The sequence below is a fragment of the Pezoporus flaviventris genome, unplaced genomic scaffold (assembly GCF_033815535.1).
Source record: "Pezoporus flaviventris isolate CSIRO_AGI_PZ_B2104156 unplaced genomic scaffold, CSIRO_AGI_Pfla_v1 ptg000023l, whole genome shotgun sequence".
Taxonomy (NCBI): domain Eukaryota; kingdom Metazoa; phylum Chordata; class Aves; order Psittaciformes; family Psittacidae; genus Pezoporus; species Pezoporus flaviventris.
In genome coordinates, this window is record NW_026892571.1 from 11343422 (window position 1) to 11452037 (window position 108616).

Consider the following 108616-nt stretch of genomic DNA (forward strand, 5'->3'; position numbering starts at 1 on the left):
CCAAGTCCCGGGGCAATCAAGCTTACACCTACTTTGCATGTCATCTTTTCACCTCAAACTTGAGGGAGAAGGGTCTACCCAGCCCTCTTAAGCAGAGAAAGGGCCATTTCCCTCCTCCCCAGCCTCAGCTCGGAGCTCATTGCCACAGGCCAGCAGCAACCCCAGCACTGGCTCCCCTGTGCTGTGCATGCTCCTGTCTCGCACAGCACGAAAGGACCAGTTCAAGGCCAACAGCTGAGGTGCAGCAGCTGGAACCCCCTCCCTGGTGCCCAGCTGGGGCAGGGGGCATAGGCAGACAGCATTGGCACAGACATGCTAGAGGCAGAGTTTATTACACTACGCAGGCTAAGAACCCTGGGCAAGACCCCACACGGGTAAGAATTGAACCAGCTCTTTATCAAAAAAGTTAATACTACAGTCAACCCCCTTCTCCTTTGGTCATTACAAAGCAAGAGAAATATTAAAAGGAAAGATATTTATACACAGAGGGAAGCTGAAGAGATTTTGTCCCGCCCTTCCCACCCCACTCCCAGCACATTCAGGTGCCCGGTGTTCCAGCTGGCAGGAGCAGCAGTATCAAAATCTTCACAAGACGTTCAGGTTGTCGGGGTTTTATTATTATTGTCGTCAATAAAAGCAAGAATTCCCAAGAGCTGCCTTCCTGGTCCTCCCCAGGGAGGATGGAGGGGCAACACCAGCTCCCCTCCCTCTCTGCCCTCCAAGTGTAGGGGATGGCTGTGCACAGGGGTGTGTGAGGCCACGCACACACACACTTCCTCTTGCCAGTGCACACACACTCAGCACAGGCCACGTGGTCTCTGATCCCTCTTTTGTACGCAGTCATTTAAAAAAAATATTGTATTATAATAATAATATGAATTTCTCTTTCCATGCTGTGGCTGCTGGAAAGAAGCATCAATCGTCCGTGAGGTCCTGCACAAAGAGGACTTCCGTGTGGCTGAGTCCGGCCTCCTGCAATGTGGGTGGGTTGGGCCACTCCTCTGTGGGGAGGCAGGGCAGGACCCGGCGAGGGAAGTTGGCCTCAATCTGGAACTTTTCAGGGCTTTCTTTCAAGGAGAACAGGAAGTCGTGGATCACCTGGGAAAGAAGCACAGGAATAACTGCCAGCGGGGGGAGCAATGACACAGCCACGCTGCAGCCATGGCATCTCATGGGGGGAACGGTACAGAATTTGCACCATCACTGCACTGCAGACATGAGACAGCTATTTTCTTAGCATGGGTGAAACGGGACTTGTCAGAGCACCTGGGGAGTCCAGACACTGTTTCTGGCTCTTCCTACACCATTATTTAATAAAGAACCAACCAGAGTCCCAGGAGAAGAAAAAGTTTCTTTCATTTCCCCTCTAATCTCTTCTAAGCTGGTGGGTCCAGGCCCCACAACACCCTCCATACCCAGGAACAACTCTGCCTGATGAGGCTCTTGGCAAAAGTCATCATTTGGCAAAGTCCAATGGAACCAAAGCTTTGCTGAGTCACCTGGAGAACCACTTGACCCTCTCATACCCTGGGAAGCCCCAACAGCTCTGCCCCAAGCTCACCGTCAAGGACTGTGTGAAGTGGAATCGCCGCTCCACTCTGGAATCATTAGGCAGCTTGAAAATGATCTTGACGCTGTCTGGGTCATCGGGATGTGGCTCGGGGGGAAGGCATTCCGACTTGCGCTCCTTCTCCTCCTGCAGCGTCTGCAAAGGAGAGAGCAGGGGCAGTGGGCAGCACTCAACTGGCCTCTGTGCTTGCCCCTTGCAGCACAGCCACTCCAGGAGGCTTTGAGGACACGCAAGCCCTGAGCAAGACAAGCAACTCCAAGACAAGCCCTACTGCAGGCACTGCTCCTACAGAGCGTGAGCATCCCACAGGGCACAGCAGCCTCTCCAGCACTCCTTCTGCTCTCACCTGCCGCCGCCTCTCCTCTGCTAGTTTTTGCTGCTGCACTTCCTCCTCCTTCCTCTTCTTCATCTCCCTTTCCTCCTTCTTCTTGCGCTCCTTTTCCTGGTCCGCACGTAAGGATGCAAGATATGCCTCATCCTGCTGCTGCCTCAGGACTTGGGTTTGGTTCCTCTCTTCCCTACAAACATGAGCAGGAAGCAGTCAGGGCTAGCAGGCTCAGGGCAGACCTGAGGGTGCAAGTACAGCCTCAAGCTCATAGAAGCACACACATCAGGTAATGCCTCAGGAGCTCCACAAGCTCTGGAAAGGGAAGCAGGGTTTCCACATCCCCAGCACACAAACTGTGTCCCCTCAGTTGAGTGGACGTGAACTGAACACAGACAGTTCCTCACCCACTGCAGCATGGCAGAGTGGACAGCACAGAACAGTGCCCAGGATTTCTGCCTCATACTTGAGGCTCTTCACGGTTTTACCTCCTCAAGCTAATTCTTTGCACAAATCAGAAACCACAGGCATCAAAACGCTACTGGGTCCCCACAGAAAGCATGGGGCAGAGGAGGGGCAGACAGAAGACAATAGAGCAGCACCCTACTTTGGACACAGTCTGCAGATCCCTACAGAGTTATCAGGGGCTGGAGCTCCTGCTCGCGAGACACTACCAGAAACACAGTGAAAATCCAGGAAAGCCATTCCAGGCAGCAGCTCTTGCTCACCAACTGGCTGCAGTGCCTTTGCTCCCGCTTGGCTTCTACCATCATCCGAGCTTTACCTGCAAAGCTCCAGCATGCTAAGGGTCTGCTTCAGCTGCAGAGAACAGCAGAGCACTCACACCCACCTTTCAGCTGTGGGCAACACATCCAGCTCCCTGGTTATAGGGCAATCTAAATTTACGGACCAGTGATCTCACTGGGACGAGGGGAGCCCATGGGATATGTTACAGGACAGGAGATAACAAGCTGTTTGCCTACAAATGGTGTCTGGAGGGAGAGCAGAACAGAGCAGAGCAGATCCTGCCTCCTCAAGGCATGCGTAACTGGAGCTCAGGTCCCATCATACCTTTCCAGGCGTTCGGACACCAGGTATGTCTGGTTGGCATCCATGATGAACATCAATTGATTAATGAGGTCATCAGCCTGGATAAGGCCTTCCAGCCGCCCAACTACTGTCATCCTGCGATCCTTCAGCATGATCACAGCCAGGAATGGGTACGTGTTCTCTCGCAGAGCCTGGGAGACTGGGAAAGAGGCACGACCATCACTGCCCCATCCAGAAGGGCCAGCGAGGGGTACAGCACAAACACTTCCCATCACCAAGGGCCTGCCCATCACCAAAGCAGCTCCTACAGCCACTATCTCTATTAAGGCCCAGGAGGCCTTAGCCTCCATTTTGTCAGACTAAACCCTATAAACCAGCAAAGGGAGGAAGTGGCTTGGAGCATAGAGACTGAAGGGAAAAAAAATAAGCTTTCAAGTGACCAAAAAGGTTCTTGAATTCAAGCAGGAAGGAAGTAAACTGCTCTGAATGTCCATTCAGAACAGAACAAAAAGCCCTGGGCTTAAACTGCAGGAAAAGAAACACTGGTCAAGCACAGAGAAACACTTGCTGAGGTGATTAAGGGTAGCCAGACTCTGGAAAACACCATCATGGGCAGATGACAGTGCCATCCTGGACATTTCTGAACAAATCCAAGTTGGTTTTGCCAGAAGTGGGCTCTCTTTTGGGGCAGGGAATGAAGCAGTTCAGGGGCTTTTAAGGTACTGTTCACCTATGGCTGCTGATCACCTCCTCCTCAAAACACACATGGCACAACACGCAGCTTGGAGCAGTGATTACCAGTGGAGTCCTTCAAATGAAACCAGAGCACCCCATGGATTAAATGAAAGGCCACAATCCCTTCCAGCTCTGCTTTCTAGGCTATGACTCCAAAGCATTGCAGCAATGAAACAGCAGTAAGTAAAAGAATGTCTCCTTAGAAAGCCACTCTTTCAAGGAGTCCTTAGCTGGTAGCTGAATTATGAAGCCGAGAATGACCCAGATTTAGTACTCCAGTACTCCTGGCCTGACCCTTCCTGTTTCACAGCAGGAGAGAAGCAACACAGGAGACATGAACAGAGCTTGGGAAAGGCTCCATTTGCAGCAAAACCCTACCAGAACACTGGCAGGCCAGGCATCAACAGCTCTGAAAGACAGTACTTAAAAGGACCTCACTGAGGACTTTCAAGGAGACAGAGAGACTGGGTGTGGAGTAAACATGTCTGTCTCAGAAAGGGAAGAATGCACCTAACAAGTCACTCCTGGCTTCAGGCATAACAGCAGCCAGTGTTAAGGGCACAGCTAGTCAGATACTTGTTTCTGCATCAGTTTAATCCTCAGCACACACCCACTAACTCCCATTAACAAGGCACTGAAAGCAGCCTGCAGGCCCACAACAGACAGCACAGCACCAGGACTGCCCAGAAACATACAGGCAGCGGAGGCAAAGAGCAGAAGGTATTTCCCTGGCATCCAAGCATGTATTTCCCCATGCAACCCTGAAATCTGTCTGCTTGCACAAAAACCAATCGTGCATTTCACACACATTTTGTGGTCAAAGAGCATTTGACTTGTCAGGAGGGGACAGGTAAAGCCCAAGAGAGACACACTCACCTCTGTATCCCTCTGGTTTGTTGGTTGAACAAGCCCAGAAGAGCATTCTGGTGTTTATGAGGGTGATCACCTCAGGTACGCACAGTGTATTGCTAAGGGATGAGAAGAGACTGTGTGAGTGAAGCTGCATTTAAAGTGCCAAGATAACCTTTTGGTTCTAACATTCTCCTACCTACCGGCAGAATTCATCCGTGTCTTGGTGGTCATCTCCATGAAGATAAACCAACAGGAAACGCAGCTCCCGCTTGGCATCATTCAGTGCCTTGGCAGAAGAGCAGAGACAGTAACATTACAGGGGCTCTAGACAAGGGGAAAGCTGCACCCACAATGTGGGACACAGCTCCACATTTACCTGGGCAATTAGCACAGTTTTAGTGAAGCAACAGTGGAGGATGAACCTGTCAGCCCTTCTGACTAAACCCTCATTTAGGAGGGCTACAGTAGTGTTCCCTCACACCCCTTTCAGGAGGTGCCTTTGGAGAACACTGAACTCAGAGCAAAACCACCCCCCACTGCCGTGCCAGACCAGCTGCAGAGAAGGAACCCTCCATCTCTCAGTCTCCCAGCAGCCAAGGATGAGCTTTCCACTTGAGCCAATACAGAACACAATCTTCAGGCAACATCAAATGAATATGCTACTAAAAAAAGATAATCTAATAATGCTGCAGTCCCCAACAGAGCAAAGGCAAACAAAAGAAAACCCCTTTTTGCATCTCCAGTCTCTGGATTCCACAAACCCACTTCTTAACTAGACTGTTTCTTAATGAGACCACAGGGTAAGTGCATAATAAGCTCCCTGTTTTACTGGCACTGAGTTTTGGTAGCCTAACCATTCCATGGCTATTGAAGTTTGGATTCCAGGCAAGACGGAGCCAGAAGAGCTGCAGAGGGATCGTGCTCCATCACTGTGCAGTGTGGAGCAGATACAGACTCCACATTCCTCCCTAACATGCAGAAAGTAGTTCTGATCCAACTGCCTGCTGGGATGCACTGCTGCAGGAGGCCCTTCCCTCAGCCAGGCTGAGAGAAGCTGCAGAAGAGGCAGCATCCACTGAGCATCCCTCTTTTACAGAGGGCACCATGAGTCCAGGTCTAACATGCAGAACTCTCACTGCCTGTAATTTCTTCCAGGGCTTCCTCTCACAGTTTTGAGGTTCCACCCCAGATTCTGGAGTTGCTTTGTAATACAAGCCCAGGCAGTCAATTCCAATTTGGTGAACAGAAGGACAGGCTCTGGCATACCACATCAGTTTATAAAAACAAAGGCAGCATTACAAAGAATAGCTGTCAGCTACAGGGCTGTACAGACGGTTGAGGAACACTCAGAGCAGCTTTGCTTTCCAACTTTGCAGACTCGGCATACCATCAAGCCTGGCAGACAGTGGTTTTCCAATACACTTGTTCCCTAGCTCTCCATTACCCTGTTAGAGTCTGGGGACAAACACTAAGCTTTTAGATAAAAAGTGATTTTGCCAGGTAGGCCCTGATACTGTCTGGCAAAATCCCCCCTCTCCATCTCCCCAGGATCTATGCACCAACGTGTGACACTGACCTGGCTGTAAGTTCCCTGGTAGAAGACAGGGTGTATCCTCCCATATTTTTCCTCAAACATATGAATAAACGAAATAATGTCCCCCACTGGGTCAGTGACCCGACTACGAGGATCAGGGCGTATAAAACGCAGAGCAAACCTAGGAAGGAAGCAAAGGACACTGAATTCAGCTTACTGACTTTCTGAAGAACAGGTTTTCTTTTCCACAGAGCCACTGGTATTCATAAGGGAGGAAAAAAGTCACAGCTGAGACCCTTGAACATTTATAATCACAACTTAAACTGCCACCTGCTGCAAACTGATACCACTGCTACAAAAACCATCCCACAGGCAAATATCTCATGCCATCAGCATGTGTGTGAATTCTGTGTGATTGACAATTCTGACTTCCTCTGAAGCATCAGGCATAAGCCACACCGACACTATGAGGTTTGAAGAATTTAGCCAAAGCTGGGCTGCTAAAAGCCACACAGTTTTATCCAGGTAACTTTGAAAACTACATTTCTTCTATTCCAAGACTAACAGTTCCAGAATACAAAGAGCTGTAGACAGAGAACATTACACCAGGAGTCCAATGCACACAGAAGCAACAGCCATTCCTCCAAGGCTGGAAAAAGCTTCATTACAAGGTAAGTATCAATGCTACCTGGTTCTACTGATGTGCAGAAATTACACTGAACTTTGGAAAAGTCTTTAAGGTGAAAAAAAGTAATACACCAGAGGAAACTGCCAAACTAATGCAGATGGCAGGACTGGGACCGCTGGAGATTTACTGCATGTCAGCATTCCCTTTTCTCTCCATCAGCACTGTGAGGATGAACTTGCCCTTCAGGGCAGTAAACAGGGAAGGCAACAGACACTGAAGGGGAGCCCAGAGGTGTTTACAGTCTGGGTTTTACCAAATACAGGGATTAGGGCAGGCTAACCTGCAGATCAGCCCAATGAGACTTGATTCTGATGAAGCTGTTTGTCCAAGAACACTGGACAGTTTGATCCTGTTTTGCATTTCCTTTGCATGGCACTCCAACTGTAAAGCCATATGGAGTTACCACTCCAATTCAATATTTAATTTACAGAGCTGCAAGATGCTCTTTTTCTCTACAATAAAGATTAGTTCTCACAAAACAGTGCAGGAACCTTACAAGGCTACAGATAAAGCCAGCTGAGCAAATAAATGGAAAAATCTGCCATTAAACATCCAAGTCACAGAGGTACAGTCAGATCCAAGCTTGTGTCTTGATGCAGTCAGTACATGAGTCAGCACAAAAATTACTTACCTAAATATATCAAGTAATGTGTAATAGGTGAATCGGAATGGAAGCATTATGAAGTAGTAACCCCATCCTAACAGGCCCTGCAATTACAAACAAAGGATCAGAACAGTCTCCACCCCAGGAAGAGACCTGTTAAAGCTGTCCCCCAGCATAAAGCACACATGGGAACACCAGTGCTCCAACCACTGCAAAGAAGCTCAGCAATATTTATGGCTTCAGACACACTAAATCACATGTAAGTGACAGACATGGTTCATACAGAATTTAACGTGACATGTCTAAAAACCAGCAGCACTATTCAAGCAGCAATGCTTTTGCTCTGTGCTAATTTTCTTAACTGTACAAAGGGATTAACAGCACTGAGTCTAAGAGGCGCTCATGCAAATCTGTTTGAGAAACACTAATACAAGTCACTGATACTGTATTGAAGTTAATATACTTTCTAGGGGGCTCTAAAAGATAAAAACCTCATTATCACTCTACCATATAAAGCAGACAGTCCTTTGTTCCAACTGAACTGATCAAAAAGCTTGACTACAGCACAGTAAGTCATTCTATGACACAAAGAATGTTGTTTCATAGTGTGAATCACACCACAGAGAAAGTGCCCGCAGCAGTAATAGAGGCTGAAGCTCTACATTTTGTTTTCAGAAGGTAACATATTTAGAAAGGAGATAACAGCATAGAACGAAAACAACTCCTTTCCCTGCTTGCAAGTTCTGTTGTTCAGAGAGTCACCCAAGAATCTGGACAAAATCCACTATAAGATAACTTGCCCTTGGTTGTGGCCTTGAGACAACGTAGCTGTAGATCCTGTGGTCAGCTGTATTGACCTGCAATGGCCGGGATGGAGGAGGATTAAAGACACTTGGGACACCCTCTTGTTCATTTAGTCGGTCCTGTACAGCTGCCTGTGACACAAGAAAGAGCAAAGGGAGGTTTTAGACATTTAAGGATGGCAGAAAATATGGTTTTTTACACTTTGGACACCACCAGCAAGTATGATTTGTCCATAGCCCCAAAATACTGGATAAGCACAACTCATTACAAACTATAACCCCCAATACTCTCCCCTGGATGGAAAGCCCTCTCCATGGCAGCCTGTACAGTGCTACAGGACATATGCCAGTCAAGTGACTGTTCACAGCCATAACTCTGTGGTGTGTGTTCCTGAAACCAGCATCAAGATACTGTTATAAAGAGCTACTAGTGTAAATTCAGGGGCTGACAGATTAAAGCTCACCAGTAGGGCTCCCCCTCCCCACAGAATTCTCTACTTATCCCAAGGACTTGGAAACTGCTACAAATCCTCTCTGTGGAGGTACCTCTATGTTCCAGTTATGCTGCTCCAATGTGTGACGACACTGGTCCATGGACTCTATGCCAGTTAGGTCCTAAAGGAGGAAAACAAAAGCAGGTTTAGTGGAGGCCATGGTAGTGTTTACAGCTGGACTCAATGATCTTAAAGGTCTTTTCCAACCTAAACAATTCCCTGTTTCTAAGGTGAGTGCCAGGGAAGTGCTGTATTTTTACTGTTCTTTCCAACACATGAGCACAGACAGGAGTTACTGCAACACATTGCCACAATACTCAAAAGTGCTCTGATCTCAGTTTATGAGCAGAGCAACCTGAGCCAACCTAAATCCATAAGCACACAAGAGACCTCAAACAGGCCTTTGCACTCTTCCAGCATTAGTCAATTGTTAGCAATGCCCAAGGTCTGTTACTACAAATGCACTCAGCCCAGTCTAACATAACACTGCCCACAAGTTTCATTCTGGAAGGATATGCCCTCAACCACCACCACAAAGCATCAACATAAAAGACAGGCAGAGCATTTCTGAAAACCCAAGATGACCATTACTTCACTCACTACAAGCACAGAGACTAAACCCAAAATGAGGCACCAATGAAGGAGTTTTCCCACATCCCAGGGCTTGCTGTAGTAAAAACATTTAAATCCAGGCCAGCAGAGACAGGACCCAAAGCAGAATACACAGTCCAAATCACTGACAGACCTCAGAGGCACTGGGCTCTCACACCAGTGTTTGGGAAGGTGCATTTTAACCCCATGCCAATCAGAACTTCTGTGCAAAAGATCAAATGACTGTTTGTTATTACAGGAAGCCATGTCAGCACCCCCTGAATGGAGACAAATCTCTGCTGCAGTGAACATCTCTGTCACTGTGCCACAGCAACACATCTCTCCCCACACCACTCGCTGTGAGGTGTTTGAACAGACATTTCAGATCTGTAAACCTCACCTCTTGCCACAGAGCCAAAGCACTTCCATAGGAAAGCCACAAATGCGATGCCACCCTTTTAATAATCCTCTGAACCCATCAGTGAAAGCTCATTACAGATGACACCATTAAGAGTGCTGCAATTCTGAAGAAAACTGCTTTTATTTTAAATTAAACCAAGCTTGGGTTTCTTTTTTAAACTGGACTACAGAAAGCCAAGGAAACAGCACTCCCTTTAGAAACAGCTATTCAAATGACACAACCAATGACAATAATTGTCACAAGCAACATAACATTCAACACAAAAACGTGCTGGTGATGGAAGAAGAGTGCTGAAATGTGACAATTTCTCCAGCAAGGTCATTTTTGACAGGAGAACTCCACAGATTCTCAATGCTCCATGTTCTCACCTGGCAGATTTCTCTCCAGACACCATCCCAGGCAGCTGGTGTAACCCTACAGAGGCTGCAGCAACCTGGATGGCTCAAGAAGAGATAGCAATAGCAAGCCTATTAAATTCTGCTCTTTATCTGCCTCATTCCTTGCTCCATTTAAAAGCCCCTGGGGCAGTCTGGACAAACTGACCATTTCAGAATGCACTGAATTGTTTTTTTCTACTGGAGAAGGATGGTGCATCTATTCCTTTCCCTGCCCCCATTCATACATTCCACATGCTATTTCCACCCAAGTAATGCAGTGGACAAATGGCCTATTCAATCTCTGGGCTCAGCTCAAACTTTTGAGCATTTCTTGGCTTCTTTTTCATGAAGTCTCCACAGATTTCTACCTTCCGCCCAACCTACTGGGCAAACACCATTGTTTCATTCTGCTGTACAGAACTGGACTGTTCAAAGCATTGCTGACATTCACTATGCTATTGGAGCTGCGCAGAAAAAGGCACTTCAAGTCATTGCCCGGTGGTGTATAAAAATGTATTAAAACATAAGTACTTGCAACGGAGCACCTTGCAAGTAAATTCCACAGAAGTAGTAAAGCTCAGGAACTCAGCTGCTGCTGCCAGAACACCTTCACTTATTGCTCAGCTTCACGATTTAGCGCTTTAGTTTGACTGCCTTTCTTTAAAGATGTGCTTCACTGAGTAAAACCTAGACTTTGCATTCTGACTTCCTTTTTTATCCCAAACTCTTACAGAAGCACTTCATTGTTCTGGTAGAAGGACATCTTAAAAGGCACCTGCAATTTACTCAATCATTTGATTTTACAACAGTCACAATCTTTTGTTTTTCAAAGCCTTGAAAGTTTCTGATCAACATTCCTGAACAGCCTGGAAATTCTGCAGGTGTTTGCAGGATTTCCAAGTGTCCTGGTTTCAGCTGGAGTAGAGTTAATTTTCCTCTTAGTAGCTGGTGCAGTGCTGTGGCTTTAGTGTGAGAATAACACTGGTAACACACGGATGTTTTAGATGTTGTTATGCAGTGCTTACCCTGATCAAGGACTTTTCAGGTTCCCATGCTCTGCCAGTGAGCAGAGGCACAAGAAGCAGGAGGCACAGCCAGGACAGCTGACCCGAGCTATCACAAGGGATATTCCATACCATAGACCACCATGCCCAGTACAGAAACTTGGGGGGAGTTGCCTGGGAGCCACCAGTTGCTGCCTGGGGACAGGCTGGGCATCAGTCAGCAGGGGGTGGGCAACTGTGTTGTGCATCACTCATCTTTCTTAGGTTTTATTCCTCACTTTCTGTTGTCTCCCTTTTCATTACAATTATTATTACATTTTTAGTTTATTCCAATTATTAAACTACTCTTACCTCAAACCCTAGGTTTTACCTTTTTCTGACTCTCCTCCCCATCCCACCAGGGGAGGAATGAAGGAGTGAGCAGCTGGTGGTGTGTAGTTGCCAGCTGGGTCTAAAACACAACAAGCTCCAGAAACTCATTCACACCTTTGTTTCTAAACTAACAACAGAGCTTCAGGGCTGAACATTCTCCTTTTCAGATTATGCAAATGTTTTAGCACTTTTAGGTCAGAAAGCAGCACCAAAGCAACAGCCAGGCAGAACTATCAACATGCACCTATTGAGGACTGAAGCACTGCAGCATTTGCTCAGTAGGTCTAAAACAGAGCACAAGGCAGCAAACTTCACCCCTTCCCCACCATCATTACAGCAACAGGAACACTGTTGGTGAGTCTGACAATGGCAGTTCTCTATGGAGGGGAATCTACTCCTTTTTCCCCTTAGCATCTCAGTACAGTTGCTCTCAACAAGGAACAGAAGAGACAGAACCAGCCCAGCAGCATCATGCCGCATGCTCCTGCCTCTCCTGATCAATGAAGCTGCACAATCAAACATTACTGGGAAAAACTTGCCTGTGTAAAGGCACCTTAAACTGAACACCGTTTTGAATGGTACTTTGACATGCATCATAAGACACACTACAGTTCCAGCCTGCTCTGGAAGACACATGGGTTCAGAATGACTTGCACTCAACGTAAGGAACTGCAGGAAGACAGTTCAACTGTCAGTTGAACAACACTTGCTGGGAAGCACTGATACTGCTCCTTATCATCCCTAACGACCTTTTATACTGTTATCTCAGCACCTTCTACAGCCACTGCTTCACCTTAGCCACAGACAGGGATCAGAGACTTGAAACACCACATCACTTCCACTGCACCAGTTACAGCATTTCTGGTAGTAGCTGCAAACTGCATTATTCACATTAGACAAAGGAGCATCTCCTTAGTGTCACTAAGGCTAGGAGAATAAACAGTATCTTCAAATCAGTAGATACTAGTTTCCTACCGATTGTAATGTCTCATTAAAGGCTGTATCTTAAAGACTGTATCTCTTAGTCATAGTAAGCAAGAAAAAGATAAGCCCCCCTTGGGTCAATTTAACCCCATTAAGCTAGCAGCCTCATGCCTTCAAATAAATGAAGATGCAAGCTCAAGAAAGTGGATAATATTCTGAAAACAAGATATTAAGCACCACAAATGCCAGGAAAGTTCAACACTGCCATCTCAAACACCTCTGAAAGCAGAGTGCTACCTTAAAACATACTGAAGCTGCTGCTGAATATAATAAATGCATCTCTCACCTTTGAGACTGCCGAGAATGCTGCAATCTTCTCAATGTAGTGGAAAATGAAACTCCATGTGCTTCAAAAGCACACAAAGTGGACAAAGGTTGTAAACTGGACTTGGGAAACTTCCCTCTCCGGATACACTCCTATGTTGAAACGCTGAGATGCAAATCCACAGGACAGTAACTGGCACCACTCTTAATTCCCAACTCACTGCCAAATTCCAGAGAATTGTGTTTCCAGGGATAAAGAACATCTGACTTCAAGCAGGAGCAAGCCTTTACTGAGGGAGCTTCTCCTTGTGTATTACCGCCAATGCCTTTGTGAGGGTTTTGATCGATACACAATACACTGAATAGGAAAGATGCAGTTTGTTCCCTCCTTCCTCTTCAGTTTAGAGATGTTTTCAGCCCTGAGCTTTTTGCTTTCCCCAGCTGAAGTCAGAGATGGTATCATGAGTGCTAACCTTGCCTTTGTGAATAACACTCCATTACTTTACATTAGCATATTAGAACATCAGACATCAGCCCAAGCATAATGGGCACAGATCAATAACGAGATCCTACAAAAGCTGCTCTGCCCTTTCCTCCATCTCACAAATGGAGCCGGATTCTCCACAGCTTTCTTGAGCTGTTCACATCAAATTTCTCTCTACAGATGTCAACGCAGCCAAATCTTGGCAGATGAAAAGTTTAGATGCTTTTATTCCTTTACATTAGTCAAAGCTTTGGCAGCAAATGGGAGGTTGAAAGCGGGCAAGAGTGAGTGCTCTGCGGCTTTTATTTCACGTTTAGTCCAATTATCTCTCCATAGTGGTACTTTTTCCCCCCCTCCATTAACCTGCCATCACAGGGTGGCAGACAATTGCCCTAATCCAGCCCCATGCATAGGAAGAGAACTGCTGTTTTCACCCTTCTGCCAGCAAAGCTGCTTATATGAGCACTACCAAAACATATTGAGCAAACATCAGTGGGATTCATGAAAAGCAGGTATTCAAACTGTAACCCCAACAGCTCCTCAGGCAACAGACAAGCCAGCAGGCATCCACCTCTCTGCCTTGGGAGGAGTAATTCCAGCAGAACTAGGATAAACAGCATAAGGCAACAGGATTTTCACCCAGAACAGCTGTTTGCTGGGTGGATGGCAGTCTACAGCTCTTGCTCAAGGCTTCCCATTTAAGTGTAGCACTGCTGAGGGCCCTCTGCTATGTCTCGCCTCATCTTTGTTATCCCCACTCCCTTCTTTCTTAGTCCTCTCCTGCTTTATTCAAATAGCAGTGACATGCCACCTCCTGTGGAAATATCAGGCTCTGCCACCACAGGGTATTGTACAAATCACTTATGATGGTGCAGCACAACATGGGTAGAGTTGTCTTTGAAAATACTTTAAGTGCTCACTATAAAGGCAACAAGAACCCCAAAAGCCACCTGAAGCAGTGTTTTACAGCAATGGCAACATATAAAGGATTTTAGTGAGTTAGCCAGCCCCTCCAAACAGCAAATATTATTTAGCAGAGTGCACCTAAAGGAAATAAATCTTTTGCAGGTGGGCTGATTTATTCTATCTCATCTCAAAGAAACAAGCAGGGCTGAGCCCACACCTGACTGAAAGGAAGTACCAAAGAAGAAGGAATCACCAGTGCAGCCTATCATTAGCACAGACCTGGTGAAAAGCTAATCCCATATATGCCACAAGACAGAGGAATGAGGATCCAAGGATCAAAAGCCTTCTGGACCTGATCTTTCAGATCAGGCTGTGGACAACACCTGTCTTTTAAGTGAAGATTTTCTTCCCTTTGTGGTCTAAGGAGCATTTCCCTCCACTTCAAACCAGGGTTCAACAGGAGCTAGACTAAAACATGAATCTCTCCTCCTGAGTCCTGCTTCTCCTCCAGCCTGCTGCCCATGGCAACACCAGGTAACACCCGGAAACAGGATTCTTCAGTTTCACAGCTGCCCACAGGGTTTTGAAAATAGCAACAGGGACCTTGATGAGTGCAGCTGGTCCCATCTGTCCACATTCAGGAGATTAATGAGCACTGATACCTTACAGCAAGAGAATGGGAGCTGGAGGACAGCTTTTGCCCAGAGATATGCAGCATAAGGCAGCGGCTCAAACCTCCTGTACCTACCACAGAAAAGGTAGCACTCTGAAAGCAATGTTAACATTGCTCTGCTTCCTTAGTCTGCAAGTTAAGATTGCCCAAACAGCTTAATTTGCAGTACAGATTCAGAGAGGGTATCCATAAGAAAATTTTCCTCATAGCTACAGTCACAAAAGAACACTGCAGCACACTGACTGCTTCCGGAGGTTGCTGAATTCCCCTGGCTTGGAGGTAAAGGCTTGGCAAGATCTGTCTGGAATAATGAGAAGCCTGCACCTACCTCAGCTGAGGGCAGCAGGGCTGGATGCCTCTCAAATCCCTTTAAACCCTGTAGTTCTACAGTCACATCCCACCAAAATATTGCAAACTAGAGTCTTAAAAAAAATTAAGATGAAGGTACAAAATGAGACAAAACACTCCTGAAAGTCAGCACGGTGTTTGTAAAAGAACTTTGCAACCCAAGGAACACCACATGATGCCCTACAATTCAGAACCAACCCCAGACACCTGAAGACCATTCTCATTACTCACATGTTCAATCACTTCTCACTGAGCAGCCTGAAGTTTTCCAACTCCACAGCACTGTTTTCTCCACAATAAACCACATCTACAGATTGATTTAGTTATTCAGCTGCTGAGCAGCCCTGAATCCTTGGCAAGCCAAAGGTTAAGCAACCCAGCCCATGTTAATGTAGCAGACAGCAAGATTAGATCATTACAATCCTCACTGGCCTCCCCCCAGCAGGGACATTACCAAACCGTGAGGGTTAGAAACAATTTTCTGAGAAACCACAGTGCACAGAAACCCTCTGGCTGACCCTCTCAAGGCTCCAGGAAAAACTCCTCCATTCAGCACTGAGGAAAGGAATTTTTCAGACTACCTAAATAAAATGGCCGGGATTTACCAAGGAGTTTTTCCTGTATGGAGTTAATGAAGTTTATTATTCAGTAGTCATTTCCTGCCTCCCCAATTAGCGATGACAGAACCATTCCAAACGAAGCACCCAGAGCATGCATAGCACCAGCCGCCCCTCAGCGAAGCCCCAACCCGGCAGAGCCCGGGCCCGACACAAGAGCTCCGCTCGCCCTCACGGGGAGTTTCCGCTAGGACAGGGACCGCCGGACGCTCTCCTCTCGCCCCTCACCCAGTCCCGGCCCGACAGCCCCGCGCTCAGCTCCATGCTGGGCCTGCCCCAGCTCTCGGTGAACGCCGTTCCCCCAGCCCGGCGGAGGCCGGCAGGCCCCCAGCGCCGGTGAGACGGGTCCGGCACCGCCTCCTCCGCTCCCACCAGCCGGCACGAGCCCCCCAAGCGCCGCGGCACCTGGAACTGCAACAGCTTCTCAGTCTGCTCCGCCGTCAGCTCCCGCTCCTCAGGCGCCGCCATTTTGCTGCTGCCTCTGACCCGCCGCTCCGTCACTCTCCGGAACTGACGTCTCCGCCACCCGCACTTCCGCCCCGGCTCTCGGGAGCGCGCGAGCACCCAGCGCCGTTACGAAGCCAATGGCCTTTTATCTGCCGTAACCGGAAATGCTCGCGCGCGTTCCGGAGAAAGCCGAAGTGCTCGCAGACCTATCCGGAAATGCCCGAATCTCATCAACGGGGCTCGGCCGCGCTCGGGTGTTCCCGATGGCCGCACGAAGAGTTCCGAAACGTGCCGAAAGCCGCTCAGGCGTTTCCGGAGCCGGCTGGGATGGGGATGGCTGCCTTTAGCCTTGGGGGCGAGTCCCGCTAGAGCCTGGAGCCCGAGGGTGTTGGGGGGGGGATGCGGACTGGAGCCCCCCGAACGCTGCCTGGGCTGACTGTCACCGCGGCAGCTTGCCAGCCATCCTGTGGGTCCTACCCGGGCACCTCCCGCCCCGCCGCCGGTTCTAACGGCGGCGGCTCCACCCAAGATGGCGGCCGCCAGTCAAGATGGTGGTTGTGAGGGGCCGCCCGCTCCCGCCCCGCAGAGCTACGGGTGCGCGCCTGGGTGGTGACGGCGCCCCGGGACAACGGTCCTGCGAGCGTGGGGAGAGGGGACCGAGCTGCTCCGCCCACCCATGCCCGCAGTGGGACCGCACCGGCTCCGGCCGGCTGCGATGCAGGAAGCTGTCCACCGGGAGGCTGGCCCGGCCCCCCGTGATGTCAGAGGGCCGGGCCGCCCGCCGCCGCAGTGACAGCTCCGCCCGGTGCCCGTCAGGCCCTGCCCAGCCGAGCCGCGCAGCGGGAGCGGGGCGGACCGGCCATGGCCGACGACTTCGGCTTCTTTTCCTCTTCTGAGGCGGCCGGCGCCGAGGAGGACCCGGCCGCCGCTTTCCTGGCCCAACAGGAGAGCGAGATCGCGGGCATCGAGAACGACGAGGGCTTCGGGCCGACCGACGGCGAGTCGGCCACCGCCCCGACCGGGCAGGCGGCCCAGCCGGAACCGGGTGAGCGCCGCGGACCAGGGGCCGCCTGGGTGTGGGCACGGAGGGGGTAAAGGAGGACTGTGTAGGGCAGGGGGGGATCCCTCTTTCTGCACCTCCCCCCTTGGGACTGTGTTCCCCGCAGGATGCACAGCGTCCCCGGCAGGTGAATGGGCTCCCCAGTGGCCAGGCCTGCATCCCAGCAAGGGCTGTCTGGGGCCTGTTCTTGATGTTGTGGTTCCTTCTCAAAATTGAGGATGAGGGGTGAGTTCTGAGCTGGGACTTGAAGGCTATGGGGTGATTTCTCCCCCATATGCTCAGGCTGGGTTGCTTGCATTTAATGGACTATCCTTGACTGGACCTGTCTCCTTGTCTCGGTGGCCCCAGCTAGGGCAATGTGAGAGGCATTTAGGTGAAGCTGAGGAGCAATGACAGCCCTGTCACTGTCCTCACAGAGAGGAGAGCCCTTTGGGGTGCAGAATGGAAGGCATTTTCACTGGCAACATTGTGGTCCTAGGCCCTGCAGGTAGAAGGTGCTAATCCTGATCTCTTACCTCTAGTCCACAGGGGCTTGGCTGTCTGCTGTCTGCATGGACACTGCTGCCACAGTACTCTGGCTTCTTCCCCTTAACAAGGCCCACAGGGCCTCCTTGTGCTGTTTCACCTCCCTGCAGACAGGGCTGTGGGGGCAGATCCCGGCCTCCAGAGCTGTTGACAGCTGCAGTGATAAATGCAGTCAGACAGGCTGGAGCTGGGTGTAGCCAGAGCTGCACGATGGGTCGAAGACTGTCGGGATGGTGCTTGTCTGAGCTGCATGTGGCTGCCTGTGCCTGCTGGTTGAAGCCTGTGGTTGTCACTAGAGAAAGCTCAGGGTCTGGAGCCTCCTTAAAGCCTCTTCTCTCCCAGCAGTGAGACCCCTGCATGGGGCTGGTGTTGTGACCCTGATGTGCAGCTCTCAGTGTTATCTGGGGCTGGGGGGCACATGGGTGTGTACCCCAACTGTGAGTGTCGGAGGTGCCTCATTCCCAGCTCTAACCTTGCAGCTCATCCCAAGGGCATCACCTGAAGTGGGCTCTCAAGGGCCTCAGCATGCATGCATGCATGCCCTCCTCTGCTGGGGGGCCAATGCTGCAGTGTCCCTGTGGGCTCTGTCCCTGGCAGAGCTGCTATCCCTTCACAGCCCTTCACTGCTGGGCACTCAGCTAAGAGCTTCTGGAGCAGTCCATTGGCAGCCTCTGCCTAGCTGCTTGCTGCTGGGGGTTGGTGAGCTTGTCTTTCTACTGTCAAAGCACCTGCCTGTGTCCTGCCTTGTGCCTGGAACAGCTTCTCTAATCTTCAGATAAGATAAAACACTAGTGAAAACACTGTAAAGACATAAATACCCAGAACGGTTTGTCTGGAAGATAGAGAGGTGCTTGTTGGCTGAATCCCTCCAAGGACAGAAAACCGTGGGGCTGTTGTGGATGGGTATGTGGGGCTGGGAATGGTACAAACAAACTCCTAGAAACATTTGCTTCAGCTGGGGTCACCTGGGATCACCTACAGCTGCCGTAGTTGTAATTGCCTTTCTTTCTTCCGTTTTTCCTAGCTGGTTTCCAGAATGGAGGAACCACCGTCAATGGAGATGTCTTCCAGGTGAGAGCTCAGGCTCTTGCCCAGTGGTGCTAAGGGGGATTGGGTGGGTATGTGGCACATGCTCTGCTGCTCTGCTCCCAGTTTGCTATCCAGATGCAGAATCACTCTGGAAAGGTGTGTGTCTCATCAGGTGTCCTGGCTGCTCCATTCTCTTCCCTCTTTGAAGAGAAGATTGGTGCTATCTGCCATGACCTGCCCCAAATCTGTTTGCAGGTGGCCTGTGCTGTTAAGGAGTGCCCCATCTCTGTAGCCTTGATAGCTCCTGGAGGCAGCCAGAAGCCTCTCTTAGCGAGGCCAGAGCCAGGGCAGGGCTGCCATGGGACACTTGTTTTGTTGACTCAGCAGCATCTCCTGTTAAACCCACTTGCCCTGTGGCCAAGGATTTTTAGTGGAGGCCACCCACCGAGGTCTCAGCTCCCTTGGGGAGCCCCAGGCCCAGCTCTGGTGGCTGCAGGAGGAGCTGTGCCAGCACTTGATAAGCCCTTCACCCCACTCAGTGCCCAGCAGCGTGGCATGTGCCTTGCCCGTGCCTAGATTAGGGGTGATAATCACATCAGACACTGGGCAGGCTTAATTAGATTTGGGATCTTGGAGTAAAGCTGTAATCCCATGGCTGAGCTCGCTGTCAGGCTGGGAATCCTGGCCAGCACAAGGTGTTAGGAGAGGTCCTGAGCCAGCATGGTGCTGAGCCAGGTGGGAGCTGGGCTCAGAGGAGCTAGAGAAGCTCTTCCCTGTGGGATAGTGTCCAGGCGTCGGCCTCTCCCTGTCTGATAGGGCCAAGCTGTAACAGTGCTGAGTTCTGGGGCTGCCTCAGCCCAAGTCAGGGTCAGGGGAGGCTGGTGCTGATAGGAACATGTCACAAAGCTGGTGGCTGCCCAGGGGTTGTGAGAGGAGCAAGTCAGGGAGGTAAAGGCTGGGAAGTGTTTCTGTGTAACAGGGCCTGGGAGCTGGGACAGCAGCTTGAGCACTTCGGGAACTCTGTCCCACATGTCTGAGGCTCTCACCCTCCTTCCCTCCTATCTTGTTTTGTCTGAGTGGCCCTTTGAGGTGGCCGTGGAAAGAGCTAGTGCTGATGCTGAGGTGCTCATGTCCTCCAGGAGTCCAATGGCCCCACCGATGCCTACGCAGCCATAGCCAAGGCTGACCGGCTGACCCAGGAACCTGAGAGCATCCGTAAGTGGAGGGAGGAGCAGAAGAAGCGCCTGGAGGAGCTAGGTGAGACCTGAGGCCATATGTGGCCATGCTCATGGCAGTTGGGTCCCATGGTATCCCTCACCTGGAGGCGACTCAGCTGCATCCCAGAGAGGTGTCCTGTGGCCCACACTGTGTGGGCGCCCCTGCTATCCTTGGGGCAGTGATGCCTTTCAGACAGTACTAGAGACTGGGGATAAGGCTGGGGAGCTGCAGCTGTCTTGCCTGCTGGGGAGCTGCCCAGCAGAATAAGTGCATGATAGTCTGGTTAATGGGGTCTGTCTTGCTCTGGCCTTAGATGCAGCATCAAAGGTAACTGAGCAGGAATGGCGTGAGAAGGCCAAGAAGGACCTGGAGGAGTGGAACCTGCGTCAGAATGAGCAGATGGAGAAGAACCGAGCAAACAACAGGTATGCTGGGGTCAGCATGGCCACGAGGGCTGCAGTGGGAGCTGGCTGTGCAGCCAGATCTGGGATGTCTGGGGGCCTCCTTCCCCACAGTGGAGCCCAGCTTTGCAGGGATGGAGCTTTGCCAGGCAAGGGGCTGTGAGTGGCTCCGGTGGCTGTGCAGAGCTGCTCTGGCTGGGACCACACTGGGATCTTGGTGCCTCCTGCCCCCTGCATGGGCCTCACCCTGGGGCAGGGTTGGGGCACTGTGTGTGCAGGTTGTCCTGGTGCTGTATGAGCTATGGTGAGTGGGTCATGCTCTCTGGGAGGACATTAACCCCCTGTGTGTTTCTCTCTCTCTAACCCTCTGCCTGCCTGTCCGCTCTGCGTTCTCTCTCTGTCTCTGCCTCGGGGGCTATAGGATCGCTGACAAAGCCTTTTACCAGCAGCCGGACGCCGATGTGATCGGTTATGTGTATGTGCCTCTTACGGACCGTATCCTGCCCCGCAGGGTCTGGGGGTCCTGGGGCTGCCCAGCCAAGGGAAGGGGGGATGCTGGGAGGTATTGGGCCATGGTGAGGTCCCAGAGGGAGGACAGTGCAGCTGAGTGTCTCCTTGTCTCCAGATGGTGGAGTCTTAGGAGACAAGTGGAGTTCTTGGAAATGCCTGTGTGGGGGCTGTTGAAGAGGCAAAGCTTGGGGTCTTGTGCCTTTTGGGGGATGGCTCTGGGAGTGGAGAAGTCTTGGGAGCAGGCAGACACTCCAGTGCCCCTGGATAAATGATATCTTGGGTGAGTGCAGCCAACAGCAGCCTTGAGCATCATGTGTCTCTGGATCCCAAAGGATGCAGAGCTCCTCAGCTGGAGAAAAGGGACAGGAAGCAGGGACATGAGGGGTTCCCAGACAGAGGGGAGGGTCTCCTTTGAAGGGGTTCTGCCAGTAACAACCCTCCATGTCTCTGCAGGGCCTCAGAAGAAGCATTCCTGAAGGAGTCTAAGGAGGAAACCCCTGGCTCCGAATGGGAGAAGGTGGCCCAGCTCTGTGATTTCAATCCCAAGAGCAGCAAGCAGAGCAAGGATGTCTCGCGGATGCGCTCGGTGCTCATCTCCCTCAAACAGACACCCCTGTCCCGTTAGCTGCTGCCTGGCACAGCTGGAGCACAGCCAGGCAGGGCTGGGCTCACAGAGCCCAAAGAGGGGCCTCATCCTGCCTGCTCCCGTCTGTGCACCTCTGCTGTGCTCGAGTCACTGGTTGTAACTCTCCCCATGGTTTTCCTTTGCTTAAAAGGTGCATCGGTCTCTTTTTACACCTATTTATTACACTGTGGCATTTCCCCGGGAAGCGACACTGGGTGGCAGAGCTGAGTTACAGCGGGGGAGCCCGCAGCCTGGGCTGAGGTTGTGCCCAGAGGCCTGGCTGAGTGAGAGGGGGAACATCCCCCTGGTGTTCCCCGCCTCACCCCTGCACTGGGAATAAACCCACCTGCGGCTCTCCTGGAGCAGCTCGCGGCATGGCAGCCCTGTGTCTGACCCTGGGACCCAGGCAGTGATCCCAGTGGGACTCGGGGGTTGTCACCTGCCTTTCCCAGGGGTTTAGAGCAGAGCTGGTGTGGGAAGGTGGAGGAACAGCCCTTACTCAGCTCTGCACTGCTAAGTCCTGCAGGAGCGTGGCTGCACCGTGATGCTGCTGGGCTGAGGAATCTGAGTGCAGACACCCAGGCTGGGCCGGGAAGGCCCCAAGCCCAGCAGAACCCTCCCCAGCCTGGCTCTGTGTCACAAAAAGCTGGTGGGGCTCCAAGCAGCAGTTGCAGTGTCCGTGTCCCATCCATCCTGTGGGGTTGCTGGTGCCAGTTTGAGGTGGTGCAGGGCACTGGGCTGAGGCCATGGGGTGAGTGTATGGGATGTTTTCTGTCTCTCCAGCAAAGCAACCAGCAGTTGGGAATATGGGTGCCAGGCTTTGGGACCCTTGGCTCTGCTCCTTCCCCTGGTACTGGGATGGGAGATGGAGGCTGTGCGGTTGCAGGGAAGGAGGTAGGAAGGTTGAACCCCCACTTCCCTAATCTAGTGACCCAGAGCAGGACTGGGCAGAGTTCTGGTGCTTTTGCTTGTACTGTCCCTGGAGAACAACCTGCACATCTGCCTGCAGCTACTCTGTGGCTTCTCTTTGGCCCCTGCTGGATTTATACACCTAAGGCAGCGTGGGGAGATGCCTCAGTCCCACTCCCCACCCCACAAGACACTTTCCAGCCCGAACACCCAGTTTCTCTCCTCTGATTGGCAGGGCCAGCACCAGCCCCTCCAGCTTGGAGGCCCAGTTCTGGAAACCTGCACAACTCCCGGCTAGCAGGAGAGGGACAGACCTGTGACATGGAGCAGAGCCCACAAAACATTTGCTTGAGCATCACTGCAGAGCCCTGTCAGCCAAACAGCAAGTACACAAAGCTCTCCTGCCCTGCAGCTATGGAGTCAGGAAGGGCACCCCTGGCTCAGGGGCACAGGCTCAGCAGTGAGCTGGGAAGGGGAATGGGTGTGTGGGGAGTCACTTGGGTGTCACTATGTGCTGGGATTGTGCCCCTTGTCTATAGGGCTGTTGCTCCTACTCTGTCCCACTGTCCTCCAGCATGCATAGGCAGCTCTGCTGTGGTGCAGGATGGACACTGGTACAGGGTATCTTGGGGGCTGTCTGTCTGCTTCTCACTGCAGAGCAGAGGGAAATGAAGCAGTCTCCCTGCTGTGCTCTGTCCCACCAGCCCCCCCAACAGCTGTACCCCCATGTCAAGCAGGGCAGCCAGCTCCCGGGGAGCCATGCCCACAGCTCTTCTACATCCCCCTGGCTTGGTATCTGTGACTGTTCGAATTACCTGTTACAATAAACCCACATCTCCAGTCCTACAGGGCACTGTCATCTTTCCGCTTCAGCAACGTGTGCTTAGGAGAACACACAGCCCCACAGAAGCCTCCTGTGGAAAGGACAGGGTGGGAGGAAAACCACATCCTACAGGAAGAAACAGGAGCAAGGGGAAGGACCAGATGGTTTGTGCTGGGCTGGGGCAGAAGCAGTGGCAGCCAACCTTATCCAGGTTGCCAAGGGATTGTGCTCGCAGATTTGCCCACCCACTGCCTCCCACAGCCCTGCCCCAAGTTGGCTGGGCTGAAGTGCAAGTGAGCCAGCCAGACACAGCTTCTGGGGAAGACATGCTAAGCAGGCAACGTGCAGGGCTCCCTGGTGGGGCTCGCCCTGCTCAGTGCTGGCAATAGCTCATTTGCCCACCCTCACACCTCATAAGTCGGCTCTGGTGGGCAAGAGCCTTCCCCTCTATCCCTGCTTGTTTGCAAGCAGAAGCGGGTTCCCCCTCACCCAGAGGTGGGGTTCTCTTCCAGAGAAGCTCATGAAGGCACTAGTGGGCTCCACAAGCTGCAAAGGCACCACAGGACAGGGAGGGCCAGGGCACAGGCACCAACATGCAGACACTCGGTGCCTGGAAACACCCCAGCCAGCTCAATGCGGGAGACACCACAGCACATTAGTGGTGTTCGTGCCCCTTTCCCCTGCAGATATGAGCTGCTGCAGCCATGGAGCAAACAGAGCCAACAGCTCCATGTCCTCCCAGCCCTGCAGCTCTGACATGGGAGAGCAAAGTCTTGTTGCTCACCAAACCCCCCTGGTATGATCCAAACGATGTCTATCACGATGCAGGGAGTGCAGTTCCCTCTAGCTCAGCTTTCAGCTCATGTGAAACAGTGAGCCGTGCAGGAACTGACTCCCTAGCAAAAGCAGCAGCAGGACCCAGGGAATGCAGCAAGTCCCCATTTTGGAAATGTGAGTTCCCAACTTTTTTTTCATCAGGAGTTGCATCTTGTGTCCTGTTTGCATCACCGCAGTTGTGAGGCAGCTCTGCCTGCTCCCTTCCTGTTTACTCTCTGGTCTCTCAATGCTCTGCCACCCAGTATCAGTCAGAATCTCACTGCAATTCACTTTATTACTCACGGGCTGCAACCCAACAGATTACATATTCTCCCCAGACAACTCACCTGCTGCTTATGAACTCTGTCCTGCAGGACGAGGCCACAAACAGCTTCTACTTGGGCAGCTCATTTCTCAAATGCTGGTGCACCGCCTGAATAAAGACACAACTTGACCCCAGGACACAATTTCAACAGGGTGACAGCACCAAGCAGGGATGAGAGCTCTGACAGGGCTGGAGAGGCTCAGTGAGACACAGCCTTCAGTGCAGCAGGAGGACAAGCCCTCAAAGAATCAAAAAACCGCCACGGCCCAAAGATCAGGTTATTCACAGAGTTGTATTAGCCAGTTCCCAGAGCTCTGGAACCCAGAGCTTCTCCAGTGCCAGCTCCACCGGGACATCACAACTGTCTCTCAGAAACTCCATCCGCAGCCCGAATCCAGCTGGACACAGGCTGGCGGGGGCACACCCGCAGCTCCCCTCTCGCCTGACTTCACTTTCTAGACTTCATGGCTGTGACTGCCATGCCCCCGAGGAGGGCCGCGAAGGTTAAGCCCTGGGCCAGGATACGCGCCCGCATCATCAGCTGAGACTTGCGGGTGTCGCCCCTCTTGAAGTTGATCAGCCCGTAGGTCAGGACGCCGACGGTGCAGAGGCAGCCTGCCGAGGGGAAGGATGGAGGGATGCTTGGCGGGCAGGGGCTCTGAGGAGCAGTTCATACCCCCCCCACCCCGCACCTGAGCGCTGCCGGCTTGTGAAGTACCCCCAGAGCAGCCCCACTGCCAGCCGACCCTTCCCCTTCCCTCAGCCCCACACCGCCACCCCCCTCCCTCCCCTCACCGAGGGGCACCAGGGGGTTCTCTCGGGTCTTGCGCAGGAACTTGTCGCCGAAGCCCTCCTCCCTGAACACCGGCAGCACGATGGGCTCCAGCGGCGGCGGCGGAGGTGGCTCGGCCGCCATAGCTGCGGCCGCAGGAAGGTGACCACCGCGACCCTCCCCGGCCGCCGTAGCCAGGAGCCGTTCGAGCGAGCACTCCGGCCGCGGGGCATGACGGGGGTTGTAGTCCGCAACTAGGTTGGCCCGACAAGCGGAGCTGCGGGACGGGACCACACTTCCCGTGGTGCCCCGCGGCCTATTCCGGCGCGGCGCCGGCAGCAGCGGGGAGCAGCCATGCCGAAGGCGAAGGGGAAGAGCCGGCGGCACAAGTACTCCTACAACCTCAACCGCAAGCGGCTGTACCGCAGCGCCCGCCGCCGCGCCGCCCCGCGCATCGCATGGTGAGGGCCGCGGCATGGGCGCGCACGGGGAGCGCGGACCCGGGTGCGGGCTATGGGCAGGGCGGCCGGGTGCCCCTGGGGGGCTGCTGCAGGTCTCGGTGGGTGCCTGAGGGACGCTTGTGTGTGTGGGGCGGAGCGCAGCCGTGATGCCGGTGCCTGTCCCCGCGCAGCTCGCACATCCGCCAAGCATGGGACCCCACCAAGTCGGTGGCGCAGAACCTGGCCGAGATGGGCCTGGCCGGCGATCCCAACAAGGCCGTCCCCATCCCCAAGAAGAAGCTGCTGGTGAGTGTATGGGCTGGGGGGATCGGCTGCGGCTGCTCCTTTGTGGGGGATGGAAGGTGATGCCTCCCCAGGACACGCAGCCGGGCTGGGGAAGCGCAGAAGCCTACCCTGGGCATGGGTCAGGTGGCTCTGGGCCGGTCTCTGTAGGTGGATGGGTTTCTTATCCATGGATATTGTTTTCTTGCCAAGATCCTGGCATGGGAACAAGCTCCAGTGTCACAGAGAAATAATGGACTTAAGAATGAATCATGGGCTTCACTAGAAATGATGCCAGTCAATCTCCTGAGACTTGCCAGGAAGAGGTAGGGTTGGGAACACAGCAGCTGAATTGCTCCTGATAGCAAAGAAGGCTTTGGTATGTACAGTAGCACCAGGCTGGCCTGTCTGCACCAGTGAGCAACACTTCCAGGCAAAAGGTGGCCCCACAAAACGTCACACTCATGAAAAATAAACAGGAGTGACCTTGTTTGCCATTTGTCTGTGTCCACACTGTGACAAGGTTGTCCTCGAGCTAGCTTAATGGTGCAAATAACAGCTTTTCTTAAGTCAGCTGAGATTTCTCTGTCCTTGCAGCCATTGGGTAAGCAGTTTGGAGTTTTGGGAGCAATGTATCAGGACACGGCTCTCTCCCAAATGGGTTTTTCTTGAGTTGCTTTTTCTCTCATTCAAAACAGGGGATGGAACTGGAAAGCAATGGACAAGACCAAGGAAAGGAACTAGTGCGGAAGCCCTACGTGCTGAACGGTCAGTGCTGCTGCTGCTCACCCCAGGGAGCACCTCCAGCCCTGGCGGTTTCCTGCTGGGTTCTCCCAAGGCCCTCTGGGTTATTTTATCTCTCATCTCTGTGCTGTGCCCTAAGAGTGTTACTTCTCCTCCAGGCTTGTAGAGGAGCAAGCCCCTGGCAACAGCTGGCTGGAGATTCCCAGCCAGGCTGGAGCTGAGTGGGAGCCAGCACAGCAGCTCTGCCATTCCCATGTGTCCTCTGGCTCAGGAATTTCCTTTTCCCTCCTGTGCTGCCTTCTTTACAGTATTTCTACCTGCAGCGCCAAGAGGGCTCTTGTGACTCTGAAACGGGCTGGTTTGTGACAGCAGGGTGACAAACTGAGGCTGCAGTATCCTGCATGTTTTGGTGGTGGACTGGGCAGCTCTGAACAGTCACACTCTGCAGCCTGGGCAGAAATGTTCCACTTGTGCTGCGAGCAGTATGCCTGCACATTGTGCTGAGGACTGTTGTTTGTTTTCCTCCAAGATGGTGCTGGGAAGCCGCCTCCTTTCTGCAGCAGGGCTTGATCTTGGGAAGAGGCTGGGGACTTCGGAGATGTTGCTTGCTTGCCTCCCCTGCTTCATGGTGTCTCTGTTCTCTGCCTAGAGATGGAATATGAGGCCAGTCTGCCCGAGAAGAAGTCGAACACACTCTCACGAGATCTCATTGACTACGTGCGGTACATGATACAGAACCACGGGGAGAATTACAAGGTCAGTACTGGCTGTCCCAGAGCGAACAGCAACCAGAGCAGCTTGATCCTGGATTTTCTACAGAAGGGGAACCAATAATCCTCTCTGTCCTGGTTCCTGTGTTGCAGTGAGCTGTGTTAAGGGGAACTTTGGCCAGATCCCTGTCTGAGTCAGGCAGTGATCACAGCCAGCCTGGGTGGGTCTTTGGAGTGTGGCTTGGGCTGGTTTGGTGTTTGCTCCTGGGGACATCCCTCTGATTTATGCTTTCCTTTGTCTCAGGAAATGGCTCGAGACGAGAAGAACTACTACCAGGATACTCCCAAGCAGATCAAGAGAAAGATCAACGTGTACAAGAATTTCTATCCCGAGGAGTACAAGGAATTTGTTGCATCCCTCAAGCAGGAGAAGATGGAGGTGTAGTGACTGCCCTTTTCCCTCAGGTTTGCCTGCAAGTGCAGGCTTGACACAACTGTTTTCTGTGCTTAGCACAGACTGACAGGTGACAGTCACAGCCCCAGTGCCTGCAAGCTGAGCTATGCAAAGCCTCTGGTGATGGAGGAAGGACCTTCATTAGACAGAGATAGTTATAACCAGGCGTGAAAGGTTCTTGTCTGGGGCTTGTAGCATTGGGACTGAGTGTGCTGTGCCACTCCCTGTGCGTGGCAGCCAGTGCTCCTGTTGCCTTGTTAAAATAAATTGCTTTTCCAAGGTGGTGTGTCTTACTCATGGGCTCCTGCTTGGCACAGTCCTGCTTTGAGAGCTCCCAGTGCCATGGTGGGACATGGATATTGGGCACATGGCACCTTCTGCAGTAACGGATGCAGGCAGCACTAGAACCTCTGCTGATTTCCCTATAGGCAGCAGAAGTTGAAGCAGGCTCATGTGCTGCTTCCTTCCCCTCTGAGTGACCTTCCTGCCTGCAGGCTGGGAGAGCCCTTCTCTGCCAAGGAGCTGGAGGGCAGTGCAGAGTGGTCAACCTCTTTTATTGACAAAAGGAAGGAGTGACAGTTTTAACAGCAGAGATCAGCTGAGTGTACTCCCTTCTCCCAAGGTGCTCCCCAGCTTTCATGATTGGGTTTTCAGGACCCAGCACCCTGTGGCCTGACCCAGCAGCTTCCTGCCTGCAGGCAGGGCTTCCTTCATCCCCTGTGACCTGGTGAAGCTGAACTGGAGGGAGATCAGGCAGCTGGGCAAATGCCTGCTGGGCGCAGCAACTACCAAACAGCACATCTTTGCCCTCATCTCTCCTCAACAGGGCTTTAAGTACATAGTTGGGGGAATTGAAAGCTGTGCTCAGCACTGGCAGGACTCCCTCTCCAGCCCCGTTCATTTAATATCCTGCAGGGCTACTGTGAAGGTGTGGGGTGCTGCCCTGTGCTGCATGTTCCTGCTCACCAGGAGCATCCCAAGGGTGATTTCATCCTTGAACTGGGAGGGGTTGGCTGCCCTCCCCCTGTGGCAGAGTGCTCAAGGTCTGGGAGAGCAATGTCACCAGCAGGCTCTTCACATGGAGGATGCTGTTGGCAGTGTTCAGGCTGTCCCACGTCGCACTGGTGGGCAGCAGGAAGACCTCCCGATGCTCACTGAGCGTGTGCAGGGCCAGCTCCGACCACAGCTCTGCCGTGCTCAAGGCATCGCTCTTGTCCTGTGAGGAAAGAAGAGGCTGCTCAGGAGGGGAGCAGTGCCTGGAGCTGGCAGCAGCCTGGTCCTGGCAGGAATAGCGTGCAGGCAGGGCTGTTTCTTGCACTGGAGTTGCTTTGGCACAAGCTAATGGGGAGCAGCATGAGGCATGCGCTTGGTCAACTGCCTTGAAATGTATTTCCCATCCAGGATTTGGCATGTGCTGCCTAGGTGTTCTCCTGAAACTCATTAGCCAGGCGCTGGCAACAGCAGCCATGCCTCCCAATGAAAACTGGAGGAGACTGTCCCAAGATTGGATTTTGCAAGAGTTGGTGGATTTGGGGCATCAGGATTTCCCTTCAGGGCCCTGGGGAAGGATTTCACTGGAAACATGCCCAAAGGCACCTGTGGAGATAGACAGATACCAACCTGTTTATTTGCCAGCACCACCAGGGGCAGCTGGGGCTCTATGGCCAGCAGTGTGTGCAGCTCCTGGCGTGCCGTCACCAGGCGCAACCTGTCCACCGAGTCCACCACGAACACCAGCACGTGGGCATGGCTCACGTAGTGGGGCCAGTAGGCTCGCAGGTTCTGGCTGCCACCCACTGCGGGAGATGGAGAGGATCAGGCACCAGTGTGGGGATCAATCAGACCTCCCATCACCCCAGATGCTCTTTACCCCCAGCCTGGTGTCGGCAGGGGGGGATGCTCCAGGTGGGGGGAATGCTCCAGGCCATGCAGGGCCAGGCCAGCCTTACCCTCCAGCAGCTCCATCTCCAGCCCCTCAATAGAAAGCTGAGTGCAGTTGAAGCCCTGGGTGGGTGTGAAGTGCTTCCTGGCCGTCTGGTTGCAGATGTAGTGCAGGACGCTGCTCTTCCCTGCTCCATCCAGCCCCAGCACCAGCACTTTCTGCCAGTCCAGCTGAGGGGGGTACAGGAGCGTGTTGGGTGGGTGGGAGCAGGTCCCAGTACCCACAGCCGCATGGTTATGTGATGATTGAGTGATGAGCCCAGAGCAAGGGGTCCTCACCGTCCCCTCCATCCTGGTGGGCTCCACTGGCTGTACAAGCTGGGGACCGTCCCCTTGCAGGATGGGCTGCAGGAGCGTATCCCATGGGCTGTATCCCAAGAATACCCTGGGGAATCCAGTCTGACCTGCTCCAGGGGATACCAGTGTGATATCCCAGCAGGGATCCAGTCCCTGCGCCCCCTTCCCAAGCCCTGTGTGGATTCTACTGGCGATCCAGAACCTTCCCCAGCCTGGGGAGCACAGGGGTAGCCCCGACCCTGCCCCTTCCCCAGCTTCACAGTCCCGGGGGAGAAGTGAGGAACCAGGAGAGATCCCAGTGCCCTGCCCCATCGGAGAGATCTCGGTGAGGTGATCCCGGTGTAGGGGATGCCCGGGAGATCCCGACCCTGAGCCCTTCCCGCCCGCGGTGGGCCGGGGGGGTCCGTCCTCTCCTTACGGCGTCCTTGGAGGGGGCTTGCTCCCACAGGTCCTGCTCCCACCATCCGTCCCAGTCGGTGCCGCTGTTGGTGTCGCAGAAGTAGATCTTCCAGGCGATGTAGAGGAGGGAACCGAGGGCGAACACGGCGGTCCCGACGGTCAGCGACAGGGCCCGGAGGGCGCCGGAGAGAGTCATGAGGCACCTGCAGCGCGCGGCCGCGGCGGTGTGACCCCCGCCAGATGTGCCCGCCTCTTACGTCACCGCCGCGCTTAAAGGGGCCGCTCCGATGGCAGGGGGATGGATGGATGGATGGGTGGGTGGGTGGATGGGTGGAAGTGTGGTGGGGATAGTGGGAGGGATGTCAGGGAGAAGGGATAATGGGCGGGGGGGGGCAGGCCTCTGATATGAGCTGCCCCCAGGCCTCACACCTGCCCGGTGCCATGCACCCACTGCCCACGGGACTCGCAGGTCCTCAATACACCCCGGTGGCGCAAGGCACTCCCGCGCCGGGCCAGGTCCCACGGCTGCTGGCCCTTCCCTGGAGCCTCCTTAAGCGGCTCCCGTGGCCCTTAGCCGCGCTGCCGCGGCCGGGGCGGGCTGAGCACCCCGCCGGAGGGGGGGGCCGAGGGCTGCCGGTGACGGGCAGGAACCGGGCAGGAACCGGGCAGGGTCCGGCTGCGCGGAATCCTTGGCCCCGCCCCGTCAGCGCAGCCCCGCCCCGCCCCGCTCATCCCGAACTACATCTCCCAGCGTGCTCCGCGCTCAGGACTCGCGACATCTGTGCCCCTCTAAGCTCCCTCCCGCGGGGGCGGTCCCTGCGCTCCGGGGCCGCTGTGGTACCGCTGTAGCGCTGGTGTTCTACCGGTGCTTTCCCCGCCATGGCGCCGCCGGGCTCAGCCCCACCACACCCCTCCGAGCCTCGCTAGCCTAAGCCGAGCCGCCGTCATGAGTGCGCGGCAGCCGGACGCTCCCGGTAAGCCGAGCCCTCAGCGCTCCCCGCCGGCCCGGGCAGGCCGCTGCGGCTCTGAGCGCTGCCCTCTCTGTCCGCAGCGCTGGAGCAGGGCGGCGGCCCCCGCCCGGGCAAGATATCGCTGCCTGTCGGCGTGCCGCGGCGGGCCTTCAGCTACGACGAGGGCTTGGAGGACACGGCGCCCATGACTCCGCCGCCCGCCGACCTGTGCGCCAGCGTCCTCTGGAAGCAGCCGGTCATCCCCGAGCGCAAGTACCAGGAGCTCTCGAAGGTACAGGACGGGAGGTTGCTGCGGTGGCCTTGGCAGCCGTCCCGCTGCCGGTGGCGCGGCACCGCCCTGGGGGAGCTGCCCCCGCCATTCGCAGCAGAGCCCCGGAGGCGCTGGGGACAAGAGCCCGGCTTTGCGGCCTGTCTCTCTTGTGGTAGCATTGCGGTATGGTTGGGATGGGCCTGTCTGGGGAGTCCCCTCGCTATGGGAGGTGTTTATAGGTTTAAAGCTGTGAGCTGAAACCAGGGCGAAGGGGTAGATCTGGGCTGGCTGTAAATTCTTTATGCAGAGGGTGGCGAGGCACTGGACAGACTGTACAGAGAAGTTGTGGATGCCCCATCCCTGGAAGTGTTAAAAGTGAGGTGGGGCTTTGCTTTGAGCAACCTGCTCTAGTGGGAGATGTCCCAGCCTGCAGTGGGGGCTAAACCAGACAGTTGTTGAAGGTGCCTTCCAGCCCAAACTGTTGCATGAAATGACTGTGGGAGGGCTTTGAGTACAGGACCAGCTCTTTTAAATTTAGAGGCCGCTTTCCCAGTTTGAAGTGGCACTGACTGTGGTTGAATGGAAGCAAGTAACTGTATCCCTTAGAGCTTAACCTCGGATTTTCACCTCCTTTGAAAAAAAAACCCAAAAAATATCTAATGGAGGGAAACCTGAAGTTGTGGTTTGGCGCAGAAAGCAAATTGTCAAGTTTGGGAGTGGTGACTTCTGTGCTAAGAGGAGGATTTCTGTGTTTCACAGGATTTCTTGTAGCATTCATTGTCTGGTCATTGTTGCCTGGGTCTTGTGGTCAGTGGTAGAGCTATGACTGCTGGATACACTGAACAGGGAACTGATACAAGGAGTGAGGTGGGAAGCGAGGTCTAAACACCAGCCTCTAATCTGTGTGCCTGCTGTTCTGTAAATAGCTTGTTTCTGAGCTGTCTCTGGAAGGGTGCTCTTGCCCAGTGGACCTTGAAGTCCAGTTTTCAGTTATGGGAATGGAAGTAGATATGTTCTGGTTTCTTTTCCTGTTGACCTTTTGTGCTTAGACTAACAACTTTTTGGCTCTGAGCCCTGCATGTTTCCAAATACTGGATGCAAGTTCTTGTTCTTTGCTAAGAATTGTAAGGTTCAAGCTCTAAACATTTCCTAGCTGTAGTGAGAACAGTGTATGGGTTTATTCCAAGGGATGAAGGCTAGCTGCTAGAGCAGCTTGGCCTTGTGTTTCATTTCAGTAGTTAGAAATGTGTCCTGGCAAGGTGCTGAGATACTTTCTCATCTTAAACTGTGCCCTGCTGCTTCCCCACAGATCGAGGAGGGGGATGCTAACATGAATGCATCCATCATAACTCCATCATTGTCTACAGAAAGTGTGAACAAGGTACCTGTGGTGAAGGCCAAGGCCACTCACATCATCATGAACTCTCTCATTACAAGTAAGAACTCTCACCTCTAATGTGGTGGCTAATGGGCACTTGAGCATGCTTTGTCTTGGTAGTGCCTCAAGGTAACTACCAGAGTTCCTGGACAGCTGGTGGGTTCAGACTGACTCTGTGCTTGAGCTGTATGAGGGTTTTTGGAGGGTGCTTCTAGAAGGAACTAGGGAATAAGCCACACTTTTACTGCCTCTGTTTCCAGGTGGTGGAGGTGGATGATAAGGGAGGGGTGCAGGGTATGCTATTTGCTGATAGGACACTGCAGTCTATGCCATCTTGTTGCTGAGGTGGCTGCTGCTGCTACTTGCTGTTTGCTTGTTAACTTGCTATTTTTGGATGACAGGTAGAGCTTTAAAATTAACCACAGTGGTGTGGAGAGCTGACATGCTGTGCTAATGAGGCACTTGCTGGCATTTCTGGTAGTTAATAGCAGCAGCTGCTGTCTTGCTTTAAAAAGCCCCCAAACTCATAAATAAAGATGCTTTAAAATGAAATTGGGTCAGTTTGCAACAAGAGGAATTATTCAAGAGTTAATCTGTCACTAATGCCTCTTCTTCTAGCAGCTGGGATCTCAGCTTCATCTTTTCTTCCAAGCAGTGCTTCCAAGGACTTCTAGGTTTTTCAGATCAGCATTTTGGAATAGCTGTACATCTGCACTTCTTTAAGTCTTGGCTCAAAAATAACCCATGGATCAGAAAATAACACCCAGGAATATAGACTTCCTCCTGGAAAGCAGCTTCTGTTCTAGTCTACTGCTAAAATGCTAATCTGGCTAAAACAATAATGGCCTAAAAATGTTCTTTTGTAGTGATAAGTCAGAAGGCCCAGCCTACACCTTCTAGGTGCTAACTTCAATCACAAATTGGAAGTAAAGTCCTCTGCATTCCTCATATGCAGTGCACTGTTCTTGTAAATAACTAGCAATAACATGTGAAGTGTTGCCTGTTTTAAAGGAGATACTGGGCTTCTCCAATAATCTTTGTGCTTGAATTCCTTTTGACTTTTTTCTTAGTTGATGTCACTGTATTGGATGCTGGCTCTGTATTTGGCTGAAATAGTTTATTTTACCTGATCTAGAACCCCTGGGAATCCTTCCCAGCTGTTCTGCAGGGCTGTGATTATCAGTTAGATCATGTGGGCAGACTTTCAGAAGACTTAATCTTTTTTGTCCAAAAAACTCCCTTGAATCTAAAGGGCCACTTAAAATGACCAGTGTATTGGGGTCTCCTAGATTTAGGAAGTTGTGATTGGGAGTGATGCCGCTGATAGGCAAGATAGATATGATTGCGGGTGTTGCATTTGTAATACAGCTGGTGATCTGGGACAAATCACTGTTCATCTGACTTAGCCTTATGACTCAGGATAGTTTTCAAGTCAGAATCTCACAAGTTTCATCTTGCTGCCTCTATCAACTCATCACAATGTGTAGGTACAAATGGTGAAAAAAAGTCTTGCGTTTGGTTGCTGCAGTTGCCTTTGTTTGTTAGAACTGTTTGTTGTGGCCTTTGTGTTTGAATATGTGCTTTTGTCTGTTCCAGAGCAGACTCAGGAGAGCATCCAGCGCTTTGAGCAGCAGGCAGGGCTGAGGGAAGCTGGCTACACCCCTCACAAAGGCCTCACTACTGAGGAGACCAAGTATCATCGAGTGGCTGAGGCAGTCCACGTAAGGCTTGTTTTGCATTGGCTTTTTCTGTGGGTTGTGTACTACCTTAACACATGCTTGGTGGTGGAACTGTTGGAGTATGTTGCTCTCCTTAAACTGCTTCCTCTGAAGGCTTTTACCTGATTGTGTAGAAAAGGTTACCCACTTTTATTTTAAAGTTAGCATTAGACTTTATAGCTTCACAGTCCTCTTTCAAGTGAGGACATGCTTACACAGAATCTAGTTTCTTGCTGTGCCTTTGGTGCCCCGCAGTTGACTGTTGAACTGTTTGTCCCAAGAGAACCTGTAAACCCCGTGTTTCTGAGGTGGAAGTCAGCAAATGAAATGTGGCTTGTCTCCGACTGCAAATAAAGACAAAGGGCCTGAATGAACATGTTTCTGATGAGCTCAGTTACCCACAATAATCTTGCAGTTGGAGTTTAATAGTGAACTGTTCTAGTGTACTCCCACAAGGTCAAAGTTTCAGTAACAGTGTTGAACTGCATTAGTGTGGCTTGGATACGCATGGGAAACATCCTGAGAAGGTGCCCGTGTGGTTGGTGAACTATAAATGCCCTTCAAGTGACTTCTTCAAAGTTCAGTTTGTACTGTAGGACTTGCAATATCCTGGTTTGCATACACCTAGCTCCTGTTTAACTGCATTTGAAGAGCACAGTCAAAATAATTGCAGTGCTCTAGAGCCGTGTTTCCATCCTCTTGTATGGGGTTTACTTCTTGGGGTGCTCCTACACCTCCTATGTTCTGTACAAGGTCTGGTCTCGCCTCCATTAGAGAACTTGTGGGACTGAAAGCTTTGTTGCTCTGAAAAATCCAGGAGATAGATGATTGCTGTGGTATTTTGACTTGCTACCAGGGAGCTGAGCTGATGGGATAAAGCCAGGTCTACTATGTCTGCAGCTTCCCTGTTAGTGCTGGTATTGAAGCAGCACATTACTGTTGTTGCCTGTGAAGTGGAGTGAGCTGTAGGTGGTGTTTTACTTCCTCTAGCCTGGAGAATGTGTTTTGAGCATAGTGGACTTCCAAAATGCTTAGATCTTGTGTGAAAAGAAGCTTAAGGTGTGTTTGCAAGTACTGCGTGTGGCTTTGGGTGAAGTGACAAATCCTTAATAGCATGTGATACAAACAGCTGCTCAGTTTGACAATAAAATTGGCTGTTCCTTATGTGTTGTATTTAAGCTCTGTTCCTTCTGCATTTCTCTGAACAGAAGCTGAAAATGCAGAATGGAGAGATGACAAAAGATGACAAGCAGAGTTCTTCTGCTCAGTCTACTCCAAGCAGCACTCCCCAGTCTTCTCCCAGGCATAAAAACAGGTACTCTCTTCCTGGCAGACCACTGCCTCCTTTGGTTTCCTGCAGGCTGCTGAGGTGGGAGCTGCTACAGGTAACCTTGTCCAGTGAGGGACTAAAGGGTGAAATTCAGAGCCTCCTGAAAGCTTGCTGAACTTGCACATGTGTATCTTCGTTCTGGGGTGGTAGCAATGCTATTAAGATTGTTTAAATTGCAACTTGATAACTGCATGTACAGTTCCTGCTACAGTGGGGCCACTTGAAGTATTCTTGTGTTTTATATGTATCAATGATTTTTCCCTAGGAGTTGGTTTAGTCAGGGATCCTCTACTTCTCTAACTGGTCTAGACTTTACCATGGAAACTGGTGGGGACAAATTACCATCTGAAAGATGGAGCTTTTTTGGACCCAAAACCATCCAGAAATCCACCAATGATCCAGGTATGTCCTCTAAAATCTCCCGTGTTGCAAGAGCTGGGGTAGGACTGTCACACAACAAACTTGCTGTCCGTTTCTGGAGCCTTATCCTGCTTGTCTTGCTACTTTCTAGGACCACTTTGTGAATATGCTGTTCATGTCATTTCTGTGCTTACATATAAGGCAGCTAGGTCCCTGGTATAGGTTTTACCTGAAAGCAGAAATAACTTGCACTGAGCTGCAGTGGAAGGGCAGGGTGTAAAGGTGGCAGCTTTTTATTCTCTCTGGTGGAACCAGAACTGGAAGTGTCAGCCACTGATGTGGGATAAGCTTTAGATGACCTGAAGCTGCTGGGTCTTGCATAGGGTTTCTGCAGTGTTGAGCACCAGTGACACTGTTCACTCCTGGCAGCATTGGAAAAAAGGACTTGGATGGTTTTCCTAGCTCTTATTTGCTGTGGTTTATTTTCTTTATCAGGAGGATTTACCATCCAGTCCTATAAGGGTGCCCAGAAGCCATCCCCAATGGAGCTGATGCGTGCTCAGGCTACTAGGATGTCAGAGGATCCAGTCACCTTCAAGCCACCCAAAATGGACACTTCAGTCACAGAAGGGAGGAAACAATCTCCACGGTCCCATAATATCAAACCTCGGGATCTGAATGTGCTGGCTCCCACTGGGTTCTAGGAAGAATGCTTCTGGTGTCTTTAGCATCCTACAGGGTGGCTTAGGCTCTGCTTCCTTGTCCCATTGTGCTGCAGTAAAATAGGAAAATCTCCCTTCCAGCTCTTCATCTCAAAAGAGGGCACAGTTGTGAATGTCCTCCTAAAGCCAGTCTTGCAAAAACCCCTGCACTAGTACAAAACCAATGTAAACCATCCTGTTTGCTGTGCTGCACCAGTTTGGTCTGCTAGGCTGCACTAGCTGTGCTTCCTGGTACACTACACTGCATTAGAACCTGGAATCATGTGTTGTGGGACAGTCCTGCATGTAGTGTGCAAGCAGGCTGGCTTGGCTACGTGTAGTCTGATTGTCTTGTCCTGCTCAGTGCTGAAGTACCCTTGGGAGGACTGTGGTTCTATGTGGCATGTGCAGAACACCAGCAGAAAACGATGGAAACAATCAAAGACTAAAAACTGGACCATTAACTGCCAGGAGGAAGTTGCTCTGGGAATGTGGAGGGTCAGTTTTAGATGTGGTGCTCCCTTTACTATCCAATGTGACCTTACAGTTTGACACCTTGTAATTCCTTGTCCTTGGATTGTATTTTTTTCCTTTTGTAAGGAAAAGAGGAACAGTGACCATTCTGAGATGCAATTACTGGAAAGATAGGGAGCAGAATCTAATGGGGCTTGGCAATAACGAGGAAGAATCGCTTCTCTTCCAACTCTTCATGTTCTTCCAAAAAGGTGGAAATGACCAGAGCTGGTTTGGCTTGAACTGAGTAATCTTCCTCTTTTCTTTCTGTGAAACAACACTGTCCTGCCCTAGACAACAGACCTGCAGATGTTCTGGCAATCTGACTGCTGCTTGATTTATTTGCTGTGTGGTTTTTTTACCCCCTAGCATCTTAATCTGAATTGTGTAGGTCTGGGGCACTTCTCAGTTAGGTTTTTTGCTTCATCAGCATTAAATACATTTTGCAGGGCTGGGGGAGCAGATCAAGGCTAAACATTCCTCCCTGCTGTGGTACTGCTGTATGTAAATTTTGGTCTAGTCAGCACCAGTTACTGGGAACAGCCAGTGCTTGCTTTCCTGAGAAGTGGCAGGAACTCCTGGCAGCCATCTAATTCCTTAAGCATTAGAGGTAGTGTTGGTCTAATCTTCACCTGTCCTGTGGCAAATGGGTCTCCTTTTGATCTCACGATTATGTTGCAGAGCTGCCTCAGCCAGCAGCAGGCTTTCTGTAGTGGTGAGGTGGCAGCAGCAGCCTTGCATCTGGTACTGGAAGATTCTGGACATTTTACAGAGGTTACTTAACAGCTGGTAACTGTTGAGTTCTGTGGATTCTGCCTCCTTAAACCAAACATTCCTCCTGGAGGGTGAGGCAGGGATGGCTCGCTTGGCTGCTGTCTGCTCTGAAGAAGCATGTTTTGTGGCTCTGGTTCCTCTCCAGCTTCAGCAGTGCTACTGATGATGCGTTGTGTTCTAAGTCTCCCACTCAGCCAAGCAGTTGTCACTGTGGCCGCTCATTTGCACCTTGGCAATCAGTCTCATTTGACATTAATTTATTTGTTGTCTGTATTCATGTCTCTAATGTGTATGATTTATTTTTTTTGTTACAAGAAAAATAAAATCCCTGTGAATGGAGGTCCAGCAGCTCGACCAGAGTTCCACTCCCAGCCTCTGTTGCCTCTGAATGGCCTTTGAATGCCTATAGAAATGCCTAATTGCTCTCTGACTTCAGCTGTGATTTGAGTTTATGGCAATGGATTTGAATTCAATATTCATCTTCATCACACGCATGCTTGCCTGCACTGCAGACACTTTGGTGTTCTGGAAGAGTCCCCAGTCCTCCCTGTTGACATGCTGATCCCCTTGGGCAAAGTCACGTAGGTTGATTTGGAGCAGAAATGTCCCTCTACTAATGTCTGACCATTGTGGCTTGGGGATCCCTCCCCTGGGAATGCCCTCGCTGCACCCCATGCTTGGTATTTTCTAAAATATCATATTTTCCTAAATATTGAATGGTATTTTGGCATTTTGCTTGCTGTGCAAACTATTGTCAGTTGTGCCTGCATTAGTCTAATGCTATCCCAAGGTACGGTTGACAGAAGTCTGTGCTTCCTTTGAGCAGGGCTGGCACCAAGAGAGACGTCTCAGCATATAACAAAAATAATTTATTTTTTAAAGTGTACAGAGTGCTTGGTAAAACTGTGGAATGAGGCAAATTTGCAAGGGAACTGAGACCATGTAAACCAGACATTTGTTTTTTTCCCAAAGAAATGTATAACCAAACTCATGATGTACAACACTTAACACTGCAGCATGAGATGGGGGTTTCGATGGGGTTTTATAGAGGAAATGTGAAGTTCTTTGTGCCCCCCTGCTGCAGTGAATGTCTCCATCAGGTAGCAGTGATAATGAGGAACAACTCCCGAAGCAAGTTCAGTTTCTCCATGATCTGCAGAGGAAAAGGCTCCCCCAGGACCTGCTGCATTCGGCTGATGAAGTCCTCTATCTTCAGATGGATGTCCAGGTGGCCAATGTCATCGCTGTCCTGGAGCTTGGGCTTGGCCTTCTGAATGATCAAATCCATGCGTTCAGTGAGTGAGCTCCGCAAGTGCTCTGCAAGAGGAAATGCTGGTGGGGAGAGGTAACACAATGGGTTGCCTGACCTGTTTAGGGTCCTGGGAAATGGAAGCACATTATCTTTCTAATACTCGGTAACCATGAGTTCAAGAATGGTAAGAAATGAGGAGAAAAAGGGTACTTTGGTTGTTCTACTGCAGCCTCTTGGTAAGATCATGCTTGTTAATGCCAAAACAGGCTGCTTACCCAGTATTACATTTTGGTAACTCAGCAGCAGCAAACTCAAGTACTCCAGCATCTCATCCCATTTTTGCCATGTTGCTGTTTCATCCTATGGCAGATGACAATATTTGGTTATTGGAAAAGGGTTTCTTAGGACAAAAGGGAAAGGAGAGGTCAGACTAAATACCTGGTATTGCAGCAGCACAGAGGAGTGTCTAAGGAAATAAAGGATCTTGGCCAGGGACAAAGGCAAGGTTGTAGGTACATCACAGCTATGTTGGAACAACAGCTCTAGCAGTTTGCAACGCAGGAGTTGGCTCCCCATGGTATTTAGGAAAGCTTCCCTGGAAAACAAAAGGGATTCACTTTAGGGGAGACAGCACAGCCTGACCAGGGACAACTGCTCCAGCATGGTGTCACACTGGTGCTGATCCAGTGCAGATGTGGGATGACTGCAGGGGCTGTGCAGCGGTGCAGTGGAAGGAAAACCACCAGATGTGATAAGAGACCTTTGCTATGCCTTATGTTTATGTCCTTAGGTCTGACCTGTGGCCACTGCAGGTTGGCATGCTCTGTCAAGCAGCTTAGCTGCTTCACTTCACCCTGCCCAGCAGCCTGTGCAGCAGTTGCCCATTCCTGCTGACTTGCAGGGAGCACAGCCAAGCAAGTGAGATGTGGCCAGCCAGATCCAGGGCATCTGACCTGGGTGGAATGATAGCTTGGTTAGTCAGATTGGCTTGATTAGACCTGTTGTGCACTCTGAGAGAGTTCTGCTTGCTGGGGGTTTCAGGCATGGGTTTGAAATGTCTGTGGGTTTAGTGGTCTCATGTCTACACAGAGCCTGTCAGGCCCTTGTGCTTTGCCTTCGGATACTGCATTTCTTAGAGAAGCAATCAAAAGGATGCCAAGGCAAAGCTGTAGGAACTCTTTATTTCTGATGAGCTACCCAGCTGCCTCTGGGAATCAGCAATGTGTCTGCCAGTACTTTGCTGTGCTGATGCAAAGTGCTGCTTTTCAGGCCCTCTTTACAGTTTTAAGGTCCTGCAACTTCAGCAAGTGAGAATCAGCTGTCCTCAGCAACACACCAGCTGGGTAGATGTGTACAGCTGGTGGCGGTGTGTCTCCATGGGAGATACATGCTTTAGCTGGCTCAGTCATAAATCAGCCTGTCTTTACACTGTGGTACTTTATGCATCCTGACTTGGAAGTAAATTAGGAATAAGCCTATTGTGCAAGGCAGCATCTGCCTGTGTGAACATTTGTCTCACCTTTGGCTCCTCAGGGGAATATTCAGTATAAATGGGAATATCACATCTGCAATCTTACAGGAGCTGCAGTTGGGAGATTTGTCCACTTCCACTGCGATGGACAACATCCGCTGGAGCAGGAGGGTCACCCTGGATCAAAGAAGCAGTTAACACTAGGAGATGCTACCCCTTGGCTTGCAAAGTAAAGCAGTGGGGATGGCATCTAGCTCCAGCCTTATGCTACATGCAGGAGGAGGATGCTTATTGAGCTAGTTACTAACCACATGAGGAAGTTATTGCTTGCCCAGTCTATGTCTACCCAAAGGAGAACCACCAAAACTGGTCCCAGGTACAGCTTGGCTTCCCTGCCCTGACAGAGAGAGACTGTTTTCTCCCTGGCTTGGGCCCCATGGTAATGCCAGCAGGGAGTCAGGAATTTGGGGCTTACTTCTGCATGAAGAAAGCTTGTGGAGCCACCTCTGCCTGGTTAGTGCTGGCCAGCCATGCTGTAGATGAGCTGTGTTCGGCCCTTGCTTCTGCTGAAGATGTAGTTTCTTGTGGTTGTTCCTGGGGCTCTGACAAATAGACTCCTGTGACTGTTGCGACCAACCATTCAACCACCTCCCTGGAACAGAAACAGGAACTTTAGTGGGGATGGGCCCAGTTTGGTTGTGTTCTGACCTCTAGATCCATCCTGGATGGACCTCTAGATCCATCCAGGACTCTGGATGATGGAGTCCTTCATCCAGAGGAAAGACCCCAAGGATGAAGAATATGCTTGGACAGGTTGGGGAGTAGCTCTGTTGAACAGTGGATTTCTGTGCTTGTCAACAGGACTGCCTCCGTCTCAGTTCTGTCCTGAGCAATGCAAATCTGAGCCCATTCCTGGGAAAAGCCTGTGAGATTGCAGCTGGAAATGCCTCGCAGCATCTCTGGTGGTTTGCTTTTGTAAACCTGCTCCTGTTCTTTATGTTTGGGCCCTACACTCCCTGGGCTTCCTGGAAGGTCTGATCTGGAGCCTGAAGAGGTTTTCTCTGAGCTCTGCCTCTTAGCATCTGATTAGAGCATGGGGAGGAGGAGGTGTCCCTTACTTGACATTGTTGAAGCACATGTCACACGAAAGCACTTTCTTGGCAATCGACTTCTGCAGCAGGCGCAACCTCAGGTTCTGCTGGAAGTCGTCCTCCAGGGTCTGCACCACGTACTGCAGGAAGAGGAGCTGGCCATGGGGCTTCTCCTGAGGACAGATGGAGAAAGTATGAGCCTGGTGGAGCTGCGGGGTGAGAAGCACCAGGGAATTTGTCTTGGGAATGGGCTGATGCATGTGGATGAGGAGTAGCTCCAGGAGGGGCTGCCTGCCTCAGGAAATGCCCTAGTGGCCTTGCTGGACCTGTTCTACAATTGCACTAAGGCTGTGACCCAGAGGCTTTATCTGTTGCTGTGGCTTCTGCAGATGAGAGCTGTGCAGCAGGTTGGGGAGCACTAAATGAGACAAATGTGGGATACCCAATTGGCAGTCGCTGCCCTTAGCAGCTGCAAACCATTCTGGAGCAGAACACTGCCGGGTGAAGCCCTGGGGCAATACTTACCCTCAGGCACTCTATGCTGGATGATCCCTGCTCAATGTGACACGTGGTGCCAAGTACCTTGTCCTCCATGATGTACTTCAGCAGCGTCCAGTCCCATCCCACTGTGGTGGCGTTGGCTGGATGGAGCCTGCAAACACAGCAGTGTCCATTTGGGCTGAACTGCCCAACCTCCTGCCAGGAGGCACAGCAGCCCCTGGCCCTTCCCAGCCCTGCTTCCTCAGGGGCCTGCCTTGCCTTCTCTCCAGCTTTGTCCTCTCCCTACCTCTTCCCCGGACCACGTTCACTTCCTGGAAGCACCTGACTGGGGCTGCACTCCATGGGGAGTCCCAGGACTCATGGCCCTGTGGCCTCACAAAACATTATGCTTCTATGTGGGATCCCTGAGGACAGCAGAGGGAAACGCTCCAGCCACGTCCCCTGCTGCAGCTCAGGGAAGGCATTTCTGCCATGTCACATCAGTGAAGAATGAGATCTGCACTTCAGGAACAAGGCAAGCACACTCCTATCCTCTGGTGTCACAGGTTGTCCCTGAGCCACCCTCGGACAGCCAGGGATGTGCCTGTGCTTGTAACAAGATCATCCTGGGTTATAGAAAAATCACTCCCTGCTCTGTGTGTGAGGACCATAGAGAATAATCTAGCCAGCCCGAGGGCACTGTGGCAAAGGGAACACGTACATTTGGATCTTCAGCAGCAGCATGTAGGTGTCCTTCAGGATCTCTCCTCTGTGGTTGTTCAACAGGATCTGTCTGATCAAGTAGGAGATGATTTCTTTTGGGGGACAGTGCTGGTAGGAGATGAACTCGTTCAGGAAATGCAAGGTGGCCTCCACGAAGTTCTCCTCCATGGTGTTGTGGACCATGCTCAGCTTTCCGCTGGGCATGAGCTCAGGTTTCTGCTGTGTACAAGGCAAGGCAATGGGTGAAAGCCAGCTCCCCCTCACACAGGGGAACCGAGCTGTGACCTGGGGCCAGCCACGAAGGGAACGGTAACAACCAGAGATCCCAGGTGCCTGGCAAAGCTTCTCCCAAGAGGAGAAGCAGAGCTGGGGCTGCCCCTGCTCCATCCTCTATCACCAGGGCTGCTCTAAGCAGGCTCCAACTGGGCTTGGTAGCAGCTACTCTGAACATCATTTACCTGCTGTGTTTCCCTGTTGGGTGTTACGCCTTGGAGGAAGAGGTGCTGGACTCCGCTTCTCCTGAAATAATGCAATTTGTTCAGCCAGACCTTGTTTTCAGCCTTGGTCCTGGCTGGGGCTGGGGTAATTTGTGGGATTGCTTTGTGTGGCTGTAAATCACTTGCTTCCAGCAAAGGCCCTTGGGCCTTCCCTGGGGTTGTGGGGATGGCTGAGACAGGGCTCAGCCTTGGGGGAAGCTCCCTTTGCTGGCAGAGATGGGGAGTCTCTTCCTCTGGGCCACTGGCTCTCCAGCTACTGCTGCTGTCCAGGCTGGAGGGGGACAAGGACAGCAGATCTGAGTCCAGCTGCATGCTGGCCAGAGAGCCCAAGTCACTGTTGAAAGTGGTAGTGCTGCAGTTCTGCGCTGGGCTGCTGGAGGAGCTGCAGCAGCTGGGGGTGGGAGAGATGCAGCTACAGTCTGTAGCTTCTGCTGTGTCTGTGGTGGCACTGGGCTCCATGGGAGCGCTGGGACAGGGCGCTGCAGGGCTCGACCCTGCCTCTGTTTCTTGCTTCAGGGTGGAGAAGAGCCAGGGGTGGAACGTGTGTGCTGCCGGGGAAGCAGGTGCCTGCCCAGGGTCCTGGTCAGCCTGGCTGGTGCTGGGGGGAGGGCTGCACGTGTCCTCTGTCAGGTCGATGATGGTGAGGCTCGTCCATGGTGCCAGGTCTGTGCTCATGTCCTCGCAGGTCAGATCGATGATCTCCTGTGGGGATAGAGGAGACAGCGCTGTCATTGTGCCTCGGCCCTCCCCTGCCAAGGACCTCTGCACTGTGGCACTGTCACCCTAGCTCAAGGGGCGAGAGGGTCTCAGTGGCAGCAGCCCAGAAAGAGAAACCAGAGGCAAAGACCCCGCTGCCTGGCTGAGGGGATGGGGCCCTCCCTGAGGTGCAGCTGCGGGGACCAAGGCGGGGGACCGGGGTCCTTCTGGGGCCACACGGCCAAGGGGCCTGGGACCCCGCGGGGACACACTTGGGGACCAGGCTTGGGCTGGCGGGAGGCGGCCGAGGGGACCCGATCTCTCCTGGGGAGGTTGAGGATGCCTGAGGGATGCGGCCTGGCTGTCCTGCGACGGACGGCGCTGAGGGGGCCCGGCCGGGCTTGCGGTCCGTGGGGTTTCATGTCCCCGCGCGGCTCCCGTACCCGGCCTGCGCCTCCGGCCGCGGCGGAAGCGCCGCCATCTTTGTGAGGGAAAGCAGCGGGAGGCACCGCCCCGGCAGCCGCGGACTCACCGCGGGGGACGGCAGCGCGGGCCGCGATGGGCGGCGAGGGCGGCGCCGGGGCGGCGGCGAGCGGCTGCCCTCCGAGTCCTGGTCGCTTATGAGGACGACGCTGTCCGTCATTTTCGCGGCGGGCGGCGGCGGCAGCGCTCCGGCCGGGCATAGGGGGGCGGCGGAAGTGCGTCATTCGCGGCGGCCGCGGGGCGGGGCGGTGGCGGTCGCGCCATGGCGCTGTCGCCTTACGTACAGGCCATGCAGGAGCTGTTCCGCGCCAACACGCGGAGCCGCGAGTTCCCGGCGCACGGTGCCAAGGTGCATTCGGTGGCCTGGAGCTGCTGCGGCCGCCGCCTCGCTTCCGGCTCCTTCGACAAGACCGCCAGCGTCTTCCTGCTCGAGAAGGACCGGCTGGTGAGGTCCCCGGCACCGGGCGGGCGGCGGTTCGGCACCGGGGGGGGGGGGGGGGGGGCACGTGGAGCAGACACTTGGATCGGTGCAGAGGCATCCCGGGAGCCGTTGGACTGGGAATGGTGATTCGGGCCGGTAGCACGGACCCACCCCTCCAGTCCCGGCCGCTCGGACACCCGCCGCTTTGGCATGGTGGGTTGGCCCCGGTGGTCGGTACCAGACGTCGAAGCAGGTGCTTGGGTCTGTACCGGGAGGGGAGCGTCGCCAAGGACGCCGCAGGCTGGTGCCAGGGTTGGAGCTGGTGTCAGGCTAGGGAGGGCTGCTCCGTGCCGGCCGGCTTTGGACGCAGGGTGTGACTGACACGGTGATGGGGCTCTGGGCTGGGCTCCCGCCCCCCTCTGGTAATAGGGTGCAGCATTCTGGGATAGGAGAGGGGCAGAACCAGGCTCATCCTGTCTTTGCTGTCCTCTCTCTCCAGGTGAAGGAGAACAACTACCGGGGCCATGGGGACAGCGTGGACCAGCTCTGCTGGCACCCCAGCAACCCTGACCTCTTTGTCACAGCATCTGGGGACAAAACCATCCGCATTTGGGACGTCCGCACCACCAAGTGCATCGCCACTGTCAATACCAAAGGTGAGGCTCTGTCTTCCCCACAGCACCTCCTCTGTGGTGGACCCCTCGGCAGCGATGCAGTGCTTTGCACCCTTATTGTGGGTATTGGTAGTTGGGGTGTCTTTGCTGAGTGCTGTTATCTCTGTGTTGCACTCATCTGGAAGGAGCAGCAGTGAACGTGAGAGCTGATGTACTCTGATGTCTGGACTGGAGAAACTGCTGAATTTCATTGCTGGCTATTATAATGTCCTGTGTACTTGTCTCTGGAGTCTGTGGGCTGCCAGACTGGAGACTGAGGAAAGGCAAAATTGCAGAGAGCCATGGTGGAAGTAAAAGTTTTTGTAGATTCAGAAAACCCAGTTATTTCAATTCATGTACTGGTTAACCCAGATACCATCTTTTCCCTTGGAAAGCTTCAGTTTTGAGGTTTGGGGGCTGGAAATGGCATTGTAAGATGGCATAACTGCAACCTGCCTTGTTCTTACCCTTGTTGACAGCAAATACCTAGGTATTTATTGTTGGCTTATGTGTTTTCTGGATCTCAAAGATCACTGGATTCTGAGACTCTTTGAGTTGACCTTATTCGGAGGTTGCTGTGGAACCATTTTGTATGAAGTGGGAAAGGTCATGATGTGGTCATGTCAGCTTGAAGTTGCAGTCCTATTAAGTTTAGTTTTCAATAACTATTTGCTGGACAGCTGCTGTATGGGGTTTATGTGTTACACTGCAGGTCTGGCACTCAGTCCCGTCTGGGAGTGGTTTGGAGTTAGTGGAGCAGACTGTGGCCTTGGATCAGGAATAAAGGCTGCCTGTCTGCTTAATGTGTGGCTGCTGTGAATTACTGGGTGGCAACGGGACCTGCTGCCTTTCTGTTCCTCCAGGGGAGAACATCAACATCTGTTGGAGCCCTGATGGACAGACCATTGCAGTAGGGAACAAGGATGACGTGGTCACCTTCATTGATGCCAAGACACATCGCTCTAAAGCTGAGGAACAGTTCAAGTTTGAGGTCAATGAGATCTCTTGGAACAACGATAACAACATGTTCTTCCTCACTAATGGGAACGGTTGCATCAACATTCTCAGGTAGGTGCTGTGGCTAGCTAGGATGGCTGTGGCAGATACCAGTCTGCAAGCCCTTTTGCCGCTTTTTGGGGAACCTGAGCCCCACACTCCAGTGATTCCCAGCCCTCTGGGGTGGGAATGAACTTGCCTGAAGCTGAGGTTGCTCCAATTCTCGGCTGGGCTCTCTGAGAGTAACCCTGATGCTTTGCCTCATTCTCCCAGCGTTTCCAGGAGCATGGCCCTGCACTGGTGGTTTGCTCACAGTCCATCCCAGTGTCCCTCATGCCTGCCCTGCTTGTATTCGAGCCCTCCACTTCTCTCACTGCTTCCTGCCCTGTCTATCTCCACAGCTACCCAGAACTGAAACCCATTCAGTCCATCAATGCCCATCCTTCAAACTGCATCTGTATCAAGTTTGATCCCATGGGGAAGTACTTTGCCACAGGCAGTGCTGATGCGTTGGTCAGCCTCTGGGACGTGGATGAACTGGTGTGTGTGAGGTGCTTTTCACGGTAGGTAGTCCTGTCCCAGAGCTGTTTGCCTCCCCTCCCTGGTGCCCGTGCAGGAGATGATGCCACAGGTTTGCTGTCTGCTTTGCTCTGTGGCTGCAGGCTTGACTGGCCCGTGCGAACGCTGAGCTTTAGCCATGATGGGAAGATGCTGGCATCGGCATCAGAAGATCACTTCATCGACATTGCAGAGGTGGAGACAGGTAATGGTTTCTTTTTGGGGAGCAGCAAGGAGGGAGAAGGGCTAGTGGAGCTGGGAGGGCACCGGGAGAATTAGTCTGAGAGTATTGCTGTGTAGAGCAGAGCGCCGTGAGGGGGAGCCTCTACCTCGTTAGTCGGTGGCAGGCATGCGTGTCATGTCTGCTCCTTGTTACCGGGTGATTAAAAGGCTCTGTAGCAGCGTTTGTTCCTCCTCTGCTCTGTGCAGCAGGGAAGCAGCGGGTGCCTGGCTCTGGTGTGTGTTGCGGGGCAGCAGAGGGCTCGGGCTCTCCAAGCTGACATGGGCCTTTTTCCATGCAGGAGAGAAGCTCTGGGAGGTGCAGTGCGAGTCCCCCACCTTCACAGTGGCTTGGCACCCGAAGAGGCCGCTGTTGGCCTTCGCCTGTGACGACAAAGATGGCAAATACGACAGCAGCAGGGAGGCAGGAACTGTCAAGCTCTTTGGCCTCCCCAATGATTCCTAATGAATCTGCACGGGGGGAGGCAGCGCTTGCCTGCTCTCTTGATGGGAGGGTGCTTAGTTAGTGTAGGTCAGGGTAAGGAAATGGCCCCCCTCTTCTGCCTGTTTGGCAGTGCTGCGACCTCAGGCTCAGCTCTGCGCATTCTGTTCTCAGGAGCATCGGTGAAAAAGCAGCTTATGTGCTGGGGAGGATGGGGGGTACGGGCAGGGCCCTCCTTGCCCTCCGAGGGCTGCTGCCTCCTCTCTGGGGCATGAGGGGAGGCGCGTTGCTTTGAAGGCAGGTGGCCAAAGAAACTGTGTCACTGAAGGTGACTGCTGAGGAGCCTCCCGTGAGAGGGGACCTGCACAGGCCAGGCTCCCCAGCAGCGCTCAGCTACGTGATGTCCCCTTGGCCCCAAAGGCTGGGTGGCAAGGGTAGTCTGGGGAGCACAGCCTGTCCTATCACCTCCCAGATGTCCCATGTTGCTTGCCTGCATTGGGGCAGCAAGGGGAGGATGGGGGGATGTGAACTGGGGGATGTTTCCCCATCTGGGGCTTTTTTGTTTGTTTCTTTTGTGTTTGTTTTTTTTTTTTTAATGTATGTGGTGTGTTTTTCTAATTTTGATAAATCCTCTTCCATAACGAAGGTGCCTGTGGTTGCTCTGGGGGGGCAGAAGCAGGTGCTGAGCTGCTCTCCCTTTCCTTGCCTCCTTCCCCTTGGCCATGGCAGGGGTCTGTGTGGAGGGGCTGTCCCCTTTGTCCTTGTCCCCTCTTGCTGTCTCCCGTCTTGCGCTGTCACCCCACCAGAGGGCGCTGCGCCCCCGCGCTGGTGACAAGTGGCACCAGCGGCACGGACAGGATGGGGACAGCCACAGGGACTTGTCCAGTTCCGTATCCCTGCGCCTGTCTGGCAGCATGGGATGGAACGGGGCTGTGGCCCCTGCAGAAGGTGCTGCATGTCCCACGCATGGCAGAGCCCTTCCCTGCACCCCTGCCGCGGGTGGTACATGGTGTGTCCCCTGTCCCTGCTCCCCAGGCCAGGGAGCGGCTGTCCTGTGGGGCTTTTCTTCCCCCTGTGCTGACATGCTGGTCACAGGCAGTCACCACACAGCAGTGGGTGCAGCCTGCCTGTGATGGAGACCTTGCCTGCAAGATCTCTATCATTTCCTACCCTCGTATTTTTTTCTGACAGAAGCTTTTCCAGGTGACTACTCTGGTGATGCCGCCTGCGTAACAGCTGAGCTCTTTGCTAGTAAATGATGGCAGATCAGTCAAAGCTGAGGCTGGCTCTGGATGGAGGCCTCCTGGCACTGCCAGGGGTCCTGGGGGGGGGCACAGTGTGCTCTGTTGCCCAGGGTCTGCCTGTAGCCTTGTGCCCTGCTCATGGCGGGGCAGAAGGCTATGAACCACCAAAACCAGCCCATGTACCCCCGGGGTATCCCCAGTCATTCTGTGAGGGGAGTCCCAGAATCAGGGAGAAGGGGCACAAGCCCTCTACCATGTCTGTGGGGTGGTGGCCCACCAGCACCCATCCCTTTTGCCTTGTCCCCAACCCCAGAGAGGTGCCTGCAAGGTGGATGGGGTGTGTAGAGGCAGCTCGACTGCACAGGGCTCTGGGGGCTGTATGTGGCTTCTCCCTTCATCTATGGCCTCGCTGGGGCCCTGTGGCCTCTCCTAATGTGATGAGCTGAGAGGTCTCAGCCCGCAGGGGGATGAAGGGGCGAGGGAGCTGCTGCAGGACCTCAGGTGATCAAGGACTGAAAAGAAGCAATGTACAAATCCTTTTATTATATTATTTTGTCAAAGACTAGTTCGAGCAGGATGGTCACAGCATGTCTGTGGAGCCCAGAGCTGCCCGCCTCCTCCCGGGGAGGGCTCTGGTGAGCAGCTGGGGGCTGTGGCAGAGGAAGCATGGGGAGAGCAGAGCACGGTGCTGCAAGGGCTGGGCTGAGGCTGTTCCCCCACATCCCTCTGTTGGGGTGCAAGCAGCGGATCCTGGGACGTACCCAGGATGCTTGCCCAGGGATCCCTTCCCAGGCCCAGGGGACCTGTGTGTCCAGCATTGGGTTGGGAGCAGCCGGGCTCTCCTGGTCTGGCAGCCCTCAGCCCCGTGCTGGCTTTATTGCAGGGGACAGAGCGGGGGCCCCCGGCAGCGCAGTGGGGGGCTCTCGGCTCAGCGCTGCGGGTGACCCTGGGTACAGGGGGGACTCGGGGGGTGGGAGGGTGAGCAGCGGACACGAGGACGCATGGAGTGACGGGGCGCACCCTGGCACAGAGACACCAACGCGAGAACAGGGGTCAGCGGGGACGAGACACGGACGAGCGAGTGGTGGGGACAGCAGGGACAGGGCTGGGGGGGACGAGGCAGGGGGGGTCCCTGCCCCACACGTGCCTTTGTACATGGTTGGCAGAGCGTGATGCCCGCTCCTGCCGGTGCTGAAGTATTGCAGTCTAACTGATATGGCTTTAACTATGGGGCCAGAGATGCAGGGAGGGGTGCGGGGGTCCCCTCCAACCCCCCGATGCTGGGACACACCGGGCAGCCCCAGGGGACCCCCGTGCCTGGGGACCAGGGATGGGGGGAGCTGCGGGCAGGGCGCCTGGCTTTGTGCTTTGGGCATGGCCCAAGGCGGGATGGGGCAGGGGGATGGCAGTGCTGGGGACAAGGGCAGGCAAGCAGAGGCCTGCCGGGGTCCCCTGGAAGGGCAGGAAGGGCAGGGCTAGGGGCATGGGGAGCCACCCCGGGGGCCAGTAGGGCCTGGAGTGCCCCCAGCCTGCCGCGAGGTTACATCAGTGCATTTGGTCCCGGTTCGCCTTGTCCAGCCAGGGCCGATCCCCTTTGGCGTGGTGGGGGGGCACTGCCTGGACAGGACGGGGCGGGTGTTTGGTCTGGTCCAGGGAAAAGGGCAGGAGGGGATGAGGAGGGAGTGTGGGACAGCCCCCCTCCACGGTCAAGGGAGCTGATGGAGGGGTGGGAGGGGATCGTGCGCCCGTGCCCCAGCACCCCATGGCAGGGTTGGTGGTGCTGTTACTTCTTGAACATATCCTGCAGCGGGCCGGGCAGGTACTTGAGGACGGTGTCCAGGATGCTCTCCTCCTCCTCCTCCTCCTCGTCCCCACAGCCCGCCGGGATTGCCTTCTTGGGGCGCGTCAGGCTGCCCTCGCATGGCTGCTCCAGCGCAGCTTTCTCCTCCGCCTCCTTCTCCTCCTTCTTCTTCAGCCCATACTGTGAGGACACAGGCCCTCAGCAGGGCAGGCAGTGGGTGCTGCCCACACTCTGCCCCGTGCCCATCACCACCGCCTCAGGACACCCTCCCCAGCCCCATCCTGGCGTGGGTGCAGGGGAGGTGAGTGCCCACCTTGTCACGGATCTGCTGCCTGACTTTCTCCCGCTCGGCTTCCATGCGGGCGTGCTTGGCTTTCCGCTCCTCCTCCTGCTGGCGCAGGGCCTCCTGCCTCTCCTCCTCCTTCTTCTGCGCATCGGGGTCCTTCTCCTCCTCACCCCCCAGCATCTTCCCCATGTCCTTGGTGGCCCCTGCACAGCACAAGACCATCGGCTGGTTCCCAAGGGTGCTGCAGCCTGGTGCTGGCTGCAGAAGCCCCTGTATAGGCAGGAAGGACACGGAGCACCCCTCTGGTCAAGGACAACCCAGGACATCCCCAGGGCCACCGGCTCTGGAGCCAGCTGCAGAGGGGCTCTGGAGGCTCTGGGGATGGGGACTGCCATGGGCTGCCTGTGCTGTCCTAGTTCAGCGTCAGCTGGGGGAGACGCCAGCAGCTCCTTTGGTGCTGGCACCCAGGGGACCCGCCGGGGAATCCTACTTAGCGGCAGCAGAGCCGGGATTTCCCAGCCTGGCACTGCCGGCGCTGGGAATGGGAGTCCTGAGGGTTCCACCGGCAGCTCCTCACTGCTGCTGCCTCTCCCCATGGCTCCGTCCCCCCACCATGTCCTCCCCACCATGCTCCCCGGGGTGCTGAGCCAGCATCGCTTATGGAGGGGGGACCCTGAGAGGGTGCAGCGGCCACTCACCACCCAGTGCTTGCTTCATGACAAAGTCCATGGTGCCGGAGTGTGTGTGCGGCTAGGCCAGTGCCCAGCGCTCATCCACTGCTGTCCGGGCTTGCTGACCTGGGCCACCTGCATGGGCAGAGAGGGACATGGTTGGGGACCCTGCCCAGGCGTGACGTAACCCTCTGTGTCTCCAGCCCCAGGACGGGCAGATCTGCCTGCTGGCTGTGCCTGCTCCCCTCAGCCCTCTCCCTGCATCCCCACTAGCTTTGGGGACCTGTGGAGGGACCTTCCACCTCAGCACTGCCCTCAGTGGAGCAGCAGGAGCCCTGGGGTGCTGCTGGGGGCTGGAGAGATGGGGAACCATCACCCACTGCAAGCCCCAGCTTTGGTGTATGGGGTGTCAGACCCTGCCTGGGTCTGCCAGCGCGGCACAGCAGGACACGGGGTGCTGCATGTGCGCGCGTGTCTATCGCAGTGCATGTGCTCTGCAGAGGAAGGGGGAAGAGGCTGTTGGCAGGTTGTGAGGGTGTTTGGGGGCTGTAGGGGTTGCAGGCAGCAGCCTGTGCCTGTGTGTGTGATCCCTGCGGGTGCTGGGGATGGGTGACAGCGTGCAGGGCACTGTGTGCAGGATGGAGCTTTGGTCAAGAGGTGTGTTTGCAGGCTGCGTTTGCACGGGGGGTGTGCATGCATGTGTGTGTGCATGTGTAAGCTTGGGGGGCTGCAAGCTGCGTGTGCCCGCATGGTGTGCGGGCTGGCAGCCTGTTTGCAAGCTCTGAGTGTGTGCACTCATGAGTTTCGGGGTTCGCGAGCTCTGCGGATGTGCGTGTGGGGGTTCGCACGGGTGAGCGTGAGCACAGGGGTTGCAGGCTGTGCTCTGTGTACGTGTTTGTGCTGCCTGCGTGTGTTTGCACATTGCGTGGGGGGGTTGCGGGCTGTGTAGGGGCGGGGGGGCTGCGTGTGCCGGGCCGTGGGTTTGCAGGCTGTACGGGGGGGGGTGCACACCAGTTTGCAGACTGTGTGTACGTGTGGGGGTGTTGCAGGCTGTTTGCATGCTCTCTGTGTGTGTGTGTGTGTGTGTAGGGGGCTGCAGGCAGCGGGGGGGGGGGGGTGTTAAGGGGGTATCTGCTCATGTCCCCCGCATGCCCTCTGTGCTTGGGGGGGCTGCAGGGCTGTGCTCGCAGTCTGGGGGTGCAGTTTGCAGTGTGTGTGTGTCTGTGCACGTCCCAATGGGTGCCTCAGCCTTGAGGGTCCCCCCCACCCCGGGACCCCGCGGTAGGGTGGGGGGGCTCCACAAACCGGGAACCAGGGAAGTTTGTTGTTCCCAGCACCGGGGACGGGAGCTCCTCCAGGCAGTACCGTGCTTAGCCCTGGGGCTGCAGGGGGGGCTCAGGGGACACTGGGGCCGCGAGAACACCGTGGGGCGCCGGGACATCGGGGCTGCAGGGAAGGTGCAAGGGAAACCCGGGGGCCATTGGGACACCGAGGGCACCGGAACGCGGGGGCTGCATGAGGGGGGCACAGCGACACCGGGGTACGGTGGGGGACACCGGGGGGGTGCAGGGACACGGGCAACGCTGGAGGACACACAGCAGAAACGGGGGACACCGACAAGCGCCGGGATATCGGGGCCGCACGGGCTGCAGCGACGCAGGGAACACGGCGGGGGGGGGGGGGCGGGAGAGCGGGGGGACAGCGGGGACACGGGACGTAGGGGACACCCAGCATGCGGGGGACACCAGCACCGCAAAGGTTGCGGAGCCCAGGGGTACACTGCGGGGGGGGGGGGGCGGAAGCGCACAGAGGACGCGGGAGGGACCCTGGACGGGGGACACGTACCGGGGGCGCAGGGGAAACCGGGGACGCGGCGGAGGGGGGGGGGAGGGGGGGCGGAAGCCGCGGAGGGGAGGGGGGTCGTGCAGGGGACGCGGTGCCGCGGGGACCCTACCGCTTACCCCCCCCTCCCCACGCTGGATGCGGCGCGGGGCCCCGCCCGCCGCCCGGGGCCGCCCGGTGCCGCAGCGGCGGCGCTGTCCCTTCAGCACCGGCACTCACCGGCTCCGCCGCCGCTCTCCGCTGCCGCCGCTCCGCCCTCCCGGCCCCGCCCCGCCTCGCAGCGGCCCGGCCCTCGCCCGCCCCCGGCGGCACGCGTGGGCCCGCCCGGGGCGACACCCCCCGCCACCGCGCAGCCCGGCCCCGCGAGGGAGGGGTTGCGGCCCCCCCCCCCCCCCCGGTTAACGCCGCACGACCCCCAGAAAACCGTCCCGGGGAGCCCGCACCGCTCCCCTCGATGCCAAAGGGTCCCCCCCTCCCGGTGCTCCCGCAGCGAAGGGATGGGGGAGCGCGTCCTGCGCGGGGCTAATGATTCACCTCCGCGGCAATTAATGGGCAAAACGAGGCATTAATCCACTCATGGGCCGGAGCCACCGGGGAGCTGCCCCCCTCCCAGTCCCGCACCCCCCTGCTCCCTCACCCGGCACCTCGTCCCCCTGCGCAGCGGTGCAGGGTGGTTGCAGGAGTTGAAAGTCCCTCATAAACCATCTCACCCCCACCAACAGCCACCGCTCAGAGGCCCCAGCTTCTGATTTTTGGTGCTGCCTGCCCCCGGGGTGTCCCATGGCTGGTGGGGGTGCTCAGGTAGGGGATGCTGTTGGGGAGTGCAGTGGCATCAAAGCCATGATGCCCACAGAGCTCAGGACCCCCTTCAGCAGGGGGGTTCCCAAACAGGGAACATCACCTTGACTGGGCCCTCTGTGCCTGCCCAAAGAGAGAGGGGCTCTTTCAGCCACTCCCCGCCTTTGGGACAGGGCTCTCCTGGGCCTCCCACCCTCATTCTAATGCATGGAGAGACCCCGGGGACAGACGCATGCCCCGCACAGGGGCAGCCGGCGCCTCCTAATTAATCCAGCCCTGAGTTATTAGAAACGAGACGAGCCTTTAGCAAATCAGATTAGTGGTGCTCAGAGCCGGGCTTTGGGGATTGCTGGTGCTTAATGGTGAGGCTCTGGAGGAGCAGCCCTGCGGGGAATCATGTAACTACAGCCCAGGAGAGTGCTGGCGAGGGTCTGGGTGTGGGGTCATTTCAGGGACCCCCAACCTCTATGTGTGGGAGCCTGCAGGGGCTGGGACGGGCTGCAGATGCCCCCCAAAACCTGGCAGGGCTGCTGCAGGGGGGATGGGAGTGATGCAGCATGTGGGGCAGCACTGGGGAGCCATCCTGCTGCTGGGGAAGAGGAGGGCAAAATCAGCACCCAAGAGCCAGCCCAACACCTCCATAGGGACACGGCACCGACTGTATGCGCATGCACTGACAACTCCAGCCCTGACGGCTGTCCACTGCTGTGGACGGGTCTCAGCATGGGGACAACACATCCAGGACACAGCCCTCTTCCTCACCCCTTCACCGCTTCCCAAAACACCCCCTGGCACACTCCATCTCCACCAGTCCCAAGCCCTCAGCCTCCTTCCTCCCTTTCCTTCCTTGACCACAAACTCCTTTCTCCACCTCCATGGAATAAAGGCCTCGTGCCCTGCGTGTGGGCAGCGAGGTGGGGTGGTGGGTGTTGAGACAGGCTTTGTCCGTCTGTCCGTCCATCCGTCCTGCCGCAGCCCTGCTCCGGGCGCTGACGTCAGCGCTCCCGGCAGCCGGGCGGTGGGCGGGCGGCACCGCTCCTATTGTATTAAAAATAATACAGCGGAGCACAAATTCATTACAGATAAGTGTGACAGCCAGCAGGAATTAACGCGTCCGTCTCTCAGCGCCTGACAAACGCCTCCTTTTGTTCCTGGGATGGGTCCTGCAGTCTTTCAATCTTTGGAGATGCCTCGGCTCATTAAGCACATCCTCCCCCAGTAGCTTCCAGCGTGCCCAGGGACTGCTCCCAGTATGAGCTGTGGACAAGCTGGCAGGCCCCTGCTTGTGCCGGGGTGCAGCGCTGAGCTGGGCTTGCCCTCCACGGGACTTGGCCTGGAATGCTGTCCCCAAGCATGGGACCCCAGGTAGGGTGCAAGGTGGGTGAAGCGGCCCCATCCCCTGCTGTGGGAAGCACGAAGCTCACGTGAGCTGTGGCCAAACTGCCCTGGTGCCGGCACACAACTGCAGCCGACGGGCTGGCAGGTGTCCAAGTCTGCCCTGCTTGGCTGGGATCCCATGGGAAGGGCAGCCAAAGGCTCATCACCAGCCCTGGGCATCACCTCCATCCTCCTGCCCTGCAACCCCTGCGGACGCCCCTGCTGCATGGATGGGCCATAGAGACCACCGCAGCCCCAGAGCTGAGCTGGCTCTGGCTGGCGTTTGGAGGATGCTCCTGGTGATGGGAGATCACTTGTGCCCAGCATGGGCACATACTGGGCAGAGATGGTCCCTGTCATCATCCTGGGCAGCATCACCTGCAGGGTGGCTGCCTGGAAAGTCAGGAAGGGATGGAACTGATGGGATGGGATGGGATGGATGGGGGGCAGCTGTGGGCAGATGGAGGAGGAAGCTCCCAGTGCTGCCCCTGGGGACCGGCTCACCAGGGGTGCCAGGGTCCCAGCAGCACCTTGCTCTGCTCCCCACCTGGTGAGAAGACACAGAGCTAGCTGCCACATCACCCACTGCATCCACCCCAAGCCTGCCCCAAGCATCACCCTCAGCCCCCACAGCCTGCAAGGTCACAGTCTCTGTGGGCCCTTGCAAAGCTCCATAGCAGAAGGAAGAGGGTCCCTGAATACCTGCACCCATCCCTGCAGCACTGCCAGCCCAGCCTGCTGCCACTCATTACCACAGGGCAGTTATTTCAGTTATCTCCCCCCCCCCCCCCCATCTCTGCAGAAAATAATTATTGGTCCTTCTCATTGCACCGAGGGATTAAAAGTGGTTAACTCCATTTCCAAAGGCTTTATTATGTTGGTTTTCCCTCCACTGCTGCACAAGGCGATTTCCACAGTGCCACTTAGGCAGCTTTTATCAGGTTGTCTTCTGGAGGTAATTGGGTTTTTCAGGAGGCTGTTTAAAATTCGTAACCCAGCCTCTTAAACAAAACAAAAACAGCAGCGGGGAGAAGGGGAAGAGGCAGCACAGAACATGCAGCAGCTGCACCTCTGAAGAGCAGCCCTGGCCTCTTGGGGCTGGCACCCGGTGGGGACAGGAATGGGGGCAGGCACCACCGTGCTACAGCATCAGTCTGGAGCTGGTCCCTCCAGCGCAGCGGCTGAGCGCAGGCTGCAGGGACAGCACTCTGTCCCTCCTGCTGCTGTGAGAGGGACCCGGGGTCACTCTGTTATGCTGTGGTCAGGGTGAGCATGAGGTGCTCAAGACCTGCCTATGTCCAGCCCTTGGGCTGCCAGAGCCACTGCTCTGCCCTGCAGCAAGTCACAGCACCAACCCAGCACACGTGGGTGCCCCACAGCACCCATTTCCTTGTTACCCCCCATGACAGGCATGGGTGTGAATGCAGGTCTTGCTCTGGGGTTGGCACAGGAGTGTGCCATGAGCCCGGGTGATGGTGGGCAGGGAGGTGGCTGGTGCCATGGCTTGACCCTGGCTCTGCCGCGATGCTCTGCCCAACAGTGGGAGCAGCACCGCAGTGGGGGATCCTGAGCTCACCAGAGAGGGATGGAGAAAACAGGCCAAATTCACCTCTGGAGCCACCCTCACAGGATAACTTCTGCTGGCCACATGCCCTGAGGCTGCCCACATCTCCCTGGCTCTGGGCTTTGCTGTCTGGATTAGGGCTGATGCTGTGGCTTTTTGTGCATCACTATCGTGCGTCCATCTGCATTAATACCACAGCCCCATTACCACCACTATTGCAGACCCATCGGCATTGCTGCCATAGACCCGTCTGTCTGCTCCTGCCTGTGGGGATCCCCCAGCCCATCCCTGCCCAGCTCCGTGCTGTGGGGTGCAGAGTGGGCCGGGCAGTGGGTGTCGGGGAGCTGCTGCAGCAGATGGTTGGTGGGGCTGGATCATGGCACTGTGCACAGTGAGGGATGTGTTCATCCCCCAGAGGGGCCATTTGCAGGAGCTGGTTGTGAACTGGTGCCTGCAGGACCCAGCATGCTCGTCCTGGGCACCACAGCCAGTGTGTGAGCCGCAGTGGCTGTGGCTGAGGAGGGATGGGGCAAGGAGGACACTGAGCCCTTGGCTTCCAGGTGTTCCCAGCATGGTGCCTGAGAGGGAAAGATGCTCCCAGAGCTCCCCAAAAAGACCATCTACACCTACATCTGTGCGAGAGAGTGACAGAGGGACTCCCAGTGACAGTGCCCAAGGGGACAGGGACCCAGCTCCAGGCTCCACTTAGGAAGCATCCAGTGTGGTGGGATACCAGCCACTGCATGACCAAGTGCCTCGGCTTTGCTGCTGCTGCTCTGTTCCCTGCAATGAGGAGCTCTGCTCCCCCAGCCTCAGTCTCAGGGTCACCCAGACCCCTGAGGTGTCCACATCCAGGGGATGCTGGGATGGACCCCACCATGTGAGTGCTGCAGTGGTGACTCCTTGTCCCCGCAGCTCCCGACTCTCAGCAAGCGTCCGGTGCCTCTGTGCCATGCATTATTAAACAGAGGCACTGCAGCCCCTCGCTGTTTATCCTGGTGTGGCTGTGCGGGGAGCAGGCTGTGGGAGCCACGATGGCTCGCTGCAGTCTCGCATGGAAGATTTAGGATTGCTGCGGGCCTGGCTGACTTCCCAAACAGGTTTATGACCCCGGGGGTTACTCACCTGTGCTCTTCCCACCTCCCCAACCTATACAGAATGGATCCCACCTCCCTGTAAAAAAGCTACTGTGCATTCAGCCTCAGTGCTATTACCTACACCGCTTTCTCCTGCCCACACAGCAGGTACTTCCAGCATTTACATCCCAATCGCTGTATATAAAGACACCCTTGCGCTGAGTCCACCCCATCAATATTTATGGCAGGCACACACACCCCCACAGCTCTGCAGGGACCGGTGCGGAGCTGGGTGCAGCACACCGGGCACTCCTTTGGGAGCACACAAAAGCCCCCCACAACCCCTCCACTGCCTCCCTGTCCCTCCCCATCTCCCCAGCCATCTCCTGCAGGGAAGGAACCAGCCTGTGCACACTGTGATTTCCATCCCTGCTGCCCTGGGATCCCCTGCAGGGCCTGTGCAGGTGATGACGATGGGGGTGGTTGGGACTGTGAAGGGAGAAGATGCCCAAAGGTCCCCTCCTGGCTCTCTGTCAGGATGGGATTTTGGCACCCGTTCCCTGCAGAAAGCCTTGGAGGGGTTATACCCACCCTCATTTCACTGGCAGGGTAAAGGCATGAATGACAAGGACACAATCAGCTCAAGACTGGGCATCCAGATCATAGTAGAGCAGTGTCAATCCCTGCCTGTCCCCCCCTCCAGCCAAGACACCCTCAAAAATGAGCCCCTGGGTGCAGCTCCCTGTTGTGCTGATAGAGGTGCTGGTTTTACAAAGATCTTGTGAGCTTTTTGGGGCTCCTGAGATGAGGGCAGAGAGCCTGAGGTGCTTTAACACCCCCTGCACTGCTGAGGCTGGGGAGTGGGAGGACGAGAGGAGTGGGGGACACTGTGATGGATGGTCCTGCTCTACCCAAACTCCCAATCCAGCCCTGGGAGAGCATCTGCCTTCTCAGGTAAGAAGGATCCATTGCATCCCATGAGAGGGGAGGTTTTGGGAGCCGAGATGCCCCATGCCATGGGCAACAGAGCCGTCCGAAGGCCACAGCTCCGGGGACACCCTGCCCTTCAATGGCAACAGATGGCTGCATGGTGGGGTGCTCTGGGGCAGTGTAGGGGGGACATCTGGGTGACTGGGCTCCATCCAAGCTGCAGCTTGGTGGGAGCAGGATGAGCCCACACTGCCCTAACTCGGGGCGCTGGGAGAGTGAGACCCCTGCGGTGGGGGGCAGCAGGGAGGGGTCTGGGTCTCACTGCCCACCCCAGCTGAGACCTGCCCCAGCCTGCCTGCACTCGGGGGTTCCGCTGCGGCGTGACGCCGGATGGGCCCGGCGCTGCTCCAAGAGCGGCTGGGGCTCTGGCCAGGAAATTCATTCTTGGCTGCTCGCAGTGGGGTTTGGCTCGTACCTTTCCCATCTGGGGGCTTTCAAAAGCAAAGAAAGGAGAAAGAAAAAAAACCCTGGCCCTGTGTCAGCCCCACAGTCACCATCACCTGCCACGGTCCCCATGTGCCCAGCATCCACCCCAGAGCCTGAGCTGTTCCACACTCCCGTGGGCTTAGCTCATGGTCCAGATGCCTCTCGCCCTGCAATGGGGTCTCACCAGGATGCCTGTGATTGACCTCCCCATCCCTGGGGGACCCAACTGGCTCTGTATCCCCCCATGGCTGCACTACACCACATGGAACAGGTGCAGTCCACCCAGGAGCTGGGGCAGCGCTGCCTACCTTGGTGTGTGCAGTGCCAGGCGTCTGCAGGCTCCACACCTAACGCAGGGGGACGAGGACCTCGCAGGGGTGGCTGAGCATCGCAAGGAGACAGGGCCTGCAGGAGACACCAACAGTGTGGTCAGGTTGGTCAACAGTGTTGATCAGCTCCATGGTGGGGCCAAGGATTGGATGGGGTGGACAAAGCAGAATCACTTGATGGGTGATTGACACAGCATACCACTGTCTGCAGAGCTCACCTCCCACGGTGTGTCTGTGCACTTCCCACATCCCACCTCCAACTATGGGAGCAACTTGCTGCCAAGAGGCACTGTCACCCAAGTGGGAGCCTAGAGGGGCAGGCTGCAGGAGGTGGCAGCCCATCAGGGTCTTTGGTCCTCTCCTGGATCATGGACACCATCTCCACTGCTGGCAGAGGGCCCTGGCCATCTCTGCAGGCACCCGGGAGTTTGGTGCTTTCATTAAATATTGAGAGGGCTCTCAACTATCCGAGGGTTTTAAAATTTCACATTAACTCTGCCTTCCTCAGCTTGCAGATGATGAATTCCTTCTTCAGAGAACATAATGGGAAGTTAAGACAAGCTGCCGAACAAAAAGCCTTTGCTCAGACTTTGCAGTATGAGAAAGGCTGGGCCTGCTCTGGGCTCCCCACTGCGGCTGGACCTCAGGAAGCTTCTATCCTGGCATCTTTTCCCTTCCTGGAATCCCTCTGTGATGCTTAGGGGGATGCAGGGATGCTCCAGGGGGATGCTGGCCTGAGCAGGGGCTGTGCAGACACCCAGGTACCAGGGTGCTGGGTGCCATGCTGGAGTTTCTGGGGTGATTCATCCCCACAGTGCTGCTGGTGCCCCTGCGACGGGGGGTGCCATGAGTGTGATTTGTGTTGTTTGACTCTAGGAGCAGGTTCCTGGGGAAGTTACAAATTCATCCTGACTTCGAGCAAAGGCTTTTCCTCCACCCTAGGGAAGGAGGGAGGCTTTGGCAAATTTGAGATAAATATATGACGCAGGGGAGCTGGGGAAAACACAGGCAAACAGTGACACTGGAGGAGCTGGGACTGGGATGGATGGATGGATGGATGGATGGATGGATGGATGGATGGATGGACGGATGGATGAAGCCTGCCTTTTAAAGGCATTACAGACCAGGGATGCCTGGCCCCAGTTCCCGGGCACAGCGCTGCATTTCGCAGGGTTCAGGCTCACCCCAGGGACCCCGAGCTCTGGGGGCTGCGGGGAAGGGGCAGAGGGACCCCCGAGGAGATCCCCAAACGGTGACTTGCCTGGGAAATGCAGCCACCAGCTCAGCCTGGGAAGGGCTCAGCAGCAGCGTGAAGGTGACCTTTGCTGGGGACAACCGCTGCCTCCTTCAGCCTGCGGGGAGGCTGCGGAGCGGGGTAAGACGGTCTGCGGAGTGCTGCAGGGATGTGTGCCGGGGGGTGGCTGGATTCCAGACAGCTCCGTGCCAAGCAGACAGCTGGGCTGGGACAGGACCAGTCCCTCGCCTGGCCGGCCACAGCCTGGGGTGTGCATCAGCCACTCTTTGCCCTTCCCACCCTTTGCAGAGGGTGGAACAGGGACCCCCTGCACAGGGACCCGAGAGGATGCAGAGGGTCCGGGGGTTCCTGCTCTGATCCCTGCAGGGTATTTTTTATCTTAGCAGGACCAAAGTGTTTTTTTCTCTGCCTTTGCAATGGGCAGAGCCTGCCAGTACCATGAATATGCATCCCACCTGGACAGCTCAGTCTGTCTGTCCGGGCAACCAGACAACTGCAGCCAGAGCAGAGGACAGGGAAGAACAGAGCAGGGTGACAGTGCCAGGACCCCCCCAGCTCCAGGGACTGTGGTGTCCCCAGGCGCTGGCAGGGATGCTTTTATCCAGCTGAGGTCTGGACAAAAGACACAGCATTCAGTGAAAACTTGATGTTCGAGATGAGAGCATTAGCGTGTCCACAGCTCTGCTTTGGCACCTCCAGCTCTTGGCACCCTGCTTTGTGAGCTGAGCTGGTGCAAATGTCTGTGGAGGAGGGTGGGCTGGGGAAGGGGAGCAGTGGGGTGCAGGGGCTGGGAGACTCTGGGCCACATCTCAAAGTGCTTCTGCATAAGGGAGATGCTCTCCCTTAGATGTCTTGGGGCTGCCATCACCTCTGTGTCTGAGCACTGGGGTGAGAAGAAAGGCTCAGAGCCACAATGCTTGGGGGAAGTATCTGCAAACTGGATGCAGCACTAGCAGTGCACTGTCCTGGCTCTCACACAGGGATGCAAAGGGGTCGGGGTGCCATGCTGCACTAGGCAGCCCCCAGAGGCATTTCCCAGTTGGGGTCCTGTACCTGACCCAAACTGCCTTGCCTTCAAAAAGCAGACCCTCAGCCTCAAAAACCTTAATGCAGAATTCATCTTGCCACGGGCCGGGGCAGGTCTGGGTCACAGCATCACTGGGCTCTGGGATTTGGCTGAGATATGAAATGCTGCTGAACCTCTGGTGAGTGATACAGGAGGAGCTGGTGGCACCAGCTAGGGAGGGGTGGACCTGCTGCCTGGCTGCTTGCAGGAGGAGCAGGTACCTGTGGTGCAGAACAGCACCGAAAAGGTGACATGTGTTTATAAGTTTTAAGGTATAAATCTTGGTATCACTGTGGCTCCTGGCAAGGCACTGGGTGACCTTGTGAGACACTGGAGCCTGGAGGCATGGCCCAGGAAGCCCATGGCTGGATGGGTCAGATGGTCCAGGCCTCCATGGCCAGGAAAGCTCTGTGGAGCCAGGGGAAGCGGAAGGGAAAGCTCCTGGGACGAGTGAGCAGAGAGTGCTCACGCGAGAGCAGCCCGCAGGAGCGCAGCTTGTTTACCCTGGCTGAGCAGGCCTGATTGCTCTCTATAAATACACCCGGCGAGTAAACACCGGGGAGGGAGAAGGATCATTTAAACTCGAGGATGATGCTGGCATAAGAACAAATGGGGAGGTCTGGGCAGGAACATGCAGAGGCTGCAGGCGAGAGCAAGGATCCTCTGGTCACTGGGAAGGTCCTGCTCCAGGCAGGGGGGTCCGGCCATGCGTGTCTGGGCAGCACATGATGCCCAAGGGCTTCGGCTCTGTGCTGGTGGGAAAGGCGGCAGCCTGGGATGCAGTGACCATGACCACTGCCAGACCAGACTTCTCGAGCTCTGGGCCATGGGAGCATGTGTTGGGGCCCAGTGGTGGGGATGGAGCTGTGCCAGTGGTCACCACCTGCTCCCCGCAGGGTTTCCCTGCAGTACCTGACCTCCGCTGGGACCTCTCAGTTCCAGTGCTTAAACGGTGCTGGGCAAACCAATAGGGATCCCCTCGGCTCCCAGAAAGCAATACCAGGCCTGTCAGGCTGCAGGGAAGAGCCAAGGTGCAAACCGCAGCCACCCTTCAGTGCTGTGGGTGCTCACAGCTCTGTCTGGTGGGGTCATTTCAATACGGACGTTATCACATCAGGATACCAAAGAAACAAACACTCAGCCCATGGCCAAGGAAAACTTTAGACATTTTTCTGTGCTGGTTTGTCTCAGCAGAGCTGTCTCCAGTTTCCCCAGGGTCAGACACCCAGAGTGGTGCTGCCAGCCACGGGCTGAGCTCTCTGTTTTCCCCGGCCATGCTGGAGCTTGTCCTGGCAACCCTCAAGGTCCTGCCTTGTGGGGGGATGAGGGCAGGTTTGGCAGGGAGGGCACCTCTCTGCACCCTGAGCCTGGCCCATCCTTCCTCATCCTCATTTGCCAAACCCAGCACCTCAGCTTGGCTTGAATCACTCTGGCTCCTTCACCAACCTCATGTAGCAGCTGCCACCGCGCTCAAAGCCCGTCTGGTTGCACGGAGAAGCCCTGAGCCATCAGCCCTGTCCTGAGCAAAGGTACCAGCCTTGCTTTACTGCTCTGACTCACCGCTCTGCCTGCCTCGGGCAGTGGCTGCCCGGTCATGCTCGTGCCATGTGGGTGGCAGTGCCACTGCGTGCTGCCAGGCCTGGGTCAGAGCAGCCACCTGCCCCATGTGCTGCAGCCACAGTGCTGGGGACACGGCGGGGAGAAGGGCTGGAGACTGGGGTACAGGAGGGACCTCGTAGGGACGGTGCAGCAGGGAGAGGGGTTGGAGCCCCGGGGACTGGGGACTGTGCAGCTGGAATGCTCCACGGGTGGCTGGACTTAGCCGCTGGGAGCAGGATGGAAGAGGAAGCCGGTGATGGGGAGGCGTGGGAAGAGCTCAGTGGGTACCAGGAGCTCCTGACAGCAGAAGGCTGTGTGGAGCCTCCCTGGGTTCAGGCAGGAGGTTTGGGGGGACCAGGTCCCCTCCTCTCCCTGCTCTGCAGGGGATGGCCAGGCAAGCACGGGCTGGAACGAGGGGGTTGCAAAGCATAGTCCGGGGGTGACAGCCCTTCTAATGCCATCCCCTCCACACCGGCGTCCCCCACTTCCCCATCCCTGCAGAGGGGCAGTCCTGGCGCGCCGCTCAGCCCCGCATCTCGCACCTGCATCCTTCCCCGCATCCCGCTCCGCATGCCGCATCCCGCATCCCCGCGGCCGCCGCCCCGTTACATAAGCCGGCGGCCCCGGGAGGATCGTCGGGGCCGATCCCGGTGCGCGCCCCCCCCCCCCCCTCCCCGGCTCTGCGGCACCTCGGGCCCGGCCCCTCACCCACCTGGTTGCGCTCGACGCGGCTCCGGTGCGCCCCGTCCGCCCCCGGCGCAGGGAAGGAGCCACCGCCGGAAGGGAGGCGGGAGCGGGAGCGGTACGGGGGGGGGGGCCCGGTGCTGGCTCCCCCTCCGCCGCACGGCCTCCCGGGCGGGGCCGGCTCCGTGCCCGCCTCCGGCCCGCCCCGCTGGCAGCCCCCGGCCCCGCAGCCGGCAATTCCCGTCCGGTCCCGGAGATTGCCCCCGCTGCCCGGCAGGTCCCCTCAGTTCCCCATAATCGCTCCCCCGGTACCTCGCCACCCCTCTCGAAGCCCCGCTTTTGCCCCCCTGCTATCCGACCATCCTCCTCCCGCTACCTGGCTCTGCCGCCAGCACCCGGGAGTTGCTCCCCCTTACACAGGCATCCTCCTTGTACCTGGCTATGCCCCTGGGCCCCAGCAGTTGCATCTTCGGTACCTGTAGCAGCCACACCGCAGTACCAGCCCGTGTGGCCACTGGCCACTGCCATTCAGCAGTGCCCTCCCAGACTCATCCTCCCCATTGGGAGCCAGCATTTCTCTCCCCCAGAGTCAGTGGCTCCCCACCCATGGCACTGACAGCCCCCCAGAGGAGGAGTCTCTAAACAGGGCAGCTCTGTGGGTCTTGGTGTGCCAGTGGTGTTACCCAAATGGGAGACTCCCATTGCACCTGAAGATGCTTTTGCCCATGCTCTGCTGCAGGACATCCTGAGGACAGGAGTGATGATGAGCTGGGAGCCTGCTGCGGGTCCACAGGGCTCACAGACAGGTCAAAACTCTGGCTCAGGGCCTGGTCCTTGGTGCAGAGCATGGCCAAGAGGGCTCCTGAGACCCTGCTGGGACTCATTCTCTCCCTGCCCAGTCCCTCTCCACAAACTGCTGCCCTCTCTTCCCTGGCAGGCAGGCAATCAGTTCTCTGGGTTTCCTTTGGGTTTGTGGGTGCACAGAACAGCTCCTGCCAAGCCCTGGAGTTGCTGTGGGGTTGGTGCTTTCTTGGATTGGTTTCTTGCATTGCAATTTGTCTTTGCTGTTGGTTTGGCCATTGGGATCTCAATTGTCCTCTGAAAAACAGAGTCCTGCCTCTCTGCCCTGAAAAGGGGATGCAGAATGGCTGTGCCTTAGTGCCTGGGGAGGGTTCAGCAGTGTGGCCCCAGGGAGTTATTGCTCTCATTCCCCACCATAGGGAATCCCCCCTCATCCAAGCATCATGGCAGGTAGGATGTGGGTCAGCAGGGAGCCACCTCTGGGGTCAGCCCTCCCTGCTCCCTGCCGTGCCACGCATCACATCGCACAGCAGCTCACTGCACCACTCCTTGCAGGGCTGCTGCGGGATGCAGAGGCTGATGAATAAATCAATCCCCCTCAGTGCTGAGGCAGCAAAACTTGGATGTGAGCGGAGGAGCAGCGCCGGGGCTGGTGTCCTGACGGCCGGGGTGGCACCGCTTGTGAATTCCCCCCATGCAGCTGCCGCAGACAGAGCTGCCTGCAGCCAAGTGGGCAGCTCTCATTGCCTTCTCGCCATGTTTTATTTATCAAAGCACTCAATATGCAGGCTCCCTCCTGCTGTCCCACATTCTTCCTGGATTCTCCTGCCTGGAAATGGGAGCAGCGGTTCAGAGAGGAGCTGTGAGGTGCTGCTGGCTTGGGGGGCACCGTCCCCTTTGCCTCCCCGTGGTGGATTTCCATAAGCCATTGGTATCGCCCTGCCGTGTGGCTGTCACTCAGCCACCACTGTGCTGAGGAGACGAGGTCCCTCGCTGTGAGCAGGACAGTGCTGTGCGAATGACCTTTCCTGAGCTCGAGGAGCACTTTTAAGGAGCAGCCAGGCTCTCGCGGCTCCTTCCATGCTTTGCCAAGAGCTGTGGTGACCCAGGCTGCTGCCAGATGATGGAGAAGGCTGCTGTGATGCCTCTGTGCCTGGCAGAGGCTGGTTTTGACATGGTCCTGACCAAACGGTGCCCATGCCCACTAGCACTGGCTGTGTCCTGGCCCCTGCTCGCTTTCCTCCATCGCCTCCAGCTGCCTGCGCAGGAGGAGAGAGAGCTGCAGGGTGCGTTTCTTCTGCCTCACTGCTAATAAATAAGCCCCAGTAATGAGTTGGGCTCTGGCGGCCGGGCAGGTAGTGGCAATAATCCCCCAATTAAGTGGACGAGGCAGACGGTTAAGTGCAGAAAAACCACAAATAAATAATGAGAATAATTTAGGAGCAGGGAGGAGCTGGTGGCTGGGTCTCAGCCTTCCCCCCGGCGGCTGGCAGGGCACGCTGGGAAGTGTAGTTCTGCCTGCCCTGCTGACATCCTCCGCTGGAGGGATGGAAATCTTGGATTTTCAACCCATTCCTCTCCCTGCCCCAACTCTGCGTGTCCCGTGAGGTTCCAGAGCAGCCAGCTCTGGGCATGGGGAGCGGGTCAGGAGCATGGCTCTGATAGGAGCCTGTGTGCACAGAGCATCCCTGGCTGAGAAGGGAACCCACAGACCTCTGACACCAAGGAAGCTATGCCTGTCACCCTATCCTTTGGCAGAGGGTCCCTGTGGGTGTTCCCATGCCACTGGCATGGGAGCCAAGGGTATGGAGAGGCTCCAGGCATGGGAGAACTGTTTTGTGTGCTCACCCCTGCCCTGCACTAGGGAGCATTCTTGCTCTCCTGACTCCTGTGGGTGGAAATACAGGCTTGTAGAGCCTGGGGGAGGATGGACCACAGAGGACCATGTAGGAGCTGTGTTGGATGGTGACACGGCACAGGCTTCATCCTGGAGCCATGAACGGGCACATAACAGTGAGAGCAAAAGCAAATGCCTCCCTGGCACTATTGATTGCAGCTGTGGGCTGTGTGTGCCTTGCTGCTGAACTCGGAGGGCCAATCAATAGTTGTATGTCACCCCAGCCTTCACTTGGCTAATGGGAGCCACCGGCTTTGTCATTTCCCTGAAGTGACCAGGAGGAGCTGGCCATGGGCAGGTTGGAACAGGACCCATTTCTCCTTTGCATCTGGAGCCTGGAACTTTTCATATAGAAGCCTGGAACTTTCCAACCAGGAACCGGGGAGGCAGCAGCTCTGCTGAGGCTGCAGGGGCAGCAGACACCAGTCGCTGGGGGTGCTGGTGGTGCTGGGGTAGCTGTGATTAGATGCAAGCAGACACTTCAGATCAAAGGTCCCCAGGCTCCTGGTGTGCAGGAACTTGTCCCTGTGGTGACACGTTTCACCCTTCATGGCAGTCAGCAGTGGCTGTGTTGGTGTGTGCAATGCAGGAGATGCTCAACACCACAGCTCTACCTGTGCCACTGCAGGTGACCGGGAGGACATATCCACTGTGCATGGGTAGGGGAAGCAATCCCATGGTGCCAGAGGACACGGTCACATTCTGCCCAATGGCAGTGCTGCAGATGGTGCCACTGCGGGGATTTTTCCCATGCTGGCAGCAGAGGAGGGGGACTCAAGACAGGCATAATAATCCCCACATGAAGTATAAGAAAAGAAGCTATTTAAGTATTACCTCCTCCGCATGGTGAGCCTGCAGCCAGGCCCTTATCAGAAGAGAGAAGGCAGATAATCAACCATTCCTGTTAGGCAGATAAGATTATAACCCTCACATGGCACCAGACCTTCTGGGAAAAGGTGCTGATTCCTGGTGAGAAGGTGATGGAGGGGATGCTGGGGACAGCCAGAATGGAGCCTACCCATGGTCCTGCCAGTAACCAAACCTGGGCAGCAAGTGACCAGCATCAGCTCAGCAGCAGGGACCCCCACCAGGAATTTCCAAGGGACAGCAGGAATTCCTGGGTGTTTTTTTTTCTGCTTCTGTGCATGCAGTACCTGGAGCTGAACTCCTCCAGAGGAGGAGCTGGAGAAAAAAGGAGCAAAGGGAAATCAAAGAAATCAGGGCTTTGATGCCTTTCCCTTTGAACCCAGGGGCTGGTGGAGCTGGGTGGTGATGGGTGAGGGACTCTGATGTGATGGTGGGGAGCTACTGCAGGATGGAGTGTGGACCTGGGTCCTTTCATCCTGTCTGTGTTTGGGAAAGCCAAGCCAGGCCCCCATATGCCCTCTGTTCTGTTTTGGAGGGCAGATGATGCCCTTCATGGCCGACTGCAGAAGATCGATGTGTTTTTGAAGGCAAATGAGAGTTTTTTGCCCTGACACAGCACGGGCGCCTGCTCCGAATGCTAAGCAGCTCCTTGGAAGGCAATCTGAAAGCACAAAGGGCAGCGGGACGCCGGAGCAGAGTGCTCAGCCCCCTCCTATGGCCCCCAGGACAGCGCCATCCATTCCAGAAAGTCACAATAGAGACTTAAACATGCAGGAAAAATACCCCCAAGGATTCCAGGTCTGGGGGGGTCTGGGCAGTGGCATCTCCCCTCAGGAGGTCATTGTTTCATGGGGCCATGGTGGCATCGGCTGTTCGGGGGGGATCTATTGGAGCATCGTTCTTGGGGGGGGGGGGGGGTGGTCAGTATGGCTTTATTTTGCAGGCAGTTGCTGCCCTTGGGACCTGCTGCGGCTGGTGGGACAGCAAGCAGAGAAATGCAGGGGACCCATCCCAGCGGTGTCCCCAGCTGTAGCCTCCTCTGCCTTGTTTGTGTTTGAGTCTGCACACAGCAGAGCGTCTTTGGGACTGATGCTGCAGGAGTTTGGGGGTGGCTGGTGCAGAGCCATAAAGCTGCTCTGCACCAGCAACCCCCAGACTCCTGCAGCATTGGCCCTGGCTGAGTCCCCACATGGGGATGGCACAGCAACATCTCACATGCCCCCAAACTGCCACCCTTTGCCCAAGGGGTCTTGCAGGGCAGGGGGCTGGGACCTACACGGAGTCAGCCCTGAAAGTACACTTTCCATAGACTCTCCCACCTTTCCAGCTAATGGAGGTGATTTTCATGTCCTTTCATCTGGAAAACCACTGACAAAAATCATATCACAACTTCCCTGGCAGCAGGAGAGGTGAAGAGATGTGCTTGCCATTCATAGCAGGTGATTTTTTTGTGCTGCTTGTCAGAGGAGGATTGCTCTGGCTTGGGATACAGAGCCGTGCTCAGGCACCCCCGTCCCACACCCAGCTGGTTACAGGGATGCGCAGCAAGGGTAGAAGTTACTCACCCTCAATTGCTGCTTCTCCTCCCTTGTGCCTGCCCTGTGAGAGGTGATGGTCAGTGCAAAAATAGCCCAGCATCATCCTTGAACAGCAAACATCCCAGCTGAGGGGAAGGAGGTTGGGGTGGTGCATCCGCAGGGATCCTCCCTACACCATGCCCAAGCACAGCCTCTCCCAGCAGCAGAGATGCCTGGAAGCATCCAGCAAAGGAAGTGCCTCTGGCCAGCAATGGGAACATCATCATGGTGGGGCAGCTGCAGCTATGGGCTCCTTAGGAGCCATTGTAATCGCATTCCAGGAGCAAATCACATTCCCAGCAGCCAAGGGCATGTTAGGTCTTAATAAAAATGGTAATTCCCAGCAGATTGAGTTGGGAACAGGGAAAGCGGTTGTTGCTTCCTCTTGCAAGGCCTTGCCGGTGCCCGCGGGGAGCGTGGTGGTGATGGAGGAAGCAGAGGGCTGCACAGAAGGATGAGGCTCCAGCTGGAAAGTGAGAGCACGGGGAGCTTCAGCAAAACCCCAGCTCCTCACATCCTGCAGGATCTGCTATCGGCTCCTTGCCTGCCAGCTTCCTGCCCTGCCGCTCACCCCAGCTGCCCAGCCCTGGAAGCCGGAACTGTTTGTTTGCAGTTTCCTAGGAGAGAAATCACGTTAAAAAAATTAATTACACACCTGAAAACAAAATCTGGCTGCTCAAGTGCACATCAGGGATAAATGGTGTGCTCCAAATGAGACAATTTACAGCTCGGGTAAGTAATGAAGGAACCCAGCCAGGCGTGAAAGCGGAGGCAGAGAGTGACTTTGGGAGGGTGCAAGGCTTTCCACCCCCAGCCCCTCCATCCCTCTGACCCCCTCTTTGTTGCTGCTTGCTGAGAAATCCCAATCTGCTCAGCACAGCTTGCTCCTTGCAGCACCAGCCTGGGGAGCCGAGCAGGGATTTTTGGCTGAGTTTGAGCCTTTTTAGAGCTCGGAGATGGGAATTGCCCTGCAGAATGGGGCAGATGGGGTAGGTAATGGAGCAGAGGGCTGTGCCGTGCACCCCAGGGTGAGAGGGGCCCCGTGGGCCCTGCCACATCCGTGGTATCCCAGCAGGGATGTCCGGCATGGGGAGCCCTCACTGCACCCCGGCCCCCCTGGCATCCCCCATCCCACGCTGGCCTCTGCAGTCCTGTGCCACGCGGTGTGTGGGAGTGCTGGCAGCGCGCTGCCGGGAACGGGCAGCAATCCAGGCTTGCCGGGGAGAAGAAAATCATTTTTTCCCTTATTTTTCCCTTTACAGTGTCCTGCCTGGTCTGTGAGTACAGGGATTTAAAGGGGCTGTGTCCCAGTGTCATCGTCCCAGGTTGGTGGGAATGGTTGATGTGAATGGATCCGTGCGGTGGAGCTGAGATCTCCTTTGTGTGTGGGCTGGTGGCTGTGCGTGCTGCCTGGCTTGCTTTTGGATAGGGACCAGCTATGGGGACTGTTGCTGCCCTGGGCACCCCTCTGGGCAAAGCTAGAGTGTGGGCAGCATCCATGAGAGGTGAGGAGAAGCTTTGTCCCCTTCACACTGCCCGCAGGGGAGCTCAGAGCTCAGCCACACCCCGGGAGCCATAGGAATCAACCCCCCTCCACTTACACCCCTCCCTGCCCACCAGCTTCAACAAGGGGTGGGTTCCCCCCAGGCTCCCCAGGCTGCCAACATGTGATGGTGCGTGGGACTGGGACCAGCCTCTCTTCTCCCCTCTCTGCTCCACTCCCACCTCTGCTCAGAGCCGCCTCGGAAACCAGCCAGCTAATGATGCGAGCTGCGGAGCAGATGGGGGACCTGACGCTATACTCCCCAGCAGCGGATTAAGCATGCAAATAGATGTATAGAGACGCAGTGCCTCTTGGCCTGTATCCTTTCCACCCCCACCACACGTATGGCATTTCAATCCACAGCATCCCCCGGCCTGGCCTGGAGCCACGTGTGAAGGGCAAGGACGGACGGATGGACACGAGGCTGGGAATGGTCCATGCAGCCCTGCCTGCACGCAGGTTGGCCCCTGGTTTGAAAAAGCTCTGTGAATTCTACCCCCTCCATGTGTCCCTGCAAGATAGCAGTGGCTGCATGGGGGAGCTGCATTCGCTGCATCACATCCTCTGCCCCTCTTCTTGTGCTCCTTTTGCAGCATTGGTGAGTGTTGTTGCCCTGTGGCCCTTTTCTAAGGGAGATGTTGTGCAGAGAGGTGGGAGCAGGGCTGGGGCAGGGACCCGGGTGCTGCAGCAGGGATGCTCTGGGCTGCTGGGGGAGCTGCTTGTGCTCTGGGGAACACCAAGAAGAGTGGTTTAGATCCTGCAACACCTGTGACCACTTCTCGGCCACAGAAAGTCTGCAGAATGTGATCTGGCAGAGGCAGAAGAGTCTGGCTTGAGTCCTATCCCACCTTCAAAACCTGCTGAGAGCTGGAAGGTGCAATGAGGGTTAGGGTTTCATGTTGTCTGGCCCCACCATGTGCCCAGGGAGGACTGGGGCAGCCCCAGTGGGGACCAGTTCAGCCCAGACTGGGAGCAGAAAGGATGCCCTGCCTCAGCCCCATAAACCAGCCACCCCTAAAAAGGCAAAGCCTCCCCTTCCCAACATGGAAATGAAACTGTCTTCACCTGCAGCATCGCTCTTTCAGACCACCTCTGCACCGCAGCGCAGCATGGTGCAACGCCGTTATCTCTAATGCCTGGGAGCGGGAACAGATTAATATTCATCACAAGGGACCGGAGCATATGGAATATGAATAATGCTAATTGTGTCTGTATAGATTTAGCGTAAGAAGCTTCCGTGCATTAAGGAGGGAGGGAATTAGTCCTTCTCTGAACCGTTTCAGACTCATTTGCTGCGAAGAAGCATCTGCCTGCCTGTGGGTTTTGAGATGGGGGTGAGGATAAAACTTGTGTCCTGTGCCTGAGTGCAGGAGAAGCTCAGGGATGTGGGGTGAGTGCACGCACCTTCTGCCTCTCAGAGAACGGTGATGGAGCAAACTTGGTCACTGTAGATGCCGAGGAGAAAAAGGAGCTCCCTGCAGATACGTGAGCTCTGCTGCTGTGGGCTGCTGTGGCCAAAGACCCCCCGAAGCTCCTGGTCCCTGGAGTGAAGATGCAGTTGTGCAGGGCTGGCTGATACATCTTCCTCGAACCCTGGGTGAATTTACCTGTCCCCACCTGCAGGCAGCTACTGCTTATGGCAGGGAGCTGGCAGGGGGCAATGCCCTGTGTGCAGGGTGCTGGAATGGCTAATGAGGCACTGGGGACAAGAAAACTTCATGCCTTAAACATTCCTAGCATTTGCCTTCTGGGGATGAGGGTTGGTGCTCTGCTTTAATTGGATCAGCTCATGGCTTTAATAAGAAGAGAAGGCTCATTTACTAGGCTGGGCAGTGGAGGCAGGCAGGAGAACTGGCTGGGCGCTGTGGGTCCAGGGCTTTGGCAGAGCCTCCCGGGTCCAGGCAAGCATGTCCCCTCCTTGTGTGTCATGAGGGCTATGGGGGACGTGGTAGGTGGCCCCCTCCCTGCAGGGCATGGCGCTGAGGTTCCTTCTGTGCCCCAGCGCTGCAGTGATGGGTCCAGGCTGGACACCCCTCTTCTGCTGTGCCAAGATGGTCCCATGGCAGTGGGGACCTCGGGAAGGGCTGCGGTCAAACCTCTCTTGTGGGCTAGGAGAGGTTTTGAAGCCCCAAGGAGAGGACTGAAAACACCCGGGATTCGTCTGCTCCCTGAGGTGCCTCCTGGTATCCCTGTGGCTGCAGGGTGAGGGACGCTCCGTGCCTTTCCCTACGCTCCCCGAGGCCAGCTTCACAATTGTCTCCGGCTCGACCACTGGCCTCTTTGCTCCCATCACCGAGAATGTGGGATTCCTCTTTCTGCACTTTGATCTCTCCAATTTTTAGCTCATTCTGGCTGCCTTATAGGCACTAATCCCTCTGCAGGCATCAGGGAGAATCCACCTACACTCCATGCAGTCTGAAGTCTTATTGTGTAAACAAAATCTCAAACACGAAATCCCTAATCCTCAGTGGTTGAAACCTCCGATACCTGTTCCCATGTGTCCTGCCCAACAGAGGCTGGAAGAGAGAGGGAGGGAGGGTCACTGCTATGTTTGCTCCCATCCTCAGCCTCAGCCCAAATTAAACATCCGTGCATGCTTTTAACCTTGGGTTTTTCCTTTCTTCCCGGCAGCCCATGGCAGCGAGCCGCCTCCGGCCCCCTCCCTGCTCCATTGCATTTGTTCAGCTTAGGGGATCAAACTGGGTGACATTTGGAGTTGGGATATTTAAAATGCAAATCTCCCCTGGATAGATAAGTGGAATTTACTCCCTCTTATGAAGGGAACCTCTGGGGAGAGCCGAGCGCTGCAGCCGGCCCGCTCTGCATGCGAAATCCAGCTGGAGGGGGGGGATCACTGCCTCCCCTCCAGCCCAGCACTTCCGGGCAAACACTCCTGCGACAACCATCCTCATCACCATGAAGGCTTCCGAATTGCCCACAAACACAGCGCGGAGGTAAGAGCTGCGGGGCCGGCAGGGAAACCTGCGGCGTTTCTGCCAGGGAGGGAGAGATCTCGGTGGCCGCTGGTGTAATCCCAGAATTGCTGTTTTCCTCCTCTGCTGCTGATGGATCATTGTCTCTCTCCCTCCCAGCTTGGAAATTAAAGCTTTTGCCACTTTTCTCACTGCAGAGGAACAAATGGGTGTCTGAGAGACAGAGATTTACACTTTACATTCCCTTTTGGAAACCGAGTGTGATTTTCCAGCCACTGCAGATGCTGGGCCTGTCCTGATGAACTGAGATGGGATCTCAGAGGGGGGAAGAAGGAGCCCCCCATATCCCCCCCTCCTGATCTGCCTGCAGCAAACCAGGTGGGTGCATAACCCAAGGGGTTTGGCTGCAAGAAGGCTCCAGTCCTGCCTTGCCCCCTCTTCACTCCTGCAGGTGCCCCCCCCCCCCCCCCTTGCCCATCCCTGCCCAGGGGTGCAGGTTCCAGGCTGGCCTGATTCACCTTCTGACGTGGCTGCGCTTGAAACCTGCTGAACCACCCAGAGGGAGCAGAACCAGAGCATCTGTAGGGAAAAGCACTGGATTTGCTGCCAACCTCATCCAGGATGTGACAGCAGACACCAGGCTGCAGCTGGTTTAGGGGATGGGGGGACTTAGGGGTCTGGGGGATGTGTAAAGTGCAGCTGGGATGGAGAGAAGCAGCTCCAGGTGGGAAAACCCTGGGAGGGCTGTTGGGGGTGTTCACCAGCCTGGGAGCCATGCACAGGCAGCAGCTGCTTCTCTGCCAACCCCTGGTCCCCAGCTACTCACCCAGCAACAATTTTAGCAAAAATGGGAAAATCATAAAGCAACAAAAGTTGAGCAGCTCTTTGAGCTGGTTCCGGGCTCTGCAGCGGCTGGGGGCTTCCTGCAAACCACAACGCACCAAGGAATACCTGGAGCCTCATAAATACGCTCTGGGAATGGAGGAAAAGGGATCTGAATTTCAACTTTGATGCATAATATGCTTTCTGGGGAAAAAAAAAAATAAAAATCAGCCTTCTTGGCAGGGACCAGACAACTTCCCACTAAATCTCCTGGAGGAGCGTGTTGCCAGTTGCAGAGATAAAACCTCAATGAAACACAATTAGCTTCTACTTGGATTAAGCCAAACTTGCCTCTCCCTATCCACCCAGCCACCCTGGCCTGGCGGCAGGATGGGGACTGCTTGGTGCCAACCTCCTACATCCCCAGCCACACTGGGATGGATGGGACAGCAGCTCTGCCCCGGCAGGAGGATCACCCTCTCTTCATGGTTAAGGAGACGCGTAATGAACACGCAGGAGATGGAGTGCTGCAAGGCAACCCCTGCCACATCACTGAGGACAGGGGCTCATCGCTGCTGGTTTGCTGTGGTTCTCTGTGCTGGGGAGCCTGGGGCAGGGTCCCTGTGTTGTCCCCTATGGTTTGACCAGCTTGGGTTTGGGGCACAGCAGTGCTGCCTCCCTTCCCTGCTCAGTCCCGGAGCAGGGGGAATAGGGCTGAGGGGACCAGCTGGTAGCAAAGGTTACTGAGAGATATTTTCCTTTAGGCAGAAACATCTTGAATACTGATTTTTAAAAAGAACCTTTATGAACTGGGAAGTTTTCTGGTCTTGGAGTTTTCAGGCTTTAGCATCACTCATGGTGGAAATCACAGAGTGGTCAAGGTTGGAAAGGTTTGTAACGTCTCACCCCTGTTTGCCCCTCTCTTCCAGGGTATCACATTGAGCCCAGACATGTGTCAGCTTCGCTTGTGCCCCGTTGCCACTTTCAGAGCAGGCTTCTGCCTCCAGGCTGGGTCATGGTGTCCAAGGGCCAGGATGTCAGGGAAAGAGTGCAGAGGGGGTGGGAAAAAAGCCTGGGAGCCATCCCCAGCCCCACAGCATCTGCCCTGTCAGGGAGCGACTGCCAGAGGGACCAAGGGATGCTGGCAGGGCTCTGAGGGGAAACCGGCCTGTTAATTAAGAGCTTAATTACCCAGTAAAGAATGGTGGACTTAACTCAGCCTTGAAGCAGGCCAAGCAAGTGAAGCGTGCTGGGGAGGGACTGGGGAGGTGAGCTGAGGGCATGCTTTGTATTCTGTGGTGTATGCAAATACCTGCATGGAGAGAACAAAACCCCGCAGCCCCCTTGGTACCTCTGTCCTGTTGTCCCCGAGGTGTTCCCCTGCATCCTCACTAGACATCAGTCCCATCATCCTGCTCATGGGTCCTTGCCTGGGGAAAGGGACTCTGGCCCCGCTGCTGTGCTTGTGGGGTTCTGGGGGTCTGGCTCTCCTGCAGAACAGGATGGATGCACATCTCAGCCTGGGGAATGAGGATGAATGACTCAAATGCAGCCCGAGGATGTGGTGCCAACACAAGGACACAGGATGGGGACCATTCATCCCTCTGGCAATGTGACATACACCAAGGAGGGGGTGGCCTGTGGGCTGGGCATTTCTGCTGGTGGAGGAGGAAGGGAGGAGAGTTTCTGAGCTAGAAAGAGAGAAGGGTTTCTTTGGCTTGGCGCATTTTGCTGCAGAAAGGCTGTTTCAGCTCCGAGGGTAAGGGAAATGAAACAGAAAAATACCTCCCATTAAGCAAAAGGGATGGAGAGCCCTGCATAATAGTGCTGTCTGCAGGGGTTTCTCGCTCTGAATTTGCATCCAGCACAGCCTTTTGCCAGCACCCAGAGGAGACGTGCCGTGTGCTGCTGTAGGAGATGGGGCTGGAGGGGACGAGCTTCTGGCCCCACAGCCGCATCCCTCACTCACCCCATGGATGGTGGGCAGTGCCTGGGGAGTGGGCGGGTGAGCAGATCCCAATGGTCTGATGGGCAGGTCCCACAGGGAGATTGGGATCCCCATGATGTGGGCTGAGTCACAGGTATACGGAGCTGCAGGAAGGGGGTTGGTCAATGACTATAGCTGGTGCTGGGTGTCTCCTGACTGCTGGGACACAGGCAGTGCCAGTGCATCCTCTTGCTCTGCCTACATCTGCACGGCCCCAGGGAACAGCCCCAGGAGAGATCCTGACCCCCCGCAGACACCCTAAGCCCAGGTAGGGTGTTCATTGGGAGATGCTCTTTCCTCTCCCTCTCCTCGGAGTTTGTTAAAACCCAAGTAGACCAGACGAGTGTGTGGTAGGAAGAACAGCATTCGCTCTGGAGCTTTCCTGAGCAATTCATCCTCTGAGAAATTAATTATCAGTGCTGGTATTGCATATAATGAGCATCAGCCCCTGTGTGCCTGGGGTTGGAGGGCATTGCTGCCTCTGCCTCCAGCGGCTCTGGGCTCCTGCTGACAGGGAGATCTGTTGCTGTTGTTGGAATGGGAGCTGGAAGCAGGGAGAGCAGATCAGGCCGGAAGCCAAGCTGTGCAAACACTACTGGGGTGGCAGCACCTTGCTAGCCCTGCCCGGGGATGGTGGCTGGGACGTGACAGGGCAGCCCCGGTGCTGACAGCAGCTCAGACACCCACAAGGGAGTCCCAGGGTGCCCATTTGGCTGGGAGCAGGACTATAGGCTGGGAGATGGTGGCCTGTGATCAAGTGCATCTGCACTGTGGACAGCAAACCCCCACGGGGCAGCATGAATGTGTGCACATACGTATGGTGGCACACCGGGAAGGTGGATGTTGCAATGTTTGATGTGGGACACACAGGGGCATCTGTTTCAGCAGAGCTGGCTCTGGCATGTGTCTGACAAATGGTGTTTGGTTTGGTGGTGGAGCATAATGTAAGTGGTGACGGCTGCAGGCACAGGGATGGGAGCGCCTGTCTGAAGGATGCTCTGGGGGAGAAAGGAGAAGGACAGAAGGATGTTGGACATGGCTCTTGATGGTGGCCAGGTGCTCCTTTGCAGGACCTGCATCTCACTGCCTGGTCAGGGGCACCTTACTCTCTGCAGCCAGCCCTGTGCAATGTGCCTTGGGCCACCAGGAGAAGGTGAGGTGCTGGTGGGGAGAGGGTCTGTTTTCTGGGTGTAAGAAGGTGATGGCTGATGTGCAGGGTCAGGCTGGTGCTGGGTGGGTGTCCCATGCTGGAGGCATGGCCTCCATGCAGCGTGGGCTGCCACCACCCAGGGCTGTGGGGCTTCGGCTGTCTGGGATGATGCTCTCTGGACACGTCTCTGTGTCCAGGTGCAGCCCCAGTTGAGACACTGAGCCCTGGGGCCAGCAGGACCTCAGCTAAGGGTGGGCGTTTTTGGAGATGGGGGTGATGGGGGATTCTGGGGACCTCTGGAACTGCTGCCCTGGGGGAGCAGGACGTCCCTTGATGTGGGAGATGTTTCTATCATACTTGTGCCCTCTAGTGGCTTTGTCCCCTCTCCCGTCTCGTGGCCACTATCCCAGTGCCATGACCATGCTCTTGGTCCCATGGCCACCATCTGACAGTGGCCAGGGTCAGCCTTGACATTCATGGGTGGTGACAATGAAGGGCTTGGACCAGGCCAGGAGGGCACCTTGGCACCATGTGTTGCTGTCTTCATGGTCATCTTCTTCAGGCTGGAAGGGAGTGCTTCTCCTTGATTTCAAGGTGGTTTGGCATGGAAAGATTTATACCTGGGGGGAGGCAATGGGACCCAAAACCTTTTCCAGAGGCTTGGATCCTCCTCTAAAACTGTTGGGTGAGTGGCCCCAAAACTAATTTTATCCCAGAAAATGAAACCTTGAGTTTTCTAACACAAAGTTTCTCATATTTTGACTGCTCAGGGCTGTCAGCTGCCTTTCTCTCTGCTCTGTGTTTAAACACACGACAGTCTGAAAAAAAAAAACCAACACACTTTTCCCATTCTACTGATGTTTCCCTTTTGTCTAAAAGAAATAAAACCCTCTTTCGCCTCCAGCCCACAGCAGCCACCGCTCCTCAGCTGCGCTCCTCTGGGAAGGGATGCCTGGATGCCCTGCGGCTGCTCCTGTCTTAAATGTGCCTCTCCCCTTCCTTGTGTCTCCTCTCTGCATGTTTTTGGACCCTACCCACAGTTGCAGCAAGGACGGGAAAGCTGGTTTGGTGAGAGAAGGCCAGCCAGGCACTGCGGGTCCCTGGGGCCGTTGGTGGAGCAGGGTGAGGATGGGATCTTGTATATCAGGACAGTGTGAGCTCCTGTTGTGCCCTGCAGGGACAGGGGGATGGGATGTTCCCATCCTCTTGGCAACTGTCCCTGTATGTGCTCCCACTGCTAGCAGGGGGATATTTCCTATCTGAGAAAGCAGATGTTGGGTAGGAGCTTCCTAAGCAGTTTCTCTTCCCTCCCAGAACTGCTGCTTGGAGAGAAAAATTAATTCTCTTTTGTTGTTGGTTTAAGGGAGAGCAAAACCAAATGTCACCTGGAGAAGTTCCTGCTGCTGCACCCCCAGGGGCTGGAACTGCTGCCCCAGGATGGGGATTAGCACATCACTGAGAAAGCCACCGTGGCTGATGGTCCCTGGGGGGATCAGACAGATGATCAATGCTGGGATTAGCTTGTACGGTGGCTGCAGTGACAGCATCGACCTGGAGCAGCAGCTTCACCCTGCCTGTGCTAGCACTGAGCCAACCCAGCCCCATGGCCTCCAGACTGGTGCATGCACTGAGTAGTGTCAGGCCTCTGCCAGCCCCATGAGGGGCTCGGGGACACTGACAGCAGACAGCAACTTCCACAGATGTTCTGCATTTTGGATTTCTCCCCTTTCCAGCCTCATTAGTATTGAAATTAAAAGCAAGTGTTTGTGAATTGGTAGCTGTTCTCCAAGACCCTAATTAGCAAATCTCTTTATCCCCCACGGCTGCAATCTAATAATCAAAAAAAAAACCAACCCCAACACCCAAACAAGCCCCAAACCTTGTTTGATGGATAAGGAATGCTACTGGAACAGTCAGAAACGGCTCTTCCTGCTTAGTATGGTAATTAAACACTTCAATTGCAATTATTTTTGCAATTAGGTAAGTCTCTAATTGTTATCATAGGTGGCAGGGGTTTGGGAGTGTGTTTGCCAGTTCTTCCTCCCTGAGCTGGAGTGAAACGTGGATGCTACAGGCGATGCAAGGCCTGCTCCTGTCTGGCTGGGTTGGGGAAGAGGAGTCCTCTGCCTGCTCTGCTGCAGTGACTTGTTTCCTGCCTCTTTGCAATGGAAAGTGCTGATGAGGTGATTTCTCTTTCCGCGGTGGGGTCCTCTCCCCAGGGGTCTCGTAGCAACCTGTCCTGAGGTCATATGGGGGGGGGTACTGGGGAGGGGATGTGTCCTGCCACGGCATCCCCTTGCTGCCGGGCATCCCTGCTCAGGCTGAAACCAAACGCTGTGGTTGCTGCTGGGGCTCGGGGAGCAGAGCGGGACCGCAGTGGCGCTCGGGAGGAGCCCTGCCCCAGCCGGGGGTGCTTCGGGGCTCCGCTCCGCCGTGTCCGGGCCGGGCGGGCAGGCTTGTCCCCGGCAGCAAGCAGGGGGAGCTCCGAGCCTGCGCTGCCGCCGCGCAGAGCCCCGCTCCTCGGGGGTTGCGGCCGGGCCCTGGCTGCGCCGCTCCGGGAGGTGCGGGGGGGCTTCGGGTCAGGTCACTCGGGGAGCAGGGACCGTTCCTGCCTAGCGCCGTGCAGGGAGCCCCTCCTGCACCCCCCCGGCTCAGCATCCTCCCTTCCCGGGGGCGTCCTGCAAACACGGCTCTGCCTGTCCCCGCTGCGCTCTGGGGATGCCGTGTGATGCGGAGCGAGCACGCTGCGCTCTGGGGGTGATGGGGATCCGGTCCAGGAGAAAAGCTCCTTACAGCACAGCAATGCGTCGTTGTTCGTTCATGTCCTACCCAGTCCTCGCTGCTGGCTGCCTCTTTCTTACAAGCTCAGGGACTGGGGTTTGTGTGTGTGTGGGTGCTCTCACTGGTCCCACAGGACAAGGTGCTGTGTGTGTGTGCCAGCCCTTCCCGGAGCAGCTGCAACCCGTGTCCTGGGAGTTTGTGCTGTGCGTGTCCAGGCTCTATCCCAGCAGAGGGATGGATGTGGCACAGCAGGGTATAGGTGGACAAGATCTTCCCAGGTCAAAACATGCCCAAAGAAATCAATTTTCTCATTTTCTTGCTGTGTTAAATAGATTTTTATAACATTACTTACTTCTGCACAGGCTCGGTGCAGAAACATCCTGGTTTGGATCCTGCTGGGGAAGCTAGAGCCCAGGGACAAACCCTGGATGCTCAGTGTTTCCCAGGAGGCTCCAGGGACACTCTTCTTGAAGTGGGGCTGGAACAGCGCATGTAAAGTAGTCATAGAGAGCAGGGATAGCACCAATCATGTCAAAACCTCCCCAGTGTGGGAGGCAGTCTTACCCAAGTACAGGTGCTGCAGGACATCCAGCGCTCACAGCTGCTGACATTCACCATGCCTAGCCCTCCTGCTACATCATCCTCACTTCTGCCAGGACCTCTGGCCCTTCTGAGGGATGGGTATGTCCCTTGGACAAGGTACCAGGGAAGCTAGTGTCTGTGCTTCCCTTCTCCGTCCTAGGTTGGTGTCTCTGACACCAAGACCTTGATCACAGACCACATCCCCTTTCGCACTCCTGTGCCCTGGGGGTCTGTGGAGGGCACTCCTAGCTCAGCCCTGCTGGGGATATGTGTTGGCTGCTGACCCAGCTCCTTGGGCACCACTGCCTGCTGGCATGGGGCTTGACACTGGAGGTGTCACGGCCTCAGTGGGGCAGGAGAGAAGCTCTTCTGCAGCTCCTCCAAGGGCTCTTCAAACACAACCCCTTGGGCAGGTGAAGGCTCCTCAGCAGTGTTTGGGGACAGGGCAAATGTTGTTTGCCAGAGCAGGGATCCTGCAAGGGAACAGAGAGGGGATTCAATAGCTGTGCAGGATGCAGGTGTCCTTCTCCCTGCTCTCCTCTTTCCTGCTCCCCACCGTAAGGGATGCTGCATTAAGAACTCTGTGCCTGGGAGGGACTGTGGTGCGATGCTGTGAGGATGTTCTCGGAGCACAGTTATATGCTGAGTGCTGACATGTGGGCAATGCTCAGCAGGCTCCAGGACCCACTGAATGGCATCCCTCTGAGTGACATCGCTTTGCTTTGTGGCTTTCTTTGTCATCTGCTTGGGCCACCCAGCAGTGGTGGGTTTTTTTCCTCTGCAAATAGCTTGGCAAAAGTAAATGTCCTGGGGTTGGTGGTGCTGTGCTCCTGGGTGCTCCTTTCCTCACGGCCCTTTCCCTGCCCCTGTAGATGGGTTGGGGACTTTTTCAGGCTGGTGCCCTGTGCAAGGTGACATTTCCTGTCCCCACCCCCGTGGTGCAGGGAGGAAATCTGTGGTCACACCGGGACCTCAGATCTCCTGCAAACCTCTCCCCCAGACCGCCTTTGCTTTACTCTGCTGATTAGATTAGCAGCCTCTCAGGGATGGCTGGTATTTTGCCTTTGCCTCGCAGAAACTAAATGTGTTTCGGAACATATGTGCGGCACAGAGAGGGAAAGCATGAAGCAGAAGAGCTGGAATTGGCATCCCCTCCGCCCCTGCTGTTGGGAAATGACAGCAAATAGAGATGACTCTGCCTTGTGTATACGCTGCTGGGGGGGTGAGCACCGTGTCTGCCGCCTGGCAGGTTCTCTATGAGCTGTTGTGCCCTCCAGGCTCGTGGTTTCACACTGCTCCCTCTTGATGCCACCCTGGGGAGCAGCCACTGCACTGCTGAGTGATGCTTGTGCCTTGGTATGTGGCACTGTGGGACTTGCAGCCCAGCAGGGCCTAATGGGGCCCTGGGGATCTCATTGCCCTGCTCCTTGCTTTCTAAGCCACCGATTCTCCTATTGATGGGCGGTGACATTTCCAGGTTGATTCATGGGGAGAACCTCTGAGACGTGCGGGCTGATGCTGTGTCCCAGGGCAGGGGACCCTGTGCTCTCCTGCTGCAGCCCCATCTACACGTGCAGGCAGGCAGCACCAGCTCTCACCATCACCATGACCTTGGATAAGGTCGGAAGTGCTCAGTGTGCAGCAAGGACAAGTGTACCTAGCTTCCAGCATGTGAGTGGCTGTATTTTCTCCCTCCAAGGCACAGTCAACACAGGAGAGCCCAGGTTATCAGCATGCAACACTGGAGGGAGAGAATATGGAGGTCAGGGTGACCTTGCCTGGCTCTTCCCTGAGAAGAGTTGCACTAAGTGGCTCTCTGGAGCTGAGAGGCATCTCCATCCATAGCAGCCATGTCCTCCAGCCCAGCACCGCTGGGAGAGAGCAGCAGCAGCATCAGCCCCTCACCATGGGAGCTCTGCCAGCATCCCCATGAAAGCTGCTGCGATTTATGTGGAGCCGATGTAGGCTTGCATGAAAATGAAGTGTGCTGGAAATCCATGGTCTGAACACAGCTGCCTCTGCAGCGTGTGGGGGGACAGGCAGGACGCAGGCATCTACTGGAGCATCACAGGGCGGCTGTGTGAGCCCACACCTCCACAGCCCTGTGCGCCTACCCTGGGCTTGTGGCTGGGTTTGGGGAGCAAATGGTGCTGGAATGAGGAGTGAGGATGCACCTCTGATGGTACCACCCTCTGCGTCAAGTACCATTGCAGTGGGATGGCTGAATCAGGGAAGATGCAGTGGGTGCCACAGCAGGGAGAGCTGCCCCTTCCCCTTCTTTGCATGCAGTGACCCCGGCCCCATACTCACCCTGCAGCCCTCGCCTCTGTTGTCGAGTTGCTCCCTGAGGAAAACTGAGTGTTGTCCTTTCAACCTCATGGGACTTTGGAAGAGGGCAGCCAGGAGTTGAAGGCTGGGAGCTGTGGGTCCCAGGGCAGGAGGCTGGCTAAGGCTCATGGGAGAGCTCTGGCACTGGAAAGGGTTAAATTGTACATGGGGACAGAAAGAAAAGAGAGAAAATGAAGAGATCAGTTGGTCAGTGCCAGCCTGGTCGAGCCTGGCTTTGCTCTGTGGAGCACCAGGTACTGCCTGCCTGGTGTCTGACCCCTCTGAGGCCAGCGGGCAGGCACCCTGTACCTGGGACACTGGTCCTGCCCTGTGGAAACTGCCATCTCTCTGCCCATACACTGTGGGCACCGTCCTGCCCCTGAGCACAGTTGATTATGTGCAAGAGGGTGATCCAGAGCCACTTGCTCAGCTCTGGTGTTTTCTGCCCGATACCTCCCTGCTTGTGCTGCATGCTCCTTCCTTCAGGCTTTTAATCTCTCTGGACCCCAGGGACTGGTCTCACAACCTGCAGTCCTGCTCAGTGCTCGGTATCCTCCTCAGAGTCGGGTCCCACTGCAGTGAAGCAGGTTCCTGAGGTGCAAGAAGTGCTTCCCTTTACTGGTTTTGTGTGAAGTGAATTGCCTTGCTTTTTTAGTGCCTGGTGGGGAGATAGGAGCAGCTGTCTTCTCTTGCACCCCTGCTTGGTTCTTACCCATGGAAATGCCTCCAGCCCCTTAATGGCTGTGGTGCTCCTGTGGCCTTTTGATTTCCAAGGCAGTGGTGACTCTCACTCTGTTCCTGCTCCTGATGCCCCTGAGACTGACTGTAGTTTTTCAGTATTCCCACTCCTGATTGCTGGTCTTTTCTCTATGCCTCGTAACAGGAAAGAACATCGTTATTATGGGCAATGGTTCAAATGTTGCTGGTTGTGCTTTCCCCTGAATGACCCTGTGGAGCTGCTCTGAGCAGAGCTCTTCTTAACTCTGGCCCTTCTTATTTGGGGGGTCATGAGTCTGTGGAGTGATTCATTTTCATCTTTTTCTGTTAACACATCCAGAGCAGATGACTGGGAAGACTGCGCAGAAGGAAAGGGGAGAGAGGAACCAGCTTGTTTTGTGCTTGGGATGAAACTGGCTGCCAGGCTTTTGGTGTACAGGTAAATCCTGTGCCCACCTGTCTTCTGTGGTATTAGCTGATCCAAATCATCTGCCAACAGCAGATGTTTGTATATATGACTATGGAAAAAAGATTTGGAAGGGGCCCCATGTGATCCTTGGTGCATCAGTTCTGCACAAGTGAGCAGGTTAAGGAGAGAAGTAGAGAAATTAAAAGCAATAACTGATCATTCAGTGCTCAAGCAACTCTTATCTATTGCGAGCAGAAACCACAGCAGCGATGCTGGGGACAGGAAGGAGATCTCTGGATTTAGAACAGTCAAAAAACATCCCCGTGCTTGAGTCTTCCTCTCTCACTTCCCCGTGGTCCCTATCTCTCAGGTATCTTCACCGCTGTGGTTCCGGCTGCTGCTCACCATCATCCCTCCAGCCTCCTGCACCCCTGGGAGCAAATCCAGCTGGGAGGCACATAGGGGCTGAGCTGAGCAGTGGGGGAGCTTCACTCGCAGGGTGAGGACAGGCTGGAGCCACATGCTGGGTCTCTGCCCTGGGGGTTTTGCTCTGTTGGTGCCAGGCACCTGCATGCTCAGAGCTAGAGGACAGAGGTCCCCTGGCTGCTGCTGAGCTCAGCATGGGCTTTGAATACAAGTCTTGTAGCAGGATCAGGCCCTGTGGGGAGCCAGGGTTCCAGGGAACCAGGGACCTTGTCTAACTGGGAAGGCCTGGAGGAAATGACCCTGACCTCTGCCTGGGGAAGAAGAAACCTGTTTTCTTCCCCTTTTCTTTCCTTCTGTCTCATATTCTCCCTCTGTGATAAGGCAGATCTTTAAGAAGTCACTGATGTTTCTCTTCTCTTGTCCCTCTCCGCTGTGTAGGGAAGTCCCGCCGCCCCATTCCCCATTGCAGCTCTCCCTGGCTGGCTGCAGAGCAGCAGTGGTGAGCTCCTGGTTTGCCCAGGAGCTGCGCTTCTGTGTAAGTAGACAGCACAGCTCCTCCTTTGTCTCTGTCTGCAGAAGTACCTCTACCATGCCAGGCACGTGCTCTCCGTATGTTTTATATATAACCTGCTACCACGTTTACCAAATGCTAAACCTTTGCACCCTTTATTAGTTTCTCAGAAACTGAAAAGGCAGCTGCAGAAGCTGTGTTATTGTATTTGTTCACACTCATCCATCCCTCCGTGTCTCCTGGGGCAGACTCCCCTGTCTCAAGCTGCCCATCTGCCCTGGGCAAAGTACATCCGAGCCCCAGGGGAGGCATGATGTCGGCTGAGCCTTTTGGATGGCTCTGCCCTTTGGTTCACCTCCCTATGTTCTCCTTTTGGTGGCTTGAGACTATGTTTCTGGGACAGGATCAAGAGCATGTGCTGCAGGAGAGCATGAGCATGGCTCCTTTGTTGGTATACGGGGTACAGGGAGCCAAAGGGCTTCTTATCAATGGATGGAAAGTTTCAGGGCTGCTTATCAGGAGCTGCCTCAGAGTTCGATTAAAGTCTTGGGAGCAGCAGTTTGCACTGTGGCAGATGGCAGGCTCCTCTGTGCTCCTTATGCTCAGATGGGTGAATGCTCCTGAGCAAGGTGGTGTGTGGGTGGCTCAGCCCCAGGGGGACATGGGTGCCCATGGAGGGAACTGGTGCCACCGCCTGGCACAGAGCTTACCCGCCTTGCGGATCCTGACCCCTGTGACATGCTTGGGATGATGTTGTGGGAATTTTTGGCTCTAACTTTATGTGGGTATTTGTATTTCTTAGATCATTTGCCAACCTAATTCTGGCTGTTTCTGTCCCTTTCCAGAGATGGGAATGGAGCTTGCTGTTGGCCAAATTTGCTGCTGATGCAAACTGACAGCCGAAATGCTAAGGGTGTGTGGCTTGCCTGGGAAGGGGACTGCTGAGCTGCTCAGCAGGGAGCTGAAGACCCAGATCTTGGCTCCTGCAGGGACTTGCAGCCTGACTGTGCCCTATGGCTAACACCCTGTTGGTCCTCTGTGACAGGCGGTCACTTTCCCAAGCTCTGCTGTGTGCCCAGGCTTTGCTGGCTGCCTACCAGCAGAGAGTGGGACATGTCCAGTTTTTGGGAGCAGATGCAGCTAATGGCTGTCCCCATTCTGTACAGCTAATTCTGATGGCAAAACTGTCCCCATTACCCAACAAACCCAGGGACGTTTTGTGTTCCTTGTGAATGGGTGACGATTGCAAGACTAGCCAGCCACATGTGAAGCTGGAGTACTGGAGCTGTGCTGCCAGCACGGAGGGATGTGCTGAATGATGATGTTCAGATGAATTTCTGAGTGACTTGCAAAGAGCAAGAGTTGCCTGGGCAAGGGTTTTCCTGCTGGGGCATCAGCTTGTTGCTTAAAAGTTCATGGACAACGTGGGGTCCCCACCTCTGCCTTCCTCTCTGGGAATGGACCTACCATCAAAGACCCGCACGTGAGAAGGCTCTTACCTCTTGAGGGCTCCATCGGTCAGCAAGACCCCCTTCCCATTCCTCATCTCCAGTTTCAGGGGTTTGCCCTCCTGCTTGCCCTGGCTCTGACTGCAGTTCCTGCCCCTGGAATGGGCCTTTTGGGGGGGAGGCAGGCCAGAGCTCCTGGGGCCCCCAGTCCTCCAGCAGTGCAGCAAGTGCTGGTAAGCCACCCGGAAATCCCTGTTGAGTGTCCCATAGAGGATGGGGTTCAAGGCCGAGTTGGCGTAGCCCAGCCAGAGGACAATGGACATGGGTGTGCCTTTCACCATACTGTCCCCCCACATCCCCCGGTATGTGAACACTGTGAAATAGGGGAACCAACACACGATGAAGGCTCCCATCACCACCGCTAGTGTCACGGTGGCTTTGTGCTCCCTCACCATGGGCGGCATGTGGGTGTTGCTGCTGCAGCACCACGTGTGGTTTATCCTCTTGGCTTGCTCCCTTGCTATCTTGAATATCCGGTAATAGGTGATGCACATAATGACCAGGGGGACGTAGAAGGTGAGCAGCGAGTCCACTAGCCCATACACAGGGTTCACCTCCAGTGTGCACTCCCTGTTGCAGTTGGGGACTGTGTTTTGGACTGCTGTGCCATTGGTGTTCCAGCCCAGGTGAATGGGTAGGAAGGAAACCATCAGTGAAACGGTCCAAATAACAGCCAAGCTCACAGCTACCCGGGAGGGAGTGACGAGCTGGCTGTAGCGGAGTGGGGTGGTGACAGCAAAGTAGCGGTCCAGGCTGATCATGAAGAGGTTGAGGATGGAAGCTGTGCACAGCATGACGTCCAGGCTGGTGTAGACGTTGCACAAGGTGCTGCCGAAGGGCCAGTCTTTGGTGAGCTCATAAAAGGCAGAGAATGGCAGCACCAGGAGGCCCAGCAGCAGGTCGGTGATGGCCAAGGAGACGATGATACAGTTCGTCAGGCTGCGGAGCCGACGGTCCAGGGTGACGGCCAGGCAGACGATGATGTTACCGCAGAGAGTGATCACGATGAGGATGGTGAGGCAGGATCCGACCAGCAGCTGCAGGGGGAAGTCCATCCTTTTTTGAGAGCTTGTATGGTTGTAACAAGGATCCATAGTGCAGTTGCATGGATGGAGCAGTCCTGCTCTCACTGGCTCCAAAGCTTCTTGGTGTGAGCCTCTACAAGGCAGCTCTAGAGCCCTTTACAAAGTGACCTTGGACCTACAGTGACCTTGTAGAACATTGCAGAGTCAATTCACACATTCAGTGTTGCTCCTTGCATGCTAAGAGTGACATGACCCAGGGAAAGATGTGGCCCTGTGACTTGCTTATGCTTGTTGGCCCCATCTGCGAGGTCAGTGTTGGAGCCAATCCCCCATGGCAGCTGCTGGTGGGTCTCAACTGCTCCCTTTTCTTCTGCTGCCTTCTCCTTTCCTCTGAGCAACCAAGGGGTCTCATGCGCTCTGCATGTTTGGTTGGTGACAGCGGTCTGCAGTGCTCCAGCTGGGACAGAGCTTTGCCACTTCCTGAGGACAACCTGCAAAGAAAGCATCAACACAGAGCTGCAGCGGGTGAAGGTTATTTGAGCTGTCCCTCAAACCCCTCTGGAAATGGGATGCCTGCACCTCCCTTGGATGCTTCAGCCTACTTAAACCTGTATTAGAAAGTCCTTTGGCAGCCAGGCGCTCATGTCTCTGCAGCTGCATCCCCCCAACCCTGGGGGTGCCCGCATGAAGTAGGGATGCTGAGGGAAGGGCAGGGATTCTAGAGGCACCAAGATTCTACGAGCTTATGACAAAAATGAGGACTGGGAGGATAAGGAAAGAGTTTTCCTGAGAAAGCAGTGTGCTTTTATTATGCAATCTAGCAAAATTAGTCACAACTGTGTAATTTCTGAAGTGTGGCTGTAAGCCTTGCTAAACTTTGCTTTTGCATCTGCACTTTGCAGAAGTCCATGCCTTGTGCTGGTCCCTACCATCAGCAACTGTGCTGGCTCCTGCAGCCCAGAGAGGAAATCCTCACTCTCCTCAGGTCCCTGCAGGTAAAAGGAACCCATCTGTCAGTGGTGCGATGTCCTGGGAAGGAGGTGGCTGGAAAGGGCTCCAACAGCTTCATAGGTCCTGTTCCCTGCAGCTGAAGTGACAAGAGGGATAGGGGCTGGGAGTAGGCTGAGGAGTCCAACTGCTTGTGCTGGGACACCCATGGAGCTGCCTGTGCTGCAGCTGTGATCTCCTAGTCAAGGGGATGGGTCTTCCTCACTCTCCCTGCTGTGCTGGTGGGGGAGAGATGTGCTGGTCCTCATGGGTGATGCAGAACCCCACTCCCCAGGCTCCCATAGCCCATGGAGCGGTGGTGAAGCCCTCCCTGGTGGTGCGCAGGCTTGTGCAGGAAGGTGGAACTGATTCCTTACAGCGTGCAACAAGCTACAGTGGTGGAGCAAACAGAAGAAAGAATAGGTCCAGTCTTGGCAGAGGGCAGGGTGAGATTTTAAAGTCAAACTCACCTTGCAAGAACAAGATAAGGATGTGGAACAGGCTGAAATACTCTTCAGGTGATGTATGTCTTTGATTCAAGGTTAAAGGCATGGGGGCCAAGGGAGAGAGTATACCAGGGAGACTGCATGAGTAAATAACCACCAACTGCCAGGAGCCATGTGGTGGAGAGAGGACCTGTGAGACTAAAGATGATACCTGCAGCCCTGCTGATTCTAAAGGAGCTGAAAGTGAATGACAGTTCATGAATTGCCCCATGGGAAGTGTTCTGCTGAGCAGAGCAAATTCATTGCCAGCCAGGGGGTCCTCTGAATTTGGGTGCTGGGATAAAGGCTGTTGGGAGAGGGCTGTGATACTTTCAGCTGCGGCGGCAGCACGCGGAGTGGTTCCTCACCTCCTGCTGCAGCGCAGGCTCTTGCCATGGAAAGCTCTTTGTTCGTTGCACAAAAGCAGTGTGGAACAAGCTGAGCGCTGCCTGCCCACTGACGGCAACGCTGAGAACAGGTTGTTCTTGGAGAACGGTATTTCCAAGTGAAAGGGATGTTTTTTCGTTGCTCCCAACATGTGGAAATGGCAGGATAAATTATAGGGGGAGTAGCACACTTAGAAAATGCTGTGGGTGGATCACAGCCTCCTACGTGGCTGCTTCACCACACATCAACAACCTGCTCCTGCCACCAGCTCTCGCAGCTCACATGGGCTCTCGCAGCTCACATGCCAGGGCTCAGCCCGGGCTCTGCTGGTGGGTCCCAGCTCTGAATGCATCGGCACACTTGGCACTGCCATGGTGCAGGGAGTGCCATGGGGCAGCCCTGTGCCACACACCTGGCCAGAAACAGCTTTCTTACTGCTTTTTCTAAGGAGCTGAGGGCAAGGAATGGTCACTGCTCCCATTCAAGTCAGGGAGTAAAAAGCATTCCCGAGTGAGACATAGAGCCCCTGGGCTGAGCTGTGGAAGGAAGGGAGCAGTGATTCCTAAATGAAGGGGACAGAGGTGTCCCCATCCCTGCAGAGGACTGGCTGTCAGGGCGCACATGTGGGCTTCAGGGCTCTGCTGCCTGCAAACCCTTGGGAGTTTGCTTCTCCATGGGACAGGGCATGACCTGCCAGCTCAGATGTGGGATGTTGCAACCCAAACTGTGGCGGGGGTGTGGGACACTTTCCTGTGTCCCTCGGGCAAATTATCTCATGGAAACATTCCCCTGAATGATCACAGCCTCTGGACATGGCTTTGTAGGCTGGAGGGCTGGTGTAGACAGGGGCTGTGGCTCAGCCCACTGACCTCAGTGCACAGTCCCTGCAGCAATGCACTTAGCTTGGGGCTCTCTCCTGGAGCATCAGCCCTCTCAGACTCCACATCTGCCTCTGGTTTTCTGCTCAGGTCACCACCTTTAATTCCAGGTCCTGTGTCCTCTGCTCCTGTTGCATTTTGGCAGAGCAAGTTCATTTCCTCCTTGATGTATGAGTGGACCAGCTGTTTCCCATAGCAGGATTTCTAGCAATAGCCTGAATAAATGATATCCTTCCAGCCCTGTCTCACTAGGCAGCCTTTACATTTACCTGATTACCCTCATTATCACAGCTGGGACCTGTTCCTGGGTCAGAATCACCCTCCTGACACTGGGGGACCAGAGCAGGGCATTGCTTCTGGGTCATCTTCCAGTGCTTTTTCCTGTGGCACTGGTGCTGTGATGGATGCTATCTCTGCTGTGAGGACTTGTCAGGTTGCATTTGTTTTGTTGCAGTTATCCTGGGGTCCCCTAAAAGCCAGATAGTTTTCCTATGGTGTTTTCAGCTGCTTAGAGTAGCAATTTTTGCTGTTAGTCCCTAAGCATGTGAACTCATGCCAGTCCATTGTGTTTCTGTCGCTGTTTGGATCCTCTGGTTCTTCTCCTATAGTACTTAGTCCCTTGTCCTGTTCAAAACTTCTCCCAGATTTCCCACCAATGCACTTTCTTAGAGAAACTCCCATTTTCTGAGCCAAGATCACCAATGAAAACCATTAAATAAAATTTCTCTTTAGGCTGATTTTTAAAGAACTCTGTTAATAGCCTTCTTCAGAGCATTGATGATCTTCCCATTTTAATGTACTATTGTCTCCCCATTAGCCTCCTTATAACTCTCATAGTAATTCCTGCCTTCTCCTGCCTGAATAGACATTTTCTGCTCTGTTGCAGCCCATGTTACATTTGATCCACTGTGTTCCCTTTTGAAATGGCAATTATCTCTTCTGGGGAGGGGGCTGTGATTTATCCATGGGATGTTTCTGTTGCATTTTAGCCTTTTATTCCTCCTCCCCGTCTTTCAGCATCCTTTCCTTCAGCATTGTTTATTTCAGCCCTTTGTGCATTTTTGCAAGACTAATGGGATGCAGCACCCGCTCCAGCAGCGCAGGTAGTACATGTGCTGCTCTCCATTCATGCGCTTCTAGTTCTGGTTCTATAATAAATAGGTTTGTTTAAAATCTGTTAAAAGCCTAGGTACATCAGCATGGTACATAGGCAGAAAGGAGCATTCGGCGAGCGTCTGAATGTGGCAGCCTGTCTTTGGAAAGCATTTCCTGCTTCCCAAAAGGGAACCAAGAGCAATGGTTGTGGGTTCAGCAGAGGCTCTGCACGAAGCCTGTCCAGGATGGTTCTGCTCTCAGGCAGACCTGAAATGTTTCTTTGCCTCCTGCTTTAGCTTCCTTTCGAGCAAAGAGCTCACAGAAGTCACTTAGGAGAGAAGCACATTCCCTGGCCCTGCAGAGCTCGCAGCAGAGCATCATGGCCCTTTCTAAAATTATATCCAAGTGCTTCCTGAGATTAACCATCCGGGCACGCTGCAAGATGTACTTCAGGCAAGGCTGAGATAGGCAGCTGGGGTGGGATTTCTCCTGGTCTGAAAGAGGATCTTTGGGGTTCAATGGTGGGGAGCGGGTAGGGCTGGGAGCTGCAGGAACCCTGGCAAAGGGCAGTCTTGATCCTCTGCCTCACAATGGGACAAGACTGAATTTGCCAGAGTTGGGGCTTGAAGGCAATGTGAGAGGGGACAAACGTGAGAGTGATGTAGTAACTAGCTTGCTCTGCTGTATGTGGAGGGCTTTGGTGAGGTTGTGGGGTTGTTTCTACTTATGAACAGCCTTTCTGGAGGGGCTGTGCTCCTCCCCATGCCTCCCATGTGGTGCTGCACCCCATAGCATCCTTCAGCATGCCTCTGTCCTTGCACTTGCTGAAGGCTTTTGCTCCCTTGTTTCCATATCTTCCTTGCAATTGCTCATCTCCCCTCCACTCCCTGGGGCAAGGCTGTTGGATGTGCTGCTCCTGGGTGCTCACACATTCAAGGTGCCCTGTGCCCTCATTCATGTCTGTAGACAGAGTTTACCCTGTGATCGTACAGGTACACACAGACAATTGCAGTCTCGTATTTGCAGACCCCTTTTGCAACCTTTCTACACCTCTGGGACTGGGGGGAAGACAGTGGGATCCTGCCTGGCTGCATCCCCACTTTTCTCCCTGTTCCTTGGTTTCCACTGGAGCCTGGTGCTCTGCCTGCCCCATCCCAGCCTGAACCCTGACTGATACATAGCACCAATTACTGTCTCTAGCATGAGCAGAGGGGCTGGGGGAGGCAGGACACAATTTCCAACACAGTCACCAGCCCTCCATCCTTCTCCCCAGGAGAAAAAGGGCTCCCCAGGACAGTGGGTAAGAGGGAGTTTGGGGCCCTCGAAAGCAGAGAATCTGAAGGGGTATGTAGAAACCAGCGGAGCAGTCAGCATTTTGGAAGTTTAATCTGCAGAGAGCACTCGGAGGGTGCCTGGAAAAGATAAGAACTGAAAACAGAGGTGCTGGGCTCATGGGCGTGCTTGGAGCTGCACAAGTTCCCAGCAGAAGTCCCGGAGTTCAGCCTCTGCTGAAGCTTATTCTGGTCAGGGGATGGTGAGCACTGCACACCCCTGGGGACTATCCACCCTGCTGTGGCCGTGTTACAGCCCAGCTTGCGGGTACCCTGCCCCAGGAATACCCTGTACCACAGAGCCAGCTTTGCCCATGGACAGGGCAACCCCTGCTCCGGCAGATTCCCACCATCTGCCAGGGTGTGCAGGGCTGGATGGAGGGGCTGGGGTGCCCAGAGAAAGGGGTTCCGGCAGCTCGGTGCAAGAAGTTGTCTTAGCAGTGAACCTCGTGGGGAGGCTGCTTGGGCAGAGATGCTGCACACTGACGGATGCTTAGACAGGGCAGGGCCTGGACACACTCCACCCGTGTCCTCCCTCTGACCCTGGTGCTCTCTGCTTCAGAGGTCCCAGCAGCAGCAGCCAGCGAAAGTCCCCAACCTGACCTCTGCTCCAGGCACAGCAGGATGATGATAGCGCAAGGGTCCAATGAGCAACACCCTCTTGCTCTGACCCGGCTATCCCACTGCACACCCCAGCCTCAGCGAGGACCCACCAACCCCGCTGAGATCTCAACTAGAAAGTGATTTACCAGTGTAACAACCAAGTGAAAAGTAAGGCAAAAGCTTTACCTGGGAGAGATGCTGCTTTCTCACCACCCTGAGCTCGTGGAAGCCCTCGGTGGCTGCGTTGCCTCCAACTTTCCCCCGGTGCGTGCGGCTCAGTTTGTGAAGGCAGAAGCGTGTGCTGCGGGATGCTGCCTCCCTCCCTCTCCTCTCCTCCCTCCCTCCCTCCTCGCACCAATATCCAGGCAGCGCGGTGACTGCAACATGAGTCAGACCACAAGTGGGTGGGATCAGAGCTGTGAACTCACACTGAGGTTATCATCCGGCAAATTTGAAATGCTGGAAGTGAGCCGTGCTCGGGGCACGCAGTGTGTCGGGCTCCACTGCGCTGTGCCAGGCACAGAGCAGGGCGGGATGCCTGCTGCCTCCCGCTGCTGCTTTCCTGGGTGATGCCCGTCACCTTCCTCACTAACATTAAGGTCTCAGGGCCCTTTTGCCATGTGCAAAGCCTCCCTCCCGAGTGGCTGCAGGTACAAACTCACAAACTTCCCTGCTGCCAGGAGGCCTGATGCCATCACTTGCTCCTAATGCAAACCTGACTTTGTATTTGGTGTGAGCACCCTGAGAGCAAGAAAGCCAAGCCTTTGGAGGTGACTGAGAGGCCACAGGGGGGGGATTGAGGCTCTTGAGTTGCACTGGGGAGAGATAAAGAAAAAGGGGGTGTAACTGCAAAGCAGGATGAAACTGGAGCCCAGTCAATGCTGGGGTATAAATTTGTTTCTTGTGCAACTTAAGGTGGCAAGAGGAGCCCATGCCAACATGCTGGGGGTTCTGTGCCACAGTGGGGAGAAGCTCATGGTGGATCAGTGGCAGGGATGCTCCGGGCTGGGCATCTTTCCGACAAGGCTGCATTTGCCTTTACTGAAAACTGTCCCCTGAACGTGTGTGATGGCAGGGAGGGAAGAAAACAAATGACAAACAGGCAGTGACAGCCTTTCATGTCTCTCAAATCTTTCATCTGTGGGTTTCAAAGCACTGTGTGAATATCAGCTGCTGGGCCAGCTGTGTGAATGAAGACCTGCTTTCTCTTTTAGCTCTCTGCCTCGAGCTGAGCAGGTCCCAGGCTGCCAGCAGAACTCCAGTGAAGCTTGGCCACCCCTCTGGCTCTGCATGGCCTGGGGACAACAGTGCTGGCAGTGACGCACTGTGAGAGAGGTGCTTCAGTCCCCACCAGCCACTTCTGAGTCCTCAGAGCAAATAGCCAGGGACTGAATTATTACAGCCTGGATGTGGCCCTGGGCTCCCTAAACTGGAAGAAGACAGGTCCTGCTGCTCCCCCGCTCACTGGGCTGAGCTCCCCCAGTGACCTATGCTGGGAATGGAAAGCACATCCCAGCCTCCATCTCTTCCAAACGGGGATACCAGTGGCACTGGCACACAGAACAAAATGCCTTTGATGTGTTTATCATTGCAGACCAAAGCACGGATCTATCTTTAATAAGCTTATGATGTGTTGGAGCTGGAGAGTTTTCTCCTTGATCAGCAGCCTGTGATGTGTCTGGGTACCAGAACTAGGGACTGGCTGTTGGGAGTTTCTCGAGTGGCGTCTGTGCAATGTGTGGCCGCAGAGGGATCCCTCCTGCAAAACAAGACTGAAATCTGCTCAGGAATGTCTGCGTCAGCTCAAGTTGCTGTTGTGCTGCTTTTGTCCAGGCCCCCTCGCCTGGCTCTGCTCTAGGAGCGATCTTACATTTGGAAGTGTCAGGATGGAAAGTGCCATGTAGGGATAAAGGTCTCTGGTTACCGGGGCAGGATCCTCTCTCCAGCCTCCCTGCCCTAATCCCTCCCACTGAAAGGTCCCTGCTGCCTCCCCCAGCTGCTGGAGATGGGGCTGGTGGCTGGTACTGGGGCCAGGCTGCCGTTGCTTGTCCCCAGGCTTGATCCCTTGGTCCCAGCTCTACAGAAGGATGCTGCATGCAGGGTGCTGGGGTTGCAGTGGTGTAACAGCCTCAGGCATGCAGGGGTGTCTGGGTTATCGGGGGAACCCAACACTTCTGGAAACCCCTGAGCACAGGAGGTCCTAGGGCTCTGACCTTGTGCAATGGCTGGGTGGCTATGGAGCTTCTGAGGGGCTCTATGGCCTGGTGTGCTAGATCTGAGTTAACTGAATAATGTAGCACTGGAGGTGTGAGAAGGACAGCCTGCACAGATCACGCAGTGAGGTGCAGGAAAGCAGCTGGACCTAGAGCCAAAAGGAGCTGTGCAAGAGCATTCCTGGTGGCACAGACCACTCTGCTCTGCACATCTACAGAAGCAACTTGGGAAGTGGCAGATGTAATACCTGTGTATGCTGTGGATGGAAAGTCTGAGTGGTGGCAAGTCCCAAAAAGGAAGAAGGCACTTGAGACCCATCAGACCTGATGGCCAAACCACAGTGTGTGCCCTGGCAGTGTGGCCACTTTGGCCAGGCTCGCTGGGCTGCATGGAGTGAGCAGCAACCAGAGACACTTGTAACTGGGAAATTCCCCAGGCAGGCTGTGCTGAGCCATGGAGTGAGTAATGAGCCAGGGAATAGCAAGGAAAGGTCTTCTATGTCCTGTGTTATTGAAGGCTTTAACAATGCTGGAAGGTGGGGAAGTACAGGAGAAGACAGGGAAAGTCCAGGACTCCTAGAACAGGGATGCGAGATTTGGCAAACATGGGAGCTCCTGAAAAGCTTCAGATGGTGAAGTTATGCCCACATATGGCAGTTCAGCTCTGAGCAGGGCTCGGAAGGGCAGCTCTGTGCTGCTCTCTTCAGCCTGGGCTGGGTTTGGAAAAGCCAAAGGAGGAGGGGAAAGAGGAGCAGAAAATACCTGGAACACACAGCCTCTGGGTGCGGAGCTGCTCCTGGGGCAGCGCAGGCTGGGCAGGGCTGGCGGGGTGTCCCATTGGGTTTCAGAGACATTTATGTGAACTCTGGCAGAGGATCCAGGGCTGGGTTTTGGGACTTGTGCTGAGCTGTTTCTTCTGGAAAAATCCAACCTAAAAAGCCATGGAAAGACCGCTGCCCTTCCCGGCCATATGGGAGAGGGCAGTATCTTACTCAAATCACCTGAAGACTTTGATTTCCAGTGGATTATGTACATGGTGAAAATAAGAGACCCTCCCAATGTGTTAACATGCTGCTTTTTTTTTTAAACAAATACTTTCCAGTGAAATCTTGTCCTGGACAAAGGGGTGAACTATGACAGAAATCTCTGATATTCCCTGTCGGGGCTGTGTAAGCCAGAGCACACTTGTGGGAAATAAATATTGCAAGGGAAAGACACGTAAAACAGCTCCAGCGAGTCCAACATGGGAGCCTGGCACCGTGCAAGGCACTGGTCCTGCCTGCAGACCAAGCAGCTCTGCGCAGTGATGGGAGACCCTCGCTGTGCTGTGGCTGAGGTCCAGAGCAACATCCTGCTTGTGTGTGTATTTTTGGCATGCCATAAACCCTGGCTATTCCAGGAATGTTTCTTTCCAAAGGCAGGGACAAGTACTGGAGAAGGAAAGGAGGCTTGGGCCTTTCCCACCCCTCTATTTGCTGCAGTGCTGATCCCAAGGAGGCTTAGCAGGACCCCATCTGCTGTGATACAGTGTTAGACTATAGACACAGTCTGTCATATATTTCTTAAGCTTCTCCTAGTGCAGAGGGAGGATGTTAGAGGTTTGTTTCCAGGTTGTCAGTCTATCTGTGTTATACGAAGCTCTCCAAGCTCTAACGAGGACTGGAGGGTGCTGGCTGGCTTCACACTCACACATTGCTCCTTCAGGCAGTTGAGGGTTCACATGTTTTCTAGCATGTCCAAGGGCCAAGGAGGGTACTAAATTCATTGGGACTCCTAGAACAGGGAGAGAGAAGTTTGTATAACACCAGTACAGGAGGTTTCATCTCTCTGATGCACTGTGAAGAGAAAAAGGAAATGTTGAGGTCTGTGGGAAGAGGTGACAGTCATTCCCCCCAGGCCATGAGGCTGGGAGGGCAGTGGGAACCTTGGCATAGCATGTACCCACCGGTGTGCATGAGATATCCCCAGGAAGGGAGCAACCAGTTACGGCTCCGATGAGTGGGTCTTTTATGGGCTTTAGCACTAATCCTGCCAAATGCAATTGTACATGTCCTTGTTTTCCAGATAAATGTTTAATCCTCTTCCAAATGCTGCTGAGATCGTGGCCGGGGTGATATCTTGGGGCAGCAGGTTAATCTGGGGCTGTGCAAAGCTGCTGCCCCCTCCGGGTGTGGAGGAGGCTGAGCCATGGGTTACTCTTAGTCCAGGAGCAGAGTGGGAGGATGGGATACTTTGGGATGCAGCTCTGCTCACACCCTCCTGGCATTTTTGGGCCCTGTGTCAGAAAGGTCTGCCAGTGCTTGCAGGAATGAGCTGTCAGGTTTTAGCCTGGGGCCAGTGGATTCTGGTCTGCATATATAAGATCCTGCTCTGACGTTGGTTCAGTGGTTTAGGATTCCTGAGGGCTGGAAGCCAGCTCCTGCCCCGTTGCTTCACAGGGAGGTTTGCCTGCTTGAGCCCCAGGTGCTTCTGAAGCATTTCCCTGCAAAGCTGGCAGGAGGCTGTGCTGCTGGGCATGGGGGCAGGAATGAAAGGATTAGCAAAACGCTCCCCTGCAGCGGGACCGCCATGGGGCTGGCAAGGAGCACAAAGCTCGGAGCATGGACCAAACATGGGCATTGCCCAGGCAGGCTGCCGCCTGCTGCTGCCAGCTCACACCCTGCCAGGGCCCTGAGCTGGACCCTGCTGAGGTCCTGCCTGACCTGCCAGTGCAGGCAGATGGGGCACGGGGAGGCCCTGCAAAGACCAAGAGTTGCAGAGGGACCATGAAGTGGCTGCCCCATCACTGGCAGTGTTCAAGGCCAGGTTGGACGGGGATTTGACCAGCCTGGTCTAGTGGAAGGTGTCCCTGGCATGGAACTGGATGAGCTTTAAGGTCTCTTCCAGCCCAAACATTCTATGAATCTTTGAAGCCAGTGCAGTGCTGAGCTGCTCCCAGCATGAGATTAAGAGCTGGGCACCAGTGTGGATGCATGTCACCAGCACATCCCTGCACATAGACCCTGACAGTGAGGGCACCTGGGGAGGGAGCAGCATTGGAGTGGTGTGGGCAAGCTCAGCCAGGCCAGGACAGAGACTGTGACACCCTGCCTGCAACATGCTGTGCCTCTGTGCCAGACTGCTGCAATCTCCATCTCATGTCCTGCTGCAGGTAACTGTAAAAATAGGAGCTGTGGCTGTGGGATGCTGCTCCCTGGCAGCTGCACGTGGAATGGGGTAAATAAAGAGAGGATCTTTCTGTCCTGACCCGCAGTGTGAAGGTCCTCTGCTGCAGGTGGGATTTCTTACAGTCCTGGCTGATACCAGCCTCCCCCTTGTCTCCTGTGTGTAGGAGGACCTGGAGCATTTACCAGGGTGAGCAAAGCCAACTACAACCTTCCTCTTCATGGAGGCTTTTCTGGCTGAAAAGCCTCAAGGGTGAGGAGCACACAAGATAGATGATAGAAGCTTGGAGGATGTGTCCTGTGGGAACAGACTGAAAAGATTTTGAAGGAGCAGATGTCATAACCTGCATGTATTTGCAGTTTTACCATAGGGAAGGAAGGTAGAAGCTCCCTACCCTATGGTAGGAGAAGTAGCAGCTAAGGACTTAGCCTGCAGAAACTAAGATTAATTAGACCTACTCATCATAAGGATATTCATGCACTGGAAGGAATTTCTTAGGGAAGTTTAGGTTAGACAAAGTCCCAAAGTCCTGGAGCAGCCGGCAGGAGGCATCGCTACCAGCAGCCCCCCCCGAACCCATGCATTGCTTTCACATCTTCCATATATACAACTCCTACACACCATCAGCTTCTGGGAACCATCAATTTGGGAACAGCAGTAGTAGCTCACAGCAGAAGACCTGCTGTCTTAATAATCACCTATGGAAAAAACCCAAAGCAGGCAGTGAAATGAGCCTGAAGCCTCCTCCCTGCAAACCACAAGCTGAGGCTTGTGACAGACACTTGGTGACAGCCGTGCTGATGGAGGAGAGCAGACACTGTTGTGCGCAGGATGGGCTCACCCCATGTGGACTGGTCAGATCCATCCTGCTTTCTATGGGATGCATGAGAGCAGGCGTGGTGAGGCAACAAATGCCCAACTATATGTTTTTTTTTCTCTTTAACCTTACACAGCCTGGAGTGAGGCCAAAAACGTAGGGCTGGAATCTTTCACCAGACAATTAATTATTGCAGAGATACAATTTGTTAAGCAAGAGAGGCTTTTAATTTGTAAGAGCTCATCTCTTCTTATTGTATCTTTTAAACTGAAGGAAGTGGAGTTGATCAAAATAGACTTGAAATAGAAGATTTTAATTTAGGGGCTATGCTCAACGTGCCGACAAAAATAGGAAACATCTCAGAAGAGCACGTCCTCCCCAGGAACCCGGCTGGAGTCTGCAGGGAGTGCTCCTGAACAGCTCAAATCAGTACAAAAACTCTCATAAATCTTTTAGTGAGATTCAACTGGACTTGCTTGGGAAAGGCAGGACTGTCCCCATTGCTGATTGCTGCCCAGGAGCTGATACCCTCCCTGCAGGGCTCTCACTGGTGCAGTGTGGGATGTCCAAAGGGATGCAGGGGATGAGATTTGGGGGAACCTAAAGTAACATTTGCAGCCTTCCAGGAGGTGATGGGATCAGAGCTGTGATCTGCTGCCCTTTGGGAAGATCCATCGAGTTTCAGTTATACAAGAAACAAGGGGTGGAGCAATTAATTGCAAGAGGTCCTGGCTGGGCAGCTGAGCCAAGTCCAGCACTTGTTCAGCACTCCCCTTGTTCCAACCTATATGTACCCCACAGTGGGACCCCAGACTGTGAGTCAGGTAGTGAAGAAAGTGAGAGAGAACCATGATGGGCCAGGGAAAGGCTGTCAGGCCGTCATCATTGCTTGGTGGAGGGACAGGACTTGCACAGTCCCCTGTGCTGGGACAAACAGCCTCAGTGGGTGAGCTGGGGCTGTGCATGTGCCCAGGGAACATTTGCAGTTTAGTATCTTTTCGTCAGACAGCACCAGTTCTTCAAAGCTGCCAGTCTGTGCAGAAAACGATACGTTTTGACCAGTCTTCTTATTGCACTTATTCTTTTGAAGTATCTATATTTAGAAATCTTTGTGAAGTCTCACGTTGACACTTCTCAAAGGAGAATGGTTTGGGTTTTGCTTTGAAACAACTTATTTAGAAATTTGTGCTCATCTGCAGCATAACAGTTATGCTGGCCTGTAAAAAGGCTGGAAACAGAAAGGAAACGACCCCCCTTGCTTGCAAAGTATATTGAGATCCCAACTTTTTGTCCCAGTTCAAGCTGAGAATTACTCTCTTTTAAGTCTGTGCATGGATGCCATGTCTTATCTAGTTGAAAAGCTGCATGAAACAGCCAGTAACTGGAAATTAAATGCTGCTTTCTGTAAAAGCCGAGAGATTGTCCCCAGCCAAGGCATTGCTCCCTGAAGACTGCAGGTCCATTGAGAAGAAGCTTGCTGTAAAGATTCTATCAGCTGGATGGAGAAGAGGAGCCAGCCTGTGGGCAATTCAGTTGGAAGCAGAATCGACTCTGTTTGCTTCAGTTTAAAAATAATAATCTGTAATGAAGTGAAGGCAAAATGGAAAATGGGTAGAAATTGAATTAGAGCTGCTGTTGTTCCAGTACTCCCCTGCGGCCCTCTGCAAGCTGAGTCCCCCGCACCCAGCCTGATTCCCAGCCCTCTCCAAAGCCTGGAGATGCACTGGTAGGTGCAGTGGCGCAATTCGTGTTTGGGGGTGACACCTTCTCAGAAGGAGGGTGAGAAATTCAAGGGTAAATCACTCCAAATAAACATACTGATGCTGCTGCTGGACTACGCAGCAAGAGCCTGCTAGCAATGGGAGCTATGTGTGCTGGCTCTGCGTGGCAGCATTAGATTAGCATTTCTGATTAGGCACATTGCAGTTGTGACTTTCTGCTTAGCAGAGCTAGGGTTTTCCTAGAAATGTCTAGAAATCAGGTGGCAAGTCAAGTACTTCAGTTACGGGAAGGAGAATTAGTACTCACGTGTATGCTGCAGGCACGCAGGAGTTGAACAGAATGAGATGTTCCTCCAAGCATTTTTGGTTCGGACCAAAAGTGGTCCCAAGTCCTGAAGCTGGGGTACTCCCACATCGATGCTTGAAGACTCTTGCTTCTGGCTCTCCGTTTACCCAGGATATTTCAGGCCTCTGAACACCATGAGCCCATTTGATTTTGGGCTGACATCATCCATAAACCTGTCCCAAGCCTGATCCAGGAGCTGGATGCTGGTATCTCACAGCCCATAGTCTAGTTCCTGTCCCCCCAGGCTCTCAGTGACTTAGTGGTGTGGTGCTCTAGCAAACACTTTGCTGCTGTTGAAGTAGATTAGATCTCCATTTCTCCCATTTACAGAGGCAATATTTTATCTGTGAGTGTTATCAGGCTATTTGGCACCCTTGGGGGAGTAGAAAACCGGGTGATATGTTCTGAGCTCCAATTCCCCCTTTCCTTGGACTTTGCTTTATGCCTGTCATGTGGCATGGGACACCTGAATGGTCTGTAGTTGGTGGAGTGGCATTTTTCCCTATTTTAAGTAATTTTATGTTCTTCTTTCCCTATGCTTTGTGAACATTTTGATGGGGAGGATTCAGTGTCAGGTGTTCAATACTAGGGGATAGGAACCAGCCGTGCCCGTGATATGAGCCTGCAGCCCTCTGATTCTTTATCTGGAGGGATGTGACATTTCCATGTCCATTTCCTTGTTCCTGTTATCCTTGTGTCCTCTGCAGAGTGACAGGACATTAGAAGGGTTCATTAGTTTTGGATCATGCTTGGACTGACTTTGATCTATACCCCATCCTTTCTATACAGCAGCTCCATTTCTCCTTCCCTTTTCCTCTGATGTAGATGGCTAAAACTTCTCTTGTTATTGCCATCCTCTGCAAGAGCCATTCAGCCTGACCCTTGCCAGTTCTCACTTTATGTCTTGGGCGTTTCAAGGCATAGGAGTAGGCTGCCTTTTTCCTTTGCAGCACAATCCTTTTACCCCATTCCTTATCAGCTCTCTCTGTCCTTTTATGTAGTGATTTCCTTGGCCAGCACAAAAGCCCTTTCTGGTCTTGAAATACCTGTTCCAGAGATCAAAGGTGCAAAACCACCAAAGGAGACTCCAAGTCATCTGTGTACAAGTGTCCAGACTCACCAAGCAGCTGGTTTTATACTTAGGAACACAGAATCCATCAGGAGTACAGCCAGCAGCACGGTGTTGGGCTGGGACTGAGGGCCCCAGCAGCAGCACAGGGTGGAATAAGGACCAAAAGGAACAAAATTCCTCATTCCCAAGGATCAAGATGAGAAATAGTCCTAGTGGTTTATTTTTGTCTTCATTGCTCTTCTGTTTCTGGGGCACAAACATGTACTGAGCAATGTTCAGAGCCTCAGTGTGGTGGCTGTTCCACTCCGGCCCCTCGGCAAGATTTGCCCTGCTTTTACATTGAAGGTGGATATGGAAAGGAACATCACCTGCCCTTCCTCGTGCTGCTGAGTTTCCAGGCTGGGAAATTTAACATGAAAACTGGCTGCAGCCATCTTACAGGGCAGAAAGGGAGCATGAGAGCTGTGCAGGATTTGGGGCTTGTATGTCCCAAAAGATTCATTAGGGAAGGAATGGTAACACAAGGCTGAAGGCGGCTGGACAGGAATGTTTAGTTGGCTACATGACAAAAAAGAAAAAAGAAAAAAAGGAAGAAAAAAAGAAAGGTCAAAGCTTTTGTCAAAACCCACCAGAGTTTTGGGAATGCCAATCTTGGTATCTGGAGCTGTGTCCTACCCAAATCATTAGTGTCTCTGCCTTGGGAAGGATGAGGGCTGCAGAGCTCTTCCAGCAGCACTGTCCTCCCTCCCTACATCCAAAGCCATCCCACTGGCTGTGTCTATGCTGGCTCCTCTTCTGCTGTCATGGAAGCTGTTACAGGGCAGCTGCTTGTGCCCTGCTGTGCAAAGCTCAGCTCAGTTACTTGCTAGGTCCTGGCTGGCTGCTCATGACCAGTGAGACACTTGTCATTCTGGTACTGGAGGCTAAACCCATCCTTAGTGATAAGTGGAGTCTAAACCACATCCCAGCCAGGACTGCAAGAAAAGCAAAGAGGTGCTCCATCCCCCCTATGTCTTCATTTGCACCTTTGGGCATGGCCAGGGACAATTTCATTTTAACCTATGTCACCTGGAGCAAACATCTAGTTCTGGTCTTTCTGCCTTGTGTTTCTGCATTGTCTCTCAACTTACCAGACAGCCCTTGTCCTTCAAAGCCCAACTTGAAAATACCCCATGCTATTGCATGGGACCACCACCTTCAAGCTGCATCCTGAGAAAACTGATGGTTGTGCTGCCCCTCTGATATGATGGAGCAGCCGGTCCTTGTCATCACATCTTGGCCATCCTGTTCCTCCGCCTCTTCAAAGAGAAGTGACATCCCTTGGCATCTCTGACTCTGCTGCCTGCACATTACCTCCTGTTCCCAGCCCTCTTCGTGGGAATTGGTGGCTTTGACTCTTGCCCCATTGCTGAGGCCAGTGTGACTTGGCACAGGGATCCAGGAGCAGAAATTGATGGAGTGGTGCAGGATAGAAGACGTGTTCCATCTGCCTGGGATCAGAAGAAACATCCACAGAGGCCAAAGGCTGCTGCAGCAGACAGGAGTCTTTCACTTTTCTGCCAATACAAGTGTTTTTCCAAGGCATAACTGTTGCCAGAAATCTATGGAGTCAAGACCTGCTATTTCTTCACTTCTAAACAAAACGAACCATAATTTGTTTTCTGCCAGGGAGAAAAGCTCTTGTCTCAGGGAATAAAGTCAGACAGAAAGACACTGGGCTCTTGTTTCCTTTCTCATTCAGTACTGATAAATTTGGGAAGAGGGGAATTACTTGCAGGGGAATTACTTGCAGGAGTTGGGAGATGGGTGCATGGCCTGGGCATGCTTTAGTCTGCACGGGGAAGCCTCATCAATACTTGCAAGATGTTTTAAGCATCTTTCCAACCTGTTCATCCTTTGGAAGCAGTTGGGCTCCTTCTCCCTGGTGGCATAGGCACTGTGAGCATGACGAGCTCGCTGCCACACCGCCTTTGCCGCTCAGCAGAGCTGTCATGCATAAGATCCCCAGGTAATTTACCCTGAGTGGGATCCTGTGATTTGCTGACATTCCTTATAAAGCGAAACGAACATAAAAGAAATGAATGCAGAGTTGCTAATTTGGAAACTCATTTTGAGTAAATCCTCACTGATGTGGTAACGGTTAGCAGGGAGCCCTGGTGATAAATAATAGTTGCTTAAATCCTGAATTGGCTATAAATTGGCATGAAGGAGTGGAATCCCCTGCGTGAGGCTCAGCTCAATGAGTTCGTCTACACTACACTCAGTAGCAGCCGCAGGTGAAGATAGATAGTTTTACCTGTATGGGGCTGTGGTAGCAGATGTCCTGACACACGTAAACTAGAAGATCATATGCATCCTCAAATGTCAGCTCTGGTTTACATTGCTTACTGCTTCAGGGAGCTGCGGGGTTTTACACCAGCAGATTATCCACCTCCGTTCTCTGCTGAGCACTCCTCCTTTTTAGCTGCTTGGTATAATTGCATATAAACTGGGAAGATCCCGAAGGGATCATTACTTTTCTGCATAAACTACTTTCCTTATTCACATTTCACATCATCACCTGCAGGCATCCTTGATACCAAGCAGTGCTTCCTTGCAGGGCAGGGTGGTTTGCACAGGGCTGAAGTGGTAACAGACAGAGAGCTGCTGTGCCCAGGGCTGGATGAGATGATGTGGTCTGAGACCTCTGCAGTGGTACCCAGCGTGGTGGTGGGAGCAAGATTTCCCCATAGACAGCTCGCTTTCCTTTCTGATGGGTCATCCTCCCCAGCACCTCTGTGATGTTTGGACCTGGAGCGAGGAATATGGCATCTCCCTTCCAAGATGCTCAGGATGGATCAGCAGAAGGGCCATGGTCAGGAGTGCTGTATCAGGTTCTCCCTCCCACCAGCCCTTGGCACGGCTGCTTGGTGAGCATAAGCCACCAGGCTGGATCCGCCTTCCAGCACTGTGTCCTGCAGGCTGAAGGATGTGCAAGGAAATGTTGAGAGCAAAGCTTGGACACAGACTTTCTCTGCTGAACGTGACTGTTTTTTGGAAGCCATGAGTCTGAGCTGTGAGTAAGATAAAATCAAAGTTTCCTTTCGCCACGTTCTGTCTTCCAAAAGAGCTGCTGCTGCTTGTAGGTTGCTGTGATTGCGGCAACACCTTCATGGTGTACAACGTTTGCTTGTCAAGAGGGGAAACTGTGCTGCTAACACTGCAAGTTTTGTTGTTTTGGGTGGCTAAGGCATGAGTCAGCCAACAGCCTGCAGTAGGTGGTCACATCAGCCAGGTCCCAGAGGTAGCTTCCACCAACGCCATTCTGCAAAGCAATTGCAAAAGCAAACTGCAGTTCTTTGTAACCACAAACTTTGAAGACTACATCTTTGTCTTGCAAAACCTTGTGACCAGAGCAGTTGTTTGTTACACACATTGGGAATGAGTCAGAGCTCAGCTTTTCAAGTATGGATCTGGCAGTCAGCCCTAAAAGTTAAGACTTTATGTTGGGTGAGTTAAGACTTTGTTGGGTTTCCTCCATCTGTGGCATGTCAGACCCATCTATAGAGATGACAAAGACTGGCTTCTGCTTATCTGGAAATGAAATTGTTGTATAGATTGTGAATTGTGGTAGCTAGACCACAAAAGCAAGGCAGCTTATCCAGCACAGAGACATGGAAGATCTTACCTATGTATGCACTTATGAAAGATATATAGTTCAGTGTTTCCTCTGGTTAAGGATGTTCTAAACTCACCAAGTGCTTTCATTTATCGTGTGTTTTTTGGCCCCACTCATACTAGATACTACCAGCTGTGGCAAACCCATAGCTAAGATTCCTCCACAAGAATTTTCTTCACGTTGCATTACTTCTAAGGTCTTCTTAAATCCCCCAGGTTTCCTCCTCCTGCTCCTTCCCAGCAGAGGCTGATTTATAGCATACATTCATATATTTTTAAATGTCCCTTCTATATGATAAGCTTCCTTGAAATATGTTACTATAAGAGACACCAGGGAGATAAGCCCTGCTTGAGGCATGCAGCTCTTGACTGCATGTCCTTTGAAAGGCATGACATGTTTAAGAAACACCTCATGTTAGACAAACTGTTCACAGGCTGAAGACATCCAGCAGCAGCCAGTGATGAATGTTTTGTGCATCAGAAGATGAAAATCTCATTTTAATCCTGCTCGACTCATGGTCAGCTTGCCATGAGCCAGGCTTATGGATTGCTACTACCTTGTCTTCTGAGTGCATTTCACCCCAGTC

At 54.5% G+C, this 108616-nt stretch overlaps 10 protein-coding genes and 1 long non-coding RNA gene across 20 annotated transcripts; 5 read left to right on the forward strand and 6 right to left on the reverse strand.

Annotated features, from left to right (window-relative positions):
- Nucleotides 1-313: 313 nt before the first annotated feature.
- Nucleotides 314-16505, reverse strand: FAF2 (Fas associated factor family member 2). Of its 2 annotated transcripts, none has more exons than XM_061456747.1 (11): nt 16102-16505; nt 8708-8776; nt 8159-8293; nt 7386-7462; nt 6109-6247; nt 4733-4818; nt 4557-4648; nt 2967-3144; nt 1917-2088; nt 1562-1705; nt 314-1098 (listed from the first exon to the last, which is right to left on the reverse strand). In XM_061456747.1, exons 1-11 carry the CDS (start codon nt 16162-16164, stop codon nt 916-918), a joined length of 1338 nt encoding a protein of 445 aa, XP_061312731.1. In that variant the 5' UTR covers nt 16165-16505; the 3' UTR covers nt 314-915. The 2 variants fall into 2 exon arrangements, with proteins under 2 accessions (XP_061312731.1, XP_061312732.1); XM_061456748.1 differs by lacking the exon at nt 16102-16505 and adding an exon at nt 15925-16081.
- Nucleotides 16506-16916: 411 nt separating this feature from the next.
- CLTB (clathrin light chain B) lies at nt 16917-21681 on the forward strand. 2 transcript variants are annotated; one of them, XM_061456749.1, is made up of 6 exons: nt 16917-17188; nt 18753-18799; nt 19897-20014; nt 20289-20400; nt 20798-20851; nt 21340-21681. In XM_061456749.1, exons 1-6 carry the CDS (start codon nt 17005-17007, stop codon nt 21509-21511), a joined length of 687 nt encoding a protein of 228 aa, XP_061312733.1. In that variant the 5' UTR covers nt 16917-17004; the 3' UTR covers nt 21512-21681. The 2 variants fall into 2 exon arrangements, with proteins under 2 accessions (XP_061312733.1, XP_061312734.1); XM_061456750.1 differs by lacking the exon at nt 20798-20851 and having other exon boundaries at nt 16918-17188.
- A 2976-nt stretch (nt 21682-24657) lies between these two features.
- HIGD2A (HIG1 hypoxia inducible domain family member 2A) lies at nt 24658-25370 on the reverse strand. Its single transcript, XM_061456763.1, has 2 exons — nt 25180-25370; nt 24658-24999 (listed from the first exon to the last, which is right to left on the reverse strand). Exons 1-2 carry the CDS (start codon nt 25298-25300, stop codon nt 24833-24835), a joined length of 288 nt encoding a protein of 95 aa, XP_061312747.1. The 5' UTR covers nt 25301-25370; the 3' UTR covers nt 24658-24832.
- An 88-nt stretch (nt 25371-25458) lies between these two features.
- Nucleotides 25459-28065, forward strand: NOP16 (NOP16 nucleolar protein). Its single transcript, XM_061456764.1, has 5 exons — nt 25459-25617; nt 25788-25902; nt 26577-26646; nt 27272-27378; nt 27637-28065. The coding sequence occupies exons 1-5, from the start codon at nt 25511-25513 to the stop codon at nt 27775-27777; spliced, it is 540 nt and encodes a 179-aa protein (XP_061312748.1). The 5' UTR covers nt 25459-25510; the 3' UTR covers nt 27778-28065.
- Nucleotides 28066-28651: 586 nt separating this feature from the next.
- ARL10 (ADP ribosylation factor like GTPase 10) lies at nt 28652-30667 on the reverse strand. Its single transcript, XM_061456771.1, has 4 exons — nt 30443-30667; nt 29736-29898; nt 29407-29582; nt 28652-29002 (listed from the first exon to the last, which is right to left on the reverse strand). Exons 1-4 carry the CDS (start codon nt 30617-30619, stop codon nt 28775-28777), a joined length of 744 nt encoding a protein of 247 aa, XP_061312755.1. The 5' UTR covers nt 30620-30667; the 3' UTR covers nt 28652-28774.
- Nucleotides 30668-31260: 593 nt separating this feature from the next.
- KIAA1191 (KIAA1191 ortholog) lies at nt 31261-38789 on the forward strand. 2 transcript variants are annotated; one of them, XM_061456769.1, is made up of 7 exons: nt 31261-31397; nt 31475-31665; nt 32954-33080; nt 34619-34743; nt 35949-36055; nt 36336-36472; nt 36926-38789. In XM_061456769.1, exons 1-7 carry the CDS (start codon nt 31370-31372, stop codon nt 37132-37134), a joined length of 924 nt encoding a protein of 307 aa, XP_061312753.1. In that variant the 5' UTR covers nt 31261-31369; the 3' UTR covers nt 37135-38789. The 2 variants fall into 2 exon arrangements, with proteins under 2 accessions (XP_061312753.1, XP_061312754.1); XM_061456770.1 differs by lacking the exons at nt 31261-31397; nt 31475-31665 and adding an exon at nt 31676-31827.
- Nucleotides 38790-39276: 487 nt separating this feature from the next.
- SIMC1 (SUMO interacting motifs containing 1) lies at nt 39277-45310 on the reverse strand. Of its 4 annotated transcripts, none has more exons than XM_061456773.1 (10): nt 45161-45310; nt 43894-44634; nt 43434-43651; nt 42815-42884; nt 42260-42405; nt 41617-41793; nt 41190-41318; nt 40109-40265; nt 39946-40030; nt 39277-39735 (listed from the first exon to the last, which is right to left on the reverse strand). In XM_061456773.1, exons 1-10 carry the CDS (start codon nt 45269-45271, stop codon nt 39515-39517), a joined length of 2055 nt encoding a protein of 684 aa, XP_061312757.1. In that variant the 5' UTR covers nt 45272-45310; the 3' UTR covers nt 39277-39514. The 4 variants fall into 4 exon arrangements, with proteins under 4 accessions (XP_061312757.1, XP_061312756.1, XP_061312758.1 ...); XM_061456772.1 differs by having other exon boundaries at nt 43434-43654; XM_061456774.1 differs by having other exon boundaries at nt 43434-43654; nt 43894-44631; nt 45161-45307.
- Nucleotides 45308-49002, forward strand: THOC3 (THO complex subunit 3). Its single transcript, XM_061456777.1, has 6 exons — nt 45308-45556; nt 46032-46188; nt 47049-47253; nt 47583-47744; nt 47844-47944; nt 48261-49002. Exons 1-6 carry the CDS (start codon nt 45374-45376, stop codon nt 48422-48424), a joined length of 972 nt encoding a protein of 323 aa, XP_061312761.1. The 5' UTR covers nt 45308-45373; the 3' UTR covers nt 48425-49002.
- Nucleotides 49003-50167: 1165 nt separating this feature from the next.
- CPLX2 (complexin 2) lies at nt 50168-65578 on the reverse strand. Of its 2 annotated transcripts, XM_061456778.1 has the most exons (5): nt 65437-65578; nt 60784-60880; nt 52430-52537; nt 51759-51934; nt 50168-51625 (listed from the first exon to the last, which is right to left on the reverse strand). In XM_061456778.1, the coding sequence occupies exons 3-5, from the start codon at nt 52458-52460 to the stop codon at nt 51428-51430; spliced, it is 405 nt and encodes a 134-aa protein (XP_061312762.1). In that variant the 5' UTR covers nt 52461-52537; nt 60784-60880; nt 65437-65578; the 3' UTR covers nt 50168-51427. The 2 variants fall into 2 exon arrangements, with proteins under 2 accessions (XP_061312762.1, XP_061312763.1); XM_061456779.1 differs by lacking the exons at nt 60784-60880; nt 65437-65578 and adding an exon at nt 54464-54549.
- Nucleotides 65579-74708: 9130 nt separating this feature from the next.
- LOC133271040 (uncharacterized) lies at nt 74709-106085 on the forward strand. The gene is made up of 4 exons (XR_009743991.1): nt 74709-75047; nt 78906-78988; nt 80349-80926; nt 104302-106085. It is a non-coding gene; the product is annotated as an uncharacterized LOC133271040 (long non-coding RNA).
- On the reverse strand, nt 82573-95440 carry HRH2 (histamine receptor H2). Of its 3 annotated transcripts, XM_061456765.1 has the most exons (5): nt 95225-95440; nt 88239-89763; nt 85389-85549; nt 84659-84820; nt 82573-82821 (listed from the first exon to the last, which is right to left on the reverse strand). In XM_061456765.1, the coding sequence occupies exons 2-3, from the start codon at nt 89339-89341 to the stop codon at nt 85510-85512; spliced, it is 1143 nt and encodes a 380-aa protein (XP_061312749.1). In that variant the 5' UTR covers nt 89342-89763; nt 95225-95440; the 3' UTR covers nt 82573-82821; nt 84659-84820; nt 85389-85509. The 3 variants fall into 3 exon arrangements, with proteins under 3 accessions (XP_061312749.1, XP_061312752.1, XP_061312750.1); XM_061456768.1 differs by lacking the exon at nt 85389-85549 and having other exon boundaries at nt 95225-95437; XM_061456766.1 differs by lacking the exons at nt 82573-82821; nt 84659-84820 and having other exon boundaries at nt 85279-85549.
- Nucleotides 106086-108616: the final 2531 nt, after the last annotated feature.

Coding starts and splice junctions, on each gene's coding strand:
- FAF2 (XM_061456747.1), bottom strand. CDS start 16,164: ATGGCGGCGCCTGAGGAGCGGGAGCTGACGGCGGAGCAGACTGAGAAG. Junction 4,649..4,732: donor GACACGGATGAATTCTGCCG/GTAGGTAGGAGA, acceptor CTCATCCCTTAG/CAATACACTGTGCGTACCTG. Junction 1,099..1,561: donor ACTTCACACAGTCCTTGACG/GTGAGCTTGGGG, acceptor CTTCTTTCCCAG/GTGATCCACGACTTCCTGTT.
- CLTB (XM_061456749.1), top strand. CDS start 17,005: ATGGCCGACGACTTCGGCTTCTTTTCCTCTTCTGAGGCGGCCGGCGCC. Junction 18,800..19,896: donor TCAATGGAGATGTCTTCCAG/GTGAGAGCTCAG, acceptor CATGTCCTCCAG/GAGTCCAATGGCCCCACCGA. Junction 20,852..21,339: donor GCCGATGTGATCGGTTATGT/GTATGTGCCTCT, acceptor ATGTCTCTGCAG/GGCCTCAGAAGAAGCATTCC.
- HIGD2A (XM_061456763.1), bottom strand. CDS start 25,300: ATGGCGGCCGAGCCACCTCCGCCGCCGCCGCTGGAGCCCATCGTGCTG. Junction 25,000..25,179: donor GAACCCCCTGGTGCCCCTCG/GTGAGGGGAGGG, acceptor TCCCCTCGGCAG/GCTGCCTCTGCACCGTCGGC.
- NOP16 (XM_061456764.1), top strand. CDS start 25,511: ATGCCGAAGGCGAAGGGGAAGAGCCGGCGGCACAAGTACTCCTACAAC. Junction 25,618..25,787: donor GCCGCCCCGCGCATCGCATG/GTGAGGGCCGCG, acceptor GTCCCCGCGCAG/CTCGCACATCCGCCAAGCAT. Junction 27,379..27,636: donor ACCACGGGGAGAATTACAAG/GTCAGTACTGGC, acceptor CCTTTGTCTCAG/GAAATGGCTCGAGACGAGAA.
- ARL10 (XM_061456771.1), bottom strand. CDS start 30,619: ATGACTCTCTCCGGCGCCCTCCGGGCCCTGTCGCTGACCGTCGGGACC. Junction 29,899..30,442: donor AAGCCCCCTCCAAGGACGCC/GTAAGGAGAGGA, acceptor TACCCCCCTCAG/CTGGACTGGCAGAAAGTGCT. Junction 29,583..29,735: donor GGAGATGGAGCTGCTGGAGG/GTAAGGCTGGCC, acceptor CATCTCCCGCAG/TGGGTGGCAGCCAGAACCTG.
- KIAA1191 (XM_061456769.1), top strand. CDS start 31,370: ATGAGTGCGCGGCAGCCGGACGCTCCCG. Junction 31,398..31,474: donor GCGGCAGCCGGACGCTCCCG/GTAAGCCGAGCC, acceptor CTCTGTCCGCAG/CGCTGGAGCAGGGCGGCGGC. Junction 34,744..35,948: donor GAGTGGCTGAGGCAGTCCAC/GTAAGGCTTGTT, acceptor TTCTCTGAACAG/AAGCTGAAAATGCAGAATGG.
- SIMC1 (XM_061456772.1), bottom strand. CDS start 45,271: ATGACGGACAGCGTCGTCCTCATAAGCGACCAGGACTCGGAGGGCAGC. Junction 41,794..42,259: donor ATGTGCTTCAACAATGTCAA/GTAAGGGACACC, acceptor TTTCTGTTCCAG/GGAGGTGGTTGAATGGTTGG. Junction 40,031..40,108: donor CTGTGCTGCTGCAATACCAG/GTATTTAGTCTG, acceptor CATCTGCCATAG/GATGAAACAGCAACATGGCA.
- THOC3 (XM_061456777.1), top strand. CDS start 45,374: ATGGCGCTGTCGCCTTACGTACAGGCCATGCAGGAGCTGTTCCGCGCC. Junction 46,189..47,048: donor CGCCACTGTCAATACCAAAG/GTGAGGCTCTGT, acceptor CTGTTCCTCCAG/GGGAGAACATCAACATCTGT. Junction 47,254..47,582: donor GGTTGCATCAACATTCTCAG/GTAGGTGCTGTG, acceptor CTATCTCCACAG/CTACCCAGAACTGAAACCCA.
- CPLX2 (XM_061456778.1), bottom strand. CDS start 52,460: ATGGACTTTGTCATGAAGCAAGCACTGGGTG. Junction 51,935..52,429: donor CATGAAGCAAGCACTGGGTG/GTGAGTGGCCGC, acceptor TGTGCTGTGCAG/GGGCCACCAAGGACATGGGG. Junction 51,626..51,758: donor GGCAGCAGATCCGTGACAAG/GTGGGCACTCAC, acceptor GTGTCCTCACAG/TATGGGCTGAAGAAGAAGGA.
- HRH2 (XM_061456765.1), bottom strand. CDS start 89,341: ATGGATCCTTGTTACAACCATACAAGCTCTCAAAAAAGGATGGACTTC. Junction 85,550..88,238: donor ACCGATGGAGCCCTCAAGAG/GTAAGAGCCTTC, acceptor TCCTGTTACGAG/GCATAGAGAAAAGACCAGCA.